This window comes from Platalea leucorodia, assembly GCF_965183815.1.
Source record: "Platalea leucorodia genome assembly, chromosome: 3".
Lineage (NCBI taxonomy): Eukaryota > Metazoa > Chordata > Aves > Pelecaniformes > Threskiornithidae > Platalea > Platalea leucorodia.
The window spans coordinates 79,517,255-79,661,433 of record NC_138825.1 but is presented as its reverse complement, the minus strand read 5'-3'; the positions used below and the strand labels follow the sequence as shown (position 1 = coordinate 79,661,433).

General features: G+C 38.8%; 1 protein-coding gene across 4 annotated transcripts; it reads right to left on the bottom strand.

The window, feature by feature from the left end:
• Window positions 1-77,927: 77,927 nt before the first annotated feature.
• On the bottom strand, window positions 77,928-134,134 carry HACE1 (HECT domain and ankyrin repeat containing E3 ubiquitin protein ligase 1). 4 transcript variants are annotated; one of them, XM_082307580.1, is made up of 24 exons: window positions 133,963-134,134; window positions 129,349-129,403; window positions 128,034-128,123; window positions 126,107-126,211; window positions 124,655-124,730; window positions 124,239-124,370; window positions 122,977-123,059; window positions 120,645-120,741; window positions 118,052-118,153; window positions 115,462-115,568; window positions 111,423-111,669; window positions 105,028-105,359; window positions 101,961-102,029; window positions 101,203-101,290; window positions 99,759-99,870; window positions 99,570-99,667; window positions 99,288-99,375; window positions 98,045-98,194; window positions 93,004-93,200; window positions 85,594-85,725; window positions 84,785-84,883; window positions 84,419-84,489; window positions 79,216-79,329; window positions 77,928-78,780 (listed from the first exon to the last, which is right to left on the bottom strand). In XM_082307580.1, the coding sequence occupies exons 1-24, from the start codon at window positions 134,036-134,038 to the stop codon at window positions 78,678-78,680; spliced, it is 2,823 nt and encodes a 940-aa protein (XP_082163706.1). In that variant the 5' UTR covers window positions 134,039-134,134; the 3' UTR covers window positions 77,928-78,677. The 4 variants fall into 4 exon arrangements, with proteins under 4 accessions (XP_082163706.1, XP_082163707.1, XP_082163708.1 ...); XM_082307581.1 differs by having other exon boundaries at window positions 111,519-111,669; XM_082307582.1 differs by lacking the exon at window positions 133,963-134,134 and adding an exon at window positions 133,301-133,418.
• Window positions 134,135-144,179: the final 10,045 nt, after the last annotated feature.

Sequence of the window (144,179 nt, the reverse complement as noted above, 5' to 3'; positions counted from 1 at the left end):
TGATCATCAACTACTAAGTTTTTTATTTAGGTAGTCATTCGTTATACTGAATTATAAATTGAATTTTCAAACACAGTGAAATTTATGTGTTTTGTTATACATTACAATACAGGCAAACAACTCTATGGCAAAATACTTAAGAAGTTTTCTGTGATTAAGGCTGATTTGCCAGCCACCTTGAGGCATAGGTTCCCATGTGGCTGGAAAGGCAAAGCTCACTCCCCCATTTCCCTGCCTGAGGGATCAACTACAGAGGGATTGGCTGGAGTCCCGCACTCACTTATCATTTCTGTAGATACAGGAAAAATGCCAGTCTAGGGGCTGGGAATGTCATTATTCTTCCCTCTCCCACCCACTTCAGACTTACATATATAGACTGTAACTTACATCCTTGTGTGCTTCTGTAGCATCAGAAATGAGCTGTTTCTCAGGAGACGCAATAGGAATCGTTCCCTCTCTCAGTGCCCAGTAGCCCAGACGGGTGCCTCTCAGTTCATGGAGCACAACTATGCAGCACAGTCCCTCTCTCCTCCTTCCCTGTTGCGTTTCAGCTTTACTTTACCTTTCTCCTCCTGCGACCTTTGTTTCAGCATTAAGTTAAACTCCACCTATAGGGTTGGTTAAGTCCTGTCTCTGAAACCATGACACCAAAGTAGTATCTGTTTGGAAAAGTTCATGCCATTCCCTGGCTCTAAAATGGTGACAAACATTGTCACAAAGTGTTACACAGAAAGTTTTGTCTAAAGTATATCATGTTATATTAAATTTTGATGTTTCTCTTTCCCCAAAATACAATACTACTGAAATAATATTCAGCTTGATTCTCCTTGGAGGTCAGAAGCGGGACAGTAACCAGAGGAAAGATTCATTCTTCAACCTAAAAGCCTTTAAAGGTATCATTATCATTTGATTTCTACAGTAATAGCTTTTCGTCATATGACTGCAGGTCTTTCTTCCACCATGATTGGATCCAAACTTCTTACTAACCTTAAGTAACTTAGCAAGCTTTCTGGTTTGGATCGCTCTCATCCTGCAGGCAGCAGAAAAACTACTGTTCTTACTTCCTAATCTTCTGCTTCTTATTTTTCACTCCTATTCAAAAAACAAACCAAATTTTTTGGACTTCAATTGCAGAGAGACTGAGTATGTGAAGATGCTAAACTGGTTTTGCTGCTCTAGACCTTGTTTTCTTATCCAGAGGCAACCATAGTCCTTCTTATTACTATTTACAGTGGCATTAAGCATATTGATATATTGATCAGTGATATGAGAAAAGGGGTAGCGGTGTGGTGAGAGAGTTTGCTGCTATGATGAGGTTTTGCAAAGCACTATGTGCTATGCAATAAAATGGCAGGTGAAGTTCAACGGAGACAAATGCAAAGCTATGAATCTATGGAAAAATATATCATAACTTCACACATACAATGAAGGACTCTAGGATGCCTTCAGGAGTGAAATCTCTAGGCTGTGACAGACAGTTCCATAAAAACACTGTTGACATGCTCAGTAGTAGCACAAAAAGCAAGTTAAATAGGGAATAAAGAAGAAAAGAGATGCTAGATCACCACCTTATATATCCATGGCTTGCCCACACTTTGAATACTGTGAGTTGTTCTGATCCCCTCATCTCAGAGAAGGTACAGCTGAATTGGAAAAAGCTCTGAAGTCAGCAAGAGCAATGAAAGATGGCTTTGCAGTGAGCAATGAGGAACTGCTGCTTAGTGTAGGATTCTTCAGCCTGGAACAGAGACAACCTGGTTTATGGCAGAGGTCTGCAGAGTCAGGAGTGGCATGGAGAGAGCAAGCAGGGATTGGCTGCTCAATGTCTCTCCTCATACAAGAACCAGGGGCCATCTCAGAGGAAGCTGGTAGGAGCCAGGGTCAACCTGAACAAAAGGAAGGGGTTCTTCCTGCAGTGGATAAAAATGTTTCCCAAAGGATAATGGGGATGTGAGAAGGTGTTTTACCAAACATATATATACATGTATCCCTGTTCTTTGTCCATAGGCCACTCCTGGAGACCAGATTCTGGGGCAGATGGACCTTTGGCCCAAAGTGGTACAGTACTCTTATATTCTGCTTACATCTTTATTCACTTAGTAAATCATGTTACACAGCTCTACTGCCAGCTCACAGGACAATGTGATTCAGCATTGGATGCACCAGGCCCACCAAACCCAAAATGCTGCCTCCAGCCTGTGTTGGCCAACAGAGATTGTTGTGACTGCTTCCCTCCAAAGGGAAGAGCAGAAGAACAGGGTAAGCACCACATCGTTCTTACTCAAAATACTCTCCCACAAATTGTAATTCAGTGTCTTGCCATTCAGCCAAAAACCAACAACTAGGAAAATGCTCAGCAGCTATTATTTCATTCTATTTTAAGCATTTAAAACTTCTTAGGGAATAATGCACAGTTATCGCTCAGCCAATTTAATACCAGTGTCTCTATGCCTAGGCTGTCTTTTACTAATGACATATACGTATAAATAATACTCTTTCATAAAATGGCTGGCTTCTATCCTTATAACCTTGTGGTAGCAATTACAAGAACTCTAATACATACAATAATTACTTAGAAAAATACTGATTTGCATTTGCTATTAAATTCCAAGGACTGTGTAACATAAAAATAGCCACAGTAAAAGAAATAGGTTTACTTACTGGGATCCAATCTTTAAAAAAATTCAAGCCATTTAAAATCAAATTACTTTTGGCAAAAGTTACATTGTGGTACATGAAAGGAAAAAAAAAAAAAGAAAAAAACTTGTCCAAATTGTTACATTTAATGATTAGACACAGAAGGAATGAACAATTTCTCTAATTTAAAAATATTAAGAAGTAACTAATTTATTAGTTGGGTGCCTCACATGATAGAGGAACACAAATTATATTCTACTCCCAACATTTATAATTAAATGAGAAACCTAACAAAGTATATATGTAGAAGTTATCAGTGGGCACACTGATAGAGATAAACAGCACAAAGATAAAATAAAAATCAGTATGGACATATTACTTCGCACACGGGGAAAAAAAGAATTTCTATGTTCCTTTGACAGTTGCTTTAGTTCAAAACTGGATCAGTTGTGTTTTATTTGCACAGGCATTGGTAGAAAGCACATTTTACACTTGCTTTTGCACATGTTCACGCTGGCATACCACAGACTTCACAATTCTTGTCCTTTCAGGTCCTTCTCTGCACCCAGCCAAGCAGGAAGCAGAAATACCTCCTCTAAATTTGTGACCAGTCACAAACACACAAGAGTATTTAGGGGACTTGGTTTTGAATGGCCACGGCAAAATGTTTTCCAGTCATAATGTAACAGAAACTAATGCTCGCAAAACCGTACACAGCAGCTTTGCCTGGCCAAAGCTGGCAGCTGCCTGACAGCTGCCTGTACTCAGCAGTGGCAGCTTATTTTGTCACATGCATTATTCACTGTGAGCTACTACCAGCTTATTTGGTTATGTCTTCAGTGATTAAGTTCTGCCACCAGACATGCTTTAAACAAGGTTTTCTTAGAAACAGTTCCCTTTGCAATTGGATTGGGAAGAATACCTGATAGATAGGAGTACAGTAGCTGTCACAACCAGTTAAGGCAGTGGCCCATCTGGGTCAGTGTCCTGTCAGTAACTATTCCCCAGGGTGGAGATTTATCTCCATCATCATAAATTAGTTTGGTTTAAGTTACACAGTTTAAATGTCTAAGGCATTTAGACATTCTGACTTCTGGCTGCCTTAAGAGTATGAATCTCTGCAGAGGTAAGCTGGTGAGGCTGTGTACATCACATGGCTAACATGAAGTCCCCAGGGGCTTTAAGCTTTAACAGTGCTTTTTCAGAGCATTATTATTTGCAATGCCGTAACTCCAGCAGATCTCAAATAGGGCTGGAATCTTATTGTCCTAACACTGTACAAAATTTTTTGAAAGGCACTCTACACCCAGAAGCTCTTATGCCATAAATTGGTTAGAAAGACAAGGCAGAGGAGGGTGTCAGAATTCCATATCCTTGTCTGAAAGCACCTAAGTTTACACTAAAAAAAATCACAATAAAATAAAATTCATAACCCTTGATGCTCAGTACAGTGTCCGAGGTTGGGTGTTCCTAAGCACAATTTTTTGCGCTCCGGACTGCAAGATAATATTTTACACTACCCATTTTTATTTTTATAGTTTGTTCCTTAAGATTATATTTTTACAATAACAAAACTCATTCTTTATTTTTAATATGGACAGATCAAATAACCTTTAATAATATCATTGCTTTAACAGAATGAACTGTATTAGTAAACAAAGGTCATCTTTAAATTTACTAAGCAATATCTCCATGAAGGGAAGAACTCTTTCCAATAAATCATACCAGAAGAATTTTTCACTTATACTGAATAATTTTCACAAGCATACATGATTCAAAACCAATAGGCACTTTTGCCTTGACACAAGACTGTTGAATGATGGCAAAACATGGCAGCAGAAAAGGAGTAATTTATCCTAAAACCCTCCTTGATATAAGGAGAATGAGTGGAAGGAAAAACTCCTAATGTCTGGCATGGATAACCAACACCAGCTTACAGAGATTCTGGAGATATAAATATAAATCAGAGAGAGTATTAAATAACATTTTATCGCATTTAGAGAGCAGATTTGAATTTCAGAGAAGTGGTGATAAAAGCCAGCAATTTGCAATGCAGTTTCAAGTAAAAAAAAAAAAAAAAAAAAATTAGATGGATACAGACTGTCCCCATTCAGGTTTTGAACAGTAATTGGCAAGGAGTATTTATCTCAATTTGTTTGCAATGTTCAACAATTTAAAAAAAAAAAGCAGCAACCTTTGTTTACCGTGTACCAAAGAAGGTTATTATGAGAGGTAAGATCTTCCTCCAGGGTTAAAAAATGGTGAAATGGTTCAGAGTATTTTGTACTAAAATCACACCAACATGTCTTCCCTCTGTGAACGTTCCCATACTTGAATGTTCCCATAACAAATGCTTTACAAAAGCGATTACCCTTTCAGTCTGAGATGTTTCACAAGAGGCCAGTTGTGTTTCTTATGCTACCCAGCTTTTACACAGTGTTCCCTCCATGCAATAAAGAGTGGCAGGTGCCCCTAGAGGACAATTATTCTCATCTGTGTCACATATACTAACTTGGGATACAATGAATCAACCACTGGAAGCATCTCTCTCCACCGCTATGAAGGGAGGCTGGATGACTGAGACTAAATAGAATCACAGATTCACAGAATGGTTTGGGTTGGAAAGGACCTCTAAAGATCACCTAGTCCAACCCCCCTGCCATGGGCGGGGACATCTTTCACTAGATCAGGTTGCTCAAAGTCTCGTCTAACCTGACCTTGAACACTTCCAGGGATGGGGCATCCACAGCTTCTCTGGGCAACCTCTTCCACTGTCTCACCACGCTCATCATAGAATTTTTTTTTCCTTATATCCAATCTAAACTTACCATCTTTCAGTTTAAAACCATTGCCCCTTGTCCTGTTACTACAGGCCCTGGTAAAAAATATCTGTCTTTCTTATAAGCCCCTTCTATATATTGAAAGGCCACAATAAGGTCTCCTGGGAGCCTTTTCTTCTCCAGACTGAACAACCCCAACTCTCTCAGCCTTTCTTCATGGGAGAGGTGTTCCAGTCCTGTGATCATTTTCATGGCCCTCCTCTGGACCTGCTCTAACAGGTCCATGTCCTTCCTGTGCTGGGGACCCCAGAGCTGAACACAGTACTCCAGGTAGGGTCTCATGACAGCAGAGCAGAGGAGAATCACCTCCCTTGACCTGCTGGCCACACTTCTTTTTATACAGCCCAGAATAAAATTGACTTTCTGGGCTGCAAGCGCACATTGCTGGCTCATATCCAATTTTTCATCCACCAGGATCCCCAAGTCCTTCTCTGCGTAACTTCTAGATGGCTAAAGTCAAAACAGAAGCAATCTCATCTTACTGAGCTGTTCTTAACAGTCCCTCTGGTATGAGCAAACAGTGAGGCCATTCAGGACCTGTGCTAGTATTACTGACAACCAGAGTCCTCCTGGCACATGCAAATCGTCAAAGTAACAAAATGCTGCATGTGAGTCTCACATGGAAATTTTGGGGTTCCAAGGAGGCAGAAGTAGCCCTGGATGCCATCTTCTTTGCCTGCTAATGTCATAGCACAGAGATGTGGTTGGGAGAAGCGCAGGAAAACACACACTCACTTTAATCTTTGTATCTAGTACTGTGAACATAGGGATGCAAGCTTACCATGCTCACTAGCCAAACAGGCACCTTCTTTCTCAGGGGCAACCCCAGGTGAAGCACATGTACGCTTTCTTCACTGCCACTCATACCTGCAGACATGCAGGTGCTATAAACCCATCTCCGAGTCACTCCCCATGATAACACAACACAATCCACCTGGGAAAGGAATTATCATTTTTGCCATGTTTTTCAGGTTCATGTTATTTGTGCCTGTATGGTTAAAACAGGCAGAAATTCAATACAGCTAGATGTAATTTTATTGCCATCCTTGTAATTTTACTGGCTCAATAAAGCATCCAGAATATAAGAGTGGCTGAATATAAAATTATTATTTATAAAAAAAACAGACTCTGAAGATGCATTCTCCCCATGGTATTCCTCTATGACAGCCCCAAACACTAAATCAGTTCTTAAACATTGCCTACTCTTTGTTTGACTTCAGCAACGAATCTATCCATGCATTTTGTTACCAGCTCTTTCCAGGGACGGGTGGCAACATGGAAATCAGGTCATGTACAAACTAATCCAGGACATACCCTATGTCTCATCAAAGGATGCTGCATGAGATTACAAATTCAGTCACAGTAAACTGTGACAGAGTTTATCTGCATTTCCAAAACCTATCCCAGTTTTTAAGATCCTGAAAACAAGGAACAGGTGTTGAATATGTACATGCCAATGCAAGAAACCTAACAACAAAGTACAAAAAAAAAGGCTGTGGAAAAGAACTGTAGCAGCACAATGCTAAGGAAAAATAGAGAGGCACCACCTACAGAAGGGCTCCTCTGACAAATCCTCTGTACTATGTGTTGCGATAGGCACTGTCTTACATTTTCTTGACTCAGGCAACAAAACTACAGAGCTGTGACATTTGCTGAATAAAGTCCATACCCTACCTGCTACTTTCTCTCCCTCCACCTGACCAAGGCAGTATTTTTTCAGACATTCAGACAGACACTCATGAGGTCCAGTCTTGATTTATTCAAATACATCTGGGGGTATGGCAGGTGCTTAAACAAATAAGCTGTACGTGTTCAAAGAATGCCACTGGAGATGGCATTCAGTTTTCTTGGTCTTTTTAACCTGAGTTATGCAGTGATGAAAACAACTGAACCAACTCAAAATGCTGGGGATAAAATGCTCAAAAATAAAGATTCGTCTCACATAGAAATGCTGCAATAGTTCCAGATTTGCCATTTCAAGAGGAAGAGTAAGATTTCCTTTATTGTTTTGCCACAGCAAGACATTAGTGACATTTAGAAAAAATGATCATTCCTGAACAAGGCAGTTATGTTACAATACAGTTTACAACACTGAGATTTATTTTGGCTTGAGGCGAAGTTAAGATTAAAGAGATGGTGCCGCTAAGACTACAAAGGCTCATAAAACACTAAGCCATTATCATGACCTTAATATAGAACTTAGGATTCAAGACATCAATGGTTATAATAGTCTTATATTCATTTAAAATTCAGCTACAGTTTGTCACAGTCCCCTTTTAGTTTTGATCTAAACTACCCTGAACTTTAGCTGCACAAAGTATTTATTATTTCTTTATTAGCTGAAAAATTCACAAGGTCTAAAGGTGGGAAGGACCAAGTCTCTGAGAATTCCAAGAAGCAACTGCAGTATTATCCAGGCTGTCCTCTTCTGCTGCCTTTTTATTGTAGAAGGTCAATTTACAACATAATAGAAAACAGAATTACTACAATTTCAGGCTTGCCATGCAGGAATACATTTGCAGTGCGTTGAAGACTGAGACAAATTTTCACACCACAACCTTGCAGTCATTAATAAAGAAGATTGTCGTCTCTGTTTGTCAATATGTGTTGCTCTTACAAAATATCAAATCAGCTTTTCCTTGAGGATGGAGGGAGCAAAATGAGTTTGCCTGTGGATGCTCTTGGTTTCAAGTCTGTAAAAAGCATTACACTAGAAAACTTAAATTTTTGCACTTTCTGTCTGAAGGTCACCCTCAGTCTGGTAATTATTAAACTGCAATTATTTGAATGTTCCAGTCAGAGCCCTGGGTTCACCTGTACTCCTGCAAAAACAAAGATTGTTTTTGTGGGGCAAAACTGCACAAGCAAAAGATAGGTCATTCTTCTGAAAGAAAAAAAAAAGTGCAAAGTTTTAGTAACGCAAATATAATCAACAACCAAAGCTTGGTGAAAAGCAAACATTTGCTGGCCCCTAGGCAATGACCCTGTTGGAGGGAAGGGAGAGGGGTACACTAACCTGGAAAACCTGAGGCATCAGGACCAACAGATATTTACTCTTAATCCTTTTCTTCTGGCAGGCAAACAGTGGAAGCATTAGCATATATCTGAAGTGCAGACCATAGGTGGTAAGCAAGAAGACTATATGAACCCTCATGTCATAAGATTTGGGGTTCTAACCACAGTTACAAGTAATAGGAATTTTGTAAGAGGGTTTTTGCTTGTTCAAGAGAAATTATGAAAGCCACTAACAGAATCCCAGTCACTATAGAAATACACTCATATTTATACTCTTAAACTAATACATACAAAACAGATGTTTCCAATAGGAATAGGAGACACTATAATAAAGGTTTCGCAGAAGCATGCTGCTAAAAAAAGGAGCCTCCTGAATCCAGTGTCACCCAACAGCTTGTCTCTCTGGCTAGGATTTCCTGATAACACCACTCATTTTCTCTGACTTTCTTCCTTGCCAGATTGCTAGCACGATTTTGCTTTGGTGTGGCCTCATAATTTGTTCCTCCCTCACAAATACTATCTTTCCAAGGTAATGCAGTGGCTCTTCACTTCGCCCTAAAACATAATTAGGTGGCCAAACCATCTCAAAATATAGTCAGTGCATATCTATGGGGTCCAGCAGCTGGAGACGCCCCCCCCAGCTGCAGCTTCCACCTCAGGGAGCAGTATGTCAAGTCTCGCACAGGAAGAAGAACCCATGAGAAACAGATCTGGACCATATTTTTTATTCAGCTTCAAACCCAGCAAATTTCCAAAAGTAGGAGGAAATAACTCAGCCAAGTGCCTGTTCTTCAACAGATACATTTGCCAAATATAAGTTAGAGCAAAAAGGTATTTCTTCACTCGAGTGCCCAAGTCCAGTTTTACCTCTTTCTGGTTTTTCCCTTTTTATTTATGCCACTTTTTATTCCCCTCACCCCCTCTCCCATTCTATTTGCTGCAATGCATACTTTCACACAGGAGTGAAAAATGGAAGCAATCAAAGGGTCATCCAAGGATCAAAAACCTTAAGCTGTTGTTTTCAAGTTTTATTTATGTTTATTAAACTTTCCCAACTCATTTCATTATTTTTCTGCTTACCGACCCTGCCAAACACCTCTTTGGTGGATAATAAAATAATTCAAATAACAGAAAAACAGACACCTGATCCAATTTCTCTTGGTAGGCAGCAAGAGAGGGAAATACCAGATAATTATGGGGAAAAAAAAGAGAATATTGCATATCCACAAGCATTTTGTAAACCTAAAGACTTCACTATCTAATGATCTCTATTTCCTTCTAGGTGTTCCAAGTCTTCAGAAAACTGCATGATGTATATGTATCAGGGCATAAAATCTTAGTCACTGTGTGCTTCTGAGTACCTGTCCATGTAAGCCACCACAATTGATCAAGTTTAAAAGTCTTGGTTTTTAAATGGCCTATAAAGAACAAAGATGGAAAGTGTCAAAACTGATATCAGTAAATATTCTTCATAAAGGAAGGAGGGGGAGAGTCGCTATGCCTGGTTATGATGCTATTAATAAAAGATGAATAGATGAATTTCAATATCTTTTCATATTTTATTAGCAGGCTGATATCTGGGACAATGTTTATTCATAGTTGCTTCACTGTTTCATGCAAACAAAGACCAGTTTTAATAAAAATGAGTCTGTCTGATCTCTTCCAATCACCTCACCTTATTAGTAGCATGTAATTTTCCACTTTAGCCTCATGGGGCTGTTTCTGTTCCCTGGCTGAAAATGGTGTTGTCTTAATAAGCAGAGTAACAGCATGTTTGAAGAGCTGGACTTTGGTCACTGAGAGGAGCCAAGTACTCTGTAAACCCACTGACTTCTCTCAGATTAGGGTTGCACCTCGTGACTCAGGCTATGCCCTGTAGATCATAATTATTAGGCTAATGAGGTTGCACGCACCATTTTATTTCCATCACAGTTGCATAACTCATGGAGCCAGTGGAGGGGAGTATCAGGCTGTGCAGCTCCAGCCTGAGAACCCCTGACTAGACAGGTTACTTACCTCTATTCAAAGGTACCTGGAAAAAGGGACGATCACAGGTGTGGTTTCTCCATTTTTTCCCCCTAAGCCCCACAGAGAAATTGGTAATCGGCGGAGCACAGCCCCCAGGGGCAATACAGATGCTTGCACAGCAGCTCCCAGCCACGGCCCCTTGCCGGGTAAGCAGTTTGCACCCTGCTGAAGGGAGCAGTGCTGCCGACATCTTTCAGGAACATCTGCTAATTCTGTTGGCCTCTAATTAACACCTCCATCACCATTCACCCGAATCGCTGTTATAAGCAAATTGAGAAACATATTGGGGGGAAATGTATTCTCCCGCTTGGGCAGATCACAGTCAGTGTAGTACGGAGAAAAATCTCCCCCTTTTATCTGCCTGTCTGAGTAGTACAGTTACTATAGAGCTTGAGAGAAAAACAACTCTTTCAGCCCTGATTCTTTCAATGCCCAAGTCTGATGCAACTCTCGAGTTGACTATATCACGTTTACATCTAAGAAGTGTTGTCTTTTTAGTGCGTCGTATTAGGTTTGGGGAAAAAAACACCATGAAACACACACAATGGTGTCAAATTGATTACACCCTTATAAACTCCAAAGCATACTTTTGGCATTTTCCTGCATTTCACTGATACAAAGATTAGGCTTTGGCTGTATATCTCTAATCTGGTGGTCTTTTAGCCACCATTAAAATTAGCTGTCCAAAAAGTGTGGGCCTTCACACATTAGCATTTTCAAATGCTTTATAGTCATTTTATAGGCTGAAATTTGGGTAAACAGATTGACTTTGAATTTTGGAGCATGCCAGCTGCCATCCATTCAGGCTAATTGAAAGAAGAGACAAACATGACTTTAGCTTCAGCTGAAACAATGTAAAAACTGCCTGTGGGTTAGATCATAAGCAAACCTTGACCATACAGAGTTTCTAACAAATGCAAGGGCAGGGGATTCAAGCAAGTGCAGCTCTTCACTTTACATTTAAAGCAGCATGTGGTTTTGCCTCCACTTGACCTGAACAGAAGGCAGCTGGCATGAGCAGCAGCCTTCAAGCCACTCGTGCAAGAAGTTTTATAGTTTGCCAGTCTGGTAATATTGTCTATATAATCTTAAGGCTACATAACCTTAACTGAGGTGTGTAAGACAAAGGACAGGCAGGAGGCTGGACTGTAAGCAAACGAACAATTGTCTGCCATTTCTAAACAGAGAAACTGAACTTTCACCAAAAGGGTCTGTAAGTACATGGGTTTGCGTCTGAGTATTACTTGTCATCACCATTGGTTTTTCAACTCCTAAGGGAGTCAACCCTCAAGCCTCTGACTATGATACTAATGACACAATATTATTCAGAGCTCTGTATCACAAGGAGCTGAGCAGGATTTTAGTGATCTTGCAAAATCTGCTATTTCCACTACCACCATGTAAATATGAATTCAGGCACGGGGGGATTGTGTTTACACAATCAGGTTTCTGTCTCTTCTTCACCTCCAAGCACTAACAGCTGGAAGGCAAAAGAAATAAGTTATTTATTTTAGAAAGAGTTCTTAACCAGAGTAAATCACTGAGTTGATTTTTTCCCATTCAGAAATTCTCTATCCCAGGATAAGTTTTGTCAGTATTTCAGAAATTATGGTATGGTTGCTCTGTGATTACAGTCACTGAGGGAACAGAATAAAGCAATGTAGTTGTGTGTCAGCTGTGAAATAGAAAATGTTAAACAAAAAGTTTTGGAGTTTGAAATTATCCCAGAAAAAGTGTTACATGCCATGAGAATCAATTACTTTAAAAAAAAAGTACAAGAAATGGAGACCAGCCAAACTATTGCCAAATCCTATGGAAATTCAGCCATCTAACCTATTCTTAAAAGTAAAAAAAAGTTTATGTGGCAGAGAGAGCACAAATTTTGGTGGATGTTTTTCCTGGAAAGGACTATAGGGTTTTTAACGACATAATCTTGGTCTTTCATCCAGCAGCAATATCCAAAATATCTCCAAGAACACCATCATTCAACTCATTTGCTAACACTTGAGTTTTCTAGAGAATAGACCTTAGGCTTGTAAGCTGACTTCTTCCATCCTAATGGAGGGGTTTGGGGTGCTCATTCACTATATTTAGTCGTTTTACAAAATATCAGGACAGTATCATTCCTCTGAAGCTACACTATGTAAATTGTGCGCAGTAATCATTATTCTGGAAACAATCAATTAATTGTTCAAGTGTTCTAACTTCTGACTACACATCAGCAACTACATACTGAAGGTGATTCTTGAGTATCCAGTGCAACCTCAAGGAAAGCACTACCTGAGAACAAGGCTGCATCATAGACCTCCACTGCAGTTAGTGTCATGATTTGAATCTAAATGATTAAGCAGTGCAACTCCTGGTTATCTATATACTTATGTCTGATGGAAAAAGGTAACTTTAGCCAGGCAAGTCATGGAGGGGTTTTCACAGCTCTCTAATCAAATGCATTCAGTCTATAAATCAGTGACAATAAGAGTCTTATGCAACTCTCAGTATGCCAAATTTCTCAGTGCATATTAATAATAGGAGTAAATAACACAATAATAAATGTGGTACTAAACACACTAAAACCTTGCAATCCAGCTATAAGACTTCCTGTCATTTCACACTAACGCCCAACTTTCAAGAAACAACGTTATTCAGAAGGAATTGCAGCTCTACAAGCATGGTTGGCCAAGTGATAAATCAGGCCAGTGAAGTCATCATTGAAACAGACAGTCCACCCCATAACAGAGCAGCTTTATTCAAATCGTATATAACTATGGAAAAATAAGCTTTGTAATCCACATTAAAAAGATCTCACCAATCTTTCAGCCAGATATCTGGGGAGTCTTGGGAACCTGAAGACACCATATGTAAGAAATCCATGCAGATTCAGTTTCTTTACATTCAAAATGATCGCAAGGTCTTTGTTGTCACCTTTTACAGTATCCAGATCTTTGAGTCTGGTAACACCTCCACTTACCTCAGAAGTTGACTTTTCTACCTCAACTACAACATCCTTTCTGTTGTCTTTCCAAGGACACTTTCCTTGGCTTCCTTAATCTCCTTCTGTTCTGCTTAGGGAGTTTTAAATCACACAGTGGCAGCTATGCTTCCCATTACTTTTTATGGTTCGGTCGTTGGTTCCTCATGCAAATGTGCTGCCAGTGACAGACTACTTGGCCTAAAATCATCTCTCTGATGGCCCTCTTAGGATAAAGGTGATTTGGGGACCATCCAAGTCAAGGTCTGGCATGGTAAGTGCCTCCACCACTCAGCATCTCCAGGGATGTAGCCAATAGCAGAGCTAAAAGTTCTTTCTGGCGTGTGCCCTTGATCAGCACAAGAAACACCTACACAGTCTTAGTTCTTTGGACGGGTCAGCAGTTTGGCACTTTTCATCACTCAGCCAGGAGCCCACGCTGGAGCAGGTTTGCTGGCAGGACTTGCGACCCTGCGGGGGACGCACGCTGGAGCAGTCTGTTCCTGAAGGACTGCATCCACGCTGGAGCAGTTTGTGAAGAACTGCAGCCTGTGGGAAGGATTCACGATGGAGAATTTCATAGAGGACTGTCTCCCGTGGGAGGCACCCCACGCTGGAGCAGGGGAAGAGTGTGAGGAGTCCTCCCCCTGAGGAGGAAGGAGCAGCAGAGACAATGTGTGATAAACTGACTGCAACTCCCATTCCCCGTCCCCTTGTGCCGCTTGTGGGGAGGAGATAGAAAACTCGGGAGTAAAGTTAAGCCTGGGAAGAAGGGAGGGGTGGGGGGAAGGTGTATTAAGATTTAGTTTTTATTTTCTCATTATCCTACTCTGATTTTGATTGGTAATAAATTAATTTCCCCAAGTTCAGTCTGTTTCACCTGTGACAGTAATCGCTGAGTGATCTCCCTGTCCTTATCTCGACCCACGAGCATTTAATTATATTTCCTCTCCCCTGTCCAGCTGAGGAGAGGAGTGACAGGGCAGCTTTGGTGGGCACTTGAGCAGAGCTAAAAGTTCTTTCTGGCCTGTACTCTTGATCAGCACAAGAAACACCTACACAGTCTTAGTTCTTTGGACAGGTTGTCAGTCTGACACTTTTCAGCACTCAGCCAGCAATGACACCATCATTCATTGACATGATGTTTCCCACATTTGCATTAGCAATGCCACTACCCAGCTGGACATTTCAGAAGCAAGAATATTCGCTGGGAACTGCTGCTTGGCTAGCACAGTCTGCTGGAAATCCACAATCTAAAGTGCATTTAGAGACTTCAGCTACCTGAATCATCTTAGAGGAAAGCCAGGAGCCTTTTGCAGCTTTGATGAATTGATGCTTTAGGATCTTTTTGTTTTAAGAACTAAAGCTTTTTGGAATGAGCCCTTAGAATAATCAGTTCTGACAACACTCATCCCACTTCAGCCTATTCACTCACTTATCCAAATTATGAATCAATGCTTACTCTTTCTCATTCATTCTCTTGAGGAACAAAAAAAGAAAATATTAGTAAGCATCACTCATGAAAATATGACACTACTGGAAATGGTCTGAGAGCAAGCGCTGTTGTATAAACACTACAGTCATTTTTATGTCTCCTAAACAATAGCTGACATGAACAATAAAAGTAAATGTTCCTATTGATTTCCTATCTGGTATTCTTTTTCACTCCCAAGGCATATTATTCAAAATATATCAGCACAGATTCTCTGTGAAGAAAGAGACAATGATTCACGTCAAAATATTATAGTCACTAATGGAAAGACTGTAGTAAAAGAACAGGATTAACCTTATGAAATCATGTCATCATGTTTTTCTTCATGCATTGCTTCAATATGGATAACTTTCAGTTCTCTTCAAAAATCAACTAATATATTTATTATTGGCATATTTTGTCAGGTACTGACCATTTCTTAGACAGCTTAGGCATCTGTAAGGCCCTGCATAAAACAAGAGTTAAAAGTCCCATTCGGTAACATAGACCTCCTCTTATCCATCAGGGAATATTTTTTCCTTAAATACCCAATGAAGAATGGCTTTCCACTAAGCAAACAGCACGTTGCCTGCTTTTGCCACACAACTCAGACTGTGTGCATTCAGTTCCTGCTGCATCTTCTCTTTCTGCTGTCTCCTGCTGCCCGGGGAGAGCAGCAGTGAAGCCCTGGAAGGGGAGACTGGAGCAAGGAGCTCCCAAGGGGCTGTGGTCAGCACAGAAGTGGAACAGGACAACTGCAGGTCCGGTGCTCCCTTACGGCGTCTGGAGTGACAACCAAAAAGTGAAAGGGAGCCAATGTATGACCAAATTTTAACTAATCTGTCTGCAGACTGAAGGAATAAATGTTAAAAGGCAAATGTCAAAGACAGATATCTAAAATTCAGCACCCAGATCCATTTTTAAAGGTATCCAAGGGCTGGAGTATCACAGATGAGGTACAGTACACCAAAGTTTTACCATCTTTCCCTCCCTCCTGAAATATATCATTTAACTCAGGAGGTTTCCCATTGCCTTTGGGACCATACTGATTTCTTTCGAGATCTATAAGATTTTATAGTCCGAAATTGGAACACCTGCTGCTCAGCTCCAGCGACCCAGCACTGCACTACTCCAACTGCGCCTCCTTTCATTTCCTTGAGAATTACCTGGGTGCCAAACTAAATGGTTCGTACTAACCCCACAGTTCCCCTGTGCCCTTGGACAAGATAAGCACAACAGGCAGAGTAAGGACTTTAATGTTTCATATCTGGGTGCTTTGCTATAATTAAAATGATTCTTGTACATGAAATCTAACTACTGGTCATGATTTCTGCTCTGTATCTGTAGAGCATCCTGTAAAAACCCTAAAGTCTTTCTCTCTCTCTCTCATTACCTTAGGTTAATTTTAGGCTTGCTTCCTTTACATAAAAGGCATTATAGCACTGTCATTACAGAAAAGAGTGCAATGTGCTTCCTATCGTCATCACTAGACAATTAACCTTAGAGTCATTTAAACCTAACTAACTGGGAAATTTTGTTTGAACAGGTGCTTTCATACCACCATCATGGCACAGCACTTCTGGCTACCATAAAAATATCTTTTGATGGCACAACTCACATCTTTCACAAAATTATTCTAGTTTTATATACAAAATTCAGCACTACCATGCTCTTGACTTGTAAAAGAATATAATGGGCTCCAGGTTTTACAATGGCTTCTCTATCCACTTGCAAAAATGTGTGCCAGTGTTCCTGCCACCACCTCAAGCGAATGTACAAATAGTGAATGCTCTAAGAAGTTGACAATAGAAATCCAGTAGAAGTATCTAATTTTCTATGCAAGACGGTACATACATTTAGGACCAGATCAATTATTCTAACTTTTTGCATCTAATCTGAGGAGCACCATCACTTAACTCTCTAACAAATGGATAATAATAAGTAATTCCAGAAGATGAGGCAGGCCTCAGATGGCTGGAATGAGCTGGGATGGCTGGCACCCACACAGGTGCCACTATAACACTGCCAGTTTTAAAGGGATTGTGGAGGACTATGCTCTTACATATTAACTTTGGCTAAACATCTTGAAAAGCTATGGTAAATCCAAGCCTTCACGGCAAACTACAAAATGCTTGTGCCAATTGAAAATCATCTTACTCTTTGGGATCTACCGAAATCAAATAGAGACTTCAGCAGGAAATGGCCTATTAAGGGAAGCAGCTAGCCCTGTGAGTAGTTCTACTCATATGGACTCAACAGTGTTCAAGTTTTTTATATGCATTAGTACTGATGACATCAAAGTCTAAATAATACTTAACACTGACTTGGTTACCACATTTCAGTTCTTAATGCAGTGAAAGGAATAGCCTTTAACTTTAGCCATCTAAGAATTGAAAATACTATTTAAAAATACTTGTATCACATTAAAAAGAATTTTAGGATAGTCTATACGCAAAGCTAATTTTACTTCACAGCTACAACGACCGCAAAATGCCAGAAGTAATATATTTAACATCTGATTACAAAATTTTGATTTGTTAATATTATTGTTTCTGATTAAAAAACTTTAAAAAACTCTCAAAATTATGGTTGATTAAATTTATATTAACATGACCTTCTTGCCAGTAACATGAAAATTCTTTATCCAGAGAGGGCAAAAAGCTAAACATCTTCCCTGAACACCTTTACCAACAAATACACCCTTTTCTGCCAAGCCTTGACACCAAGGATGGATGATTAGATTAGCTGAAACCTGTGAAGCCCCTTTCAAACTCATAGTCTATCTAGCCCCAGATCCAATGGTTCACTTCTGAGCCTTCCGTTTTCTGAAACCCTAATTTACATTTGAATAAAGGAGTTTGTCTTGTCTGCTTACTTTTTACTAGTATCTGTTAGTTAAATAAAAGATATTATCTCTCCCTACAAACCCTGCCTTTTTTCTACCCTTCAACCACAACAACTATACCATTATCACAACCCTTTCCCTCTCGCAGGGCACTCCAGCCCCTCAGCCATGCAGCAGAGACAACCAGATTTCAATCTGCCCGTATCCAGCATCCCAAGATCCCCAAAATGATACAGTAGGTATCATGCCAAGGAGGCCTCTCTGCCTAACAATCATTACATTGATGTGTGCTCCTCCTCCTACCAACATCAGGCCCCAGCACTATATTTCTAAAGATCTGGATGCTGCTCCCGCTAAAGTAGTGAACTTGCAAAAAGTAGTGAACACCAAGCTAACAAAGCCTTTAAAAAGTGCTTCATTTCCAGTGTATGCATATACATGTGGCATTCCTCTGCACTGACTGATTTTTAAAAGCCCGGTTTCTGACTGATGGAAGTCTTAAGCAGCTACATTCTTCTTATTTATGTGCAAAGAACCTCTGTGGAGATAGAAAAAGATTCATTTGTTCTCCTCAAAAAAAGTCTTCTAAATAAGGAGTAGAAATGCATTGCATACATTCAACCTTTTTCAAGTTTAATTCATCTACTCATTATCTCAAAGATCTTCTCAAGCTGTTGACACAGAAAAGCATAGCACTTTAGTTTACTACCGCTTCATTTTCAAGAAACATTATATGACTATTACCTGTGCAATAAACTGTCTGCTGCGTTTTGTAGAGTTCGGTCTGAATTCCCAAAGTGACTTTATATTTCCAAAAGCAAGAAACTGGAGGTTATTAGGGGTCCTTAAACTTAACAGCACCCACCTGCTACTTTGTCATGTGTAGCAGAAGCCTGTCCATATCTACTGCTTGTGTGGATGTTCATCACTTTGAACATATCTCCCTGCCTCTAGGTCAGGTACACAAAAACAGAGGATCCCATTTGTAAGTTGCTTTGTAAATATGGACTCAGAGACGTGTTCAGGCACAGTCAGTGGGGTTCAAAGCAGGACAGACAATACAATTGGAGGAGTCCTTGTTTAAATCCGTATGCCACACAGCCAACACTCACTTCAACCAAGCTCAACTGAGGTCATCTTAACTCAACATGTGCTGAGTTAAGAACTCATATCTAAAAATAGTTACCGTGAGTAAACGATAGTGGATATCAATTGTGTCACAAAAACATGATAGTTTGCCTGGAGGTAAAGCTGAAATGTTAATGAGTTGTAAAAGTGCCTGTTTAGTGAGAGAAGCTATTACTTCACTTATTGGAACTTTTTTCGGCTTGAGTAAGTAAGTTCAGCAATAAAATTTCCCTTCATTTTTGTCATCTGCCTTCCCATGAGCTATATCATCTGCTTTCAAGCTTCATTGTTAAACTTATTCTGAAGGCAATTTAAAAAGTACTACATCTCAGTTTTTCCAGCCATAGTTGCTATGGTTACATATATGCCAATATACATCTGGATAAAAGGAGGCCTTTTAAAAAGGAGAGCATTATGTTCCACAGCTAAAAGCATGACCGAAGATCATTTCACCTGCCTTGCTTCAAGTCAGTGGAAGCAGAGCTGAACTCCATGCCACCTTCTCTCCATCTCCCATGGACCACTGACCAGTGGGAAGATTGACCCCCCTGCCTGCAAAAGCACCATTGCTACCTCTGCATAAGCCAGCGTGCCCAGTGGGGCAGGCAGGATGCCTGCATTCACCAGGTACCTGGGATGGACATCAAGCCTCAGAGTGGTGCTCTGCACCCTCACACAAAGCACCTCAACCATCATTCCCCTTTCAGCTCCCTATCACACTTTCACTGCATGGTCTTCTGCTCTAAGGTATATGCACTCTGTGCCATCTCCAGTTGTGCTTTATTTTGCAAATAAAGGAGAGGTTATTTCCCCTCCTTTTCTCACACTTCACTACCTTTGGTAATTGAGATTTGATCTTATGGTTATTGACTGCGACATGCTTCAGTTTTCAGAAACACACAAGCCAGATCTAGCAAGCTATTGTTTAGTACCAGGGTCAGCAGTGAATAGCATTTTGTGCCAAAACTGGGCGAGTCAGGTTGGCCATAATTTGGAGCAAGCAAGAAAAAAAGAATCTAAAGGGGTTTTGTGGCACTGTTTCTTTACAGCTGTTGTGGTTTAACCCCAGTAGGCAGCTAAGCCCCACACAGCCACTTGTTCACTCCTCCCCGGTGGGATGGGGGAGAGAATCAAAAGAGCAAAATGTAGAAAACTCTTGGGTTGAGATACAGACAGTTTAATATGAAAAAGAAAGAAAAGAAAACAAACAAACAAACAAAAAGTGATGCAAAAAACCCCAGTTGCTTACCACCAGCCAAACAATGCCCAGCCAGTCCCCAAGAAATGGCAGCCCTGACAAACTTCCCCCGGAGATTATATTGCTGAGCACTATGTCATATGTCAGGGAATATCCCTTTGGTCAGCTGGGGTCAGCTGTCCCAGATATGTCCGCTTCCAACTACTTGTGTACTCCCAGCCTACTCGCTGGTGGTGTGGTGTGGGAAGCAGAAAAGGCCTTGACCCTGTGTAAGCACTGCTCAATAGTAAAACATCCCTGTGTTATCAACACTGTTTCCACCAGAAATCTGGAACATAGTACTATGAAGAAAATTAACTCTATCCCAGCCAAAACCAGTACAACAGCAATTTGCCACCTCCGCGTTCCCAAATATCACAGTATTTCAGGTCATTAGTCATTAATTGAAGATTCATATTTTTGTTAGTGCGGAGGAAAAGTAGTTACATCTCAATTACATCTACTTTGCAAGACAAAATTCTGTAGCTTTAGCGCAAGGCATTGATCCTGGCACAAAGAGCTTAAGTGCGTATGAATTGGCTTCAGATCTCCCAGGAGAGAAGGTGATTCCTCTGCTTGTCTTGCAAAATTAGAGGATATTTTTTCTTAAATGAGCATAGTTCTAACCAGAGCACAAATCAATCATAAGCAGACTCTAACTTGAGTGGTTTCAGAGAAAAACGTTACAGTACTTTGTCTAGAATTATTGAAGTTGCTCCCTGTTGCATACACAAGATGTAGCCCTGGACATGCCTCAGAGCAGAGAAGCTCCACAAATAAACTATTTGCCATAAACACGAGCCAGAACCCATGGCAAAGCATGCAACAGAGCCTTCTGAGGTGATCCAGCCAAACTGAGCAAGGAAAATTCCTTCTTACTAACAATTAAAGTGATCGGGTAAATTATGAATATGTATATGCTGCCTCTTTCTTACCATGAACTGGAGTGAGGCAGTAAGAAGAACCAAATGTTGAAAATCCCTCTCCCTTGGGAAATCTCCACTCTCCTTGGGTTTATGTTCTATTCCAGTACCATGAAAATTAATATTAAAATTACACTGAATTAACACATTTGCACAAAACCTGAACAAGGAGGAGATAGTCATTACTGATATTAAGCTGCTGATATTTAAATAATTGCTTTCCTTTATCAGCCTTATTATCAAATGATCTTGTTACAGCTAAAGAATTACCTATAATCACTTGCACAGAGAGGATTTTAAGCCTGATCAGAAAAGAATCATTAAACATTAATTAAAATACTGCATGTGCACTCTGTATTTGGCTTGACAGTTTGCAGGAGCAGCCTGTTAAACAATTCCTGCTAAGTGCAGAGATAAAGCAAGGTATGTCTGTACTGAGTGCACAACTGGGAACTGGAAACATGACTTTAGTCCATTTATAAAGTTTTCTCATTAGGTTTCAATTCAGGAGCAATGCCACAATGGTATTTAAACAATATTCAGTCACTCATGACAGAAAAGCTAGACTGACATTGCACAAATAGTGTTTGATTATTACCAATCTATCATGTCAGTTAGCAGGGGGAAAAGATACATTTCAATTGATTTCAAAAGACCGCTGTGACAAATGCGTTCCAGGAAGTTGGGCAGCAACAGATTTCAGATCCTGATTAATCTGGTATACACAAAACTGTATACTCTGGCCTTTTTTAAGCACACATCACACTCTTTAACAGAAAATTTGAGCAGCTACATGAGCAAACACTTGATTATTTTCTTTCCAGTCTTTTATTTGATTCTTGTGTTTGTAGGCTCAAGCTGACCAGCACATTAGTCTGTTCAGCTCTCCAAGAGGTAGTGGTTGCAACATTCATTAAAAATCTGGACTTCTACTCATTTGTTATATTGTCACCATAAGTAAGAAGTAAAACAGTGTCTTTGAGAAAATGACCCAAAATATTTGGGGACTGTAAAAGTCAGTTGGATTACACAGGAGAAAGTAATAAAATCAACCAGGCTATGCTCCAAACATGGTGGAAAGGGAATGTTACCCACTGGCAATGCATTGCACAATCTACTACCTCCAGTTGCTCTGAGGGGTACCAGGGTCTATTGAAGGATCTCCCTCAATAAGCAGACCTGTTTGTCAAAGAAACATCTCCATTGAGTTATTTTTCCCTTGCTGTGGAGACTGGTAGTGAAACCTGGCGTGTAGTGTTCTCCAGAAACAACATGCAGGTTTTCCCATGTCTTCTGTGTTCCCAGATTTGTTTGCCAAGTAAACACAAAAGAGCTATTAACCTTCCAAACATGAAGGAAACATGAAGTAAAAATAGTATGTTCAAATCCAACACTCCCCAAGCCGAGAGTGCTTATACAGAGGTTACCAGTGTATATGACACCTTACAAAGGGTGCCATTACAAGAGGGAAAGCCATGGAAGTAGGTTAGATTTATTTGTTAGATTACCTGGTGATTAAGACAAAGAATTGTCCTTGTGGGAATTCCCTTTTCTTTCCATATGGGCAAGATAGACAGATATTTTTCCAGGTCTTCTGCACTCAGGATACCACAGAGACACAGAATCTATTTTTTTTAAAAAATAAGGTCCCTTAAAAATACATTTTCGAGGGTGGAGAAAGGAGGGGACAAGGGAAAATTTCTTCTGTGCAGGCTATTGCCTGTCTAGTTAGAACCGTGTGATTGGGGAGATGGCTTTGAAGAAGCTTTGAAGAAGCCATGGAAGTCTTAGTCATGGAAGAATATGTGCAAGAACTCAGGAAAAAAAAAAAAAGCTCCTTAATCATACGCCTTTCACATTAACTCTGATGGTCAGAGCAATCAACAGAAAGAGAAGTGTTATCCCTTTTGCTAATGTGACTAATGATTAACTAAGACTGTCTAGCACCCAGGGAAATATTCCAACAATTAATGGGCAAAGTGTGAAATGTAATCTGCTGGCTTCTTCCTTACCTGAGGAACTTGAGAAAAGAATTAAGTTTAACAGTAATTGATGTGGGCTGATGTAGTGGAAAAAACAGGAGAATTCATCTTATGGTTCAAAGTCTTGTTCTCTGATGCAGCAGTGCAATCATAGAAAAACATCTTTTGCCTTCATGCTGGGAAAATGAACCAGAATATGAATCAATGCAAGGCAGTCTTTCATTGGAATGACTGTACACAGAGATCTTTTTGGCACTTTTACCACATTTCCTCCTTCTGGCAACTGGCAAGAAGCATAATACTGTTGGATGATTCCTAATAGACTGACACATAACAAAGGCTTTGGGAAACTCCCTGAATTCCAGATAGGGCTCCTGAATTCTGTATTGTAGCGCAAAAAGGAAGGCAGGCAACCAGCTTCCTTCCCTACATGCCTATAGTTGCTGCTTTCTCACTGAGATTATGACTACGGCTGAATGTTTGAAAGTCTGATTTCAGATTTTTCTTAAGGTCAGTTTCTCAGTACAGACATCTTTATTTCCAGCTGCAATGGCAACAACTTCCAGAAGAAAAACATATCCAGTTTGCCTCACAGTGACACTGAGCTACAAGGTTTAAACATGATTAGCTAACAGGATGCTGAACACAGTTTCTCCTCGTCTAGTAAGGCTATAAAATCACAATCAGAAGCACAGCAGCCATTTATTCTTCAGAACAAATTTTGTGCTTCGATAAGCTTTTACTCATGTTTTCAGTGACACTGTTCATAAAGTGAGGGACTGCTCAGTGAGAGTAAAGGAAGCAGAAATGAGATTTGTGATTGGCACCATCCTTGTAGTCATATCAACCACAGAAAGGCATCTCTCTCCGGTCGGGTCCTATGGGGTGTTCTCAGCACATGTAAAAACAGAACTGCTGAACTAATTGTTTCACGCTTCTCATAAGAAGAAAAAACAAATCCACTCTTTGGTCTGAAGTCTTGTGTGACAAGTTCCAGCCCATTTACTAAAACCCCTTGACGTATGGAATTCATAACCACTCTGACGGCCTTAGTTAAAAGTGTGCCATTATAATCTGTCGCTTAACATAACTATTACCCAAAAATGATGGTCCTGCATATTCACTTTGTGAAACGTGGGCAGGCAAGGAAAGAGGGAGGGAGCCGGGATGGGGCAGCATGGCACCTGAAGTGGGCTTCACTGTCTCACACCATTTGCTGAAAAATGCACTTTGAAGCTAATCACATTGCTTTCACCTCAATAACCAACGTAGACCCTGAATGTTTAATTATGCTACTGCTTTTATACCTAATCAATCTTTTTCATTAAAATCCAGTGAAGCAGACAACCGAGATAATTACTGAAGAATCATCTTAATTAAAAATTTTAGCTTCTAATTAAGAGTCATTGTTTACCTCATCAGAAAGCCATTAGGATTCAGGACAAGGTTGCACTGTTCATTATGTTTTCACCTTTTTTTTTTTTCTTTTAAACCCTGGGCAAAGAGAGTGATACAGGATTTTATGTTAAAAAATGAATTATTATAGTTGTCCCACGAAAAGAGAGAATATGCACAAGCCAGTGCCACCATTTGTCAGAAACCCCATAGCATATTTACATCCAGAGTAATTGCAGAATATCTTTGCATATAAATTGACACTGCCTTGGTCCTTGAAGATAAAGTCATGTCTATACTTAAGATGGACATGACCTCCTAAATGATTTCTTTATTGCTTTCCAGCTACAATGAAGATAATTTCAAAATCCTTCATCACTCTTATCCTGCAATCAGAAACTTGTCTCGGCTTTTCACTGTTGCTTTCATGAATGTGTGGCACTGACTGAGGTCTGCTTCAACTTCAGGAAAGTACAATCAGACATTTCAACTAGGGAATTAGAACTGCATAGCAGTTAAACATCATCACTGAAGATGTTCAGCTTCACCACGCTCACACTCGCTGCAAGGTGTCAGCACCAGCTATACAGATGCAATGATGCTTCAAGTGACAGAATTAATCAGGGAAAATTATTATCCAGTCCTAACGCTTGCAGGTTTCCCCTCTATATATATTCCAAGGCAGAAGGCAGAAAACAAAGACATCTCCATATGGAAGTTTTTTTCCCACTTCACCTCTAGCAAGGAAATTTGTAAAAATCATGATGATGTCAGACCAAGACGCTGAGTTCAGACATTTGAAATGCAAAGCTAAACATGTATAGCTGAGATGATTGCTAATAAGCACTGACCATCTGCTATAGACAAAGCAAACTGTGTTAGGATAAGCACTAAAACAAAACAAAACCTAGTTTATAGAAATATCTTGTTCCATGTGTTTGTTTATTTACTTTTAGTGGCATCCTGTAGGACATGGTGTAAAGAGCAATACAAATCTTCAGGTATGCTTGTCAGCTGACCAATATTCCTGACACAAGGAGTTCACGCTTTGGAAAGTACTGATCCACACTTCCCATGAGGAACTGAGAAGATAGTATTAAGAGCATGAAGAATTTATTTTTCATGCAAGTTCTTTGTAACCATTTAAGTAGGTAAAGGTAGAATAAATAGCTGCCAGGGAATTAATGTAAAACTTTCAGGTACCACCTGGGTGTTATTAATTTAAGTAACAATTGCCTCTATCAGTAGGAATGACATTTGCCAATAATAGAAGGCAGCCAATTATGATTCAGAAAGTATCAGATTATAGGTTTGTTTTAAGGGAGAGACAGAGAAACTACACAGAAGAGTAAATAACAGCAGCTCCTAGCTGGTTTCAGACAAAGAACTCAGTTGTGCTAGCTGGTGCCAGCACTTCTTAATCAGTCATACTTGCTCTAACCTTTTAATAAAGTCTGATTGCAGGAGGCTGAAACAGTTCTTGCTCCACTCAACAGGTAATTTGAGCACGCACAGCTGAGTTGTAGGCAACCAGCTACAGTACAACAAAGTGGCACACCAAGACAGAGGCTTTAGGGGTCTGAAATGCCAGTAGGGATACGTTTGCCTCGAACACTCTCGCACAGAGGAAAGGCAAGATAAAAAAAGGTTACGTCTACAGGTGCACCTGGATGACCTCACTGAAGTTTCAGGTGACCTAATCCAAAACTTAGATCTTCAAGCTACTGTCAGATGCTGACTGTACTATTTCCAATGCACAAATATTTCTATTACATTGTCACTGAACTGACCAAAATCTCTTGTCCAATAAGAGTCTCAAGCCCTCCTGGGAGGCCACATCCCGCAAGTGTGTTCAGATATCGGAGATCAAGTTCAAATCCTCAGTCTCTCTGACTCGGATGAGTAAGCAGAGGAAGACCCACATCATAGCCTAGCCATTAGGGAATTCAGACCCAACACAACATTTCACATTTCTGCTCCGAAGTAAGTATGGGATCTCATCACTGGGATCTTGGATGTAGAGGAAGGAGACCCAAGAGCAAGAACAAATCAATCATTTTAAGCACCAGTCAAGTCCCCTGCTTCTGAAAGAGGCTCATGACTGCTCATCCAAAAGAAGGAGTGAAGCATTTCTTTCCAGTCAAGGGTTAGGTGCTTGCCTACCCATGCTAGAGAACAGAAAGCTTTTCAGTACTCTATCTGAGGGAGCTTAGGCACCTCTTCACTCAACTTTTTTGATGCTCAGTTGTCAGCATTTCTGCCTCCCCATGCACTACAGGGCAGCATATCTAGCCTGATTTTACTACAGAAATTTTCTAGTGACTAAGTTAACAAGACCAGTCCTTTTAAAGCTAAGCCTTATTCACCATTTGAGAGTTTGCTCTGAGTCACCTTTACTGGTCACTTTATACTGTGCCTGCATAAAGCCTTTATTGTAGTCAGTAATGGAAAACACATGCCAAACTAGTTACTTATTACAGCTTTAGGAAAGCTAATGACATAAAACAGACACAGTACCTTACCACTGACCCCCCATAAAATTTCAGGCCTGCCATTTTAATTGGTGGAACTAAATCAATTTATCACTTAATTATGTGTCAATTTATGAAGAAAAGTGATTTTTTTATTTGCTTGCAATCCTACTGATCAGGGCTGCAGTGGCTAGAAAGTCAGAGATTTAAACATAAAAAACCTCCCTTCTTGGCCATACCCATCCACTTTAACTCCTTTAACAAAAGAAATTTTCTGCTTACCCGAGAAACCAAATTTCAGAGGTACTGAAATGCAATTGTAGTGAAGAGCAGTTGTAAGGAGTCGTAAGGTAAATGTGAAGATTTTCTAGGTTGGGAAAATATATTTACAGTTAGGGTAGATGAGCAAACATTCTCTATATCTCAGTCTTTTGCTATCTAGGAAACCCTGAGACAAACGACAGAAGAAAAAACTCAGTCTTTTAAGCATGGAACTTACTTGGGCATAAGTAGCTCCAGATCCTCATGTCTACCCATGTAATCTAAACTTGCAGAGGGATTTTATGAAATCTGAATAATACTTAACATTGTATCCACGTGAGGCATGGGAGCTGAAAATGCCCATGTTTGCTCTGTTCCTGGGGCTGATTTGCTTGGTTGGTTGTTGACTCTGGGACAGCGATGGCAGTGCCCACAGCACAAACAGGTAGTTTTCCATATAGCAGTGCAAGGTCTGGCAGAATAAGAACTGGGAACTGCTAGCCAGGAGCAGGGTCTGCTGCTAAGTGAATAAAAAGTTAGTAATAAAGAAACATCTCCTCAAAGGAAACCTAGTACAAGACAACATGCTCTTGAGACCATTGCAAGAGCAGTGTTCACTTAGGTCAGTTTGAGGAAGGGGAAGTAAAGAGAGGTCTCTGACTACACAAAAAGAGGGCTGTAGTTATCCTTTCTTTGGAAAACTGATGGGCTTTCCCATTCAAGGGGCAACATCATCTGCCTGCAACACTGAAGGCAGCCTGAGGATGGGCAAAACACATCAAAGCTAGTCCATGCATGCCCACTCTCGCCTTCAAAGCCGAGTGGCTACAAAGCTATGAAACAGAGTAAGGAAAGAGATAATAAGGAGCTACAGCTAAACAGGCATCTTAATAGATCCAGGAAAAGTGCTACCAACCCTCAAAACTTCCAGAAAGGCATTAGAAAACTGTATCCTGGAAAGAGAATGAAAGAAGAGCTAAGCCAATGTCTAGACCCAAGCACTGCATGAGTGTGAATGACAACAACAGGATACAGGAGGCATTTGCTACACATAAAGGAGGAATACAGTATTAAAGGAAAACTGTCAGATATCTAGATTTCACTCTGATTAGCACAACAGAAAAAAGAAAAAAAAACCCAAAACATTTAGCAGTGTGATTGAAAGCTGCAAAAATCATTAATCTTGGCAATATACAGTGGAATCCACATAAGGACAGCTCAAGGCAGAGGAAATTAAGAGATTTACTGACATGTTGGAGGGCACGGGACATCTGCTAAGACAATGAAGAACTCGAGCTATCACTGAACACAGTGTCAGTGGTGCATGCAGAGCAATGTGCATCAGTAGCATTACGGCCAAAGTGGGAGAGCAGCTCCAGCATACAGCATAATTAAGTGTAATTGGAAAGGTGGAGGAATCCTCAGAATGAGTTAGCTTGATTGCTGTAAGCAATGAAAAACAAAAAGCATGCTGGGCCAATCTGAATGTGCAAAGGCCCTTGGGACCCACACACAGCTAAAACAGGGAAAATTGTACCACAGCCACCATCCCAGATGTAACTTGCAAGGATTCCACAACCGCTAGGTTCATTGCATAGGAACAGATACAGTCTACTCTCATCTGCTAGGGGAAGCAGACAGGTCGTTACTTCCATTACTACATTAGGAAGAAAGCACTTCTATACATTAGAAGCACTTGATATCTTAGAAAAGGCAATGAGATTAGGAGAGGGGAAGTGACCTGATCTAATCATCAAAGGAGAAAACTTGCAAGGATTTAAAGCACCAACCTTCACAAAAGAACTGAACCTCTCCAAGGCTGTGATCTCCTTGTTAGTATTTACACAAAGAGTAAGAGAAATGTCAGCACTTCCATGAGGTCTGAGGGATAGAAGAGAGCAACAGGTAGTGTAGGAGATGGACAAGAGAATCCAAAATACAAAGGATAACAATCACAGTCAAATACTCAAATGAATTAAAAGTCAAAAAAAGAGAGAAAAACCTGTAGCAGCTGTCCTCTCACGCAGCAGGATGGTGGCACACAAAAGAGAACGGACAGGTGTTCATTCACACCTATGATCTGCCAACAGAAATGGGGAAACGGGAAGGGAAGCACAGTGTGTAGATACCATTGATTTCTTTTTAATACAGCCAGTGAGGCCTGGATGTCAGGCACACAGCATGGCCATCAGGGATGTTTGGATTAAAAATAATTCAGGCTCTGCATGTGGTATAAGAACAAGTCCAAAAGTGGTTTACAGAAAAAAACAAAGGATTCCAGAGAATATTTCCTCCAGATAGTTGGAAGAAAGTCTGTGAGGGATGCTAAGATGTGGCACTGTACAAAAGGCAAACAAGTGCACAGGAATTTTCCAGAAAGACTTCAGAAGTAACATAAATTCTCTTAGACTGTTTTATTTATGTAAAGTATCAGAAAAAACAGCAAGGAAGCAATGATAGTTCATGATGCACCTAATAGAGGCTTGGCAGCAATTGGTGCCTGATTTATATGAACGTAGGCAGAACCACTACCTGCTGATACTTGATTATTACAGTCGTTTTGTCAAAGTAACTCAACTTAGAAACACATTATACAGCACTGCAATGAGTCAGACCACAGTAATATTCACCAGGCATAGTATTTACAGCAAGCTAATTTGGAATAATGGCTTGCAATACATACCCAAGGAATTCCGAAAATTTGCAAAGAAGGACACTATATCATACACACAACAAGCAGTTTGTATTAGCTGCAGACCAATGGAATGGCTGAAAACACACATTTGAGTAACTGAGTAGACATTACTCGAGACAAATGAAGAGGGACTGAAATCCATACTTCAGTCCAGTACACTACCCAAACCAAGTTGTGGAGTTTTATCAGCGCTGATGCTAAAAGTGCAAGAAGCACCCTATCTAAGAAAAGGTGTAATGCCCAGAGGTGCAAATCGATGAATACAATAAAGCGTGGTGGACAAAAGATAATGGAAAGTTCAATATGAAATGTCAGGCTGCTAAAACCTTTCAAAAAAAACATCAGTGTCATAATATCACATCCAGGCAATAGCATGCAGTAACAGGAGGATAAGACTATTTCAGGTTCTTCTGTAATATAGGATATTGGAGTATAGATAGATAGATAGATAGATAGATAGATACTATAACATAGAATACTACCTCATCTGCAGTAAATAGCAGCTCTTAGTCAGATGCACCCCACAAGGAATCTACCAAACCCACCAAACTGGCTGATCAGTGAGAAGCTGTCTCTCTTGCTAATGCACCTGCACCATTTCCTCAGGTCACATATTTCCTACTTGCAGCTGATGGGTCATCTATTATCTGACCAGATCTGCTTTGCAAAGCCTGCTGATATCCCCAGGCAAATGTTGCACCCTCACATATAACTATGGGATTAATAGAAAATCAAATATAAAATAACACAGGAGTGAATATTAAGAGCATTAAGTACATTAAGATTCAAGCATTTGGTAGTTAGAGAATACCAAAATAATGCTAATACATGCATGCCTCATTCTGTCCCAGCAGGTATAAGCACCATGAAAAATGTAAGTGTTTCTTTTATTCCACACAGAAGTGGCAAAACCAGGGCTGCAGAAAGGGATTGGACCCAGAGGTGCTGTACAAACCATCCAGTTGCGAGGCATGTCCCACTCTCAAGGGTTTAAAGTTAACAAACAAACAAGAACAGAAGGTAAAACAAAGACAGAAGAAACTTAGCTGGGGTCAAGCACCATGTCAATATTCAAACTGGGACCGACCCTAGTCCTCCTGAACTCCTTCAGAGGTTATTCTTTAGATGTTGCATCATAAGAAAAGTCAACCATTGGCCAATAACTTGGGCACACCGCAGGATGTCATGAAGCCATCAGTGTAGTTCCAAGTTTGACTGCAAGAACACCAGCATATTCATAGACAATGAATCCTTCCTCCCAAGGTCACAAGACTTGCAGACTCAGTGGTAAAGCAAACTAGACCTGCTGGGAGTAAACAGGCCTTGGGCTCACAGCTATGTAACAGAAATTCAAATATTATTCAAATCTTTACAATAATGAAGACTTAGTTTTTTAATATCTAAATAATCCAAAGAAGCAGACTAGAGGATGATGCCTCTCCCTGGACAGTTATAAGCAATGACATGTTTCTAGTAATACCCTAACAGCAGCCTGAATATGTAATAGATTAAAAGTATACTGAAAGAGGTGATTAACAGACAGTCCATTATGGGCTCCCCAAAGTAACATTTTCTGAAATATTAATATTTAATTATGAAGGTGGCAGAAGGCTGCAGGGTTTCCCTTCTTTCTTTTCAATGTGTTCTCCTTATCTACCACTAAAATATTAGAGATAATGAGAAATCATGTACCTGTGTAAACTCTAATAGCAGTAATATGGCAAAGGAGAACAGAAAAAGAGAAAAAAAAAAAAGGCCTCAAGCTCTTCATGGGGTCTCTGGTAATTGGAAGAGTCAATAACTATATGATTCAAAAAAATACCTTCCCTGGAGAAGGAGACTTATTGTCCCGCATTTATACAGCAGCTAACCAACACTAAGCAGGCTTTCCTTTGCATATTATTGGTGCCAGCCCAATGAGGCAGAAAATTGCATCGTGTCATTTAATTTCCCAATCTTTGTTTTCATTGTATTAATCTTTTGGCTTTGCTTCACTTTATAATTTGAAGGCTCAGCAAGAAGCAAACCAAATGGAAATTCAGCTTACTTTCATGTCTAGCTGAATGTTCATTGCAGTTTTGGAAAGTTTAATTCTGCGTAATCTCATCCATGAATAATAATCATCTGGTTTTGTATGCAGACATATTAGTGGTTATTAAAGACTGCCTTAAAAATTCTTGGGATTGTGCCCAAAAGTCATTCACCAAAACATGATTAACAAATAGGTTACAGGAAGAGAGCAGATAGGTTTTTTAAGCAGAACCGTGTGCCCTGTTGTTATAGAAGAAAGTAAAGAAGTTGGCAAACTTCCTGAACTTGACTAATGATTTTAAAGTTTACAATTCCCAAACTGGAAATTCAGATACTGAGGATGTTGAGACAGAGTGGTTATCTTGGACAAAGCACAGGAAATAAATATGGAGGTTTCACTTAGATAGATGGAAGGGGAGGGAAAAAAGAAAAAAAACACTGATTCTTTCCTTGTGCTTAGAGTTAGTTGGCTCATCAAGGGCTGTGTTGTGCTGGGTACTACTCAGGCAGCAGGGCCCTACCGAGATCTTTTCAAAAGCAGGAATAGATTAACAGGATCATCTCACATAGAAATGCTTTGCCTCCAACTCATCCACCATGCCAGGGCAAAGTGAGGAATAGATCCCAAGTCCAGGCCTCCAGTTGACTCTCTTCCTCCCAGAAGCACACTGGCTCCTTGTAGAAGGTCTGAAGGCTCACTCAATCATTCCTGGGTGCCTTACGTGCATTACTCTTGTTTTCATTTATTGAACTGTCATGAAGAAACACTGCAAATTTATATCATGCATCTAATATATATTTCATGCTGTGGTTATATGAATCCCAGTTCATCCAAATAGGATTCATGAGCCATACCTGATGAATAAAGCTATTTTTAAAATGAGATGTCTTTTTCATGATTCTATCTCTGTTTTGTCAAAAAAGGGGATTTTTCTTTCAACCAGAATCTCTTGTAACCACGAGGAAGAGTTTAAAGCTTCCCCCGCTCAGATCTCAGTGACACATCTTACCCATAAAAGTTTAGGGTTTTGCCTATTATCTTCCAATTGTGGAAAGTTTCCACACTTGCATGTACCTTAGTCACATGAAAAGAACATATAGCAAATATTGTTGTCACTGTCTCAAGACCAAAACAATGAAGACCTAAACAAAATGAAGCTTGTGTTTAAAAAAAAGAGGAGAGGGTATCCTTTAAATTTTCATGACTCAGGAGAAAAAGGAAGAGCACCATCAGACCCTGCACTTCAGTGCAGTTCTCCACTTCTTAGTAAGAGACAGAAAACCTCTGACCTGCTGCTAACTGATGGCAAATGGAAGGACCCAAAAGAAACCACTACCTGACACAAGATTCTTGAGAGCCAAGTTTCATTACAGAAGTTTAGCCAGCGTATTTCATCCCTGTCAGGGTGAGTAGCCCTACCCAGTCACTTTTCTCTGTTTCCCAAAAAAAAGCTCTCCTCATGGAACGCTTCAGGAAGGTGATTGTAATTAAAAGACTTGAAAAGATTAGGAAAACTTTGCTAGAGTCACCTATGCTCCAAATGCACCAGAAGTTATTGGGCTGGAGCATGAAATATGTCAGGAAATTCTGTATCTATAGTATTCTAGATGCATAATCAGATAGTCATAATGTTCCTTGTAGCTCCTGAATTTCACAGCAAAAGATGAGCAGCAACTCAGAGCTCCATTAGTCTTACTGAAATCCTAGAAATATCATCCTCTTTCATCTGAGTTAATCTAGCCTCGGGCAAACTCAGAGCATACAGGGCTGCTTCAGTTTGCACACTGAAATAATCATTCTTCTCCCATTGTAGACTCCCTGCGAGCTCATTTAAAACAGACCAGAGGTACCTAAAATAGTTTCATAGACCTCAAATCTCCCTGACATAAATTAAAATACTCTATGGATTAAGTTCAGTGAAGTTTTCAAAGTTCATTAGCACCAAGAATTTGATTTAATTCTGTATATCTAGAATAAAACAAGTTCCAGTAACAAAAGCAATTGAAATTTTTCACATTCTGACTTAAATTGTCAAGAAACGTGACCTGCTTCACCAAATTGTAATTGAGGCAATAGATGGACAATTGTCAAACACTATGATATGGTATAGATTTAGAGCGTCTTCTTACATAAAGGTTGATGTGTATCTGAAAGTTAATTACTAGTATTTTGTGCAAACTGTCATGTAATTTTCGTAACCAGGACCTGTCATGAATGTATTGCTGATATTTAATTGCAGAACTGAGAGAAGAGGAAACGTGTCAACACAACCAAATGACAGTTACAACTCCTGAAGTTGGTAATTTATGGTTTTTTTCTACACTTGATACCACTTTTTAGTGGACTTTATGCTTTCTGTAAGAATGTTTTTCTGTTTAACTTGTTTTTTCCAAACACTTGTTTATCCTTGTTATAGCGATTTGATGCAGAAAGGATGAACCTTTTCTTTTGGAAATCTTGGCTGCAGAAATAGCATGGATATTTTGGGGCTGCATTGCTGGAGTAGAAGAAATAATGCACACTTTCCTCTCTTCGTCCCGCTCTACTTGAGAAGACCTCAGGATGAATCCATCAGTCTTCAAAGACCTCTCTCCCATCCTGCTCATAAAACATGATGAAATTACCTCTTTTCAACTCCTTCCTCTATTCTGCCCTGTTGACAAACCTGCTGGGAAGGAAGAATTTTAAATACCAGCCTTTTGCAGCATCAGAGAATGTCTAGTGGGTCTCCAACCAGGGCACCAGATGAGGACAAGGCAGAAGGGCCCAAGCCTTGCCAGCAGCCAAGGAGAGCAGGCACAGGTCTAGGGCAGCAGCACAAGCATGTTTGGAGGATGAAAAAAGGATGTGGGATAACCCTGGTACGAAAGGTTTTCTGCTATGGTTCAGACTAGATGTTAAGGAGAAAAGTGCAAAAAAATGAAATGCTAGCCTTCCCCAGAAGTCTTTCCCAAAGACTTGACAGTTAATTTATATCTTCAGGAAGATCTGTATGTGTGTAGACACATTCATCAATAGCTTAAGGCAACAATGAATACACAACTATAACTGGAATAATGATGAAGTAAACAGATTTATAACATTAAGAATGTTGTGGACATCTTCAGTAAAAGAATAAAAGGACTGTGCAAAATGTTAAATAAACTAAATACACTCACAGACGCTGAAATGTTGTACAATAGATTAACCTCCATGAGAAATTACATGTAGTGGAATAGCTTAATAAGCAGGTTTAGTACAATGGAGGAAAAAAAAAAAAAACACAAAACGAAAACGTGTTGGCAAAAAAAATTCATAAGAATTACCATTAACATTATAATTATATAGGAATTTTTCTTTTTAATTATGCCAATTATTCTTATTATCCAGATTGCATTAAGTGAAAAAATGAAAGCAGACTTGGTTAGCCTAGTCTTCTAATCCAAACAAATTAGTAAAGATTTGTTTGATACCAGAGTTAAGGGGTGCCATCTTTTTTTTCCAAGCCCAATTCCCTGAAATGTTAGCAAATCATTTAACAGCTGTTAAACAGTTAACAGATGGTCTTCTTAATGCACCACAAGTCATAGAACACTGCTAACAAACAACAACTCATACCACAAAAAAAGAAGAGGGGGAGGGGAAAAAAAACCTAAGCCATAAACTACAAGGTACCAAAGCAAGAAAAGAGTGCAGGCATCACTGGTTTTTTAGGTCCCCATAATAGCAGGATATTCATTAAGAGGTAAAAACCTATTCACCCTGGAAAATAAGCAAGCAACAAGGAAGCGTTCACACTGGAAGAGAAAGTTCAAAAGAACTGATGTTAGGAAACTATTTACATATAACATTATGGTAGCTTTTTTAATTCTTTTAGTTGATAGAGTTTAAATTTGGTCTCTATGACTCACTGACAGTATGCTTTAACATACATAAACATACACTTGTTCCTTGCCTATCTGGAGATAAAGGTTCAAAAGAGCTGATATTAAAGAAACAATTCACAGTTTCAGAAAGCAGCTTTCAAAATGTTTGCAATGGAAATTACAGCACTGTTTCCAGAATTTGTATCTAATTGCTCTTCCGAAACCAAAACTCTTATACTTTCCACATCTATCTTCTGGACGGACTATAATTTTCTTTTACAATTAAAAACAAAGGGGGAAAGACTATGAGAGTTTTAATTTCTTGGAGGGGGGAGCGGTCGTACCTTCTGTGTGAGCCACAAGAAACAGATGTTATAGCTAACAGCAATGAAAATAGTATTTTATGGTTTCCTGTGTTTTCAGAGCTTTGTATGAGGACATCAGGGACAGTAGGCTGCTTCATTTGTTTTTAAGTTTCCACAGACTGCAGAATATTTTTGTACTTTCCCACCACTATAACACTCTGCCTTAAATAGTTAGCATGGGAAAATACCTTCAAGCTTTAAAATATTGAAGAAACTTGAACAATTTGAGATTGCTCAATGCTATGTCCTTGAGACTGCTGTAGCCTTGTAGTGCCAACAGAAATGATCTTTTGACTTTTCTGGACTTTTGATCAGACCGCAAAAGTATAGTTTCAGTTCTGACTAATTGGCTCAGATAAAAGAAAATAATGATAACCATTACCTGAAGTGGTGGACCCATATGCACTTCCATGAGGTCTAGATATTAGTGCAGAAACCTGTACCCCCTGTGGCTCTGGCCTCTGACACCACTTTTTAGGAAGACTGTCACTTTCAACAGCACTGGCAAGCTCTAAACAATAAGGGATTTCTGACAGGAATGATGAGGAGAGATACTGAAGTTATGGCTACAGGCAAGTGCTATTTTATTACTCAATAAATACCTGAATTTTGGAGCCTCAATCTGGAGCCAATCCCCTCACAGAGAGTCTGTCCTTACTTGTCCTTCACAGCTTGTAGGTGACTGCTGCTGTATTTACACTGATGTGCACTGCAGCCCTACCATGTCCCACAACCATCCTGGGACTTGCAGCTTCTTAGTTCTGCTCTATTTGGGAACAACACATCTGCTAAAATGCGAGAAAAGGCCAACAACAACAAAAAAAATAGAAGTTCTGCTAATAAGCATTATAGTCTCCATTTCACACAAGGGGAAACTAGGGCAGAGAGATTTGTTTGCCTGAAATCACGGAAGAAGTCTATGCCAGAACCAAAAACTGGAACCAAGGTCTGTGCTTTGACTGTAACCAGCCTGTCCTCGGGTAGATATTACCCACATCCTGCAGGGTGCCTTCAGTCACTAACCAAATTACCTCTGATACCAGAGAAACCATAAGGAGCAGTGATGGCATCACGTGAAAATCCTCAATCCAGCACTGTCAGGGTGGTTTTTACCTTCTCCAGAATCACAGAATCATAAAATCATAGAATCATAGAATCACAGAATTGTTAAGGTTGGAAAAGATCCTTAACATCATCGAGTCCAACCGTTAACCTAGCACTGCCAAGTCCACCACTAAACCATGTCCTCAAGCACCACATCTACCCGTCTTTTAAATACCTCCAGGGATGGAGACTCAACCACTTCCCTGGGCAGCCTGTTCCAGTGCCTGACTGCCCTTTTGGTGAAGAAGTTTTTCCTAATATCCAACCTAAACCTCCCCCGGTGCAGCTTGAGGCTGTTTCCTCTTGTCCTATCACTTGTTACTTGGGAGAAGATAGGTATCGCCCCGTGGCAGTGTTGGAGTGTGGACACTATGACAACACGCTCATCCCAGCATGGGGGGACCTGCACGGGGACAACAATGTGAGTGCTTTCAGGGACATGAGCAAGTGTGTCAGTAGGAACAAGAGGCAGCCCTGCTCTGCCAAGGGCCACCCTGGAGAGCCACATCCCCCAGACAGGGAGGAAAGGAGGAGTGAGAGGTGGGAACCAGCCAGAGCTACAAGGAGATTCATGGAAGAAGTGCAATTGGAAAAGGTAACCTCTCAGCTAGAAAGAATTTGGTAGTTGGGAACTGGGAACGGGTCCACACTCAACAGTTTATGCAAAAAGAATTTTGACCACCTTTTGGAACAAACATTTCGAGTTTGCATTTAAAGTTAAATTGGGAGAGACAGCAAATAATAAGAAACAACACAGACAGATAAAGAAGGTCTTAGAGTAGATAGTTTAAATACCAACACAGCTAATAAATGCAAATGAAGTTCAGTGCAGATAAGCACAGAATTATGAGACTGAAAGCAAAGAATAAAAAGGAGGAACTATCTGCTTAGTGGCAATCAGCTGCACTGTAATGACCAAGAATGAGATCTGGGAAATTATTGGGAAAGAAATCCCTAAAGCTTTCAGCCCAGTGAGGAAATGATTGGAATAAACAAGATGATAGGCTTTATTAAACCACTAGAGTATAATGTTCAGCTTCCACACCCTGCAAAGGGTAGGAGTGAAATGCACCAAAGCAAAAGGATTAAAATCAAAAAAGCAGCACTAACCTCATAGAGTAAGATGGATTTTTGCCCTTGGCTTTTGTCTGGGGTCTGAATCTTCTCAATTGCTCTGCTCCTTTGTTACTATAATGTCCTCTTTTATTATTTCTCTTCCTTTTATTATTTTTTAATCCGTCATATAAAACTTTATGAGAACTTAGCCAAGAAAGGACAACATCTCCTTCACAATCACAGTTATCTATTGTTCAGGTCAGGCAGATTTTTAAAACATAAATCCAAATTCTATGTTGGATGCCTGCCTGGATCACCAGATGACCTCAGAATTATGTGCAGGAACAAAATTAAAGGCAGTATTACTGCAGTATAGCAACGTTCAGAGGGGGTGTCAGCAGAGCCTAGGATGTGGTAAGGAGGAAGCAGGTTGGACAGAAGGAGACAAGGACTTGCACTGACAAAGGTCTGGTGTGGAGATAATACAAGAGCTATATGCAGAGTAAACCTATCACTCCAGCAAGCTAGTTTGCACAGCCATCACCACAGGCCCTGGGCAGCTCCTGGCAGCCATTGACATCTTCTGGTACAATCTGATGCCCTTCACCCCCCTCCCTTATCCTCACTGCTGACTCTAAGGACATGGCAGAACAGAATAATGGACATCATGTGGCAGCCTGAAAGTTCATTTAGCTCAGACCTGCTAAAGGGTTAAGCACAGAGCCAACATGTAGCAATATTTTCCCAAGACTTTTGTGAGCCCCTAAATAAAATGCTGTTGTTCAAACAGGACACTGTTTCCATTTAGTTTGTCAGGTTATCTTTTAAACTTGTGTAAACTTTTAGCACCCACAAAATCTCATGGCAAGAAATTTCATGGGTCCACCCAAAATAAGACCCTTATTCTAGCTGAGGCCTTTCTAGTGATGAGCAGAACAGAGGATAGAGTTGTTTTTCTTTCTGCCTTTTTTTTATGGTTCCATATCCTGCCTCAAGAACATTCAGGGTGTGGTCCACAAGAACCTTAGATTTTTTCTACAGAATTGGTTCCCAGCCAGTTGTTCTTAATCCTGGTTTTGACATTAGTAACCAACTGCACTGAGCGTAGAGTCCTGCCTCTGTCATTATCTTTTTTCTGTTTAGACTGTTTCTGCATGTTGCCAACACCATTTAACCTGTCCTTCACGTGGTTGCTCTCCCCTCCTCATTTTGTTTCAACTTTAAATTTAATAGGATATTTCCTGTGCCTCAAGTAGGACATTAATGACAGCATTGACTTGTACCTGAACAGGAACAGACCCCTGCAGGTACACTTCCATTCTGTCAGTGAAATATTGTCTGAGTACTTTTCTAATGTGTTTTGCATCTACCTTGCAGTAATTTCATCCAGTCGATAATTCTCAGCATGCTCCCAATAGTGCTGTAAAGACAGACTCAGAAGACTCACAGACTTCAAGAGTTTTCTTTATTTTGTTTTGGGTTTTTTTTCCAGTAGGTACTTGTATGTAGTTCATCTACTCCTGTATTTTCCCACAGTTGAATTCAAGTTGACTGGCCTTCAGCAGCTCTTCCACCTATTTTATCCTTCATGAAAAGAGACACTACCTGACCTTCTCCCAGAACCTCACCCATACTCCCTGAGCTTTCAGAGATAACTTCCTATGGCTCCAGGATCATTTCAGGCTCTAAATATCCTAGTGCTGAACTTCTTACTGCCCAGCAGGAGCAGCGAATTCAAAAGTTGAACTTCAGATAACTATTCTCCACCTTCCCAAACTTAATTAGGATATACCTGAACCTGCAATGAAAATGAAAAAGAAAAAGGCTTTAGGCACTCTGTTTCAATGACATTTTTGGTCTACAGCTTTCCTGCTCTGTTGAGCAACAAACCAACCCTTTCCTTGGGCATCGTCTCCTTCAGCAAGTATGGCTGAAGAATGATTTCTTGCTGCTTCTTACGTCTCCTGCTAGTCAAGTCGATTCTTTTCATACAGAAGAGTAACGAGCAACTAAAATGACAGCGACACGGCGCTGATGTGATCAGGGTTCAAACTGCTGAGCTACAGGTGCAGCTCCCCCCTTGCCTGGTGATGTATTAAAAATGCCTCCTCTGGTCTATTCTTGCAGACAGCTGTTTTCAGATGGATTCCCGCATAATTGCACTTTCCACAGCATATTGCTTCTCATTCTGTTCTAATCCTTCTATTTTGGTCAGGCCAGTGCACAAAAGTTTAAATCGAATGTTTTCAGGCTGTCACAAAGGTTAAAAAACCTATTTACCACAAAATTAGACTCTCACTTGCAGGAGGTGCCAAGCTCCTCCAGACTCAGCAGGGCTCCAGTCTTCATTAGGACCTCTGAAAACAGCCATGCTCCTAATCAGGAGCTCTCAAGGCTGGGTCTTTTTGTCTCAGCAAGGCTACTTTGTGCTCCTCAGCTGGCACAATGGAGGCCAAACCCTGGGGTAAGTGCTGCCTCGGCATTTCTAGAGGGCACAAAGCCTCCATAAACAACTCTAGCACTTTGGCGAGATGTTCCCAACACAGTAGTACTGAGCTGCTTTCTTTATCCCTTTGAGTCCTTGTGTATTTCGAGGGAGCTCCTAAAGGGCAGAGAAATGCCAGAGTAAATTTTGCATCACCACCAAACCACCCAAATATCTGCAAAATGTGCCTGGCTCAGGATCAGCTCTGGCTCAGCAGCCCCAAGGGGAGCTGGCACATGTCAGAGCAAACCCAGAGGTGGGGGCTGGTGGGGGAGTGTTGGAGGGGGCTAATATCCCATCTTTAGCACCTCTCAAGCACAGCTCTGCCTTCGGATCATTGACTTTGTGACTTTCTTCACACTGAAAAAAAGAAAAATGAAAGAAGGACACGGTGAAACATAAGCATTTGAAAAGTACACCTTTAATAGCCTCTCCTGGGCAGAATCAGCTGAACTCAGATGCAAAACTGCTTTTTGCCAAACTGCGTGAAAACATCGTAAGATCTGATTTTTATCTCTGTTCTCTAGATTTATTGTAGTGGTACCCTCTCATGCTTCCACTCCAAAAAGCATTCCCATTATAAACCTCCTCCCTTTTTCAAAGATTTTAACTCATCTCCCTATGTGCATGATGCTGTAGCTTGGCATACAAAGTCCTTAGTCCATATGTGATATTTTTTTTAAAGAGGCTAAAATGAGTTCTGCAGTTTTTGATTTACAGACACATAAAAACTATAAGATTTACACTTTAAAGAGCCAGGAAGGATATCTGAAAACAGAAATGATTGAAGCCAGGAGAAAAATGAACTATCCCAGATTTTAATCCTGGAATCATCTATTTGAAAGGCAAAATATTTTTTCTCAGACCTCATCTTCTGGACGTCTAACCTTTTTAAATATAGCAAAGGCTAAACTGATTCCACCTGCAATAAAGGTGCTGGGGGGTAATATAGTAGGAACAGAGAATTTTGCCTGCGACACATGATATGAGGAAACAATTTTGGTATTTGTAGTTATGACTCAAGGAGTTACAAGGCATGACCAAAGGAACCAATATCATGTCACCAGACACAGATGACAATAAAATGGGATGCTAAAAAAGCTGGCACTACATACAAAAGGTAACAACTTCTGAGAAATAAAGAACATGGTGGCTGATCCCTTAGAAATACAGCTGCTAACAAGCTGTCCACAGACCCACATAGGGCAGTTTTCTGTGGGTGGTCTGAGCCCAGTGTAGTGTTCCAGGTCGCCCCAATAAAGCCAACTCTATTTTGCTGAGAAGTAAAATCTGCTATGCACCAGTACTCAAGACACTCCACAGGGGGCTGTAGGTGCCACAAAGCAAAGAAGGGTCCACTTCTGCTTTCCTGCATTATTGCCTGAGTCCACCCCTAACTGTTTAAGCAAACAGGCATAAAAGTCTTAAAGAGTTAGTTTACAGCAAAACAGAACAAGACACAGCTGGTAAAGGACCTACAAAACAGTGTTCCTGCATTAGCTGTTGAAAATATCTTGCATAATTTTATAAACCACATGATGCTTTACGTATTCAGCAAATGAAACCACCAGTGGCAGCATCTTTTGTACCATCCTGCTGATAAGTTAGAGTGGATGGGTAACACAGGAGACCTGTTGATCAGAGGTTCATGACCAGAACAGGCCACTGGTCTCATGTACCATCTCCCTCTTAAACAGCTAAGCATACTACGCTGCACTCTGTATCTCATGCCTCAGCTTGGCAGAAGCTAGCGGAGCCTAAACTCTCCAGTGGACTGAGTACGTATTGTGTTTGCTAGTCCGTGCCATCGTACCTCTGCTGCTGCAATCCAGTCTTGTTGCCTCTCTCCCTGTTCAATAACCCACGTACTCCTTGGTCCAAGCAGACATGCTGTTAGGAGACTGAGCCAAGAGTTCAAAGTTACATTGGGTCCTTGGCAGATACATTGCTGGTCTTTCCAAGTAGAAAACTTAATCAACTAGGTTTTCTGATGCCTCACAACGGAGAGAGCCCCTTTGCATGTATTTAGCCTCCATGTACTTTGAAAGACATCCCAAGCGCTGAGATACAAGGGGAAACAGAGGCTGGCTCACACCTGGTGTCACATCCTCTGAATCCCCTTGACTTTGCTCTTTTCCTCTCTCTTTCACCATAACACATGCATTGAAACAGTCTTTCAGCTATTTCAAGAACCATGCCAAAATTTTGGTATTTCACTAAAGCTATGTGCTGTAATATTACTACCATAGACTTTGCCTCATGCTTGGAAGTGATCCAAAGAAGAGAAAGTAGGAACTTCACACTTAAATTAGACAAGTTCAAAGTCAGATCACTGAAGGTATATTTCAGCAGCAAACCAAACTGGGTCCAGACGCTGTTTATGGCCTTATTAATTGTTTCTTGTAAATTGAGTAATAGAAGAGATAAAATAATGACTGCTTCATTGTGTTCCTTTTGGATACATTGCCTGAAAGACCTGACATATTTTAAAAGGACATTGTAATTGAACATTTTAGATTTCCCCTGGCATTATTTTACTATATATTCTAGAAAATATTTAGCTTATTGAGACATAAAAGAAGTGCACAAGGAGCTGGAAAAATGGAAGCGACCTCACAATTTTCTTTTTAAGGTGATTCATAAACCAACAGCTTGGTAACTGCTGACTGAGATATTTCGGTATGAACTTCAGAGTATTCAGTAGGAAACTTCCCCAATCTCTTCTGCAATGAGCAGGATATTAACAAAGGTGCAGCTTCCTGATAATCCATGAAACCAATAACTTCCACTGCATTTAAAAAATGAACTGCATTTGCTCTTATGTTCTGGTTACATTTTCTCTTTAAAATTACATGTAAGTGCCTTTTAGGTGCGGTATTCTCACTACCTGTCTCCTGCAGCTGTGAAGGTTTTGTTTTTATCACTTGATTGACAGTGAGTAAAATGATCCCCCAATATATGCCTCACTGGTAGGACATGAGATTTAAGTGGGTTATGTTTAAGACAATTCTAGAAAGGAAAGTGTCATGATATTGCAGTTCAAAACAGGAGCCTTTATTTTGCAGCTTCACTTTTCCAAAAATAAAAATCAAACCACCTGAAAACAGAATCATTTAAAACTAAGCTAGGGAGCTCAGTATTTTCTGCTGTGCTTGTTCCACTGAGCAAGCTCAGTTGTGAGCAGGGACATTTCCTCCAGAGCAATGAATCCTACAATAACATACAAGTGTAGAGCATTTACTTTCCCTCATAAATTGTCATACTTGAAAACATCCAAAAAAGTGTTTCTATATTCTCTTTAATCAAAACCAGTTCTATAAAAGCAGAATACAGGTTTAAAGAAGGCTTCAAATAATACATTACCATGACACTATAAAGCACGGTGTGTATAAGGTATGCTACACTGACATTGCTACTGAGCTGGAGAGACCTGCAATGCAGTAAATGTTTGATAGGAAATGAAAGGCTAGGAAGGTTTTCATTTCCCTTACATGTACTCAAAGCATTTCATATTTCAACATACTTATATAAACATGCCCTTGTTTCAGGCTTTTAGAAAAAAGAACAAGTGCAGTTTACTACTAAATGACTACTATCTGCAAGTGGCAATTCCAGCTAGCAGCCTGTAATTTGTCAGGGACAGATAACAGAATGCTGTTATACTGCACCTGGTTAATCCTAGCCCAGTTTATCTTGTGTGCATGTCTGCACAGCCCAGAGATGTAAGCAGTAACAAATCTCATGGCATATGTGCACATGCCGTTGCCTTGTTCATCAGATTTTATTGTATTTTTTTTAAGCCCCATACAAAATGTTCTTCCGAGGTTTGCTAACTATAGAATGTACCTTTGAACTCTGGGACAACTGAAACTTAATAGGAACCTCAACTCTTATTCAGCTGTTTTGAGAGGGGTAATGAGAGAAGGAGAGAGATTTTTCTAAACAAATGAGTTTTCATATTGGAAATAGTCTACTTTATGTTTTAATGCGTCATGGCGGAACATTAAAGTGTGCTGTGCAGGCTTTTAAAAGAGAGAATATTACCGTTTGTGGTTAGTCACCATCCACAGCCCATTATTTGAAGGAAAATATTATCCACTAATGGCAGCAAGCAGGAAATTGCTCCCTTGATAGAAATGGTTTACAGCAAGTAGGAAACAACTTTGGAATGGAGATTTGCTAATAGCTTTACCTTGTCTTTGCAACTTTTTATATTCTTCTTTGCCTTTACTGCAAAGTTGACTCCTTAATAGGATAGAGCCTTTATCGGAGAATATTAGTTATTCATGTAGCTTCTGTGAGCAGCAGAAATAAATCATTGCCAGTTGAAAATGTTTCTCAAAGACCATAAAAAGCACCCCTTTTAAATTGCTCCATTAGGTACAATTATTTTATTTATTTCCAGCTTTATATTTCTCAGTTAGTATCTTGTTCACTTGTCCTAGGGACAAGTTGTAATTTGTCTTATCAAAATCACCCAGCCCAGTCTAAGGTTAATTTTAATTGGAAAAGCAACTGCTAATGATATAGTTCATCTTTAGTAAATATGAGATAAGTGCAGTGTGCCCCGACTTTTACATTAGCAGCCAAATACTACGCAGAATAGCGTGGATCCAATGTTAAATCTGGATGCTGCAGCTTCCTTTCCACCAGCAGACATTGCAAAACATAGAGGTTTCAGTAAAGCTATTTTTCAGAGTAAGATTTAACTGTGTAAACTCTTACACACTACAGAACGTGCATTAATACTTTTTTTCCGTGTTGTCTTTCATCTGACAACCTCAAGTGGCTTTTGAGGTATTAAGGTATTAACCAAAAATAGTTAACATGCTACCAAACGAGATTTCTTTCTCTGCTCTTGATCCATTTCAGCTTCTGTTCCCTGTATGGCCAGAATCCAAATGTGGGGCTTTTTTCCAAGCCAGCCATAGAAGTCTGTTCAAAGGGGTGTTCCCCCGACTCATTTTGAACTGCTAACACACATAATGACCTTCATGATATGTTGATATTTGCAGAGAGTGAAGCCCTTTCTGATTTCCACCCGCAATCCTTTTCCTCAGGATTTTGGAGGGGCTGGAGAACAACTCGTAGGCAAAAGTACCTGGTAGTTGGTGCTATTGCAAGCCTCTGTCTTCTGTCTGTCAGAGAGCAAGTAGTCAACATAGGAAGTGGAAGTCAAGGGAGATGCTTGCTTACCCGTAAAATTCACGGGAGCTGATGTGGGAATCTGAGCAAGTAGCAAGATTTTGTCTCTCTGGGTGCCCCAAGAAAAACAGAAATCTTGCTTTTCACCCAGTAAGATTAACAATATGCTTAATTCACACTCAGTTCATGATCGTTTAGATCAGAACATCCAATAGTTTGGGCAGATACCTATCGTCCTCAAGAGCCTGAGTTGCCAGTTTACGTTCCAGCTGAGTACCCTCCTGAGTATTCAGAAGAAACATTTGCAGGTTCAAGCCTTACAAATATCAGACCATGACAGTCTAAATGCTTATATAAATTGACACGTATTCTGCCAACTCTCTGTATAGCTACTTCGTATGTTAGCCAACAGCACAAACAATAGCAGAGCTTGTCTCTTTTAGCTTGTGATAACGAAAAAACAAGCTAACTCACTTGAGCATCCCTCCTGCTCAGGAGCACATGCAGGCACAACCCTCCTCTCGCATCGCAAGCCCATTTCTCCAGAAGGTGGTACTTATAGTCAGCTCAAGGCTGAACCCAAACGGATCAGCTCCACAGGGGGAGGAACAAGCTAATAACCCACCAGTGACAGGAGGAGCAAGATACTGAGCCCTTTCAATAAATTCTCCCCACCTAGTAGGAACAGGCTGTTAGCTGTCTGTGTAAGTTATCCCCACAATCAGTAAAATAAGGGGATTCTACCTGCCCAGCCTTCCCTCCCTGAATATATTGTAACAGTAGGACATAACTCAGCTGCTGCAGATTAAAACTGTAATTCAGATACCCAAGTACTTTATAGGTGAATTAAACCTGTGTTTGAATTTTGTCTATTAAGCATTTCAGCTGAAAGGGAATGAGAAAGTTGCATAATTTATTATTTAATGTTTTCAATAGACCTCACTATCATACTCAAAAGCAAATAGTTTGCGTGAGACGCGTATGTAGACAGGAGCTATAAAAAGGCTATGCCAAAAGGTTTTATAGTGATGCAGATGCAATAAGAAGATTGCTATGTAAACGTGCTTTCTGTGCAATAGCTCATTTAAAGACTGGAGAATTCTTTGTTCATTATCACAAATGCATACAAGACAAGTTCAGGTTTTTTTAATGACTATGGAGAGCATGCCTCACTCAGGCTTCCAGATTTTGGTCCTACTCTTTCCTTACCTCTCCTCACAATATGACATTTGCCTATTTCCTAAGTAAAGGTTAATTTCTTTAACATCCCTCACAAAAGATGAACCAGAACAACACAGTCTTTTATGCTTTTCTTTGGAACATCATCATTGCAAGTTACCTGTCCCATCAGTTCTCATCTTCTATTAGCCCCTCCCACCAGGGGCTGTGCAACATAATAAAACCTCCTCAGTTTTACTTTTGAGATGGTGTTTCAAAATACTAAAATCACAGGACCCAGCTACTGTCACTACCCAAAACATGAGCAACCATTTCAACCATTAAATGTCAGGTATTAAACTCCAGTGTTGCAACCCGGTAGCATTTCCACCTACTTTTTGCAGTGGCACGGGCATCATTCCCTGCTCAAGATGTGATTACTGTCTCTCATACTGCCAAGGCCTTTAAAGAGACAGAACCATTATAGATGCCAGCTCAATGCACCGTGCTAACAGAAAATCAAGCACACATTTGGCTTCACAATGCCATGCAACCATAAAAGCAATTTTTTCTGTTATTTGACCCAGACATTCTTAAGTACAAAACACTCCAATCTGTAACCCAAGACCCTGAGAAGGTCTCCTATTTCAGGGACAAAAGGCAGAAGCTGATATCATCACAGCTAAATTAGTGGGTTGCTTCAACACTTTCTCTGTCATCAGGCACGTAAATTTACACATCAGATGTTGCCAGCAGGCTTGTAGGAAGGCCAGCTTGCTCAATGTCTAGAGACAACAGCAATGACATGCCAGCTGTTTGAGAGAGAAAGGAAACCAACAATCCTAACCTCGAGGGCCCAGTTCAGTATAAGGGCATTGGATGACTGGGAAATCACAGGGAACCACATACAAAATTCTGGAGACTCATGTTCAATCGAGGGACCCTGTGGGATACCAGCGGTTTGCAACAGAAGTGATCGTCAGATGGGATGGGGAAAATGCACAGACAATTGATTGAAGCAACAGTTATGCCCAGCTAACCCTCCAATTCTCAACTAATACTTATAGGAGATGTCAAAGGAGTAATAGAACTACCAATAACGATTATATCACTTTTCATCCCATAAGATCTTTGGATGCTTTTCAGACTGCAGGATTGCTCATCCACTGCCAAATTACAGCTGGCTACAACAGCCATTTTGCAGCACTATACGATAGCTATTGTGAAGGAAATGAAGAATAAACTTCTTCTATTGATCCAGCAATGGGAATCTTCAATAGACAGAAAGTAATTGCCTGAGCAAGGTTGCAAAATGGCAGTAACTATGAGTATTAACAAAGCACAAACAGTTAGCAAAGTTAGCTTTGAAATAGCCAAGAAATCTCTGAAAAGTTACACAGGACACAGGGGCAATCAACAGCAAGCTTTAACATCACATCAGGGAGCAAGGAAGAAGGGAATCTCAGCTCTGCCCAACTATCCCACCCTCCTTCCTCTACAAATATATCATCCTTTCCAGCCAAAACCACTGCTCCCTATGGTCTTGTCACAAGAGTAAACAGTGACTATATATGTAAATATAATTAACTTGGTCTGAAAAAACAGAGTGAGAAAGGAAGATAAGGAAGGCATCTTTCCAAAACAGTCTCCCTCACACTGCCTGTGGGGAATTACACTACTTACAGCCTTTTTGGGTGGCAGTCCTCCCTTGTTCTCTGGCTCCAACAGAAGCCCTGTCTTTGCTTGCAGAACAGCAATGCATCCCGGGAACACTCAGGACTGGCATTGCACAGTGTGTGCTTTGTTCCAAAACAAAGGATCCAAAAGTAGCTCCTAGAAACTCTCACTCTACAGCTTGAGGGCCCACAAAAGAACAAGTGTGATACACTGGTATTTTTGGCTCATATTCTGCAGTACACCTTTGTTGCCTCTAGTTATTATTCCTGAAGAGGACAGTTGCTTTTTTCTGGAACAAGCTTTTCATGTTTTCCCACAAAACATGGCTGCTTTAGAGCCTTAAGGAAAAGGGAATCAGCAAATCTCACCATCCACAAAAACAACATCATTTTCTGAATTTGCATGTTACCATGCAAAACTACTCTTTTCTGTACCAAAGACTGCCTGAAACAGCAGAAGAGAGGAGCAAGGGTGGATCTAAAATTTACCTATAAATGTAGTGAGCTCAAGATTGTCTTTTTTTTTTTTCCCTAGATCACCTCAGGTCTTCCTGTCCTCACTGATGTCTTCAAATTATCCTTAGGATTGTTTTTCCAGAAATGTGTTGAATTTTTGCATTAATTCAGAACTTAAACACAAAGGACATGGGACTTGAAGGAGTCGATTGGTTTTGTTTTCATTTACTTTTAAGATTATCCAAAACATCTTTGGCTTCATACGAGTAAGGAATATACCTTTTTACCCAACAGTCATATATCTGCAGGAGAAACGAAGGCCACACAATAGCACCTCCTGGTAGTTAAGACCACACTTTGATTTGAGCCTCAGACATCTGAAGGCAGCTTATTCATTTGAATTGCAAAGTCTTAAGAAATGTGCAAAGAAATATAAAAAGTCATTAGAAATGATAATACTCAGCAAAGGCATAAAAATCACTCCTTGACAAGGTGCAACAATTTACTGACCATTCAGAAATGGACACTAGTATGAATAGGAAGGTGTAGACCATCTTCCACTAGTACGGAGGAGAGGGGGATGTTAGTCACTAGAGTCCTTTACAGCTTCCATCTACCATTTATCTTACAAAATCCATCAACCTTCAAAGAAAAAAAATTCATATAGTAAAGTCCATTTTGAAGAGACTTGTTGGACTGCCTGCTGTAATTAATATTACTGCTTGGAAGTTGGCATTTTCTACAGCTTGCAGCAAGTCAGATCAGCAGAGTCAATCTGGAAAAAAAAAAAAAAAAAAACAAAAAAAACCACAACCAAACAAACAAAAAAAACCCCCAAAACTTTCATCTCCTGTTTGTCGGGAAACTGGCTGTGTCTCCGGTACATTTAATCTGTATTTTATAGACTTTGTAATATTCTGCAAACATTCCGTTAAACGTTAGTTGTCGTGCTGCGGCATGATGCATTTAAACAACCTGATGACTTCGTTGATTTAAATGGTCTTTGGATAAGACCCAGGCTTGCATCCTTGCCTAGTCTCATATTTGCCAAAACCCAATTTAAAAGCCATTAAGTCCTGTGAGGAGGGGATTATCATTAAGATATTATTTTAATTCAATACCATTTAAGCTTAAAGTAATAGCTAATAACAGCAGTCAATGTTTAAAAGAATGTTTATAGTACTTTGAAGATAGAAAGTGTTCTTTAGTATTTATACTGAAAAAGAGAGCTGATTTTGAGCAAACTATCTCTTTTTAGGGGATGGAGAAGGACTAAAGCAAATACTATGTGTCAGTCTGTAAATAAATAGCTTTTGTGCTACTGGAAAAGGCTCAGACAGCTAATAAGATTGACATCTGAACCAGAAGATTTCAAGTGTTTTGGTGCTATTAGGTACTAATCTATTTCTTTAAATGCTTTCATAAAAATGGCCATCTTCATCAGACCAGTAAAATGGTAAAAATCAGGTCTCATCAAGACAGCTTTCCAAGAGCTTGCCAAATTACAAAAAAAGGACACACAATTAATTACGCCCTTGATTTAATTAACTTGGGTAAGCTACAAACTAGCTGTTCTAGATTCATTTTTTCCTTGTAATTACACTCAGAGTTACTCTGCTTCAGTGATCAGAGGTGGATGAATCTCACAGGTGAACAGTTCTCCCATGCAACAGTAAAGTCGTAAATGTGTTGATTCATTTCCACCCTAGAGACTGAAGGTTGCTGGGAGCTCAGAAGGCCAGAGGCAAACCAGCCTGAGTTATATCACCAGTGTGAAGCTGCAGCACCTAAAATAAATGTTATTCCAGCACATATTAACAAGGGTTTAATTTGTAAGATAGCAAGTAGGTTTTTCAAGAAAGCTGAGACCGCTGCATTAATGAAGCAAATGTCCAGGACCCTTGTTTCAGTGCTCTGCCTTCAACACTGAGAGCAAGACTGAGCAGCAAGCAGCTCTGCTGTGGACCTGTTACCTTTGTGTGGTCTCTAATTGAGTGTCAAATCTGTGATCAGCCCCAGTTTGACCTACGGTTGTCAAGTGTGATTGCAAAGTCATCTTCTCTGAGGCCCTTCTTTTGGTGTTGTTATGCGGCAACGAATGCAGAGCTGCCTCCCTGTCCAGGTGACAGGGCAAGGATGACTCTTGACTCAGTGTGTGAAATGCTCCATGGCAGCTCATATCCTGAGTTGTTCTTTAGCACCACTACTACATTAAAAAACACAGACCGAAGTTAGTTCTAGTTAACCTCAAATAGTTATCTTCTTCCAGACTCAGCTATGCCAGAAAAAAGGGCAACCATCATAGCTGCTGATCACCCTTCTCCCTTGTTGGAGGCTGCTGTCCCTGCCAGTCTGTGAGTGGAGAAATCTGTCCAAGCACTCTCATCTTGTTTCAAGCCAAGCCATGTGAATTAGCTCACATAACACCACAGGTGTTTTTTTCCTGAAGGAAATAAGAGCAAAAGCTTGCACAAAAGCCTCCATAGTCTGACCAAGATGGGAAGTAACCTCTTCCACCAGCTCAGCTAAAAGGTATCTATTCAGAGCCTGCACTGCTGGTTTCTTACGTTACCAACTTCTTGTTTCAATGGACAGATCCTCCAGGTCTCAACCACATGATGCAGTTTGTACAAATAAGTTACCTGTCTCCAGATAACCTGGCCAGTTCTCTTCAAGATTCACTGTTTCAGGAGTGCAGTAGAAAGGGTCAGCTAAAGAAGAGGAAAAAGAGTAGCATCAACAAGATGACACCTCTCTGTCAGAGTCTTCCTGAAGCCATCATGAATAGGCCAAGACAGAGGGACCTCAGGACATCAACAAATAGCCTCAGAAGTCAGATGTTACAAAGCTCACAGTTCTGCTGAGAAGTGTCTCTTGGGAGAAGTGTTTGCTTCTTGAGAAGCAAAGAAAGGAAGAAGATCCCCTTCGGGAACTGGGAAGGAAGGAGATCCCCTGGTTTGGGCACTACCGTGGATCACATGAATCTGCTACAGATTCTGCTCTTCACTCCATGGGTCCCTGGCTGCCTATGCTAAATGCCGTCTGAAGACACGTTTGCTTTCAGGTGTGTGTTTGTTCAGGGTGACTTTCAGCAGATAAGTGCTATGAAAAATCCTCTTACCTGTGCTAATAGCAAATGTCTTTCTGGATCATGAAATGAAATCAGGATGAGTAAAATGGCATTGAAATTGCACAGAAAATGATAGTAATGAATCAGCAGGAAGACAAACAGTACTTCTGCAATTACATGTGCTACACAGAAAGCTCTCTGTCAACAACAACTGACCTCTTCAAGTTGTCATGCCTAATATCTGATTGTATGGTTCACCATCTATAGCACTGAAAGAAGAGAGTTGTCAAGCATCATTTCTTTATTATCATCATTTTCCGTAGATTCAAATGCTCTTTGAAGTGATCAGAGATTAATAAATAGAAACAATTGGTCTGTTCCATCACTTTGCAAAGATTAACACAATCATGTCCTTGGCAAAACCTTGCCGTACGAAGCTAACCTAACATGAATGCGCAGTAAGGAAGATGTTCAAAGGACTCTTCCAGACCCTGGAGCAATCTACAGCTGCATCCTCTGGGTGTCAAAACAGGAGTATAAGATGAGGCCTTGTCCCATAAAAGTTGAGTCTGGTTTAATATATCTCAGGAAAGGATATGAAATCAACTGAAATTGGCAATGTATTTAACAAAAATTGAAAAAAAAAAAAACAAAACAAAACAAAACAAAACAGTAGAACAGGCCCAATTTTTCTTTTGATACCTTCTTGCTGTTATCACTAATCACCTCATAGGCCATACCCACAACACTTCTATGAGCTGGAAAGTAAGGCTAAATAACATGCCCAAGCTTCTTTAGGAAGTCTGCTGAAGAGAAAAACAAAAATTTTTTAAAAAGCCAACTTGACCATCCAAATCCCAGGCACTAGCCTCCCAAGGACTGGAGCATCTTTCCTCTGCCAAGTATTTATCAGACCCCTTCACGATTCATTGCCTTTCCAAATAGCTTTTCACTGAGGAACAGGGAGTTGCAAAAGGCTTTGTAGATTGAGCTAGAAAGGTCTTCAGAAGGTGAGCCAGGAATGATTTCAGATACAGAAAGCAAAATGCTGTCTTGAAAGAGGTCAGAGAAACAGGTCTACATCACTTCAGTGGTGCTGCAAAACTCATATGCTGAACATTTAGCCTCAAACATGAACTGAGGAGCCTCCATCCCCCGCTCCCTGCCCCTGCAGCCTATTCCTTAGGTGCCATTTGAGGATTTTTCAGCTCTTTCATCTCTTACAACAGCTTCTCAGAGCTCCTCTACAGCCCCAGGGCAGACTGTTATAAAAATAGAATTATGCCTGTTATGGATGTGACTTTTGATAAATTATCAGGGTAACCCTTTATGTAGACACCAACTGCATCACGATAGTATCATATATGAACATTATTTCTCTTCCTTCCTATCCAATTAGACAACCAGCCTTACTGACCCTGTGAGCAGCGTACAAAATTCCTATAAAAAGAGCCATGTCAGAAAGCTAAGGGGAAAGGAGGGGGCAGGTGACAAGAAAGGCTAGGGCATAACAGCTGCTCTGACCTTAGGGCTCCATTGCAGGATGGGACTCGGCAAGATATCTGGCCGGATCCAAGGGTGCCCCAGCAACATTCAGCCAAACATCATCCAGTGACAGGATCCTGTAGTGACATGCTGCACGTGGGTCAGGAGTCACAGGCTAGCCATGTGGGAGTCATTGGTACCACTTCATAGTGCCATTCATGGGTCTGTTCTGGATGAGAGGAGGGAAGTTTGTGCCCCTACCATTACCCTGAGAGAGCAGAACAACTTTCACACTCAGGCAAGATTTCATTTCACTTATCTGACAAAAAAAAAAAAACCACCAAACTCCAGGGCAAAACCTTCTTAAGTGGATTTTGACAAAAAAAGTACTTGCAGCTCAGCCACTAAGGACAACCGTGCTCTTTCTGTCTGAAACTCTCAGCGGTCCCCTGCTTGGCAGAACATCGACTCCAGCGCCACGGGGTTTGGGGGCTGCAGGGAGGAAGAAGGTAGATTTTAAACAAGTCCCATCAATAATGTCTTACTGGGTAAAGTGCAAGAGGTTATTAGACCTGGGATGTTTCAACAAGACTTTCAGTTTTCTTCATCTGAAATCCTGCAAACTGAGTTTTCAGATTCACTGAATATTTTCCCCAGTCTGATCATATAAAATATGATTGAGGGATAAACAGGCCTGGACACTTCACCTGAATACCTGTTTTCAAACAGCATATCCAGTGGTGTTCAGAAGGCAATGCCACATGAAATGTTCCTCCATATTTTGCTTCAAGCTCTCTATAGCCTACCAGCATTTTTCAAAAACAAAACAGCACGTCTGTAAAAAAACAGAAACTAAAAAGAGCTGCCAGTTTAGGGTCTTGAAGTCTAGTTACTGCTGTGCTAGAGGAAGAAGACTGCAAGCAAGAGGTCTAGTACCTGAAGAAAAAAAGGAGGAATGGTGCTTTTTTCATCCAGTGATGAAAAAGTGCTTTTCTCATCCAGTGTGTTCACCTCAACTTGCCTTGGGGAGGGAGGGAAAGTGCCTGGCACAGGCGATGAACAATTGTTTGGTTGTTCTGAAAAGAAACTGCACAGAAATAAAGTTTGAAGTTCTCCTACTTTTGGAGAACTGTTACTGACCTCTTTCACTAAGTTGATAAGGGTTTGGGGTATGCGGGTTTTTTTTTTCTTTTAAACTCTGAGATGTCACTTCTCAGACTAAACTCAAGTCTCTGCCAGAAATCAGCTGCTACTTCTTTCTTGACTCATTGTCATCATTAGAAGCAGTTTGATTTTAAAAAACAATTGAGAGAAAACTGCTTTTATTTACAATTCCAAAATATTTTAATCTAGCTGTTTCTTTAAGGTGATCAGTTTTGAGCTCTTAAAAATGAGGGAATGAAACTTAATATAATGAAGGATTTGGTTTCTAACTACTGTCAGCACAACACTTTTACCTCAATTGTGGTTTGTTTTTTTGAGATAGCTTAACGATCTTGAAAGCACACCAGGGTTAGAGAGGCATCAGACATACCCTGTGACTGTTGTGGAATTGGCTGAGAGGTGAAACCAGTGGAAACTGGGCTGCCAGCAACTTGGGGGGTGTCATTGTCACCCCCAGAAACAGGTCCTCTGCCGTATCCCCCCCACCGGCACACACATGTTGAGAGCAGAGCTTCAGCTTTCTCCCAAGGGCATAGATTGATTTTACACAACTGACAGAAAAACATATAAGCATCTGTGAAAATAACAAGTGTAGAGAAGATTTTTACTGTAAGTATGCCTGGATGTCAAATATTGAAATGTTATATGCTGTTATATTAAAAAAACCAAACCAAAACAAAAAAAAACAAACAGAGAGATAAAAGACATCAACTTCTAAGTAGAATGCCTCTTAAAACAATCTATTAGCAGCTGGGGAGGTATTCATAGTTCATTTCTTGATAAGAATATCTATTTGGAAACTCTCAGCCACTATTAAGAGACATCACAGTTTGATGCTGTTTTCTTCTAGCCAGTGTTTTTAGAGAGAGTTTTAGGGTTTGTGACTTTACTTGCACCCTAATCCCAAGATCTTCCTCATATTTCTTCACTTCTCTATCTCATGATTGGTTTTAGCAATTTATTCTGACAAAAAACAAATATATTCATGTTAAGAGATTAAATACACATGCACTCTCCCAAGGAATTTCAATCTTGTTTATCACAAATGCATCTTTCATTTCTGCTTTTTTCTATTCCACAGCAGTAACCAGATGAGCTTTTGCTTGTTCATTTGCATCCAATCCCATCTTGCCTTCAAAAAGCTCAAAAATATACTGCAAGCTAGGTGCACTGTATTTAATTATTACCTGACAGTTCACACAGGTCCCTTTCACATTTGGGGCTACACAGATAACGCTTTTGCTTTACACCATTAGCAAGCAGTAAGGTTGGGCAGCTCTTTCTTCTGACACCTGCCCACCTATTCCATCTGGATGTCTAAGCACTTCCGTAGTACAAGGTGTCATTATTTGCAATAATCATCTGCACTTTATTTGCATAGACAGTACGTCTTAATGCACAGCCTCAAAGCAGCATTGCATTCCGTTGAGATCAGCAGTGCATTAAGTTCAGTGTCAAAAGACAGTGGAAGGTTTCCCACATAAAGCATTAAGGTGGTGTGCGTTAAACCAAAATGAAGAGTGAAAAAAAAAAAAACCACAAGTCTACTGCAGTTTTTCCATTCAGTTGCATGGTCTGTTTTGTCATACATATGTCTTTCAGTTTGTCAAAATGATGTCAAATTTGGAGTTAAACTCTAGAAACTGTAAAGAGGAGTCCCACGTGATGCCAAGCAGGCATTTGTCCATGCATTTGCCCTGCCTAAAACTAGGGTCTAGGAAAAAGCTCTGTGGACAAGAAGGCATTTCAGTTAAAATAAAAAAGCCAGGAGAGCTGCATTTCCAAGTTAAACATTTTTTACTGTCTTCTGTTCAAAATGGATATATATCTCATGTCATTATCCTAACTTGTAAGAAAAGCAATTGCTGAAAGCAATCCCAAGCATCCCAAGCTCCTTCTCGTCAGACAGAAGGGTTAGACTTTTCCTAGAGCACTTCCATACACTTTAAGACTTTGCTGGGTGTCTTATTAAACCCTCCATATGTTAGAACTGCATAAGGAATTTACCAGCTTCTGCAGGCCCATTCAATAACGGCACGGTCTGCTGGCCTATTGACAACAACCTTCCAATAAGGTCTTGCCATGGCAGAGCTGATAGCTAGGGTTGGCTTGTTTAACAGCATCTTAACATTTAAAAATATCTCTTTGAATCTTACAGAAACACTACAACAGCCGGCCACAAGCTCAGTGAACTGTGACACTGTCTGAGTTTCCTTGAATTGCTCTGAGAAAAAATAAGCTTTATTAAATATGAATTCAGAACAGAATTAAAAACAAAATTAAGTAGCTTTTGGCAGGAAGCTGCTATATGGTCTTTATCAGAAACCACCTGTGATTAGCAGTCGACTCGGCAAATGTTAAAATCAGGGTGCCCAGCAAGAACTGAAAGTGTGTCAGCTTCATTTCCAGTCCCTGAAGTATATTTTAACCTGTATTTTCCCCTTTATTCTAGAATTTGTTTAATCACTTGCTACAGACCATCATTTAAAACACGTTTTCTAACTTGCTGAGTTGTAGGGTGGTCATTCCTACAGGTCCGTTTTTGCATCCATAGTGCCATGAATAACGTGCTTCATTTACAGCCTTAGTAACTCTCAATTTTGCTGGGTGCCCCTGTGTCTGAGTTGGAGTAACAATACTCACAAGTACTGAACCACATTTATTAGAGAAACATTCCCTGCCTTGTTGACTTATATTCTAACATTGTTCTCCTCTACATTTTCCTTGCAAATTTTAGAACTAATCATTTTACAGGTGGTTTTAAAACAGAGCAGTGTAGCTTCTCACATACTTTTCTTTCATCTTGGAAACATGCACATGCATTAGCGAGTTACACTCATGTTTTACTACTCATAGATTGAATTACATCTATCACTCTGCAAGCAGAAACATCATGACTGCCCTTCTACATGTGAAACATGCAATTCATCGATTTCTGGAGCTGTAACCACAGCTTTGCATTTATCATATGTCGGTTCTGGTTTACTGCAGTCCCCTGTGCGGGACAATGTAGTTTAAAACATTGCTATTAAAGAGAAAAAAAAAAAAAGAAACATTTCACATACAATGGTAACATTCATCAACTGTTTGTTGCAGAGCAATGTAGCACTATTTATCAGCTACCAGTTTCCAATCTCTCTAGCAATAACTTTCTTACTCTTATAGATGGCTCAGAGACCTAAGTACAAAATGACAAAATGAATAGTTCAAACATGACCCATATAAACCTGCTACTTGCGCTGAACTACAGCCCTTTTTTTACAATAGGAAGAAGCAATTTTTGATCCCTGAACTTTTTGTCTGAAGGTTCAGATCAGTTTCATGATCCTTAAGGAAATTACTTTGCCCCCAAAATTAAGAGCTTCACTCACAGTTTTGAATACCCCCATTTGAGTGAACAGCTCCATATTGATGCATTCTGTTTCAGAAACCTCTGAATCCTTCAAGCACTCAGCTTCATGTAGGCAGCCCCTGTTCAAGGGGACAGTCTGCTGACCTCATGGATGTATTACAAACCCAAACCAACCTTAGGACCTGTCATTTCGTTTTCAGATTAAATAAAAGTGAGGGTAAGCGACAAAAACCTCATCTCTATCTCAGCTGTTTAAGTTAATATTTGAAAATATGTAACACCTCTAGCTAGTTCTGAAGCTCTTCCATTCACTTGTCCATTTTTTTAATTTGTGGCTGTGATCAGCACGAAGGCTCTGACAACTGGTTGGGTGTGCAGGGCCAGTGTCTCTGGTTCCTGGTCAAGCAAGTCTATTCTGTTGTCGAGGAAGTCAGGACAAGGTTTTCTTCCCTTCTCTTCTGGAGGTGTTGCATGTCCCTTCCAAATCCCAGACAGACAGTTGGAGAAAGGCTGCAGAAACACACATAGGATCATCTGCAAAATATTCAGCAAGCAAAATTTCAACAACCTGGAGCTTGTCACATCTCTCTAGACTTTAAGGAACAAGGTGTATTTCAGCAGGAGGAACAACAATGTGATGGTTTTGCCTGCTGCCAGACCTGGAGGCACAGCAGCTGCCTGCCTGATACTGTGACAGACGCAGCAATGCAGTCACCCACTCGCTCCTGCTCAAGGATCTTCTCTTAGTCCTTTGCACGAGAAAAGACAGCTCTTGCCAGAAGAATAGCTTGTCTTGAGGTAGGAGGAACATGGTAGGAAGAGAGTGGCAACCATTACGGCACCTTGTTCCTCCAACTGAAATACATTTTCAGCTGGCTGAGAGGAAAAGCAGAATTTGTTCTGTCCGATGACCACAGGGACACATCAGCACGACTGCAGGAACCAGCAGATTTTGATCTCTTATTGAATATATATTCTCTGAGGCAAATGAAAACAGAATGGCTTAAACAAAATTATGTCTTCTTATGACACTTAACCTTGAAGATTGTTTCTTTCTATCAGAGCTACTTTCATGCAGTTTATGACATGAATAGCAAAATCACAGACTCCTTAATCACAAAGCAAGTCCTATTTGTTTGCTGTTCTCTGTGTGCAAAAATTGCTTTCAAAGACGTCTGAAATGAAAGGCTGTAAAAGAAAATCTACCAAAAAAGCATTGGCTTCCACTATTGTGCAAAAGTGTGTTAGCAAAGTATAAATTATATAAAGATTTTATGTGGGTTTATCTGTTTTATCTATTCAGGAGTAAATTATTTTTAGATTAAACGGGGCATAGGAAAATATAACCCCTAAAAACTCACATTTCTGCCTCCTGCAAAACTTGCTAGTATGAAAACAAAGCAAGGTCTTTCCAATGTTTCCTATTAAGAAAATGTCACCATTTCCACCCATCAATTAGGACAGTCACTTGAAAAATGGGAGATCCACACTTGAGATCTTACTGTCAGTTAGGCAAAGCAGAGACTTCAGTTTGTGTTTCTCAAATCCCAGGTCTGGAAAGGACCTCAAAAGGTCAAGTGATCTGCCCTCCTTTTCAAAGCAGATCCACTAGATCAGGTTGCTTATGGTCATGTCCAGTCTAGTTCTGAATGCCTCCAAGAAGAGAGACACCACAACCTCTCTGGGTAGCCTGTTACAGTGTTTGACCACCCTCATGGTGGAAAAAAATTCCTAATACCTACTTGGAATTTCCCTTGTTGCAGCTAGTCTCTGTTGCCTCTCATTCTTTCCCTGTGCACCTCGGAAAACTTCATCGAAGTGTAAACATCACCCACTGCCCTCCCTTCATTTGCTCACCACAGAAGGTGGTCAGGCGGATCAGGCACAATCTGCCCATGGTACATCCATGCTGGCTGTTCCCAGTCACCTTCCTGTCCTTCATGTGCTTGGACATGGCTTCCAGGAAGACAGGCTCCATTATCTTCTTAGGGACAGAGGTTAGGCCAATAGGTCCCTTGATCCTCCTCCTTGCCCTTAATTAAAATGGCCAAGACATTGGCCTTTTTTCTCTCCCTTGACTGCCATGACCTTTCCAAGATGATAGAGAGGGGTCTTGCAGTTGCATCAGCCAACTCTCAGCACCCTTGGATGCAGCCCAGGTGGTTCCACAGTCTTGTTTGCGTTTGCCCTGCTGACTTAAGCGCTCACTAACACAGTCTGCCTTTCCTGTAAGTCAAGTATCACCCTCCCAGTCTCTACCACTAGACTCAGAGACCTGGGAGGCCTCAGGACAAATGTTACTAGTAAAAACTGAAGCAAAAAGGGTATTAAGTATCTATCTCAGCCTTTTCCATGTCCTTTGTCCTTAGGTCCCGTGCCCTGCTGACCCATGGCCTCACGGTTTCCCTGGTCTTCCTTTTGTTGCCAGTGTATTTGTAGAAGCCTTTCTTATTGCCCTTCACTAGATCCAAGTCCACTCCAGTCACACAAGCTACCCCAGCACATTTCTGTAATCCCAATGATATCATAAGTCTGCAACTGCACATGGACTTCAAATTCCTTCTATTTGTTTCCCATGCCGCATATGTACCTGCACAAATGATTGATTGTCTGCCTTTATAGAAAATAAGCAAGCAAACTCTCCTTCTTTAATACTTCTCATAAGAAGTTCTGTTTATCTGTATACATATCAATGTTATCACAGTTCTTGGATAGCTAAAAACTGGAATAGTAAGTTAAAAGCTCTCTTTTTGCCTATATATGGGTCTCATAAGGTCAATAGTCAAACACTAGCTATAGCTCCCATGTCCATAGTCTGAAAATAAAACACACAAAAAAGCAGACAAACTGGAGAGAGTGAAATGGGGTCTGAAGGGAGTGTTAGAGGACAAAGGGGAAGAGAGAAGGGATGTACAATTGGGTATTCTTGGGTGTTGATACTCTTCCCCAGTAGTGACGAGTATTTCCCAATACTGAGCACAGAGTTCAAATTATTTCAAAGTCTCAAGAATTAATCAGAGACAAGAAAGATTTTGGCTCTGGTGTCCAAGTGCCATGGACACGGAAAGCACACCTTACAGAAGGAATATCTAATTTAATGGAAAAGAAAAATCCAAGCTCCAATAGAAGTTGAAGCCAATTTAATTTGAGTTATACATAAGTTTTTAAAATAGCGTGGCAGTTGACTACTACAACACATTTGTAAAGAAAAAGGTGGAGTCTCCAGCTCTTCAATTCTTTTTGCTGACAGCCTTTCTGGAAAATATATTTTAACAGAGTAGATATAACTGGCTCCTGAAAAAACGTATCCTGTGGCCCCTTATACAAAAGGTCAGATGCGAATGTACCAATAGACCGGAATGTTCATAGACTGAAACCAGCATAAAGCAAGCAGTTTCTTGCTTCTGCCTACACAGCAAACAAAATACTCAGCAAGCACCATAGCAAGTCAGAGGTGTCCCCAACTGCACCACATTCAGCGTAGCTGCTAAGGTACTTTCTGCTGAAAAAGATTCATTTTCCTTTTACTTTTACTTGCATTAATGAATTCAAACAAAGTTTTAGGCATATTGATGTGAATACCCCAGTAATGCAGTAGGGCAACAGCCTGTTTATATTTCTGTAGAATGACATTTATTGCAATGGTGAACTTTACAAACACTTTGGACCAGATGGCGACTGGTCTCCTTGATGGCACACGGGGGAAGGAGAGCCCCTAAGAACCGAGCACAAAGGAAACCTCAGCAGTTCACAAGGTAACACCTCCACTGACAGTAGCTTTCCCAAAGCAACAGGGTTTTTTCTGTTTGCCCTTTACATGGGTCAAAGCCTGACTAGGTATGAGCTCACCAAGAGGAACAGATGTGGCAACCTTGTCAAGATGGACAGAGCTGTCACCTGCTCCTCGCAGTCTTCAGAGACTGGGACCTTCTTCAAGTGAACTTTTGAAGGTAGTTCAAGTCTATGTCGAGGTGTATCAATGTTTGGAGAAATCCTAAAGCGAGAACAAACAAGGACAATGTTTTGGCAGGTAACTGTCCATTTTTGTCCAGGTCTCTGATCATTTGCTCACATTCAGCAATCCTTTTTTAGCTTTCTTTTTTTGCTACCGGAGTCAGCCCCTTTTAAACAGCTTGCTGTCCTGACCCCCAAAGCTGCAGATTTTGATATTGGTCTGGTACCCCACTGCAATGAGCAGAACTTCATGCCCACGCTGCAGGCATGGAGCAAAGCCCAGCCGCTCCAGCCAAAGCGGCCTGGAAGCAGAGAGATCTTTCCTCTTCCCTCTTCCCTAAGATGAGTGCCATGTCCTGTTCGACTCTCACAAACAGGCTTCAAATAGGCTTTAAACTGTTTGCAGGTAATCTTCTGTCTGCAAACGCACACTTCTGTCTGCACACTGCAGATACACTCTTTCAGTTTTATGAAATGTAACCATTCCCATCAGCAAAATCTACATGTCTTACCAGGCTCTTTACCGTTAACTCTCATCTGTACCAAAGAAACAGGATGCTCTTTGAGATACCTGATGAAGGTACTCTTTAAGCACTTTTCTTTGCATGCGTAGTGCTTACAGAACACCATTGTTTGTGTATACCTCTGCAGTGCAGCATTTGAGAATGTACCTTTAGCTATTACCATATTGCAGGCAATGAATACAAGCTTAGTGTAGCAACATATCATTTTCACAATCATCCAATATATATGTTAGAAGGTCAAGTCTGGAGACTCATCTGCATAGACAGCATAGCAAAAATGTTTAAAAGAAAGAGATTTAGAAATAAAACTCTGGATGCTACAATTCTAGGAGAAGTAAAAACTAAAAGCTACAAAATCATGCAGACTTCATTTTGGTCTGGTTGAACTTACAAATACAGATGCCTCAGACATTTTCCCAAGAGAATTGAAAGCCACTGGAGGAAAAAGCATTTGTGTGCACGCATACATATCTTGTGCATACACACAGACACATACATTATATTTATGCATGCACATGGTGCAATTTCTCCTTTACACTGACCGCCACCGATATTTTTTTTTCTTATTTGATGCTAATGTAATTTATATCAGAAGCAGAGCTGGAATGCCAGCCTGGACCAGCGGCCTGCTGCAGCCCCAACACGTTAGCTCCCAGACTCCTCTGTTCGTTGCGTACATCTGTAGATTTATCAACCTGTCAGGCCCAACTTCTGAACTGCTTTAATGTGCTCCAAAGATAAACACTCCTATATTTAGGAAAGGAAATGAGAGGCTTCTTTTGCTGATAAAAATATGATTTACAACAGGTGTTGGGACAGAACCTTTCCAATTAAAAACACCACTTAAGCCTTTTTTTGTCCTCACTGAAATCAGAACATCAGTGTAATTCTGTTTGTTAGTTTTAGGTTGATTTACTAGGAATAATCCCCCGAGCCAGCAGCTGACCTCCAAAGCATTCCAGCTTCCTGTGGGATAACAAGGAATAACAAGAAACATGCTACTGTAAAATAAGCAAGGCTGGTGTGAAGTTCCTGTGTTGCTAGATAGACAAGCCTATAGCAGGTACTCCACAATGATCAAATAAATGTCCAGAGACTTTTTCCTAACAGACAACTCAGCAACTTCAAACAGACTTCTTGAGCTAATTCACTTGTGGTATGGGCCGATAAAGCAATATTGATCTTCTGCTTTAAATCAAGTTTCTGTCATAAGGTTCCATTTCTCTCTCCCATGTTATCAAGTGTCTTAGTGATAGGAAATTATATCTCTCTAAACTGAATTTTGTTCTCTTTCAGTGTAGCAAGAAATATTTTCCAAACTTCTAATAGGAATTATAAAACCTATGATGCCAACAATACATTTGAATAAATAAAAGCTATAAATTAAAGCAACCTTCTTCCAAGCCCCAAAGTTAGAGCAAAATAACAAAAATTGGTTACCTAGAAAGAAGAAATTAAATACAAGATTTTAAATGAAACTGAGGCAACAGATGGTTAACTTTTTCATTTACCTTTTTATAGCAATTGGATTAAAAAAAAAAAAAACAACTTTATAGTCAAATAATCTCCAGGCACCAATAAAACACTTATTGATTCTTAGCGTATATACTTACTCTACAAGATGTCCTAACCTGCAGCCTATACTATTTTTAATGGAAACAGATACTCTTTACACGAGTTTGTGAAGTTAGTGCCCCTTTGTTTCATGGGAGACAAATTTACAGTAAGTAAATATCTCTGCATTAAATTTACTATGCTAAAGTTAAAAAGAATAACCACAGGCGAGAAAACAACTTAATTTTATGGCCAGCAATAGAGCTCCAGGGAGGATAGGGGTATGAGGCAGCAAAATCTACTGCAGCACTGACAGATTTTACAGCCTCTGCTTTTCAAGAACAATACCGCAATCTCCGTAACGTTTAGACAGACTTGTCCCACAGACTTCTTTGAATCGTATCTACTGCTGAGCATCACCATCTCACTGAGTGCAATAAACAGCACTGGTGAGGGGCTTAGATCAGAAATACCACCTGCACAGTCGCACAGCAGTAAATACAGAGAACTCTCATATATCAATATATTTGGATTTGCATTAGGCAGAGCATTCAAAGCCACATGCCCAGGCACCACCACTCAATCCACAACAGCCTTGCAGCCAAACCCAAATTCAGGTCATACAAAAGGAAGGAAACCTCTTAATTTATCAGGCTTTGGATGAGTTAGATGGATTCAATTTCACTCAGATGCAATTTACATTAAAAAAAAAGACAACCTGCGTAGCTATAGATTTATTCCCTCTGTAGTAATTAGACTTTTCTCACAAAGTGAAAGGCAGAACCCTTGCAACAAAACCTTTACTTTGGGGAGGGGTGGGGGTGGTGTTAACTTTTAAGTTCAGCTGGGAAACATGATGTAATGACTGAATACAATCAAGAGCACAGCAAGAACTGACTTGCCTTAAATATTCTTGTTTTCACTCCTATGACATTGATCTCGGAGAGTCCCCTCTGGCATCACCATGATCTTCATCGCTGCATTTTATAATATATGTCCCAGCCTTTAAAGTATCTGTCTTCATAATTAGAGCTGATCATGAAAACATGAAATAGTTGTGAAAGTTTTGTCCATAAGGAAAATGTATTATAAACATTTCCCAAGGCTAATATGGGTACATGCATGATGTATTTGCAAGTAGAGCAGTCTCCTACACACACAAAACCACTAACAGCAGTGAGCCGAGGAGGCTACAGTGAAGGCTGTCTCTCAGACTACTGGCTACTTTTGGTGGCAGGAACTAAATAAGATCTGATGCAGAGGAAAAATATAAAACTTTTCCACAAAACAGAGCTCTTCATTTTTGGCCAGCTTTCTTTATGACAAAGGGAAGGATCATTCTGCCATTCAATAAAAAAACAAGGGAGAAAAGAGAGAAGGGGGGGAAGCAACAGAGAAAGAGAGACGGGCGGCCGCAGCCACTGAGGCTGGGGAGAGAGGGGGAACTCATCCAAGAGCTGGCAAGCCTCAGGTTAGCATTGCAGCAGCTGTACTGCAGTTTCTGCAAATGGTTAGTAATGAAAGGAGCCTGTTCCTGTTGATGCATCCGAAGGGGCCTCAACATTTTTTATAGTCCCTTTGTTTGCCCAACGGGCTACAGCCTCACGACATTAATTTTATCCTCTTTCAAGTTAAGCTCTTTTACTGCACACATTTGAGAGGTGTTTGCAGTCCCAGCTCCAAAGCGTACTGCCGCATTCAGCAGCCTGTGCACACCACATCTCTGCAGAAACTTCTGCAGTTTGCCCTAGGTATCTCTCTGATAAGTAGCAGAAGAAATGTCTCCCCAAAATACTGATGTTTTCCCTGGAGACTGCTGGTCAGAGTCTTTTCTTACCACAACCAAGATCCAGCAATAAAGAGGAAACATGGTCTTAGGAAAACATAAGCAGAACCACATGCTCCTCTAAAATTCAGGATTTTAAGAACTCCTCAAGAGTACATGTAAAAGTATGTAGTGTAGGGCAGATGTTAACTTTCATATTTCAAGGTGCTCTTCTACATGGAGAAAGAGAATCGAAAGAGAGTAAAAGACTCCTTTAATATAAGTGTCCTTATTTGTGTTATCTGAATTCAGGAAAAATTTAGATAAGTCTCTGCTCAGAACATAAATATAGAAGTTTGGCAATAAAAAGAAAGGACAGTAATCAAAAATGGAAAGAAATGACAAAGCAAGTTATTCAAAGGTCAAACCCACACGTCCCATAGACAACAGTCTGTTAAAAAAGGGCTAACATAAAAACACTAAATTCATTACAGGAAAGAGGAACTAGACTAATTATCATGTAATACTGCCTATTAGAGGAATATTGTATGATCCTCCCATTCCAGCAATTTCTTGCACCAATTTACAAGCAAGAGACCATTTTCTTAAACAAGCTGTTGATACAAATGATGCCTTTTCCCAAAAGTTAAAAGCCAAGCACCTTTGAAAATGCAGAAAAGATTTCTGAATAGAGACTTCCCTTTACCCACCAAGTTATATGAGTCTGAGGTACAGGATGGCCAACATTTAGTTTGGCCTTTGACAGGTTTAAGGCCTGGCATCCTGCAAAGATAGAAATCAGAGCATTCTACCACTGGCAAGGGAGACTTAGCAGCAAATAATTCAAGATAATTACACTTAAATGTGTTCCCATTGCTTGATGATACTGATTCATTCTTTGCATGAAGCGTGCAGCAAAACTAAACCAGATGTTTACCTTCTGATGTAACTTTATATGCCACAAAAGCAGCTTAAAGCCCTGAAGTAACAATGTCTTATTTAATGGAACGGCTAGCAAGATGATCTCACTTTTAAAGGTGGGTGCCACCAGTATCTCAACTCTCCTGCAGTCAAAAAGAAAACACAAGTATCAGCAAAAGTGGGTGTTCTGCAAGTAGCCCTGTACACTTTGAGATCTGGTGCTCTGGGACCATAATCTGAATTTCATGTGCTATAATCAGAGATAGAGAGGTTATGCCACCTACATACACAGCTCATATCTTTGATTATGAAATATTTTTAGTGTGTGATTTCTTGCTTCTGATGATGTCGATCTTTGTATTATACCCAGGGCAATACAGATGTCATAAAAAACACAAATAATTAAGTTCCCTTGCTTAAGCAGGTTCAGACATACTGAACTAGCACAGCTTCATGCTCCAGGATCAGGGTAGATAGTTATCCTAAGCAGGTTCAGACATACTGAACTAGCACAGCTTCATGCTCCAGGATCAGGGTAGATAGTTATCCTAAGGCAGAAAAAGCAACGGAAACATTTTAGATTTATGTTTGCTAGTCCTTCTTTTAGGGCTGGTAGGAGCTGATGTTTGGCATATATCACCACCTAGCTATATATCACCTTCCGAATTAAAGACCTTCAGACTTTGCAGATTCTTTGCTGGTTTACTGCTTTCTATCCTTGCCTTCATCACGACATGCTCAGAAGCATTCCTGATGCTGTGAAGTTTCATTTGTCTGAAGGGGAGGATGGCATGAAATTTAGAGATGCCATATTCCACAGTCACAGAAAAATAAGGAACTTTTTAAAAAAAAAAAAAACCAACAGCATTTCTGTAGAGCTGCAGGGTAGCACCCTGGATGAGGAGACTGGCACATTTCTGGAAAACCAAGAAACTCCCCACTCTTGCTCCCCAACTTCTTTTTTTTTTTTTTTTTTTCTTTCTTTTAAGTGCTGCCCGCTTCAAATACAGCCTTAAATTTTTTTCATGTATGTAAGTGTTCATCTTACAAAGATACAAAGCGCAAAGCAGAGCAGACCAAACAACACCTACTTTACACTGTCCAGAAACTGGTTTCCACTTTGTAGGAAGCACCAAAACCCACCTCACTTTTCCCCACCATGAAATTTTTTAAAGAAGCAAAAGGTATGCACCTACACCAGTCACGCTAACAGTAGGCTTTAAAGCATGATGCCAATGCAATACTGGGGAAAAATAACTCAGGAGTTTGAGTTAGACAAAACCTGCTAAAATATAGGCATTGGGCTTGATTTTATTAAACTAAAAAAAAATTAGTTATTTGTAGCAAATATGTATTGAAGGCACATATAAGATTTATTGTCAGAGTCTCTACATAACAGAGAAAAAAAATGCAGACTTTCCTAAGTATAGCTTGTATTAGTGAAAACTTGTACATATAGAAAAAAGGTAGGATCGACACAAGATGGACTGTGGGTTCAACTTTAGGCGGTTAGTCTTGGTACAGAAGTTATCAGGTGATGTTGAATGGATACAGAAAAAGACCCAAACAAGAGGAGCATGACACTGACATCAAGGCCTCTGAAAATGAATTTCATTTCTGCTGCAAGAAGAAAGTAAGGTTTCCCATAAGATAACCCCTACTGCTTAAAAGCAACTTTCCAACTTTGTCAGAAGTTGGAAAGCAACAACTATAAACTTACTTATCTGAAAGTTAAGGAATCAGCGTTAAACCATGGGGATTTCCCACCTTTATCAAATGCACCTCTCCATTCAGGCCATCAGTTTCTGGACATAAAAGCCTCCAGCAACAAAGAAATGAACGCTCTTGAGAAGATGATGCCTCTAGGTCAAGTTAAAGCACCTGAGTCACACTCTTACGGAGCATCCCCACCAGTTCACTAGTTCTTGAACATGATTGCTTTCCAGATAGATCACAAGAATGAACCTATTGCCCCACACTTTACGAAGCATATAGTCAAAGTGACAGGGGAGCACAAGACACTGAAGCAGCAGCAAGCCTTGGAGAGTGTTTGGCTGATCCTGAGTCCTTCTGTATAATTTTATTACCATTTTCAAAATTTGTGACCAGTGAGCACTGAACAGCATTTTCAAGAGACGGAGGTTTCCTAACTGCACGTTTATGACAGCCATCCACTCTGGCTTGCTCCAGCTGCCAGAAGAGCTCAGCAGGATGGTGAGACAGAAGAAGAGCAAGTAGACTCTGGAGGCCCCACTCAAGGGCTGTCTCCAAGGAACAGTCACCAGAATTAAACCCTGGGTAAAAATACAGACACTACATCTAGATACTTCCAGATGTCGCTACCAAACTCATCTGTTCTGTGAGGCGTCACACAGATACACAAAGGGTGTCTCCTTTTCTCAGAAGTTTACAGTCTAACTATAATAGCATGGGCCTACGTACAGAGACACAAAGTGATTTACTAAGGTTACAAAGGAGGTCAGTGGCAGAGGTAGACATCAAACGTGAGGCTCAGCAGTCTCTGTGTAATCTGTCTGTCCATTGAACTTTGCTGGCTGTTAAGCACAAAGATACACGACAGAGCAAAAGCCCTGGTGAACTCACATCAAACCAGTCAAGACTGAGTAACAGAAAAACTTGGTACTGGAGACGAGACAGACAGAAGCAGAAACAAAACCTGTAGTCCAGCAGTGCAAGACATGGCCAAAGGTGGTTTTTTTCCTGTGAAAGACAATAAGGAAAATATTTTCTTCACGTTTTTACATACACACACAAATACACATAGCTATGAGATGTAGTTAACACACAGCTGGTCTCTTGAACTGTTTTAATCAAAGTAATAATACAACATCCAGAAAGCATAGCTTTACATTAAAGGTTATCACTGTTACTCACTCATATGTTTCCATTATTTCAGTCCATTTCTCTGGTAATGCTATTAGTGAAGACACAGGAAATCGTCACCAAATACACCGAAACCGTGACGAATAGCAAAGACTCTAAGTATGTTCATCTGGTCTTTCTAAGACAGTTCTTAAATTGCCACAATCCAGTCAAGACTGGAGACTGAGATTCTAAATATGCTAAAATAAAATCACTTCCACAAGAACGCCAAACCTAAATAAAGCAAGCAACAACTACTTGAATTTCGCCCAAGTGGATTTTGTGGATTACTTTGTGTGTGAATTACTTCCGAGTAAAGTCATGAGAATGGCTTTTTGCTGGCAAGGAAGGCAATATTAATGTTCAGAACATTTTTTTTTTTTTTTAAAGTACACACACAGGCACGCACAGACTATTTCCAAGACAAACAGGCATCATAAATAAGGTGCATTTCAAAAAGATGTCAACGAGCTAAGGACCAAAAGCACAGATATGATAATTAACCCCCATGTGTCCTGCCCAAGGAGTTTACATTTGGAGTTTTCTTAAATTAGAGACACATTTTAGCAGTTATGCATGCTGTTGTGCTTAATGGGGAGCATCTTGTCTGTACAGAAGGGAGCCCCTTCTCATATACAATCTGAAACGGTGCACTTTCAGCAGAAGCTTAACTTGCTTTAGCAAATACTGCCAAGAAAATCTACCTTAAGGCATGGGGTGGGAAGGATATAAAAATGACAAGTCAGCAGAAGACTCATTCTGAGCTAGCATCAAATGTGAAAGAGGAAAATTCACCATCTCCACCAACCCTTCTCTAGACCTGCCTAGCCCGACCAGTCTTCCCAGTTTCTGTGGCAAGACTGTGGCCTTCAGACCAGGTGGGGAAGAAAAAAGGATCACATCTGGAGGAGGCCTGGGCACTTTTCCCACTCACCAACTGAACGACATATCTGTTGTCAAAAACACCCCTGTTATTCCACATTTACACTCAGGACACTACTCACGTCTTCCCTAAAGACAGTCTTCACTTTCAGAAGTGTGCTTCTACCATTTCTTTTCTCTTCTCTCTTGCTTACATCTAATACCTAGAGCATCACTAATACGTGCCACAAATCAGGGGTAAAGAGCAATAGTTGTCTCCAGGCCAGCTCACCAGGCTTAATCTATTACGGAATTTAGATTCCCTATAGTACAATCCCTTCCTTTAGGTGACACAGACCTAAAAGCCATACTGCCATAACATCCACAGGCATCCAAATACTAATCAATAGCTGCCTCACTTTATTTCCACAAAGACAACAATTAGAAGAATTAATCTAAAATAATGCTTATACATAGACTCATCTAAATATGTCAGAATAAACTCATTAGCACAGACAAGTTGTGTATTAGATACCTGTGAAATCTTTCCCCATGTGCATGTAAAGTAGTATCACTCTTCAAGTATTCAGTTTTCTTTCCAATCCACATAATTTGTAGACCAAGGTGTTTTTATATACTGGACAGCACTAGGGTTCAGTTTCCTTTTACCAGAGGTTATAAATTTGACTAGACAGCAACAATTGCTTTTTAATCTAAGCAAACTGATCTGTCAGAGGCAATCAGTACCGTGAAGCCATCCCAGGAGAATCCTAATAATCCCGATGAATCACTCGGTGCTGTATGAAACTCGGTAGTTGAACTCTTGGCACAGAATGTCAGAAGCACTTAATGCAGCAAGTATATACAGCTGCAAACAGCGGGCTCAGGGACGCATGCCTTCACAGTGTTTGCACTTGTGCTGAAATTCTACACCTTTTGGTATTAATCAGTTTCTAATCATTTTAGCATAACATTTTTTTTAACAATTTCTTATGGAAAAAAAATTAACACGCATTTAAGGATATTCTTTGCTATTCCTATCAATGGGTGCATGTTATATTCAGAGAAAATGGTCCAGAAAAATCTGGGTGAGAAACTGGAAGGGTTCTGTCGTAAGAGAAAATTTAGCAATATAGAGTAGTCAATGACAGGAGGAGACCAAAACGGATGAAAGACACTGATTTCAGAGGAAATATTTTGATGGACCATTGCAGCCCTTCTCATGGGTGTTTTGAGCCTGTAACATTTCAAACATACTAAGTAAGCATTTTAAAAATAACGTGCTCCAACTAAATTATATGCCATGTATGGAAAGACATGCAATAATGCCATTTTTAAACCCAAACTAAAGGTGCATAGGAAACCCATTCTATTTTAATTCAAATTTTATTGATTTATTCTATTAGTTTGAATTACATGCAGATTTTTATAACTGCAACTAGAAATACTGCTTTATACACATAACTAGAAATGTTTCAATCTACCTAACTGTACAGAGCTATTTTCAAATGAAACTAAGTATAAGAGTAAGCCAGTAACCTTATACTAGGTATCCTTATGTGGTTTGATTCCTACTGCCTCTAAGCTACAGCTAGTCCCACAGAAGTGTATTAACTCAGTTGCCCTGAGAGAGTAAAAAAATTGTTGAATTGACAAGTGTGTCTATAAACCATACATCATGGTCTCTAGCCTATCCGCTGTATGATTATCTATAGTAAGTCTAGGTATAAACAGATGTTCTGACTTGAAAAGCACTTCTGTTTACAACTCAAGAATCCCTGAGGAAGTTTAATCTAGTTGATTTAAAGCTTTGGTTCTTAGCATCAGTTTAGTAGTTGGCCAATTTTACTTCTTAACTGGAAAAATACTCTTCTATGGACATGCTAAGAATTCTTAGTAAGAACAAAGCACTGATTTGCCCATAATTTCAACAGCCTAATTGAAAACCCACCCACTATTTCAAAATGATGAAGGTAAGGAAAACACAAACATACATGCAAAATCCCCAACTACAAGGCTAAAATTGAAAGCCTACTTCATTTAACCTATACAAAAATCATCCTGTTAGTAGCCTTAATAGAGGAAGACAAAATCTCCTAAAACTCTGATATGTAGCATTTTACTATAGTAATACTAATAATATTGTGTGTGTATATATATATAAAAAATATCATATATGATTAAAATGCTTTGGGTTTACGTAATGTATATATTTATATTGTTGCTTTACACTTATTTAAATATTTATTGTTATATATTATATATAATATAGCATGGAAACTGTAGAGAAAAAGAAACTAGCCTTCAAAACCTGAAAAGCTGTCTTGGGAAAACATCTTCTTGTTCTCCACTCTTCAACATCTGCATCACATTCCAAAATCTTTTGCTGGAGATAAAAGGTGCTAAACACAGATCACTATGCCTGCCTGGTAAGAATTAAGACAGGGTCATCCATTTCCTCTTACCACAGTTCGTATGTATCAGTCTGTTAATTAATCAGATAGTTTTCTTCAAGCATTCTTTCTAACATGCAAGAAAAATTCCCATAGAGATAGTGCCATCTTTGTTTTCTGATTTCTGCAAAGGGAACTGATTACCTAGTACCTGGAACAGAGGATACCAGAATGGCAGTCAGTAAAGCAGTATGTTCAATTTAACACTGCAGCTATTTGGCTTCCTAAAGCACCCACTCTAGAAACACTTTTCTGTAGAAAGAGTGGCTCCTAGAAAATAACCTTGCGTCAGAAGTAGGGATTAACTAGTGTAAAGGTTCCCAGGCAAACAGCTATTCCTGTGCATTATCTACTGACACCACCTCAGGTTTCTTCTGGAAGCTATCCTGTCTTCTTTTCCTCCTCACATCTCTGTTGATTACTCAAGAGACTTGAGGTTGACCTGAATCACGAACCAACAACTTCTGTTTTAACACGCATAAAAAGAGAAGTATGTAAGATGGGGAAAAAGAGAGAAAACAAACCCTGAAGAAGTCCTGCTTTCCACTCTGGTCTGCCAGCATTAATCAGACATCAGACCTGATGGAAGAAGCCTTCCTTCTTAAACTACCAGCATTACTGTATTTGATCTCCACTTTCTCCTTTGCTTCCCCCATCGCCACGCCAGGAAGCACTATTCCTCTCTTTTGCCTTTTCTCCACAGATGAAAATCATTCCCCAAAAGCTATGGTACAGAAGCAAAAGGGCAACTCGGGGGGGGGGAAGAGAATCACAGCAGAGCACCCCTATCTTTACAGATTATAAACCCTTTAAGGTGAATATTGTCTCCACTCTGGAGACTGCGGTGGTGTTACAAGCGGAACAAGGTATTAAGATAAGGCATTCCTTAACTCACTAGCTGTCTTCCTTCTTCATTAAGGTGCCTAAAAAAAAAATAAATAAAATATTTCCTTTGTGAATTCACTGGAGTTTTTGAAATTATCAACACAAAAGTTGTATTAGTAAGTGGGATATGCTAGAGTAGCTTTTCAATATCCTTCAGTATTTTCATGATTGCTTGAAACATTTCTTTAATAGAATATTTTATAATAAGTAGTTATTTAGAAGATCTTTAAAATGGTGACTGGGTGCTCTTAGCAAGACTTTTGATTATGATGGGCCTTTTTTTTTAATTTTAGAAGAAACATGAAAAATTTATCAATTGATAAATTTGCCTTTTGTCAAGATTTGCTGACACACAATCAGCAGTAGTACACTGCAATGAATTCAAGGTTACTCTAGATAACAACCAAGCATAACCAAACCCAGGGTCTTTACTGAACCAAGAATCCAGAACTCAGCAACTGTATTTAAATAACACCAAGAAGAACTCGCACAAAGAACTAAAATAGCTTTCTTACAAAAATAGTTAATCCTGTTGGGAGCATTCAGCAGCTGCATTCTTTAGATTCAATCAGTTAAAAAAAAAATTAAGTCTTGATCATTGAAGGAACTCTGGATTTTGCTTTTCAGCCACAGATGCCTGGCTGGGAGAGGGCACTGAGAGGAATGGAAGCAAGCAGTGCCAGCAAGAGAATTCCACTGCCTGAACAGCAAAGGACCTCTTGCGTCCAGGGAGCAGAACTGCAAAGACTGCTTCAGAGTGAAAGATCAACCAACTACGTGTACAAAAGGAATGACAATTGCTTGGTTCAATTTCTACACCCGATTCCTGTGCAACGCCATAGAAGTATTAGTGGAAAATTACCTACACGTTAAGACTTGGAGGAACACCTATGGAGTAGTGCTTGTCTGTATATTGTGAGAGACAAAAAAGGTTTTTTATTCATTTATTCAAAAGGTTCAGAAAAGCCATCTGAGCAATCCTCTTCCCCCTTCCTTGCCCTATGCATTGTAGATCCAGGTTGGACATCACTGAAGAGAGCTTACACTCCTGCTCAGGTCTGGAAGGGGAAGAGCAAGGCTTTTTTGAGGCACTATTGAGCTGTAGTTGCAGAGCTGAATAAGCTCAGACTTCAAGAACAGTCCAACTAAACTAAAACTACAATTTTGAGTTTATACTCTTAAACAGAGAGTTCACACAGTTCCAAAGCATAGGTAGTCCTAATATTTTTCTACTGTACATGTGGAAGTCTCCAAGTCTCTGGAAAATTGAGGCCAACCACCTTCTCCCGCTCATTCCATTTTCAATCTTATTGACTATGGAACATACAGTAGAAGTCATTAAGCTATATTTCACAGTTTATGGTTTTAATGGTTTTGCAACATTAGATGCACAACACATTTTCAAGCATCAAAACCTAGGCTTTGCTATCTAACATTTCATAAAGATAATAAAAGTTAATGAGCGCTCATGATCTATGATCTGACAAGACATCTGTTCTGTTCTTTCCGAGAGAAAACACTCACCCTGCCTTGTTCTGGCACAGTGGGAGAGAACAAATATAAACCAATTAATCATTCTAAACTATAAGCTATATTAAGTTATAGTTCCTCAACAGGCTTTTCATACCGCATTGCTAATAGGGCACAGGTGTCCTAAAAACAGTCTTTCAATGCAGTAATTAAATCCTGCTAACTTCACATGGTCAACTGTAGCAGACAGTACTGTTTAGCATTTCAGCAGGAAAAAAAACCTGTTCAAAATGAGCAATAACAAGGTTGATACTGGACTCTTGGTATAACAGCAAGAGCTCTATTCCCATTCTCTACGTATTTTCATCATGCTTTTTTATTACAGGAGTATTTTAACAAAATTTCATTCTGACCTATCAAGGGAGTACTTGGTACAAACATTACAAGAAATACTACAAGATACTTCATATGGGACACAGCTAACATCAGTATGGGGGAGGAAGGAGTAATCTGCTTCTGAACCATTTGTGAGGCTGTAACAGGAGATCTGTCATAGGGAACCATTGAGAACATTAAAATTCTGCACTCCGTTACATTTCAAAACCACTTGCCAAGCATTTTAGGAATACCATTTGAGACCAAATTCAGCTTCTTGATACCCATGTCACCTACAGTATAATACAAAAGTATAAGTGCAAAGAAAAGAAAAAAAAATTGATTCGTTTTCCCCCGTCACTCAGCCCTATGGTATGACACGTTTTGGACGCTACATAGCAGTATGCAAGGTTTCCGTTTCCTGCAAACCACTGTATATTACTGTGAAACAGAACATGTGAAATGAAAAAAGAAAAAAAAAAAAATCACAGATTGCAGAGTAGTTAATGAACAACAGTATTCACAGTAAAACCCTCGGATAAAGATAAAATCCCAGTTTACATAAAGAAAACAGCAATACATAATTCCTGAGAAATACCTTGTATTGCTCAAAACACTGTCCTGCAATCAATCTGCCTTGCAGAGGCTCACAAATAAGTTATGCAACCAGGGAACCAAGCACTGCCCAACTGTGCAGAAAAGCAAAGTATTTTTGCTAACTGAAGGATGCAAGATAACTGGGATTTAATGCTAAAACCCCCTACAGCCTCAAACATCTAACCTATCTAAATAGTCTAAGCTTCCTAGAGCATGCCAGAAAGGAACAGCGTCTTTCCACTGACTGAAGGAATAGTTTAACCAGCTTTCACCAGATTGCCCTGCTGGAAGAGTCTGCTCTTTCCACAAACTAAAAGCGGTATTCTCCTATAAGTTGCAGTCACAAACACTGCATAAGAATTTAAATGAAAATTTATGCATACATGTGCACAAACAGAACTGGAAGGGAAATAAAGCTACTAAGTCTATGTATAAAGCTTAGCTCAAAGGAAAATTACTGTGGCACCACTGAATCAGATGGTGCACATATTTCCCTCTCACACCCCCAGAGAGGTTATGTATGCTTTAGACTAAAATAAAGAAATAGAACCTGAAAAAACAGCACCAAGTAGGCAGCCTAGACAGATCAGCTGCTGAACTCAGGCTACATATGTATTAGCACTTTGTGTAGGAAAACGTCAATGGATTAGTAGCAAACAGGTTGTGCTGAGGATCTGAACCTTAAAATTTACATGTTTGGGGGGTTCACTATGCCTGAACTCATTTATTAACTCTTCAGATCACCTCTTCAGATCAGTTACCTCTTGCAGACATAATTAGATGTTCATTCAGTAGCATTTGGCACATTTTTGGATCATGTTTTTCTGTTCAGTTTCACATGGAGAGAATCCAGTCTGCATTCTCTGAAGCAAAAGCATGACAAGCAGGGATGACCAGATTAATGTAAAGAAAAAAAACAAACCATAAACCACACAAACCACCACTCCCAGCCTGAACCAAAACAATACTGTAGACCTAACCTAGGGTCCCCAAAAAGCAGTTATGCAAATGCATCATCTAACCCAACATGTGCAGCTACTTATCAAACACATGCTGATGAGCCATTGCTGTGTATTTTTACATATTATTTGAGTAATATATTCTAGTTTTATATAAATTTTGACATGATATTCTAATTGTTATAGTCTTGCCAGTTAACCTCAATAAGCTCAAATTCCTTTCCCGTGTATTTGCCTATGTCTGTCCATACACTTTGACAATGGCCTCTCAAATGCTGCTTCCATGACAATCTGAATTATAGTAAGATGAATAACATGCTGGGGGAAAAAAAAAAAGAATAAACCACCCACAAAGACACACAAACTTGTCACATTCAGATTCTGGTAAAAATATTAAAATTTAATAATACCTTTTGAACATACAATTATGTCAAGGAAATAGTAAAGGCATTCAAACAAATGGATATAGATCTTAAATAATATTTACAAATTCTAAACAGCAAGTTGACTATAACGTCACAAATACTTTAAATATTTAGTAGAATATAGTGTAAATTCTATTATAAATTAGATATTAACTTCATCTGTTATTTTTTCCAGCGGTAACAGTCTAATCTTTACATGCTATATACATTAAAATACTAAAAAGTTATAAAATTTTATTTCTGTTACTATGCAAAGAAATGGAAAATACTGTCTGTCTTACTGTACAATATCCAAATTGAACTTTCTATAGTGTTCTCTGCAAAAATAAATGGCACTTTCACATGCACAAGGCATAAAGTACAAGTCTGTCCATTAGCAGTATGCCATCTGACTGCAAAGTAAACTAAAACACAAATGTCATTCAACCATACAGCTGAAAATCAAAGTGTGGTAAGAGATTCTGACAAACTTTCTGATTCAGACTGAAGCAATAAGGAAAAGCATGTAAACTGATTTCCATACAGATCTGTCATTTTAAAAAAAAAAAATGAAAATACAGCATACTGTGAAGTTTGTTGCAATGGTATTAGTTATTTTGACAACACATAATGGAAGTAAAGTTGATGATTCTGTATGAATTCTGAAGCCCAGCCCTGCCAATGGGCTGCAGCTTCTAAGCTGCTTTTCTATCGACAGTTTCCAAAATTACTTGTGTCACTCTGAATTGCACATCAGTAGTCAGATGAGTTTTCTAGACTTCGTTATGCCATTGTGTAACCATAGCTTCCACAGTGCAATGCCACCAGAAGCCTGTCCTTAAGGATTTCTTTACTTGGATATTCAGGTAACTTGAGCATGTTGATACTGGAAAGAAAAGGAAAAAAAAGCCACACCGCAGTTCAGCAAGAAACCCAACAGTAAAGTTTTCTGAATGAAAACGCTGAAGATGTCACATTTATGGAAGAAAACAAACCTGTGCTGCACTACAGTACCACTGAGCATTCAAATATATTGCAGGAAATTAAGGGTTTTTTTCACTTCAGCAAAATTGTAATACAACACTTTAGTATTCCCGTATTAACCCCACTGCCTTCAGTAAAGCAAAATAAAGTAGTGAACAATGAGCAAACACAATGTAACATAATCTGCATTAAAACCCACCACTTTCATGTTGGATAGTGAATGCTCCACAAACTGTTCACCTTTTAATGAAAATAGTCATAAGAACTGTACTTTTGACTGGAACTGACATGAAAAAGCTCTCTTTTTAAGATACTTCAATTAGACTAGTTAACATACCATGTGCTTGATGTTGGTAAAAGATTTGCAGTATACGGCACAGCAGCAATTGTAAAATTTTGCAATCCACTGCCACCCATTATATGGGCAAAGCCACCATGAGGGACCCTGGAACTGAGAAAATTCACAGAAATTAGACCATCACAAGAATGTTATAAGCCAAAAAATATAATCTCTACACTACAAATATCTCTATATTAGACAGTTACTAATACTTTTATCAAGGTTCCCCCTTTCTTACTCATATCAAAATTCTCACTGCCTAAATGCTTTTAATTACAATATTAACACACCTGTCCATTTACATTAGGCATCAAATTGTTTGAATGATATTTAAGAGAATTCTGTTTGCAAAGAGGACTCATTTCTACAACCAGTTTTTATAGCAAAACATTATCTCAGTTTAGGGAAACATCTATGGTTACTTATATTTACAGTTTAAGAAACACTGCATCATAAAAAGGTTTATTCTCCAATTACTATCCGTGGGACAACTGACCAGAGTGTTCTTGACATGTCTTTTCATTTACTACTTCAGACCAAATATTTCAAGTAACTAATAAAACCATTACATCAGTCACACTATCACCCAGTAACAACCTATAGCAAAACCAGAACACACTAAAAAAAAATATCACTGGCATTGTCAGGAATGCGTTCTCACTTAATCATATTACTCCTAATTTTTTTCCTTTTACCAATATATTATTCAAAGATTATTCAAGGTGTAAATGGACAACAGTCCTAGAGTCTTCAGAGTCTCTCCCTATAATTTTAAACTAAGAGACAAATAGAATAAGATTCAGATACTTCTATAACATCAACTTAAGTTGGTATGCATTACAAGGTAACATGTTGTTAGCACAGCCCTCACATCAAAAAAAAATTTTTTTCAAAAAACTGTAATGAAAGGATAAGGACTAAAGAAGTTGAATGTGAGCCAGCAATGCATCCTTGCATTAAAGAAGGAAGGCCAGCAGCCTCTTGGGCTGCATCAGGAAGAACGTCACCAGCAGGCTGAGGGAGGTGACCCTTTCCCTGTACTCTGTGAGAAACATCTGGAGTCCAGCTCCAAGCTCCTCGCTACAGGAGGGACAGGGACATACTGCAGCAAGTCAAGCAAAGGGCCACAAAGATGGTAAGGGATTGGAGCACCTGACACAGGAGGAGACTGAGCTGGGACTATTCAGCCTGGAGAAGAGAAGGCTCAAGGGAATCGGATCAATGGATATAATTACCTGAAGGAAGGAATAAATAAGATGGAGCACAAGTCTCAAGATGGAGCACCCAGTGGTGCCTAGTGACAGGACAGGAGGCAAAGGGCACAAACTGAAATCCAGGAAATTCCATTTAAACATGAGAAAAACTTTTTTTACTGTGAGGGTGTCAAACACTGGAACAAGTTGTCCAGAGAAGCTGAAGGGTCAGCACCCCTGGAGACAGTCAAAACCTGACTGGACAAGACCTTGAGCATCCAGCTCTAGCTGATCCTGCTCTGAGCATGGGGTTGGACTAGACAGCATCCAGAGGTCCCTTCCAACCTCAGCTATTCTGAGATTTTGTAGCAAGCAAAACAACCTGATAAAGCAAAATAAACCTTCCATAAAATACGTAACAGCTGTTAGAATTTTGGATTACAGGTACTTGTGTTAAAAACAATGCTCCCATATTCACAAAATCAAAGTGACTGTAAAAACCAGGAGCAAGAACAGAAAAGAAGAATGGAGTAATGTTTCCACTCACAGTAAGACCACCTGGCAGAAATGCAAAAGAGTAAGGGTTGCTACTGCCAAATGTTAAGGAGCTAGGACAGAGCTCACAGCAATACTTTTTAAACATACCTTTAAGAGCTAGCTGTAATATCCAACATATAAATCTGTTATATCTAAGCTATCACCTAGCTTAATGACAGCAATGTTGGGCATATAGTTCTAGCACTGGTATATAAGGCAACCACTACAGAGGGAAGTACTGATTATTTGCAGCATACTATTTCTGACATACAAAAGGAATTGTGCTCACAGCCACAGTTCAGAACAGTTGTAAAGATTTTACAGCAGTACTCTTTTATACTATGGTTTTGGCTCGCATTTCTAATACAATGCTGCCTCCACTGCAGTGAGTCTTTTTCTTCCTCTGATAAATCAAGAGAATTCCACATTCAAATCAGAAATAAGACACAGACCTAACTTGAAAATTTCTCATTCAGTCCACTATTAGCTAAAAGTTTTTACAATTTAACTTATTATTGTTTTTCATACAACAGGTTAAAATCGTATAGTATGATGAGGTCATTGAACATTTAAAAGTAGCAGATGGCTGCCAACTTATGCCTCCAAGAATGAGGTTTTTTTCCAAGCAAAACACAGCCAATATAGTAAAGAAAGCCTTCCAAATATGTGCAAATAAGATCACAAGATCTTACCTCTTACTGCATGTGCAAATAGCCTTCAGCAAGAGCAACAATATGATTTCACAGCTTTGGAAACTTCAACACTTAAAATGTTTAAGTATACATCTGAATCCTAACTTTTCTACCTATTTTTCCACATATAGATTTTGCATAAATTTACTTGAAATGAAAACAGTGTAGAAGAGATACTTTAAGCCAGTTTCCTTATGTTTTCTTTTACTTTTAAAGTAGTCATATATATCACATTTATCAAATATGCTGAATTTCCCTTGAAACAGCATATGGCTTATTACTCAACAGAAACTACAGTCCCGTAAGAAGTTAAACGGCAATCCTGATACCTGAAGAGTACCAATAAAGTAGAATTTATCATAAGCTGTCAACACTTCCCTCCCACTGTTAACTAAAAACCTGATCAAAAGTTGCCAATGGATAATTAACAATAATTTAGCCAGATACTATTATAAACACCAACCAGATCAAGAGGAGGAAAATAAAAAGGTAAAAGCATGTGGAACTGGCAATACTATCTCAAGCAGCTGTCAGCAGAGAAAAAGTAGGTGGTGCACACGTAAACTTTCAGATCCCCAAAATGAGGCACAAGAATATTTAGGCTTTTTCTTAAGTGTGCCAAGACCTCCAAACACACAGAATCTGCTACTCAAACATTACTCACAATTACTTTACTGTTAAAAGATGTCTCAAAATTGGTATTAATGACGAATGCAATGGTATCTCCACTGAAACTACCAAAGCAAGACTTCATTACATTGAAGAGAAAAAGGTGTAAGAATGGGGGAAAAAAGTCAAAAGGCAAAGTTTAAGAAATATTTAGAGATGTCAGAGAAACACTGAAGACAATCATAAATATAATTGTTTTATTTAATTCACTGAATTAATTTCATAGTCTTTGATTGGAAAGAAAGAATAATGCCACTTCACATATACAACAAAAAAAATAATTAAAAAAAAAAAACAAAAAAAAAAACCAAAAAACAAAACAAATAAGTGAATATGCAGAAGAGGTTAAAGGGAAATGGAAAAAACAATGAAAATTTTGAATGCAGTCAGCCAACCAGTACACACAGAAACAAAGTCTTCAGGAAACGTGGCGCCAGAAAAAGATCATAGTTTGAAATCGGGTATACTTTTAGTGTACAATTTTACTTAAGATACTAGCCTGTACTAGACTGTGTTTTAGCTCACAGACAACTCAGCATCTAAATCTTCCATGCCCAGATACTAGGACTGTCTGGGGATTTATGTGCAAAAATGCCAGCTGCATACCACTATTGGAGGTAACTTTCGAAGGTTAAATTTTTATGGAAAAATATACCTATTACATTTCAATGACTGAAGAAAAAACCACAACAGGTTCCTAGTAGCTGATACAGAAAAAAACTAAGCAATTTGTTTTTAAATTCCAGCCCAGAGTTCTTAAAAGACATACCAAAAATTTCTTTCCTACTAACAAGAAATGAGTAAGAACAAGCCAGTATGTGATTTGTGACCAAAATGAATGGTGCTCAAGCACGTATTAATCAGACAACATAATTGTTTACTTGATAGAAAGCATCCCTTAGAATCCCGTAGATTATCCCAAATGCCACGAAAATAGTGAATGCCACTTCAATACCATTTGGAATGTTTTAAGAAGCATTTGAAACATGACCTTACATCTTAAAGATCCTTATTTGCCATCTAGATTTAGAAATAGACTAGTCCACTAAAAATGAAAGACCAGCAGCTGGTGTGCAACAGATGTGCAGTTAGAACTGCAAGAATCATTTCTGCAGAGGACAAAAAGAAAAGATCAATGTGCACAAAACTAGCTTCTTAAATTGTCTGTGATCCCTAAAACCAATGAAATTCATAATAAATTAAGTGAAACTAATAGAATTTGAAGACCATGCCATTTGATCATACATCCATGACTGCAAAATTCCTTGGTATAAAAGACAAGATTTGATTATCTTAATTTGTGTTTTACCATTACTTAATCACAAAACTTATAAACAAGGTCTACTACTCTATTAATCCTAGAACATGAAGGGAACATCAAATTAAGAAGACTGTGCGATTTCCACTTGCCACCAGAAAAAGACACGGATTACACAGCTCAGGTGCCACACGTATATCTATGGATCCACTTTGCAAAATGTCTGTATACACAAACTCAGCAACTCACCCAGCTCACATGGGCATTTATTGCTCAAAACCTTCCTTCACTGCCCCCAAACCATAAAGGAAATAAAAGTGGCTTTCCCTGAAGAACAACTAGAATTAAGGACAGAAATCCTATATAAAGCAAACAGAGTCTTGCATAAGGTTACATCTTCACTTGATCTTGACACACTGCACTAATGTTAAATTCAACTCAGCTTTAGGAGAAGGATATTCTGTTTACACTGACTGAAGTGATACCTAGTTATCTCATATATTAAAGCCTATATTGATTACAGGAGAAGCTAAGAGCCCCATAAATATGCAACAGGAGAAAGAATATAAAGCACAGTTAAATTCACTACTGCCTTGCTAAAAATTGTCTGGGACAGCAGCAAAGGCCTCTTGCAAAGTAGTCAAGTATAATAAATAAGTAATCAATCATTTTGCTGGCAATACAGGCAGCAAAAGTATTAACACACACTTTGTCTACTTTGATCAACATATAGAACACTGAAGTATGCAAAATAGTTTCTAGTTAGGTGATCTTGTATGGTAATCTAAAGTCTCTTGACTTATTTCAGAGTATTCAGACAATATATTTGTTGTTACAGAAGAGTTTCTCACCTGCCAGTAACGAATTGTAATAGTAATACTCTCTCTTCCTGAGTTAGTTCTTCCACAACATCCCAGAACCACTAAATGAAAAATAAGTTAGTTTGTATTTTCCATGAAATACTTTTAGTACTTGAAAAGATAATGGTAAAACAATAAATGGAATATTAGTGTGTTTGTTACTTAAGGGATGGAAGTTTTCGTATGAAATACATATATAACTAAGTCACTTCATATAGCAATATACTATAAAAAACCTCCACAAATTTCAGCCAAAATAAGCTTCCATAAACACACGCAGGAAATTACAGCAGCAGCACCACCACCTTTTTTTGGATTAAAATGCAATAGTCTACATTATTAAAAAAAAAATTTTACCTGAATAACTTGGTCTCCTCTCTCATAGCCACTGGTGTATTCTGTATTTTTTAACCAATCATTCACATCAATTTCTGGCATTCCAGACAACAACAGCTCCTTCAGAAGCACAAAGACTGTAATTAATCCTCCTGAGTGACCATTAATTTCAAGTGTTTATGCTATTTTAAAAAGTAATGCTTTAAGTAGTATAAAAATTGCAGTGTTTTTTCTGTTCAGTTGCAACCTTACAGAAACTATGATTTTTAATACAAGAAGATTCTTGAATTCAGGTAACTTCATATGATCTGTTTAATTTAAGTACACAGTATCAAGAGAGAGAAATTATTGCCAAAGAAGCTAAAAGAAAAAAAGCTCTGAGTTTTGGCATGACTTGAGACAAAACTTGAGATGTACTGGTTACAGAAGATCAAACCACCACAAAAAACTTATTGGAATTTTATTCCGTGACTCAGAAAAAGTAATAGACAGCATCTCCTTACTTTTAAAGAACTTCTGTTCTCCGGAAAGAAAATATGAAAAGGCTTAAACGCCACAACATCCTCATTCTATTTTGAAATTACAGTTTAAGACATTTATCACTGGCACATGAAGTTATCACATTCCAGGAAGATGGTCATTCTAAGTAATTAGGATAAGCAGGAATACATATACCGAGATCCTCACTGATAGATGCCCAGGAAGCAAAACCAAAGTAAAAGATACAAAATGTTTATTTTGTGGGTACTGAGCTTTACTTCTACGTCATTACACCACTGACAAAGTATGCTGAACAAAGTATTTTAAAAAGTATAGGCATTTCTGCTTACCAGTTCATATTCATCAAAAAGCTGTATCAAAGATGGCGGAATGAACATATGGAAGCCTTGTAAAAAGGCATTTATCTGAGGCTGAATGGCTCTTGTCATTCTAAGCTCTGTGACAAGCTGGACATACTCAGCCTGCAACACAGAAAATGACATTAAGACATACAATAGCAAAAATACATAGCAAAGTCACACACAAATGCAGTCTTCAATACATTACAGATCTCATCTACGGTAAGATGTTAAGAGTCCCTATGCACTTTTCATGCATGGAAGCAACTCAAAATAATTCAGAAGGCCCTTCATAGTCCCTTCTGCTCTTCCCCTTTCCTTCTTTCCAAAGACAATTCCTAAACAGAAATGTTTAAACTGTAACACAAACCAGGCAAAAAACCCCAGAGACTTGTACTAAGATAAAGGAAGTGAATAAAACTTAGTTTGTCATGCCTGCATCTAATACAACCACAGTTGTGATCATCTAAGGACATAAACAAGGCAATGTTTGTAAAGAAAAATATATATTAAGCAAACTGGCATAACTCAGGAAAAAGGGTAAACTTCCAAAGGAATATTTGTGGCCAAAAAGCTTTCTTGCTTTCCCCCTATCTCTGGAAGTCTAACACAATATATTACTTATCCCTGCAAGCTTTGTTGTCTTAATAACAATTTCAATTTTTTTAATTAAGTCTTGAAAGTCTCCTCAGTTTTTAAAAAGGAAAGAAAGTCAGAAAACCATTTATATCATAACCACGTGAATACAGAGTATCATAGTTTGTATGCTTTAGAGATTTGGGGGCTCCCCTTTAAAAGATGCCAGTTAGAAAAGGAATCCACCAGAACTTTGCTTTTGCTGAAAACACAAAAACCTAGGAGGCGATTAATGGAGGAAGGTTTTTAGAATGAGATAGACAAAAGTGCCTACATTAAAGCTGTATAAAAATGTCTCATCTACCCTGACAAAACTATGCAAGTCTGAAAGTTTCTTTACTCAAGAAAAGAGATTTCTACTTGAGAACAGAATTTATTCCTAGATTAAGGTACTCAATGCTTTGACTTCCTAATCATGATTTTTAATAATGAAATCATGAAACATACCTCCCAATTAAACCATCTCAACTGTCACCTTCCTTCAAGACAATTATCTTACAAAAATACTACCTTGATTTTTAATTTTAAAAAGCATTAACCTAAACTTTTAGGTTCTGAACCTGCACAAAAGCAACCCAGCATGATTTCTTTCCTCCCTTTCTGAAAAGCAGAATGAAGTACGAAACATTTCAAAACGTAAGAATATTTTTCAAAGGCAATTCCTTACATTCACAGAAGTATAGAGGGGTTGCCATTTGCTTTGCAGTTGGAAGACATTTTAAAATGCATTACCACCATTTTATTAGAGTGAGAAGACAATTAATTTGTGAAGTGCTCTGAAGAAGAGGAACATTACCTAAGCATATCTTTAACTGCAGAGCTGTTCCCAAAAAAAAAAAAAACAGTTTCAATCTAGTAATCTCCCTAGGTTGCTTCTACTGTCAGTGGAACTGAAGACACCTCTCTTCTCTAAGGAATTAGAGGAGTAGCCAAAGGAGATTAACTGCCCTAGACAAAAGTCAGCCTCTGTGAATACATCTTATGAACTCTAGGAAGAAATCAGAAACTTTAGCAGTATCAGGATTAGCAGTAGTGTTAACACTGGTCTTCAATGATCAGAAATACTTGTTTTACATCTCAAGTTCCTGTTACATAAATTAGGCTATTCAGAAAACAGGGCTGTAGAAAGAAAAATTCACAATCTTATTTAAAAAAAAAAAAATCTATTAGAAAAAATATGACAAACACTTAGTTTCTGCATTGCAAAAATATTTACATTGAACACTTTCATTATGAGAGAAAACAGTTCCTGTGCTTTAGGTGTAACAAGAAATGTTTTAAATAGTCTGGAACAGCCAAGCATCCTGACTATCAGCACTGGCACATGCTGAAAGACCTGTACCACAGAATTTACATAATATATGCCAGTATAAAAACTGGTCAATTTGTTTTTCCCTCTGTTCACTTCATTTACATTTTATTCCCTCTCAGAAGCCTCGAGTTCACTTTACAAAACAGAAATATCTACATAATTTCAGATCTACATATGCATTCCTACAGAGTGTATAAAAGGTACAATCCAGCCTTCCTTTAAGAGGGGAGATTTCTTTGAACACATGAGACGGGCATCACAAATATGATGACAAAGTCTGGTTTGGGTGAGGGGTTGTTCTGTATTTTCCTTTGAGGTAAATTAAGCAGAGATCCTGCTTCCCCAATTTCACAACCCCATATACTGTGAGATGAGGATCAATGTTCTTTATAATGTTCAGAACATCAGATTAAGAGAGCAGCTCCATTCCAAAGCTGGTTAAAAAAAACAAACAAACAAACAAAAAACAAAACCAAACAAAAAAAACCAAAACCAAACAAACAAAAAAAAAAACAAAACCAAACAAACAAAAAAAAAAACAATGCAATTTTTTACTGCCAAACAGCACAGCCAACTCACAGACAGACTAGTCCTGGGAGGACAGAGAAAGCCATAGAATTGTGGAGATTTGCACCATTTTTTTAAAATACCATACAGTCAAACTTTGTCTAGCTCTAATGTTATTTTTTCCTATGAAGTAAGTAGAAAGCTACAAAAATATACACAGCAAAGAACAAAGAGAAATGCATAGCATGGACCCTGGAAAAATCCTGACATCCCTTTGAAGTCTCCCTACTGACAAAAGGCAGTTGAGCCACTACTATAACCGATACTTCAGTTGGAGCTACACGGACGCTCCAATTGCAAGACTGGAACATTAGCATCGTATGGTCCCACAGCCATTCACCTATGTCATGGTTTAACCCCAGACGGCAACTAAGCACCACACAGCCGCTCGCTCACCTTCCCCCCCCCCCGGTGGGATGGGGAAGACAATAGGGGAAAAAAGTAAAATATAAGAATAAGAATAAGAATAAGAATAATACAAAACAAGTGATACACAACGCAATTGCTCACCACCCGCTGACCAATGCCCAGCCCCATCCCCAAGCAGCAACCACTGCCCCCCGGCCAACTCCCCCCAGTTTATATACTGAGCATGACGTCATACAGTACGAAATAGCCCTTTGGCCAGTTTGGATCACCTGTCTTGGCTGTGACCCCCTGCAGCTTATTGAGCACCTGGCAGAGCACAGGAAGCTGAAAAGTCCTTGAGTAGTGTAAGCACTACTCAGCAATAACTAAAACATCAGTGTGTTATCAACATTATTCTCATCCTAAATCCAAACCACAGCACTATACCAGCTACTAGGAAGAAAACTAACTCTATCTCAGCCAAAACCAGGACAGCATCCACCCCTTATTCCATACCATCAATGTCAAGCCCAGGTCAATCCTTTCCAATACATTCCAGTTAATCACTACCACTTTCCCTGTCTTTTGATATATACACACAGATACCATTTCCTTAGTCTATGGACCATCCCTCTAAAATGTCTGTTGAGTTCATTTGGTCCATGACTTTGGGGTCCATCTGTCACAACAGTCCTTCAGGGCAGGAGAGACGGTGTGTGGTGTTGGATTGTTGCATACTGAAGCCAATTTCCGTTCCATCACCGCTGCCAGAGGCTCCAGGTAGGGCCATGCTCCCCAGCTGCGGTGTAGAGCACATTTTTTACATCTTGCCCTGCCCGGACTGGCCCAAGAGCTACCGCATGAACTATCTCCCATTTAATTTATTCAAAGGCTTGTCATTGCTCAGGGCCCCATTTGAAATAGTTCTTCTTCTGGGTCACTTGATTGAGAGGGCTTACTATCAGACTGTAATTCGGAATATGCATTCTCCAAAACCCCAGAACACCTAAGAAAGCTTGTGTTTCCTTTTTGCTAGTTGGTGGGGACATATCTGTTATTTTCTTGATCACATCCATCCTCCTTGCTGGCAGGGCAGTATGCTTCTTCCTCCTGCTCCTTCTTCAGAGAAGCTTCTTCATCCCTTACTATACGAGCTGACTTTCGCTTCCAAGATTTCTTCTTGTCTATGGGGGTGACTGATACTGGCATGGGTTGGTTCTCTGGTTCAGCCACAGTGCCTGTTGCCAGGGCTGGCGCAGCCACAGTATTCTTAAATAGTTGTTTAACCCTAAGCAAAACCTGACACACATTCAGGAGACACAGCAATAGGAACATGCTGGTTTGAACATCCCAAGGATATTCAAAATTCTCAAGAGCTACTGTAATTAGCCTGGAGAAGAAGAGGAAGATGGAGGAAGGTGTCTTCCCCACCGGTTGTAAGTGTAATTATTAATATTTGCTGATACATGGCTCCCGAAGTACAAAGGTGACAGCAATTCTGAGTACAAATATGAGATTGATCTCATGGCCAATAGTTTTGTTGTACCATAAGCCATTGTTAAACAGCATAGGAAAGCAATAACCTTAATCCACCTCCCAGAGGTGATAAGCAGCACATAAATACTGGTAAACAGTATATACGGCAAGTAAGGTGTTACATAACACAACTCTGAGAACAAATACAACAACTTTGAGAGTAAATAAATCAACATTGTGACCAGCAACTACTAAACTAATATAATGAATGCTTATCACAAATTTGTTTTAACACACTCTGGTCAGATATGTCATTATCTCAACCCTTCGTGCCCCACATTGGGTGCCAAAAAGGACTGTCGTGGTTTAACCCCAGTCAGCAACTAAGCACCACACAGCCGCTCGCTCACCCTCCCCCGACTGTCCGGTGGGATGGGGGAGAGAATGGGGGGGGGGGGGGTGTGGGGTGTGTGTGTGTAAAACCCATGAGCTGAGATAAAGACAGTTTAATAGGACAGCAAAGGAAGAAATAATAATAATAATAATAATAATAATAATAATAATAATAATAATAATAATAATAGAATATAGAAAACAACTGATGCATAATGCAATTGCTCACCACCCACTGCTGACTGATGCCCAGCCCCATCCCCAAGCAGCGATCACTGCCCCCGGGCCAACTCCCCCCAGTTTATATACTGGGCATGACGTCACATGGTATGGCATAGCCCTGTGGCCAGTCTGGGTCAGCTGTCCTGGCTGTGCCCCCTCCCAGCTTCTTGTGCACGGGAAGCTGAAAAGTCCTTGACTGGTGTGAGCACTACTTAGCAACAACTAAAACATCAGTGTGTTATCAACATCATTCTTATCCCAAATCCAAAACACAGCACTATACCACCTACTAGGAAGAAAATTAACTCTATCCCAGCTGAAACCAGGAAAACCTATTTCACAGTTGATGTAAAAAAAAAAAAAAAAAATTCCCTTGCTCAAAGAAAACAACTTTCTACAAGCAGCTATTACTACCTTCTCAATGGGGCATCTACTCTCTTTTATTTTGGTTTTTAATAAGAGGGAGATGGATTGTTTGGGTGATTGGCAGGGGGGGTTAGTTTTGGCATGGGGGTTTTTTTTGTGGGTTTGTTGGTTTGGTTGTGGGTTGTTTTTTTTTTTAAAGGAACTTCATTTAAAAAATTGCATTTAAAAAAATGCTCTCTTTTATACAGGTAATCTGCTAGTGTGCATACACAGCAAATTCCTGTAGAAGCTGAATTTTCTTCTCCCAGAGGCATAGCAAATACAATGAGTTTTAAGCAGTGATCTTTTATTCCTCAGGTAAAGGCAGAAAAAAAGAAAGATATCCTCTTCATGAAAAAGATGTTTTATAAAGTAGACACTTTCCTGTTTAACCTGTTAGAACTGCTAAGCTAAAACATACTGCAAAACCATATCACATTAAAGAAATTGGGAAAAATCCCCAAACACCACTAAAACACAGATCTACAATTTTCAACAACTTGGTTTGCCACTGTTAAAATCAGTGAACAAGATACAGTGCCATCTTACAAATGTTTGTTATCTTCACATTTTGCAGCTTAAAATTAAAAAAATCAATTAATATTAACAGTTTCAGAGCTACCAAAACAGTCATCTGTTCCTCACCACCTTTCAAATAAAAGCTACACAAACTCCTGTCCCCACCTGCCACAGCTGAGGAAGGCTTATGAGCTAGAATGGATGCATCTGTTCTATACATGTTCAATCACCCTTTTTAGTCTGTGCCCCAAGTCAGAAATTAATAGAGCAATGTCAGCTACTAATGACTGAGGGTATCCTCGCGTGGGCAAACTTCTAATTTCATGCTAACTGATAACAGTTTTTAAATAGTTGTGATGAAATCACAACTTATGTCAAGTACATCTATTTTATATATTGAGAAGCTAAGAGAAGAATCAACATCCTTGCTTTCTCTGACAGGTAGTAAAGAAATTAATCATCCACTGCCTTCACAATTAGACTTGTTTTACCATCTGTATTCTTTCATGAATTACTATATTGCAGGAAACAGTACAGAATCAGGCTAATAATATGTATTCCTGTTACTGAAATGACGCTCTGCCTTAATGAAAATGAGGATTAAGCATACAAGAATCCAGTCCCCATTGCTCCAACACAAACTAAAATTTTGTTAGAACAAATGCTGACACCAAGTGGGCATTTACCAATACAGCAGCTGTCTACACCACTGGTAGCGCTGAATGAATACTGTGTACTAAAAGCAAGTTAGGCTAGCTCAACACAAATGAAAATCAAAACACAAAGCAGACATAAGGATCAAGAGTCAATGATACAAAAAAATTGCAGGTCTACCATGACACTTCTGCAGTTACTCAAAACTATCTACTGGGTAACTGCAGAATTCAATTAGACTGATGTCTATCTTAATTTCTAGATGATTTTCAAAATCTGGCTGCTTTTTTCCATATTCATTTTTGAACTAATGCTACAGAGAACTCAGGGACTTTCCAAGCTGTTATTATTAAAGTAAATTTAAAAGGTACATTATTTCCATACACACCAAATGACTTGCAAATGGCTGAAAAAGCGTCCCGCAGCCTTTTACTGTGTCAATTATCTGTATGTTACTGTAGAGCAATGCAGCGCCACAGACTGTCCTAGCAGCCAGCACGCTTTGCAACATGACCTACAATTTTAGTTTTAGCAATTGCTACTGTTTCATTTTCCTGGTATATATATACACCCATCACTTAACTTTAGGAATATTTGCTACTTTTAAAATAAACCCTTCATTTAAAGTTGATCCTATTTTCCTTCCAAAAGTTCTGCCAGAAAGAACAACCTCAAACCTGAACACTTAGAAATTCTAAATAGCACTATTTCTATAACATGCTAAGCTAGAAAAAAGGGGGAAGAGTATCTGGTTTTGTTTTCTGTATTTCCTTCCAAACGAGTATGCCGTTTATGCTTCCAGTTATTCAGAAAGTCAGTCCAATTGCTTTTCTTATACTATCAACTTCTGAATAAACCTGTTTACTCACCTTGTTTTCCTGTGTAACAAGTATACTCGCACCCCCTGGCTTCAATGGCACTTCTTCCATTGCTCCAAACACATCAGTCTCAACAGAGAAAGTCAGCTCTAAACCCAGATCACTGATATCATTATCTAAAATCCACTGCAAGTTCTTTGCATACTCTGGATCAATAGATGCTACATCCTGATAATTTACAGGTATACCTAGAAAAAACAAAGAGACAAAACCCCTCAAATAAACAGGATAAAGCAAAAAAGGTTCTAACTTAATGTATGATAGAAGATTGCCCTCTAGAGAGAAACCAGAATAATGCAGTAATAGGAAAAGGGAAAAAAGGATTCACCATTCCTAAATATAGCAGAACTGTACTTACTACACTTTAAAAGTATTAATCAAGTTTCCTCTCTCTGTTTTTCTTCCCAGTGAAGCAAATGGCATATCATTTGAGCAACAACAATTTGCTCAATTTTAGCTCACTAATGGATTTCACTAAAAGCTTCTAACCATACAGAACACACAATGTTAAATGAGTTTCCTAAAAAGTCTTAAAGTTTTCTACATAACTTTTAGAAACCCAAATATCATCTTTTTCTATACAATAATATCTTTTTCCCCAGAAAATTATTTAGAACTGGGGGGGGGGAGACAACCTTTCTGTACTTAGAAAACTCTTCTGCTCTTCAGTTTTCTTCTTTTTAATCAAGTTTGCTATGAGACCTACTATACAGTTGAAAAAAAGTTACAGGAATTTTACATTTTCAAACTAAACTTGCAAGTCATTTAGAATCATTAAGAGGAGAGTTGCTAGAAGTTTGACTTTTATCCAAGTATAGAAACTGCCTATTTACAACCCCTTCGCAGACATGGCACTCAAACAAATTTGAGCAAAGGTGCCCAGAACAACGTGACCCTGAGTTTGTGCAAGAGAACTACCCTCTTCACTACACAAGAAAGCAAACCCCAATTACTTTAAGTGTCATGACAGACACCTCACCAGGACAGATAAATACTTGGGAAAAGGGGCAGGGGGTGAGGGTGGCAGTAGGTTTAGAGACAAGCAAGTTATCGGGAAGTACTCTCTTTGCTTCACCATCTTCTGTGCATTGTCAAGTGTCACAAGGGTGCCCATTAGTAGAAGTCAGCACACTAATGGACTGCAGAAGCAGGACCCCAGAGAGTAACACAAAATTCAAAGGTTAGCAGCCGGTGCAAACATGTAGGTGCAAAAACTGTTACAGTATTTGCCCGGAAAAGCTGACTAGTGCTGAAATGGTGCACATACAAGCTGTAAGGCATTGTTTTTCTAATAAAATCAAGCAACACTCCAGTTTAAGAAAAGGATAGGTAATTTACTAACGAATTTTCACTGTCATCTCTCTCTCAAAAAAAAAAAAAAAAAAAATCTAACAACTGTCTAGTAGTTTCTAGAGGACTTTCACTTTGGCCAGCTAGTAAGCATATGTGCATTTCACATATGAAATGTGGAAATAATGATGTCTCTGAGGGATATAAGCAAAGCATATAGGAAAAGAAGCAGACTGAAAAGTAGGAATCAGAGACTCCTTTAGAGAAGAAACTGAACATTATGATGAAACTATACTCATAGTCAGCATGTCATTAAACCAAAGCATTAAGCTCACTCATTTGCTTGACAAACGTTTTACCAATCAATAGATTCAAGCCAGGCAGTTATGAAGAAACTCCGTCAGATTTATCAGGACAAAGTTTGAATCCCATGAAAGAGTATGTATCTTTCTCTTGCTATGCCCTTAAGGAACCTGTATTTTGAAAAGGAAGAGAAATCTATCTCAGCATAACTGTGATAAACAAGTATTTCTGTGCAACACAGAACTTCAAAAAGACACTACAGGTAAGCTCTGAGACAAGTTCAGTAACTATTCAAGGATTTAACGCCTCCAGCTCAATATACACTGACCCAGAAATTAATTTTCGCTTTTGTTTATGCCATTTCAAGGAGTATTTTCTGTTACACTGTAAAAGAGAGGACTTAAGTTTAACACCAGATAACACAGTTAAGAATTTATGTGCTATGTATCTTTGTGGGTTGGAGGTAGAAGTTTCCTTTTCCAAACAGAAAAGTAATAAGGTCCTTAGAAAAAATACAAAGTAACGGACAATAGCACTAGTGAAACTATCTTCTCCCCTGTTTAAGCAGAAGACAGACAGATAGGCAGTTTCAGAAAAACAAACCTAAGAGGCCTTATTAATTTCTGACTATATTTCTGTCTCAGTTCTATATCCATAACTGAGTGCAGCCCTAAAAACATGAAGACCTATGGAATAATGTTTGATTTCACAGCACAGAAAAAAATAATGCAAGCTACATATCTAACATCCTACAAAGCACATTAGCTGTGTGTTAGCTGGGTCATCACTTAAGTTGGTGATCTTTCCTTGCCTACCAGATATTGTTGCAGAAAGTTCTCAGTTCATCACAGTGAAAAAAGGCGATGCACCCACCAGAGTCTCAAAAAAGTAGCCACATTTGTTCATACAGGTCTCAGCTTCTAATTAAGGCACTTCCATGTCATGTCTGTTGACTAAAGACAAGAGTTCCTTTGAAAGAGGTTCACACTGTTCCTCGGATACAGGAGGTCTTATCACACAACTGGTGGATTCAGTGCCATCAACAGGAGAGGCTACAGAAAACAAGGATCTCTCTGCAAGATGACAAACCAAAGGGCTGGGAACAGTCTCAGGCTTCAAACGTTTTCATACTCCATTACTTAAGGCCTGACAAGTAGCTGAAGGGAATCCCTGTGTCTCTAACCTGGTAACTTGTATTTGGCATGAACAACAGTTAGCATAACGCATAGCTGAACCCGAAACAAAAATAAAACAAATACCCCTAGGAGCATCTGCTGCCGTGCAACTCAGGTTCCTTAAGCAAGAAGAGAGGAGATGCACAAAGCTGAGGGAAAAGGCTTTGGAAAGGTTTAAACAAGTCACTGTGATTAAGGCAGACAAAGTAACTGCTTTGGGAAGTGGACGTGTACTTTTTCCAGTTCTCTCTGTCTGGTAAGTAACAAGAAGTGATAAAAAAAAACTGTGAACCTTTTGAACTTAAGAAGTTCAATGTGCACAAACCTCTGGAGAGTTCCAGGATGCCTGTTCAACAGAATGACAAGACCTTACTAAGAGGGACTGGTGAGATCTTATTAAAAGACTACTCACTGCTGTTTGGTTTGCAACAGGTACTCTAGCAAAATAAAAAAAAAGAAAAAAGAGTAAACAATAGGTCATCTTGTCCATTCAGAAACCAACAAATCCAGTATATAATCACGATTCAAACTAGAAAAGAACCCAAATTCACTAGTAGTCATTTCCAAAAGAGGTGACAAGAGCAACACTTGACTATTCTCAAGGTGTAAATGAACAGCAGAAAAATATGTTTCTCATTTGTGAATACATCACATGGAGATTAGCTTGTGAGCGTCATTCTTCCGCTCACTCAGAGGTATCCTTTGATGTCAGAGGCCAGCCCTTAAGTCAACGCCAAATTGTGCCACACAAAGATATGTCTACTTCAGAACCGCTTTCCTGTGTGAAGATCAATGACTAGGGAAGCCTGATGAGGCATTGCCAATGTGGTGCTGCTTCAGACTGGCTGCTCTCCACTGCCTCTTGCCCAGTACAGAGTCACTCTCCTGCAGCAGAAAGCGGTACTGAGGGACAGAAGTAAAATGCATCCATTTGTTCAGAAGATCTTGACAAAGATGACTGAGCCTGCACCATCAACAAAGTGCAATAGTGTTCCCCGAACACGTTCAGGGAAGAGAAACAGTAAATCTGAAGTTGATCTGTCCTGGACTTAGCAAACATCACGGGAAGACTGTAGGTAGACAGAATGATTACAGAAAAACAGAATGAGATGCAAACAATCCCTTGAAAACCTTGCTAGGTCTTAAAGTAAGGAGTGGTTCTTGAAGAAAAGTAAAGCTTCCAACATCAAGCTAGCTTATACTTCCAAAGAATAGCGCTTAAACACAAAGGAAATTCTGCATGCAGCGGCAAAGGAATTTATGTACTTACAGGAGTAACAGGAATTCAAAGGGAATTTACCCTTCCATCCCATCTTCATGCAAAAGGAAAAGTTTTTCATGACAATGCGGAACAGGGTCATCATGTTTGACAACCAAGAGGCACAAATGTTCTCAAAGAAAAGCAGAGAAGAGCCCTAGATCACAGATACCACCAGCTAACAGTGGTCCTTCTCTATTAAAAAGTTACATTTTTATGAAGACTTCTGACCAATCCTCTTGAATGCTACAGTAAGCATATGGATTAATTTTCCTCAGGAAGGAGACAGGATGAACCTGCACTAGTTCTGAAACACTGTTTCAGGAAATAAGTATTATTTGTTGGAGTGGGTAGACAGGGAGGTCTGCAACAGTATGGTTTCACCTTGTTTTACACAACTGAAGAACTGCAGGCATAATAAAGAAGGGCTGACAGATTTTTGCCAGAGTTCATAAACATTATTTTTAAGCCTGTCCTTTGTTAACTATGGAACAATTATGTTCATTTCTCAAGAATGACATTACATGACAGGACAGTTGAGTTTCACAACTGTGATGCAAAGAATTACATACACCACAAAAACAATTGGCTGGACTAGTCTGCCTTTCAGGCATTCCTAGTCAGCAGCCTTAAAGACAAATAAATTACATGATCATGCTTTACAAAGATTAATGATGCCTTCCTTGGTTTTAATTTAAGATTCATATTCAAATATAAATTGAAAGATTAGCTATTTTATTAAAAGTTGCTAACTCTATAAAATTGCCACATAGATTTTCTAATGTATTTCTGTATTTTGCAATTGTAACAGTTCCTAAGAGAGGCTCAGGCTGGGACAGCAATTATTGCCATATTATGTTGTGACTCTGATGTACATGAAAGATCAGCAAGACATTCATTTCCAAGACTTTTTCACTTTTAACACACGCACAAAAGCAAAAAAGGAAAAGGTTTACTGCTCAGACAACTGTTACAGCTAATAAACAGGATTTTAATAAAACCATACCAAGAATATGTTTGTAGAATGACCTCGTGAAGTAAATGTTCACCAACTGCCTGTGATTCAGAGCTAGCCCCAGGATCTGGCCTGCGAAACGGAAGTAGTTCAAATGATCTGGATTTACAGAGGAGTTGCTGTTGGGCTGGAAAGTTGTTCCTATAAAATAAAAAGATTATCACGTTTTATGACTTTTTTTTTTTAAGTGAAGTTCGTATATATCAAATACACTAAGCATCTGAAACCACTGAAAGAGTTTTATTTTGGGGTTCTGGAAGATTGTTTGGGGTTTTTCGTTTACATCACAGAGATATCAGAAAGAAATGTATTAGAATGTCATGACATCCTATTATTACAATGATACTGCTTAGCCACTCTCCAAGGCACCACTCTGAAATAATTATCATCAACATAAGGGCAATCATGATCTGCTAAATTTGGTCCTCCATCTTACCATATTGCCATGTGCATTTTTTGCTCACTCTAACAGGCCATGCTTCTATCAACTTGTGAACATGCCCAAAGGAAGGATCAGAATGCATCCACTTCCTTTCATCTGGCTCCAGCCAGATACAGACAGGAGACAGTCCAGTCCCACTCTCTTTGGAAAAGACCATCTCAGACATCCCTGAACTTCTCCTTTTAACTTTCAGGAACTAATCTATGCCTCTACTGTTGACTGAATTCTTTGCCACTTTCCAAGACTTTGTAAGGTAGAAAGCAAAACATTTACCACTGATGATGATGTGAAATCTTTATCAATAAAAGATTTGCTTTATATGAAGCACCCAAAAGACAAAAAGTCAAATACAAGGTAGACCTGTGGAGATCAACAACTGGTTTTACCACTAAAATTAGCTGATTGAATTTGTGTATTTCTGAAAGGAAATAAAGGAATACCTCCACAGTTCCCTTGCAGATGCAGAAAAAAATACTGCTCTCAAAGTGTTATGTCCTACTATTACCAGGCAGAAATACCATGGACTCTTTAAAACCAACAACCATCCTCTTATAAAAAGGGAGAAGAAAATTAAGGAAACTTCAAATTAAGAAAAATATCTCATCTGTAGTTATAAAAATGTACAATAGATCACTTCTCTCTATACATGAGATCAATTCTGTCAGTGTTGCTTTTAAGAAGTAACAATCTTATATTTTGAAACCAATTAAGTAACCTTTTCCTTAGATTATAAAAATGCTTTTATAAAAGAAGACACCCTAAATTAGAGAAAAAAAAAAGGCAGAGACGTACCATCAGCTGACTGGGTAAATAAGGCGTAATCTGGGTTAACTATTTCACTAGATAAGATATCAAACCACTCACGCACCACACCCTGTCCCTGCATGTCAAAAGAATAAAACATATTAGTACATAGAACTTTCACCACACAAACAGTTACGCTGGGTAACCACATATTTCTTAATAAAGTATAAAAGTTATTTTACATTAGGATTTAGTTCAAAACAATATTGTGAAAGAATTAGTATTCCCATATATAAATACCATTAAAGAAAACCATGCAATTTTACCCACCATGCCTTCTTCTCCATGAAATCTCACAGCAATCCCCTGCTTTAGTTTTGCACAATTTGCTTTAGACACAACTTCACAGCTACTCCTAAAAATAGAATCTAAATAAAAAACATTATTTTTTTTTGAATCTTAGTTCACTATATTTAAATGTATTTCAAAGACATACTAATTCTGTTTATAACACAATACCTCTGTGAACCAAAAGGATGTCATTTTCATTGACAGGCCTGTGCACCATATCCGAATCTGGCTGCCCAGCATGCAGATGTTCATAGAACCATTCACAGCGATCTTTAAATGGCTACAAAACAAGAGGTAAAGCATATCATATAGATGAATTCAACTGAGTAATTCCTCTCTCATAAGCATGACTGGAAAATGGTTACGCATACTTCGCAACTAATTTTTGACATGCGCAGAGAGTTACTCAGTGCTACCTCAATATGCTATACTGTATTTTGTGAAGAGAAAAGGACTAGACATGCCCTTGAGTGCTTGCTTACGTCTGGTATGCAGAAAAACTGGACCACCAGTTATCTAGAAATAGCTATTGGAGTTCACCGCACAGGAGAAAAACAGCATAAAACTTCTTCCAGGGCGGGGAGGGGAAGGAATCTAGATAAGTAGTAAGTCACTGGCTTCTGTAACATTACTGATTATCAAACACAGCTGAGCACAGAAGCACAAGTGATATAAACAAGTCATATTTGTAGTAAAGTTCATTGGCAATAAAAAACAGCCCAAAGGAACCAGAAACCTTCCAAAGTAATTCCCAAGTGAGAAGGTCCTAGCTTGTTTGACTCAGTATTTAGATTGACATTTTGCAGTTCTTCTGAGACAGATAAGACACAAGTAGGGCCTCTCTCATCTATCACAATTCACAGCACGTACTTTTAGTTGACCTGACAAACAGGGTATCAGGGTATCAGGGTCTCTTCCTTATTCATAGGTAATGAATTTCAAAAACACACATTTCAGCCAAAGAATGAGTAAACAATACACCTACACCATGTCCTAAAAATGAAACTGGATTACCAAAACCAATGTACATCTAAAAATAAAGTCACAGCACTGTTCACAACTGAAGAAATAAAGCTTTTGGAACAGACCCTCCACAATTGGGGGGGGGGGGGGGGGGCAGGGGCAGTTCTGATTGGTTAGAGGAATTTTACCATTGTTTTCAGAAAATTCTGTCTTTGCCCAAAATATTTTAATGCAAGGAACCTTTCTAATAAAGAACAAAGCAAAAGTATACCAGTGTGTGCTAAATGAAGGAGTTCCAAATAGTTCATCATCACCCAAAAACCATCTCATCCCTAGATGTGGTGCTTGAGGACATGGTTTAGTGGTGGACTTGGCAGTGCTAGGTTAACGGTCGGACTTGTAAGACATTTAACATTGGTCATCTCCAATAGACTTGCACATGAATTTTAAAAACTTAGAAGTACAGATATCTGGCTGCCATGTCTGTTTAATCTGATCTTTCAACATCCCAGATTCAGAAGCCCTGGAGGCCACACTTAGTTCTTCCACCCTCCCCGAATGCATTTTTTTTTATAAATATTATTATTTTTAAACAAAACACCCTCTTTATATTCATAGAAGCTGTAACTAAGCATCTCCTGACACTTACCTGAGCTTTTATGATGTGCATAAATCTGGACATTAGTTCAGGACACTCAAGAAGAAAATGAAAGTGATCAAAAATTATTTTGGGATTTCTGAAAGAAAAATAGGTTAGCAGCCTGTTAGTCAGAGATCTAATAATAATAATGCTTCATGATACACAAAGTCTACATAAAGAGACAAGGCAATTAGTCATATAGAAAACTTCCAACAGACTCTTATTTCGTAACGTTTTCCTAACTCTTGTTTCCAAATGACTTATACTACCTCATCCCTTGAACATGGAGGATACAAGCAGCTTTCCAGACAGAAGTAAGGTTATAAACTGGGCAGTCCCAGAAAAACTCTGGAAACAGGCAAGTGTACAAAAATGGTTTAGACTCCTTTAAGAAGTCATTAAGTGTAACACATTTGAGGAAGAATGAAAGTTTTCATCTGCCTCAAAAGGGAAGGCTTTATTTGGAACAAAGATGAGGAAAGAATCCGTTAAGAAAATTATTCTGTTGCTCTGTGAAAAAGATTTTCTTCACAAAATCTCGCAGAACCTTACAAAAGGATTGCTTACATATGTAGAAGAGTTCATTTAAGCCTGAGCTCTGAATCATTAATATCCACTCCCTTGAATTTGGCAGGACCATTGAAGTGCATATGGTACATATGACACAACAAAAACCTAAAAATACAACTCAGAAGAAAAATATGTCTGAATTATTTTGGGAGAAAAAAACCAAAGAAATTACAAATTCCATATTTCTTGAAGCTTACCGGTTAACAAAACACTTAAGGACATCATCGTGTTTACAGACAAATTCTATAAAACGAGGCGATGTCATCCTGTTCAAAGAAAATGATAAGATGCTTTTGGTTAATGAAATTGAAAAGAATTTTAATTACATAAATTGTTGGGTTTTTTAAATAAAATACTATGCAAATAGAAATCGATGCTGTTTAAATAGTCAATCATGAAACGAAATATTCAGCAGCAGTAAGATTTCATAATAAACTAACAGAAAAGGCAAAAATGCCAATAATCAAGACGATCAAGCAACCTGACCACTAACTGTTATTAACTATACGAACAAAAAAAGCTCAAACTAATAGGGACACACATTTTTCTGTTGAATCCTTCCAGCTTTCAATACAACAATGGAAGTACGTACATGGAAGGACTGATATTATATGCACAATATACATGCACATTGTTCTATATTCTTGTTCATTGTATAAAACTCCTACCACACACCTTGTAAATTGTGGTAAGTGAGGAAAAGAGCCAGGAAGACACAACATTGCAAACTTAGCAAACTTAATAATGGGGGACAAGGTAGTATTTAATGGCTTTGTGAAATAACAAAACTACTTGCCAGCCAAGCATCTCAAATACCAGTATGGAATTTTACCTTTTCTCATATATATATATATATATATATATATATATCTGGAGAACAAGGGAAGTATCAACACGGGTGCAAATTTTACTCCATTTATTTACATCTATGTTCTGCATTTTTTAAAAGGATAAATTCTTAACTGGATCCTTTAGCTTTAGCAAAAGCTAATGAATACTTGCAAACAAGAATAAAAACCCTCTCATCAAGTGCCTTGTAAGGTTGTGAAAAATAATACTTTAAGAAGTCCAGGATAACAAGCCAAGAACTGCTGCTGTTCCCTACACCAATTTAGACAAGAGCTGCTTGTTTTTATATAAAACTGAGCTATCTTCCTTCTCTCCCTTACTCTGTTTCAAAGAAATAAGTCTCACCATATCCTCCCCCTCATCTGCATAAGAAACCAAATAAGAAAATAAAATCTTCCACAGACCAAATATGAACATTTTAAACACACTTCTGGTCTGAGAGATGATCTGAAAGTATTAAACAACTAAAAGAGTCTTCCCTGAAAGAAAATGAACTCTCTCTACCTGTAAACTGCCACACAAGCTGTAAGATGCAATATACAGAGAAGAGGGGAGAAAAAAAAAAAAAAAAAAAACCCACACCACAAACTTAGCATACACTTGTCAGTTTTGATGCTGAAAACTTGGAACATTGTATTTCAGTATATTAACAAAGAATGCCTAGATTCAATATCAGCATTTGCAGAAGAAAAGCAATTGTGGCAAGTAAAAGAAAATAACCTCAATATTTCTAATGTTAACCAGCTGATTTTCCATTTAAGCATGAAATGCCATCTTTATTGTATGACTATTAGGAATAATGGAAACCTATGAGCTCTGTTTACGCTCCTCCATTAAACATAAAGACACTCAAATCTAAAATTAGAGCCTTTTAAAATTATTTTGTCTGAAAATGTCATTTGTTATAATTTCAAATGTTATTTGAAGATGGCAGCAGTACTGAGTTACACCATTGTGCCGTTTACTCCTACTAATATGAAAACTTCAGGAAAACAGAGTAAGTCTCAGATCTTTGTACTTCTCTACACAGTTCTGAAAAGCCCTAAAGCAACACAGAATTCAGGTGTGCTCTGCCTTACTTTCCTGCATCCCAGGGCGTGCTCCCAATTGTCACTGAAACAGTTCTTACATGCCTGGCTTCTGTGATAACTGTCAGTTAACTCAGGTAGTATCCACAGGAGTTCTCCCTAACCTGAAGCGTAAATTACACACAGGGACAGACCCTTTGGGCAATGCCCATCAGTGAGTCACCTGGACACAGGGAGACAGTAAACTCTTTGATTGATCTTTGGTATAAAGAGATAAATAGGTAGGGGGAAATGTACTTAATCACTTCTATAAACACTTCTGCTTTTCATTTAGCTGCTGTAAATAATACTTTACTAGCATTTTATGTTAGCAAGGTTTGATGGAGATTTCAAGGGAAATGGTTAACCAGCAGTTCCTTTTTCAAGGTGGAGTAAAATTAAAAGTACTGAGGTGCTTGTGGAACATGCTGATCCCCAGATTATCTTCCAGAGTGTTCACAGAGGAGCGTGCACCAGACAAACAGTACCGGCCGACTTGAAAGCTTTTATTCCACTAGGTTTGGCAGAGAAATAAAAATCCCTTCCAGTGGCTGGGAATAACCAAGATATGTCATATAGTGGGAACCTCGCTTCCCGATTCCTCAGGGAGCTCATAATACCATCATACTTGCCCAATCCTCTACCCAAGAGGGTCAAAGGGTCCTTTCCTTGAAAATTCACAAATATAATCCATAACAATCTCGGACAGACTAAGACCCCAGTTACAGTGGACACACTTTTTTCTTTTTAAACCAGACGCTGATGATATTAAGTTTACCTAAGTTGTAGTGCCTGTTCCACACAAAACTATGTTTGCCAACCCAGGACAGGATTCCAAGTGAGTGTTACTTTGAGACTGAACTCTCCTCGTTATAAACTTCTACAATATAGCCAAACAAGTTTGTCCCAGCTATCATTTTCATACACAAAGATAATTCACATTTTTTTCTGAGCTTATAGCTGTTGATGGATAATCACATTAAATTTAGGGATAATTTCACATTAAGAACCAACAGCAGAAACAGCTAAGTTTCAAGAGACCAAAATTACATTTCCTGCAAGTATCCCACATGATTAAAAAGAGCCATTAGACATTCAATACGAAATCTGTCCCAATGTAGTTATGTTCATAGGTAGCAGCACTATGGAAAATTTGAAATTTGCTGTGCTGTCTGGTGCCATTAAAGCTGGAAAAAAAGCATTCAAACAATTGAACTAGCAAAAGCATTAAAAAGCATACCCTTGACTGTCACTAATATCATCTGGTCAGCACCAACATTCTTCCAAGAAAGCATATATGATTTTTAAATGGTAACAGTTTCAGTAATGAACAGGATCGCCTCCTTACCCCTGAGGCATCTGACAGGAGCAGCACATATAAAAGGCTTGAATGACAGCACTTAGCCTGTTTGCTGTCATGGAGATAACATCCTGGCAATCAGCACAAGCTTCCTGCTTCCCAGCAACCTCGTATGCTTTTGACTCGCCAGCATTAGTGGATAGCTCTTTTCTGCCCTCGGTTCCTGCAGTGGCAAAGGCAGGCGTAGGATCCTGGTGATCTGGTCCTTTTTGCTTCAGTAAAATAGAAGTAATGTTGGCAGAGTCCCTTTTGTTTTTCATCAGCTCCGTGGCTATAAGAACGAGCCATTCATCTAGAGAATGCCAGAGTAGTTCCAGAGGCTGCAATAAACACACACAAAAACAGACAAAAAAGGAACATGTTGACATTAGATAATATTAATGATGTGATAATCCTCTTAAGGCAAACAAATATCATGCACATTTAAGAGCTTTAAATGATCCTTTAGAAGTCACATTAGAGATAAGAGTCAAATACTCAAAAAAAAAAAATTCTGTACTTGTAGCCATAGAGCACAAAGAGAAAATTTCATCTAGAAGAAAAACAATCAAGCAGCAGACGGAATAAAGATAAAATAGTTTAGAAAGAGTGAAACACTGAACTATTTAACAGTTTGGCCTCACGGTTGTTACACAGCACACCACTGCCTGACTGCTGCAGTCAAACAGAGATGGTAATACACATGTTGCGTTTCCAGAATAAGCACGTCAGTTCTTTTTTAAGACCCTGGTCAAAGACGCTCCCTCTACCAGGCAGATGGAGCAAACCCCAGAAATGCCACTGAGATTCAGACTCATGCACATATCTAGTAAGATGTGCTTTATGCATAGTGTGAACTCATACAGATCATTTTGGTAGTATCTCAGATGTCTTAAGAGTAAGGGTCACTAATCCCTAGCTTTATGAAACTGAAACAAGTATCAGCAGAATTATGTATCAATTTTTAAAGCTATAAAATTTTATTTTAACAAAGTCCCTCTTTATTCACTACTGGCAGCTTAAAACCAATATAACTGAAACCTGGTACAATTCCATCATTACACATTTGGTCTGAGGTACAGGCCTACTACAGAGGAGAGAAAGGGCTGAGAGACCTGTGGCTCTCCCAAGAGCATTTAAAAAAAAAAAAAAAACATGAGGGCTGACTGTGCTGTCCCTTCATGCTGTTCAAAGGGATGTTTCACACGTATACAGTCTAGTGAGCACAGGGGTGTGTATCCTACAGGCAGGCAATTCTGACTCAAGTCTTTCATAGCGTTCCAACAGTAAGAGTGAACTTCTAAATGAACTCCTTTTTCCATATATTACTGTTGCATCTACACTTTTCACCAATTAAAGCATTCAAAGACTTAGATACTAAAAATTATGTTCTCATCCTCTAAAGTTGCCTTTAAAGATTAAGAGCTATTTGCAGCACACCGTACCAGAAGTGTACACTATCTGGAGCACTGTCAGTATACCTAATAGTGACATGCTCTCAATACACAAGAAATTACTTCTCATAAAAGCTGTGTATAAAAAAATCTGTTGAAATTTACCATTAAAAAAATGACCATTATGCTTCCATTTTTTCCCAATAAGAAGTCTGGGGAAAGCCAGCCTGACCTCTAAGACTGGTAGGCTCTGCTCAACATACTGTATGATACTCACTTAATCCTTGTACTCCTAGTGACCACGCATTTCTCTAGATGGTGATCTGAATACCTCCAGTGTAGGTACCATTTTCTACATAAATGTCTGCATACAGGATCAAGTTAGCTTTTTTCCAAGACCTACCTGGCAGTCCCTCACCACAAAACATAATGTAGAAAAACTTTCTAATGGAAAATAGGATTCATTGAATATATGGAAGAATTAAAATGCAGCTGTGTTCTTAACACGTAATTCATGAGAAACTAGGCAGTTATTTACTAGAATACTAAAATGTAGTTTTCTTCTCCCAAACTTTTCAATGCTTAGCTTGCCAGACACCATTTTTCTGCTGATATATTGTGTTTTATCTTTTATTTCCCACAGACTTAGCATGCCTTTCAGAACTCTTGCGACTGATTTGTTTTTCCAAAGCTAGTTTTTCACAGATTCTGATCACAAACTCATTCAAAAGTTTCATAGCGAATTCAACATTTCATTTTCGCCTTTTCTCGTCTAACTTCAGGATGTAAAGCACTCCTCTAAATATTGCCCACCACCTCCATATCCATGGGTGTCAGCATTTCATGTTAGCATCCATGATCAGACCTTTTCAAGTGTAACATAGACATATTCAATCAAACCATTAGCAACATCTTTTCAAAACTACAAGTCAGCATTCTTCAGTTGATTCTTACCATGAACCACATATTAAACACACACCTCCACTCAACCTTCAGTTTTCATATCTCCCATTTCAGAAAAGTTTCTTTGGAATTATACATCTGAGTCTGATCAAGTACCAAGCTTTTACAGCTACACACCTCATCTCTCAAATGCAGGGATTTAGCTACGCAATGCCTTTCTCTTTACCCATCTAGAAGGCAAGACACCAGAAATCAAACCCATATTCAAACTGTGACAGTGGAGCAAAATCTTTTGCCAGGTGACAGATAATTAGTCTTTTAAGACACAGAGAGCAGGAGATCACTAATCCATGAAGTGACTGTGTCACAGCAGAGAAGTCCATTCAATTCTAGAAAAGAATAGTATCTGAAATGAGAGAAAATGTTATGGGCTTCCCAGCTTTGATCAACTAGACAGGGAGATTTTGCAGCAAGTTTCCCTAATATGTGATCATACTGAACAGCAATTGGAAGAGCAATACCTGAAAAAGTAATGAATGTAAACCTGGTCAAAGTTACTATTCATAAAGTTTCTCACTGGTATGATCTCATTTGAGTTAGCAATAGCTTGTTTCAAGATTGGGTGTCGAAATTCAATGACTATTTTGTTTCTTGCAAGATCAATACAAGAGTGTGTCTTAATTAGCTAGTGTTTCCACTTTAAAGCATTTGGATAGGCCCGAACTGACCAAGCCTATAATGAATTACATACAGGGAACTTCAGTAAAGCAAAGATGGCCCTGTGATTTTCTTGTCCTTGTGAAGCAATACCATTCCTCAGTAGCCTCAGATCAAAATACACTTACATTTTCAATTCCCTCCAAGCTAGATTACAGTGACAACTCTTCAAAATATGTTCAATCAGTACACTAATACAGAAAACCTTAACACAGCATTAAGAAAAAAAGTCATAAGAAAGTTTTTCTTCATCTCTTATACTGGATAAAATATGGTTTTGCACCAGCTTTTTAAAAGGAGTTATGAAGTGCATCTTTAAAGGTCATGGGGTACAGATCTATTTGGACCTAACAGGAGTGCATTCAGAAGGAAAGGAAACAATCCCTTATACCATGCAATAAGGCCTGATAATGTTCCTCTGCATATCCCACAAGGGTACCACAAGACAGAACTCCTGCCACTCCTACGCTCAGTCACTCCTGCCACTCCTACCCTCAGTCCTCCCCAGATAAAAGTTTATAGGTCCCTTCTTGAAAGAAGACAGTATTGAACAACAGATTAGCTTCCTATATAGTAAAGAAAGACAATATCTAGAGGTCTTCACTCACTCAAATAAACAGCATTCAGAGAAGTGGGTGGTGACCTGTATCACTTTCTTGTGCTCTGAAAAGTACTCAAGACCTTACATGGGACATTAACCAGCAGTCTGAGAGACTTGCTTTTCCCCATGAAACCTATGTCAAAATTCAAATTATCTACAACATTTATCCCCACAATTGAATTTTAAGATTGGCAGCAAATTACCAATTAAAGCTATTTTCCTCTGAAATTTTCAATACAGATCTCAAATTTAAAACCTTTAAGTTCGATGTTGACTTTTTAAATACAGGTTTTACTCCCATTTTGGAGCAGCAACCTCTGATTTCCTTAATTGTCTGTACTAAACAGTTACACAGCATATATTCAAGAAAACTCAAATAAAACAGAAACCAGAAAAGGAGTTCTTTGTCACTGACCTGCATGTCCCACATGCAAGTACTGGTACCAATGAAGACACAGAACTGCCAGGTCTTCAAGTAGCCTCCGTACCATTGTAATAATTTAGAGATATAGTGGGCTTTTTTCCCTTCTCCCAAAAGGTGAAAGGGATCATCACAACTACATTTTGAAGGAAAGGACAAAAAAGAAAAAGGAAAGGCAAGGTAGGAATAAGAGAGAATGGGAAGCCACCCTATTGACCCAGCACTAAGTCTAATGTCCCACTACCCAGTTACTGTAAATTCAGGGAAGAACAGGCTAATCCAACCACAACCGAAGATTAATTTAGCGTTGCTAGACCTGTGTGCCCCATTCCCAAATCAAAATAAGTTCTCATCAGCTGCTTTGTATTTTTGAGTTTGAAATTTAAATCAACCTTAAAAATATCACGGAGACAACAGTGGCCCTAATCAAGGGCTGCCTCAGTTTTAACACTTCTAAAATAAAAAATTTAAAATAATAGCAATAATAATTTTAAAGTCATCCTGGATTTTTTGTTTTGTCAGCTAATGCAACAGTAGTATATATGTTGCTCATTCATTAAAAAACAAATGTTTTTACACAATTAAGAATTACTGACATTTTCTGGGATAACCATGCCAGTTTTGTAATCTAAGTCTACTGTACAAGACTTAATTCCACACTAAATTGAGAAAACAATTCTTTCATCATACAAAGTAGTTTGGGCACACAGATAAGCGATTCTGTTGAAATACAATATCCTTCACAAATTGCAATTGAATGTTTTTGTTTGGTTTATAGTGAGTTCTGAAATGATCTGGAGTTGAAAAACATGAAACCTTCATTATTTTTTTTCCTTTTTTTTCCTTTTTTCCTATGAGCAAACACCAAATGCAAGGAGATGAGGTCAGTTATTCCTAAAACCTTGAAGAAAAACAGTAGCAGAATATCTACACAGAAAGGTAACAGAATATCTCACTGCAGACAGTTCCTGTACTAAACATGTTTTACACCTGCCTGTTATTTAATCTGGTATATTTAAACCAATTTTCATTAAAACTGTTAGAAAACAGTCTTTAATAAAATTATTCTTGTGGGTAGGGCTCTGTTTTTTGAAAATTGAAATCTGGTTAAACTCACAATGGGCCAATCTAGCTCAATATATTTTAGTGAACAACTCTAAAGGACAATTATTACATTGTATACTGTACAATGCATTACATTTTGCACATGGTATTTTTCGTACTCAAGCACTAGTTTTATATTCATTATACAAATCAATTTGTTATTAAAACTATTTTGCTATCAGAAAAACAAACACTTGTGCTTGTTTTTCAAATAGTCTAATGTTTTCCTTCTTTCCAAGAGAAGAAATTTAAACAAAAACTGAGCTACTTAACTAAATATAGCTGAAATTAAGAGTATCATCTTTCATTACTTTATCAATATAGCTCTGTCTTAAAAGTCATTAGAAGTAACACGATGAACACATATCATCAAATAAATGCAGTAATTTCAAAATATCATTTTCACAACACTGGAAGAAATGCGAAGGTTAAGGAAAATCCTCATGTAATCATTGGCATCTAAATTTGGCGATATGAACTATGCCATGTAAGAGTATGGAGGAAGACAGGGGGGAAAAAAGAGACTACCTTTCAGTTCTTATTCTTTAGGTGCTCTGAATAGTGTGTCAGTTATATACCCAATGCAGACTGAGTGGCATGCAGGAAACCAGGACTGCTTTACAGAAGGATGAGCTATGATTTTCTACAGAGGGATTCCTCAACCAACAAGTATTAAAAAAAAAAAAAAAAAAAAAAAAAACACCAAAAAACCACAACCTTTCAGAAATTAAACATCTAAATGGCAGGCACCTAAAGCAAGTGTTTGAAAACAGCTATAAATCAATAACCTTGTGAGGGTAGTAGTAAGCTTGTATGTTTCAAAGCATGTAATAATAAAATTCAAGAACAACTTCGGAAAAAACTTCATGGTCACAGTGAAAATAATGAACAGATTAAGAATTCAATTATTTCCATTTATCTTGTGAAGCTGGATAAAACTGAATGATCAGAACTCCCAATGAATCCCCAAATATCATTTTGAAATTACATTAATACAATCTATTATATTGATATTACCACATTTTGAGATTACTACAGTCTTAAATGACATAACAGAAATAAAAACAAAAAGTTTCCCAAAATCAGCTGGGTAACTAAACCTTCAACATCTAATAAACAATATATTAAATAAGAAATAAACAGAAATCATAAGATGAGATGTACATCAGTGGTTAAATTAATCCAGTGGAAAAAAAAAATAATTAAGGAGAAGGAAAGAGGTAGGCTTAACTTAAGAAGGGATAGGGACATCAACCAAACTTACTTCCTGTTCATGAGATGTCTGATTAATGAATGCATGCTTTGTGAAATTCATCTCTTTAACGTCTATCTTCCTAACAACATCATATACTTTTCTGACCTTGAACACCTGACTTCTTGGAGTTTTATTTCCATTGTAGCCCATGTCATTTCCATTACTTGGAGAGGATGGGCCAATGCGAAAGACATGGCAAAATATCCTCACGATCCTTAAGAGACTCTTCATTTGAGCTTCATAATTACTTGACAAGCTGGGGGAAAAAATGGAATATTTAAGTTTCTTTCCCTAGATGAAACAATTTAGTATATTAAGGAGTAAAGCAATCTAATGGTAGGGTCTGACACACATGCTGAAAAAAACCCTAAGCTTTAAACCCTAGTGAATTTTAACTTTCACTTCCTGCACCAGCCCCAAAAGTCAAATATAAGCACTATAATTTTACTAACATGTACTCATAATTTTAACTAGAAGAGAAATAAGAACTGCAAATTCCAGATCTTGCAAAATATTTCATTTGTTTTCACACACATGTACGCTTCTTATGAACCGCTGGTAAGAAATTCAACTTACTACAGTAAGGATCTCAAAGTATGAAACAAATTGGGATATCCAGATGAAAATGTTTTTCAATCCAGAAAAGATAGCATCCAATGGTAAAAGCATACTGTCTAATCAGATACGCTACTACAGCACATCCTCACCCAGCTATTATCTTAAATGCCCATTAACTACCTCAAAAAGACAAGGGGTCAGGACAGTAAAGATGCCACTATTTCTACTCAAGAGAAACATCATCTAACAGATACTAAAGCACCACTATGTTATTCATTTATCTAACAAATATATTAAAAGTTTTATGCCTTCTTAACTGAACTGGCCAACACTGAACTCTGTACCAATACAGTGTAGAACGAGATATTCATGAGTTCATGCACAAGCAGAACATTCTCCACCAAATTCAGCTTGGTTTTCTTTCCTTAAACCCCAAGTAGTAAGAATACTTCTGTCTTGAACACATAACAAAAACTGCAAGAAATTAAAACGTCTTCTACTGAACTCTACTCACTTGCATAAGTGAGCACATATTCAATTCTATCCTTAAAGTACTTGCAACTTAAAAGCGTGCTATCTATAAGATCAGTATACACCAGAAAACTGACATCATAGAGGATGCTCTAAACCTCTGATGCAATTAATTATCTGCTAATTCAAAAATCTGAAACATAGCTAGTTGTAGCATCACAGTACCTTTATCATGACCTCACTCTCCCTATGGCATGGGTAAAAGCAAAAGACCTATTTGTTTTCAGCACTACATGTTAATGACTGCCAGTGAGGTGTTAACTTTAAAAAGCCACATACTAAGAATTTTACTGAACTGATACACAAAGTAGGACTTTCTTGTCACAATCTAGACTTTAACCAGAGAAGTTTTCAGTAAATTGAGATAAGAAAGGAACACAAAGAGTAAACAGTCAACAGGAGGAATGTTAATTTTTTAACCAGGTAAAGAAAATCCCCTGACCAGCAGTCTGTAAGTATATTACCAGAAGGTCTGGTTACAGCCATGAATTAGCATTCGTAAAATCTTTGCTTGTATGCCAAAAGAATCTATGTATACAAGAAGCTAACTCAAGAAGCTAACTTAAGTATTAAAAAAAAAAATTGATTGAGTTTTATCATCCCTGAGCAGCAGTGTTTTCCTGGTGAAATTTCAGTTTAAATCTCCCGGTCTCCAGGAAGAGCACCACATATATAAGAAAATTTTAAAGTGCTTTTAATAGTTTACTGAAGCTTTTACTAGCATGTTTGTAAAGATTCAGCTAGGCTCAATCTGCACTAGCAAGACCCAATCACATCACGCTACAATTATTTCTTGGAAAGAGGAAATATGTGATGGAAGTAATGCTAACTGAACTGACTCCTTGCTGGTATTCAAGGCAGAAGTCCTCAGGCAGAAGCTTGGTGGCACTCCTGGCTACCTGCTAGAAGCATTACAAAAAACAACTTTAGACACCTTTGGACTAAACAACAAACAAACCCAACAGCCATGGGCTGGGAGTTAGCACCCAGGACACTAACAGTGATGATACTAGCTCAGCCATGCAAGAGTATCATTATTGGAGGTTTTCATGTACAGAGTGCATTTTACATATTATTTGTTGGAAGGAGGAGAGAGAGGAAAGAGGCCCAAGCTCATAGGATCTATATTCATCAAGTACTACGTTAATCCTTGTTATGTTAATAATAAAGCAACTGATAAATATGTAGTTGAAGTAGAGATTGAAGCCTCTGACAGGGAATAGAATTGGAGAGAAGAGAGACACGTTTTTTGTGAAACTATCTTGCAATAGAAGAAGAAAATAATTCCATTTCCCTTGTGACATATTACAAAGTACCACAGAAAAGTGGGCCCATAAGAGTCCACAGGACACCCCAAGTACAGGCATCTCTGGAAATGCCTACTTGTCCAACACAATGCAAAGCTTCCAACTTATCTTCAGTCTCCACTGCTCAACCCACATGCAGCAGTACAGGAGTACATACTGGTTCAAATTCAGAGACAGCAGAGGCACATAGATACTGTTTCTGCGGCCATACTGAGGGAGCGTTGCTCAGTACAGAGGAGCAATAACAGTAATAAATCAAATCTAAACACAAAGTCAGTTTAATTTATCTCTGAAGATACTGAAATACTGCCTCATATGATCTAATCCAGCTACAATGACTTTCGATAACGTCCCCATACAAAGTAAGTTTGAAACCCTTTCCTGCAGAATGGTTTTACACTTTCTCACAGTTTATTTGTGGAAGATCTACGGGCTCTGATGAAGTCTAGAGACAAAAGGAATATGTTACAAGTTAAGCTGATTACGCACTGAAGCCCAACAACAGCTAAAGTTCTTCAAAAACAAAATGTCATTAATATGCCTATGCACATTAACCCCAAACATTTGAGGGGTTTAAGTCTGTTATGCTCATTCATCGAGGCGAACACCCATCAGAACAAGACTGTGATTAATGGTGCCATGAATTTCCTAGCATCGTCTAGTTCTGACCTGCTATCTACAAGCTCCATCTAAATTTAACATGACTGATGGAGGAAAAAAAAAAAGCACCTAGGAGTAAGAATATATTATTTAGTCTCCATCTAACTGATGGGCTCTTCACACCCTGGCCCCAGTTGAAAGAAGCATTCAAATTCTTATTCCTCTACAACCTGTGCTGACAGGCCTCTCTGGTTACAGAACACTCAAACCTCTCTTTTCCAAAAAGCCATCCAGAACATGTTAGTAAGGAACTTCCACTGATGGTTTCAGGCTCTTGACCTCTTTCAGTAAAGATTTTCTTAGTTTCGAGTAAAGAAAAAAGGTTAGAGCAAATTCTGCTAGCTTTTCAAAACAGTAAAATGTTACTGGTGTTCCAACAGATTACAGATGAGGCGTTTTGCACAAACTCCCTCAAACAGATGCCACAAAAACTAGGAAAGCATACTAGGAAAATATGCTTGCCTATTTTATGTGTTTCCCCATGTAACTGCTTCTTGCGCTGCTGAGACAGCACACTGGTAGATGAAGTTTTTGGTCTCATATATATTAGTAGCCATGGAAGGCAATCAGAGCCAGCAAACATGAGACAAGCGTCTGAAGTAACAAAGCTCTCCTCAAACATAGTAAGAAAGCATGCAGAAAAGTAAAGATGTGGAAGAGAGGAAAAAAGGAGAGAAGAAAAAAGGGAACGATTGATAGCTGGCTAAAAAGCTTCCCTTCCTAGAGCTGACATAGCCAAACTAACCAAACAAAAAATACACTTCTCTGCAACTCGAGCTTTTAGGCGCCAGCAGCTATACAAGGACACCAACTTCCTCTCCTGAAGTCCTCGTGAAGACAGTGATCTAACAGGCACTGTCATACCAAATCAGATTTGAGATCCATCTACTCCAGCATGTGCCCAGCATCAGATAGTTTAGATTATTAAAACTACTAAGTGGCACTAACTACCAGGTAGCTTATTAACCTACTTATGATCCTCTCACACTTACCTAAGCAGTTTGTGACCATTTGTTGTAGCAACTTCAGCAAGACTTGTTAGGATTTTAAGATACTGGCTTTCGCTCTGCTGAGACAAGTGTTCCAGAACTTGCCGCAACTGATACATTAAAACAAAAAGAAATTGCATAGTGTCATGGAGCATCAGATCAACATTTAATTTAGAACATTATCACCCAAGCATTAATAATGCAATATTAATGTACATCTATATTGTCCAGCATCTAATCTAACCTCGGTTAATGTTTCATTATAATTTACAAAGATTACTGAAAAGGTATACGTTCTAGTGTCAACGTATGTACTACGGGATATATGATATTATAGAATGCTATGAACGCTGAATGCTTAAGCATGTAGTATTAATTCATAAGAACAATTTATTTTCATCTGAAAAATTAGTGGGATACACTTTCAACTTCTGAAAGCTAAGAGCATATTTTGAGTTTCATAATTCATAATCTACCCGTCTCCCCAGTTCACCACTCAGTTTATGACACAGTGTAAATGAACCTTGGATCCTAGAGTTTGCTCTCACTATCTTCATTTTTGCTCAAGATACTGAACGTCCTTCCTTGGATAAGAAGTCATACCCTGCTAACCAATAATTGTTATGATTACCCTTGTCTCAAAATTGTCCTTTTTCTTGCCAATACCATCACTTGGCTCACAAAGACTAGATGTTGCAAACGCTTAGACGCTGCCCTGTCTTCAACTCCTTTGTTCTACACCTTTCTCTAGCCTAGACTTTTTTTGCAGATAAACTAACTCTTCAGTGGCACTGCTCTTCATGCATTCCTATTGTATCCTTATTTACTCCCTTCTCTCTCACTTTCAGAAAGTTCAGTAATCCTTCTCACCTTCTCCTGTAGAAAGGGGGAATGAAAAGGAATCTCATAAAGGTCATCTAGTCAAACACTCTGCCCCAAGGCAGGAGCACTTGTATCTGTGATCCAAACTGGCTTGCCCAATTTGCCTGCCTGGTTTTCGGATGTCTTCTACTCTGGAAGCCCTGCAGCTTCACTAACTGATCTCTTCTAATACTTCACTGTCCTTGACTACGTGAAAGTTTTTCTCAAGGTTCAGTTGAATCTCTAGCTACAAATGGCTAAGGCAGTATCTTTCTCCCTGCAGTCTGTTGGTAATTTTTCCAGTTTGTCAAGAACATTTAAAACGTGAGTCCTGACTTCTAACATACATCCAGTCTCTTCATGTCATCACTTTCAGATAATATGAACTGGTCATTATCCAAGACTTTGGGTAGAACAGCTCAGACTTGGCCATAGAAAACCACACTTAAAATATGCTTCCATTTTGGCAATGAAGCATAACTATACCATGTATTATCTAATATATTTTGCATACCTTCTCATTCAGACCTTGTTTTTGCACACACTTCCACCATTACTCAGATAGACAAAACATTCATTTTTCTCACTTATTGTCTTCGCTTCTATAACATACAATAATATGCCTTACCATTTACCTTTCTGTACAAAGTCTTTTTTGTTCCATGGTTTTAGTTCTTTAACTTTCTCTTTTATTTGAAATAATCTACACCATCTCCCCATGTTTCTAACTTACACTTTGAGAATTCTCACCTCTCTGTCATTTTACTTTGTAAAACTCAACCCTGTCTCAGAAATTTACACACTGTTTCTACATAGACTTCTAAATCCTCAGTCTTGTAGTAATGGGATTACAGAGAACAATAAAAACTTCAAAAACCTAGCAAAACAAGTTCAGTGAAGTGGCAGCCAATACCTTACTAAATCTATCCTTTCTTTTTTTTTTTCTTTTTTTTTTTTTTTTACATTTACAGTCTGTGAAGTTGTTTGCAGTTTTTTTCCAGCAAACAATATATTAAAAACCCACAGCTAGCTAGATTTGGAAGGAGAAAAAAAGCACTTCATGCTTTCTTCCCCCTACACAATCAAGAAACAAAAATTCTTTCCCTTGCTTTCTTTGCTTTAGATTGCACTACCCTACAATAATAAAAGAAACAAGCTATAGAAGAACTACTGAAAAAGGAATAGAATAGTTTCATCTGCAGCAATAATAACCAAATGAAATTGTGGCTGCAATCTTTTACACTCTAATTGTACAAGGCAACTTCATAGAGATGAGTGCTCATACTCCAAATGTTCAAGTTCATTCTAGATGATTCAAGCCTCGAGACACATCCTAGAATTGATATCTGCAGATAACCACTAAATAAAGGAAAAAAGGCCCCATTACACAAAGTAATTGTATGTATAGAATGCTCTACCAGCACCTTTGTATTGAAGCTTGCAACAAGCCTGCTCTTTCACTTCTTATACTGTCTAGATCACTTTACCAAATACACAAAGTTAGAACACCAAATTAAAATAGATCCTACATTTAATCCCAAATTCTTGTGTTTAAAACTGTGTGAAGACTGTACATTTTTCATGGAGGAAAGAAAAGTACATAGTGGTCAACTACTGTGACACTGACAGTCAATTGCTTGTAGTGTCTTCTAATCAGGACACTCATATTAATCAATCAGATCTCCACAACACAGACAGACTGGTAATTATAAAACATGTAATACTGTATTACCATGTTTTCCCGTAGATCTTCATTCTGCGTCATTTGAATTATTGTCTGGAAAAGTCGAGGATGGTATTGTATTAAGACTTCACAAGTCTCTCCATAACCACCCTGAAAAGCAATAGTTCAAAAACCATTTTAATTAAAAGAAACATTAGAATTGGTGTTTATACTATTACAGGCATTAAAACCTACTGAGGATTACAATTTTTTTTTTTTTTTTTAAATGCAGAATGGAGAAATCTAATCCTAAAATAAACTGAAATTCAATAATGTATCAAAGTTAGATATCATAAAACTTTCGGGAGAAGATGGAATCAAATTGTTTCAGTATATCAGCTCACATATATCTGCTCCCTTTCTTCTGTTTTTTGAAACACTTTCCTACTTAGAAAGCCAAAGTTGCATTTGAACAACACTTCACCTAACAATTTACCAGAGATTAAAACCAGTGCAATATTCAGCTTCTCTTCCCACTGCTGACGGATGACACATGTCTAATTACATCCGGAATCTAATCCTTCAAAACAAATATTTTCCTAAAGGTTCATAAGGCACAAATCTGGCCTGCTAAAGGAAGAAATAGGATAAACCCATGAAAGGGTTATTTAACTTTAAAATCAATACCCAAGTATGATTCCACTTGTGCCTTAGATCAACAGCTCAGACTAACTTCACAACCTTTCAAGAAAAATGTTTTTTTGGGAAGAACAGAACTTGAATTTGTCGTTTATTTGTATCAACTCTTATTTTACACAGTTGCATTTTTAAGCAGGCACCTAACACCTGAATACACATCAAATTCTACACTGGAAAGATGACCACGTAGTATATTAAATACTGCAACTCCAGAGGCTCCTTCACTTTGCATGACAGTTTATAACTCGCTTCAGTAATAACAGATTCATTAAATTGTTCCTGGTGCCAAGAAATTAAATATTAAAATTAAAACCACCCAGAATCCGCAAGCATTAATGGAAGTCATCTCTTCAAAATCAAGGTAATGCCATGCTGGCAACAAGTATATGAATCTATAATTTCAGTCTTCTACAAACATGTATCTACTCTGAAAAAGCAAACCTGTAAGCAACAAATAAAACCCTTGATGTAAAAGGAAAGAAAATATTTTGTTTTCTCCTTTTTTATTTGGTATCATGAACTTGTAAACTAGATGATCTCCAACACAGCAAGATCATCACTACGAAACAGCAAACACTAGGTGTCACTACTGACACCTAAAAAAAGTTGACAGAATTTTGACGTATGAAGTGCTGCCCTAGGGATTGTAAAACTGGTGACTGAAGCAGACATTCGAAACACTAATCATAAAAACTAAGAATAGTACCATTAAGTACACACTGGTATACTGTCTTACAGGTCTGTGGCTGCAGAAAGCCTCAAAATTGACTAGACTTCATGTGGTTTTATGGTAACGGTAAGTCATTTTGCCATAATAAAGAAAAAAAAATCCAATCCTGATCTTCACAGTTGAGTCAGTAGTGAGACAGTATAGTGACCTGGCACTTCTGAGCAACCAGAGCTGAGGACTTATTAGGATTTCTTATATGCGAAAAGAAATGCTCTAAGTAACCTAACCTGATCAAGACCTTCCACAGATTGTCTATGAAATAAATTTTTCAGAGTTAAACATTCTAAAAATATCCCATGGGTACTGGAGACAGCAGTCTCTACCACATACACACAGCTACTTCAACTGCAGGTCTTAGGCACATGAGGAATCTTCAGAAATTAAATAACTTGAGATTAAAATTATCTGCTAGTACAGCAAAAGATTTGAACATTTTAGCTTTATCCTGCTAAACTAGTGACATGCAGCAAGGTAAGGCGATGTCCACTAAGTGCAGTGATTTTTTTTTTTTTTTAGCCTCCAGTTCGGATTTTTCTAGTCTGCTGATTACTAGCAAAGGTTAAAAAGCTTCCATTCATTCATTACGTGTTATTTACAAACTGAGCTTAAACTGATCCTACAGAAAAATGTTCAGTGTTCACAAATCAAGAAAAGACACCCTAGCAAGCAGTACAAACAATATTTGGTATCCAACAAGAAAGACTGCATTTTGCACAGTAGTTGCAAATGCTTAAGGCTTTCATTCCTCATTCAGATATAGTATTTGCAATACCTTTGAAAAGTAACAGAGTCAGCACCATATAAGTTTTGTTTGTTTTTATTAGCAATATCTCTTCAAGAGAAAAGAAAATCTATTAGTTAAGATAAAAAAAATCACTCCCTTCTGCATGCTTTTACCTCTTACTTGTTAACAGTCAAGCACCTAAACAGAGTCTATTACCATTATACCAAGTTTTCCCAAATTTTCTAGTCAAATGGAGTTCTGCAAATTCTTCGTTTCTCATGAGCTCCAATCTTGCCAAGTCTTTAAATATATTAAAGACTTTTGCAAAAAGTACAAATTGGAACCTGCCTGTGGGATCAATTTAATTGCAAAAAAATTATTTTTGCATTTCTGTTTGGCCAAAGGACTACCATCTTTCATAGGCCTTAAAAATAAAAGGTAACACTAATCAAGTGGCATTGTAGTAAGTGATAGAAGTTCACAGAAAAAAAGCATTGCTAACTCAATACCTGTACACAGAGATCCAGCGGAGTAATACCATTTTTGTCTGGTAAATATTTGGCTCCTCTCATCAAAAGAATTTGTGCAGTGTCTCTCTGACCATGGCTACTCAAAAGAAGAGAAGAAAAGAGAGTTAATACAGCACTTATGCTCTACTATGAGTGATAAATCTGACTTTATTGCATCTAAAAAACAAAACCAACGTAAGCTAGGAGAAAACAGTTATGATATGAAACTAAGCAGAAACACATGATGGAAGATAATGCCACCTATATTCTTCTACTACCTTTCAAGGCCACTGCAGAAGCACAGTGCAAAATTAGGTATGGGCCATTTATCAAGCCAGAGCCACCCTCATCATTCAGAAATGATTCATCTTAGCCTGGCCTCATAAATATAAGCTGCATTTCGGCCAATACATCACTCTTGGCTCTAATTTCTTTTAGCCAATACACATGAATGTTTTGCCTAGCCTTTAAATGTGAAGAGTTTTACTTTTCCATCCAGAGTCTATTTCACAGTCTCACTCATCTATTTATAGGTTGTATAGGACACTTATGCTTCCTTGAGTCGAGAATTTCACAAACAACTATTCCAACAGGCCATCACTGCCTAGAAAAAAATAAGACCAAAGATTATTTATATCCCTCAACACCTAGAGTATATACTTTCCAAAACCCCTTCTCTGAAGAAAATGAGAAATTGGGTACCAGTGATTAAATATTGACTTCATTAAAAACACACTGGAAGACTGGTTGACTGTTGCCTTCACCGATATTTAGTGCATATACTGACAAATGTAATACAGAAGTATCTAAAGGGTGAAATGAAAGACTGATACAAAAGACACAGCAATTAAGGTTACAGATACAAGTTTTTCAATGAAGTTTTAGATCGCAAGCTAGGTTGTGGTGCACCCTTTACACAAATGTTTATGAGTATTTACTGTCCTGGAACACACCAAGGCTGCCTGCACCAACAGTTCAGGAAGGGTACAGGAAAAGTGACAATCAACAGCTGAGGGGCAAGAGGTAGCTCCGCTTGTCTCTCAATAGTTCCCAGCTGAGTTCTCCTTATTCATGTCCTTCCAGCCCAGGAAACCAACAGGTTAACTAACATACTGGACTTCGCCCCAATGCAAAGAGAGTCAGCTACCGGATCTCAGGAAGGAGCTAAGCCTACTTGAAGCACCTCCTTACTGTAATTCTCTAGACTAAGTGCACAGCTGAACACCTTGAAAAAACACGGGTTTCAGAGTCAGACTTTGAGCACCAATACCCTTTCTCCAGCCATCACCAGCCACTGCTACCACATCCTGCTCTCCCTGTCATCGGGGACCTATAACCTTTCTTCCCACGTGGCAGAACCACGAACTGGCAATTCTGACAAGGAGACACTGACTTCTGCTAGGCACCTTGTTCATTCTACTCTGCCAGCTGCTCCAATTGTTAATTTCTAAAGGAACATCACCACCGCACTTGCAACACATTCCCTTCTCATGGAAAAGCTCCAAGCTGAAGGAAGTTGCTTACTTCTTCTAAAGTAGATGCCAATACCACTCCCTAAATCAAGCACCAAGGCATTCAATTAGCTAGCAGCTATTTATTCTCCACTTCCCTTCTTCTCAACTGCCAAGAAGTCAGCATACACTAGCTCCAGAGACCAGGGCTCCCACAACATAACTCTTGGCAGGCCACCAGGTCAGTCCATTTCTCCTTTTGTTTATATTAACATTTAATCATAGGTGAACTATTTAACCTGTAACCAAAACATAGGGATTATAAAATTGTAAACTTTCTACCAAATAGCAGAAATGCTCCAATTAAAACAAAAGATTATTTATCATATGTGATTAGTTTTGAAATAAAACTAAACTGTGAAGAAAGCAGAACTGATCAAAGCATCAATATAATTTCAATTCAACATTGTAACTTTAAGACATACATGCACATTTCACGTACACTGTAATACCATAATGTACATTAAAGAATAGTCAAACTTGCCTTATAGAAGGTTGCATTTTTAGTTTACTCAAAATAATCTAAGTTGGCAGATCTCATTTTTTTCAGAAAAAAGTTCAGCAGTCATTGATTTATGACTCAGGCTAGAACATGCACGGCTATGTGTTTAACATGTCTCTTAGAAAGAGGTATATAACCCTGCAGTACTAAGATAAGTATTTAGATGAGTCACCAAACTACATTCAAACATGAAGCAAGATTAAATACCAGTCAGCTTTTATGTTTCCTAAATTTTGTGCTTTTTAATCATTGTTATTGCAGAAGGGGGGAGAAATAAATTTCACTTTTAGCCCAGCATTCAAAAGTTAAGAATACGCACCTGCAAGCAAAATAGAGCGGAGTTGCCCCTGACACGTTTGGCCTATTTATATCTGCACCGCTGTCTAGCAAACACTGCACCGTCTAGAACAGAAGAAAATACCAGCATTAGAAAAAGAGCAACAGAAAAGTCTATTGGCTTGCAACTATTTAGTAGGATTACACTGAAGGATTTAATTTTCAGTAATGAATCTCAAAACCAATATTCCTAAACACTGTATGAAAAATCATGGCTGTCAGAGCTCATAAAGCTTCCTTTGAACTTCCCATTTTAATAACAATGCCTTTTATTGAACCTCAGCTAATCCCAAAGACCCCTGGAACTACAAGCCATTGAAAAAGGAAAATGACACTTTTTAGAGAAGTAAACCTCAAGTTAGTGACAGCCATAAACAGCCTTATCACAAACTGAAGTTTTAAACACACACTAGAATAGAAGAAATAAGTAAGCAAATTCTAAAATATGAAAACATTGAGCAAATTCTCAAACAACTTTTACTATATTCCAGTCACATAAAGCAGATAAGTCTATAGGTAACAGTTTCTCAGGATTTGGTCTTCCAAAGTTGAGCTCTGACAACAACAACAGAAAGGATCTGGGTAGAAAGATAACTTTTTTTGGAACAGTAAATAGTCCTGGAGACAATCTGTATAATTCAAGATCACTACTCTATGTGGCTGTAATGCAGTTCAAGTAAAGCATCCAGACCTGTACTCTCAGAGTAAGTAGTCAGCCCTAATGCAAGGCCAGGTCTAAAAAAATATTCACACAGATCAATAAAAGAAGAGTCTATGTGAACTTGTTTACTTCTAATGTTAAACATCTAACTGACCCAACTCTGTGTTCGTTTTTTATTCACAGTAAATTAAGATCATTTCAGATTTCAAAAGCACATAATAGCTGGTACAATTATGAATCAAATAAATTCTAAAAAGTAAGGAAGAACATTTTCAAATGTTTAACTTTACATCAAAACCTGCAATCAACAAGGTGATAGTAGTACTACAGAACAGCTAAATAGTATACAGTAAGTCACTTAAACTCCCATAAACACTGAGATCAATCATCTCCACAAGAATAAATCAGTTGCTCCCATGGAAGTGTACGCAGTCAAGACAAACAATAGAGTTCTTCACACTTCTAACCATTATCATGTGCATGACTAGCCTGAAGTTTATAAAAAAAACCCGCAAACACAAGAACACTGAGGCTTTACCCAATTCTTCACGAATCCAATGTGTTAATAAAATTTAGAAACTTACTGTCTTGTGTCCATTTTGACAAGCTACATGAAGGGCTGTCTGTCCCATTGCATCTTCAACATCTACATTACTGACGTGCTGAACAAGATCATGAAGCAATTCTGTTCGTCCATTAACAGCCAACCAATGAATCTAAGTACAAAATGATGATATACGTTTCCTTTAGCAATAATATTTATTTCATAAATATGATTTTAAACCTGATTGTACTATTGTCAACATTTTCGCAAAGAGAACCTTTGAACAATACTATCATATGCTTAAGTACTTTGATCACATCTTTTGCTTCTTAAGGGCACTGGACACACAGCAGTTTTGTTTATTTATATGTAAGACAGCAGAAGCTTAAGAAATGACAATCTTCAAATTCTTCATTTTTTCTTTTTAAGAGCACCATGAGAATAAATAGCACTTACTGCAGTCAAGCCTTCATTATTACAAATGTTGACATCTGCACTGTATTCCAGCAGCTTGCTCATACATTTCTTCTGGCTATAGACAAAAGAATACATTAAAATGCAGCCAGGGAAAATAATTTACAAAGAACAAGTATCTTCTAAGAGCTCCACTCACTCTAATTCATCATTGCACAAGCCACAGCAGGTAGTTTTAGTTTCTAAGGATTATGGCAGTGAGCATGTGAAAAAGAGAAGTGATCATCAGTAGCACCAGAGACTCATACAGTGTAAGCGTAGCATATGACAGCACAGGGCTAAAAACATACTTGTGTAGCTGAATGTTTTCGTGGAAAGTGTAGAAGTACTTAACCACCACCCTAACAGCTTTAGCTCAGCATGAACTATGCTCTCAAGACAAGAAGCTAGAGTTCAGCTAACGGAAATTCATGGAGTTCATCATAGTCCGTACACTTCAGTGAACACATTTACAGTACACCACTAAATCATTATTTAACGAGACACTCATTGTAACACTATGTAAATCTTTGGCAAGTACAATAACTGCCTTAATGAAAGTAGGGGTGTTTTTCCTACTTCATGTTTTGTTTAGTCTTTTAACACTCTCTAATGCTCTAAGTGCTTTACCCTTAAGAGTTTATTCTTACTTTTCCTTTTTATTTGGTACCTCTCACACCTTTCTCATGCTTCCTTTCCACATAACTGTCTCCTGTGTGTATTTCTGCATTTCATCATGTACCACTTGGCTGCTTCTTTCTCCCTTCTCCTACAAATACTCCTCCCACATACCTACAAGCCACTAAACACTACCTCCTCCTCATTTGAAGTACGAGCCGTGATACAATTCAGTTACTGTAACACATACATGCTCTAAAAAGAAAAAGACAACATTACCATTATCAGCTGTGTGTTTCCACATACTACAATTCAAGAAAAAATATGATCTTAAAAGATCTTAAAAAGGTGCTTGCTCACTGTTTTGGTTCCCCCCACCCCACCCCCAATATTGTGCAGGCAAACTTTGTATTCCTTTCCTTACAGTAAAAATTTCCTTGGAGACACTATCTGAGAAAAATCTGAAATATCTGAACCCTTCCAAACCCTCCAGTGTCCTCTTCGAAATCTTTTCTTACTCAGCTACCTAAAAGGTGAATGCATCCCTTGTTCAATCACTGTTTTAAGAATCATTAAGCTCCTGCTTAACAGAAAACACTAAAAATGACTGGCACTGAAACCAGCACTTCAGACTTAACTTCCTATTTATATAAAATTATTTTCTGAATATTCAAAGTACGGATTTTAACCTCCATGTTCCCTGTAAGTGTGCCACCCCTATTTTCCAAAGTGAAAACCAAAGTATTTTGTTTGAACTATGAAAAGATATTACAGAACATGTCAGTTCAAGTGCATTATGCACAAAATCTTTAAGAGTTTTAAAAACTTTTTTCTTACCCATTCCTTGCTGCCAAATGGAGAGGTGTGCATCCCGAAATGTCCTGATAGTTTGGATTTGCCCCTTTTTTTAATAACAGAACAAGGCATTCAACTGATCCACAGCTAAGAACAAAGTAAGGAAGGGAAAAACTGTAACGAGGATATTTACAAACTAAATCTATACTGACATAAAGACAACAGCAATACTATGTATGTATACAGATTACATTCAGTAGAAAATCTTAACACAAAACCATTTTTGCACCCTCATGGTTCAAGTTACGCAAAGCTAAAGGAAAGACACTTAAATGCAGTGTGAACTGACGGATCATAACTTGTACTAATAATTAGGTGCTAGCCTTCTATGTGATTTTAGTGACTTTAAAACCCAACAGTGAATCTTTAAGACTCCCAATTGTTTAAAATATAAAATGTAAAATGCTTTGTTTACTATTTCCTCTCACCTCCCTCATCTTTAATGTATTCACAGGACTGAATTTTCCATTAAATAACAATTCCAGTATCATTTTTTTTGTTATGCTTCAGTATCTGGAAACTATGTTTAAAAGTTTAAATATCAGAAAAATTCTAAAACTCATACAAATATTTCTTTGATATTTGTTTTGAATCTGTAACTCCCTTTTACTTTTCATAATATAGCAGCTCTTCAGGATAATCAATGTCACCAAGAACACAAACTTTGCATTATATGTTTATCTTACTCTTGAACTCTTCAAGAGGAAGAGCTGATTGGGAGGATAAACACATAGCACTTTTGTATCTGTCACGACCAGCTTATCCATTTTTACCAGTCTTCCCAATGACAGAACTGCTACACAACAACCCAAAGAAACTGAAGACCAGCAGTACAATAAGTTGCAAAAACAGCATCTCAACAACCTCTTAATGACACAACAACTAGCCAAGATAAAAGAGAATCCAGAAATTAAGTGTAACACAATCTCTTGGGTTTTATGATCAATAAATACAGCTTTTCAAAGATACTTCTAAGATGCGTGCTAAAAAATTTGCTTGCATTTTTTCTTTAAGTACTTTCTTAAGTAAATTTTAATAAGCAGCATGTAATTCTGAGACGGAATGTTTGGGAAACGGATATTTCTAAAACAGTCTGCTTAGAAAGCTGGAATGTCTACCTTTATTGTGCCCAAATACTTGTCAGTTATATGCAATACTACTATTTCTTTTAACTTTTTTTTAACAGTTTAAATGTAAAAACTTTCAAGATATTTAAAATGGGACCCAAATATAGAACATTCATTCATTTGTTTTAAGTTTAGTTTCCTGAAAGGCCGTTTCAAAAACTATCTGGTTCATTTCTATCAAGGTTATGTTAATCTGGCTGTTTCTTGCAATATAGATTTATCCCCACTGATGAGCTACATAAATAATAAATAATCTAGGTCACGGATTTGAAATTTGCACTTAAGTCCTTCACCCAGGATACAAAAATTTATTAGAAGTGAGTGGACAAGTTATATCCCCTTCAGTTATGGTCACATGAAGTACTTTGGAACAGCTGCTTCCCAACGAACATCCAAGTGCTTCCCACTGTTTTAGAATACTTCAAAAAACAAGCAGCACCTGCAGACCATGTTTCTCTAAATCTATAAAAGCAAGAGTAACTCAGTTATACAGGATACACATAATGGCTACATTTCTTCACAGACTGAGATTTCACAGAAAGGAAAAAAGTATCCACCAAGACTTCCTTCACTAGAACGGGGAAAGTCATTCGATACCATGTGTAAAACCTGTCCTCTCAATGAGGCAGGCACATTGCTAAAAGAACAAACAAAATACAAAAAAGAAATGTAAAAACAAAATGTTAACTGATACTACAGAGTTTTCCAGCTTACATTGGTGCCTTAGATTTGTGGTAATACTTTCATTGTTAACTTCTGGACCGGACTCAAGTAAGTCTTACTTTGCTGCAATATGAAGCAAACTTCTCTTCACACGTCCAAATGCATAATTCACATCAAATTTTGAATTTGATAGCAGCTCTGAGACAGACCTTCAAACAGAAATATAATTTTAATTAAAAAATAGCTCACAATATCCAAGCAAAGTATACACTGTAACTTGTACAGAAGTACTCTATTTCTTACTTGATCACTATTTCTTTTCCCTCCAACTAATTTCTGAACAAGAGATCCACCAGCTTTCAAGCATCTGCATATTAACAGTACTTTGACTCTTTCACTTCCTACTTGTACATAAAAAATGAACTGTGACACTGCGCAAGTGTTTCAAATGTAAACTAGTAAGAATTACACCAGATGGCCAAATTACTTCTTTATAAATATGGAAAACAAGCATATTAACAGCTTTGGTTTGCAAACCAATAAATTCCCATTTTCCTCCTTATCTCAATACAGATGCCCTAACCAGATACCCAGCAGCTTTCCCAAACATAGGCAAAGTTCAGAAGGAAGACTGGTATGTGAAATCCTCATGATGAAATAGAAGAACACGATATGCCAACAGGATAAGAAATTTAAATAAGACCCTTCAAGCCCTAATGAATTAGTAAAGACAAAATATTAGTTAAGATGGAATATTTCAAAATAGGCAAAACTACAAGTGAACTGGTGATTTCAAACTCCAGTAACAAGCTGATCACAAAATTTAAAACACTTGCACACAATATCAAGAAGATACTAGGTAGCAGAACAAATGTTTATCCTGATTAGATAAACAGTTTACAGCTTCAGTAAGAGTTACTACCTGCTTGCCTAGAAAACTCAGCAGAAGGTAGCAGCACTTAGCTGGCACTATACAGCCCCAGGTCCCAACCACTTTGAGGACAACTGGGTAAGAGAAACAACTGCCCATCTGAGGAATCCCAGAAGTATCAATCTCATCACCCAACTCTTATTCCATGTCTTTCTGAGATGTTTAATGAGACTAAGAGCTTCTATGGCATCAATAAATACACACTCAGAGCTACAACCCAGTTACAAAACAATGCTTTTATTCTTATCCTAAGACAAATTTCTCTATGTGCATCAACAGAACAAATCCCAGCTCCAGTCTATGACATAAAATAAAACAGGTCTCTCAGGTAAGAATATGCTGGGATGCACACGGTCAGTGACTAACCTCAGCGACAGAAGCTATCTCAGCAATTCAGCAGCAGAATACCTGAGAGTGCTCTAGCAGCTACAACTCTAGCAAACATGCTGTTTTTTCAGACTTTAAAAAAAAAAAAAAAAAAGGAAATTTAAAGAAGCTCTCACCTGTGCTGGTCAGCCATAACCATCGGCATTAGTGTATAGACAGCAGTTTCATTATCTGTGAAAAAATTAAATCACACCATTATCATAAAGAAATTTTTTATGCAAAATAAATTCATCTCGCAACACTTATTTACCTTTTAAAGTGTCCATTGTTCAACAGATCATTCTTTTTACACAGGTTACACATAACCAAAGTTTCATTATAAAGAAAAAGCCACCATACTTAGATAGAAGAGGCAATTAACAGGATTGCAATACATGAAATTGCAATGTGGCTTTTTTTCTTTTACAAAGTTATAATTACAGAATTTTCAATGCAGCATCAATTTCTTTAAATTGACAATCCTGTTAATTAAGTCAAAATATTTAAGGAATGTGCATTAACAAAAAAGTAAATAGCTTATTTTAAAAAGAAGGAAATTTCCTGTGATCCAAGGTGACTTCCATAGTCCTGATACCTATAAGTTTCTAAAAGTGATTTCTTTAAACTAAGACACTCCATAACTATTCATTTTTGTCTCTAAACTTGGATGCCTGAATGCAATAAATTTCATTTTAATTTCTAATCAGTTTCATATTCCACATTTGAAGGCAATGAAAAGAGACCAGAACACAAAAATGCAAGTCAATGGTGGGAACAGAGTGACATTCACCTATACAGTCTCTGTCAGTACTACTGCTGCACATACCAGCACACTGTATGGGTATGATGTGCCTGCTTGTTCACTTATAGACTTTTTGGAGTAAAATATTATTTTTAAAGGATGACAAAAACTTTAAAGGCTTTAATGTATAATAATTAGTAATAATATTAATGTACAATAATTATTATCAATTATTATTGATGTATAATGATTATATTTTCTAGCTTGAAGCAAACTACCCATTGTTGGGAGTACAGTCGCCACAGACTCTTCACGTAGATGCCAGCTTATGACAGGAGGGACTACACTTTCTGAGAACGCAAGTATATGGTTCCAGGATATGGAAAGATAGGACTGTTCTCATAAAACTTTCATTTTGAACTTTCTCCTCATCGTCCTAATTGATCCAAATACCAAAGTTACAAAGCAATCAGAACAGGAAGAATTAAAACAGACCCAAACAAGTGTAGCTTCTCATATCTTTTACATACCATGCTTCTATATGTTCATTACTTCCACCAGATAGGCAAGGTGACATTTAGCTAATATTAAAAAAGAATTCTTCAGAGTTATCAGGTGGAGTCAGAGAAACCCTTGTCATGCTGCAGCTATGCTATTCATGATTATTCTTCTACAGTGTTCCAAGATTAGTGCTGCTACCCACTATTTGAAGTAGTCTGTAGCTAACAAAAGAAGGAAGCAATACTAATCTATTATTACCTTTGAACACTGAAGGGAGATAAGTCATATTCAAATTCAAATCACATTAATTCTGGTTTTTATAAAAATTAAAAAAAAAAAAAAAAATCAATGTAGCTTACAGCGAATGCATGGTAGAAGAGACACAAGCCTCTCAAAACACCAAATGACATTTCGAAGTCACAAAGAGTAATTCTAACCATCACCGAGTTCAAGAGTTTGAACTGTCTATAGATTGTTCCTTATGGCAGAGATCTCTAAGCATCAGATAACTCGATCCCCAACATGCACCACTAGCATTTGACTGCTGGGGGTGGGAGCAGGCTGGGAGGGAGGGGACACATGTGGAGGGAGAGTCCTGGAAATAAAATTAAATAGATGCTAGATAAAGATATCAATTGTGGAAAAAATGGATCACTTTTTAAAAATGTATCCATTATTAGCTCCCATATACAGAAATGAGAAAAAATTTCTTCCTTGAGATCTGTTCCACAGATCTTCTGGCAGGAAAATAAAGCTCTCCAACTGAAACAAAAACCAGAACTTGAGAACGCCAACTAAATCTAAGCATGATACCCTTACATATTCTCACAATCATGCCCTGTTAAAGAGACAAAAAAAAACCCAAACAAGCTTTAAATATACCAGCACACTTAACTGAAATGCTTAATACTGGTCCTAATTAAACTTAACTATATTGCAAGTATAGTGATCTAGAAAAAGGCAATAGTTAAATATGAGTGTAGTTAGGCCATAAAAGGTGTTTATGGTATAGTTACAAAACTAAGCCTTTTGCTATTCTATTAACAGAATCTACACTATGGAGCATATGCAGATTTTCCCAGAGTTTTTCTGTACAGAAATAATTAAAAGGGTGTGGGACTAAGGAGCTTCTGTGCCTATTTTCGGTAAATATTATCCCTATTCATAAACAAACTCCTATTGACTTAAAGTAAAAGTACATTACACCAGAGACAGGAAAAGCATTATATGCCTCATGCACTTACAGAACTTATTGGTTATCTAACTTGCTTGCATTTCAAGTCATGATTACCTAAAGACAAAAAAGCACCCAAAATACAGAGACAGAGCCAACAAAGGGCCTAAAACCTACAACTTCAGGCTGCAAGGCCTGGTTTTCAGGCACTGAGCCTTAACAGTATAATCCAGAAATTTGTGTCAAGCTCCTAAGTGCCCAGAAAACACCTGCTGAAGGATACTTCAGAAGAGTGACAAAAAAAAACAATACTATTTCCCATTGGCAAGGTCAGCTCAGGATATTCACTGGTACTGGACTCAGGAGTTAATGCTTGCTTTAAAAAAAAAAAAAAAAAATCACTTAAAATTCATGATCTAGGATCCTGCCATACTTAATATTTTATTTCATAAGAGATATTAGCTTGAATTTGGCAGAGATCACAATCTTAAAGAAGCGTCAGCACCATCCATATAACACCCTAATAGCTACGGCACATGCAAAGGAAGTTAAATACCTGGATTTAGTGTCTTCTTCAGCATAAGGAAGCTCAACTATACACCTCCATTTCCTAAGAAAGTACTATGACTCTTAGTTCAAGGATGTAGAGTTTAACTATATATCTTTCAAATTAAAGCTATTCAGATGTATGGGGGGTGGGGAAATAATAATTCAAGAGGCCAGACACAGCACACAAGAAGCCACCAAACTGCATGCCATACTAGACTAGCGGTGGTATTTTCTAAGCTGATCCTGTCAGTACATGTTTGGAGCAAAACACTGCAACCCAAACCTGCTTCTCAAGAAGAGTCTGGGCAGACCTGGACCAACCTAGGGAACACCAAGGTCAAAAAAGAAGACATGTAACAAGCTAAGATGTACCCAAAGTGAGATGGCCATTGAATGGAGGTTTTGTTGGAATGTAATTTGAGACTTCAGTGCCTCAAGTCCATTTATGTCCTTATTTCAGTCCAGCTGTGGTTTGTGTCATGTAATTCTTAGAGAATACATAGGATTGACATTCCTTGTGCACTACAGGGCAAGAGAAGTACTTGTCCTGGAGCTCACAGGGCTTGCATTTGCACTACCACAGACATAACTACCTCTGAATTGTAAGATAATAATGCCCAAGATAGGAAGAAAGCAGCTGAACTCAAATTGAGAATGAATTTGCCTATGCTATACAGGAGCAAATTTAAAGCAGCTCAAACTGGCATAGGTTGTGCTAAGCATTATTCATATTACCATCATCAATTAGTTAAACTAGTACTACTACATTATTTCTGTAAGTCTGAGCTTACATTAAGAGCATTACATTCAGTTTTCACTGCTGCCATTCATGAAGCAGCAAAATCTGTCTGAAACTTGTCTGTCATTCTGTGAAATTTATGAGCAACTGCACTGGCAGACACTGAAACTGTTGACGGGTGACAACAAGGAAAGGGTGTAGCAGCCCAGCGTAGGGGGAAGTCCATATGCAGCAGCCAGGAAGTCCGAACAGGGAACACATAGAGAAAACAGAATATTACTCATTTTCATCCAACACTGGAAATGAAAGCTGGCAGACATACAGCCAAAGACTCCTCCGTAAAAATAAACCCTGAAGAAAGTACAATGACAGCACATGACTCACAGGAACAGAAACTTTTGCATATCCAAAAGCTTTTGCAGGAGTAATCTTCCCAAAGGCTGGACCTGGCTGGAACAGTGAACTACTTCACGTAAGAGCCTGAAGCTGTATTTTCAACTTCATCCCGATATGGGCTAGCACCCGTGAGCAGCAGCTTAGAGCCAAAAAAATTAGTCTGTGGCCGGTGACAGTGACACCTTTTCAAATAAAATTCAGCACTATAAAAAAAAAAAAAAAACAAAAAACAAACAAAACAAAACAAAAAACAAAAAAAAACCAAAAAACCCCCAAAGGTTTGCCACTACTAGTGTGTCACCGACAAAGCACCGAACGAAAGATTTAAAACTGGATTTAAAAGAGGGTCCAGCGCCCCAGACCACCCGCTGGCCCGGGCCCCGGGGCACCCCGCGCCCTCTGACAGCCACCGCCGGCCTCCGGCGGCGAGACACCGGGGAAAGGAAGAGGAGGGGGAAGTCGTTGCTGTTGTTGCTAACACCACGACAAAAAGGCCCCTCGGAGGCGGTGGGAGGGAGCCGCTTTCCATTCTCCCGAGTCGCCTCGCCGGGCGGGGCTACGCAACGGCCCCCGGCTCAGCGCACCCCCGCCGGGCCGGGGAGGCCGCCGCGGCCCCGGGGCAGACCGCCGCCCCGCCTCCCCTCTCTTACCGTCCGGCAGCTCCACGGTGCGGGCGCGGCGCAGGGACCTCGTCAGCCGGTTGAGCTGCTCCATGGCTCTCTCCATCCTCGGGGCGCCCAGCCCGGAGCCGCTGTCACCCCCGCGGCCGCCGCCCGGCCCCTCAGCCCATGGCGGCGCGGAGGCTGCCCAGGCCGCCGCTGGCCCCCGGCCCTCTGCTCATGCTCAGGGGCCGCACGGCTGCGCGCATGCGCGGGGGCGGAGCCGCGGGGCGGAGCCGCGGGGCGGGAAGCGCGCGCGGCTCGTAGGCAGCCGCTGCAGGGGGGCGGCGGGGTTACCTCAGTTTGCTTCTTTGCTAGGGGACAAAAGAAAAGGGATGGGGGGGATAACTTTTCAAAGCCTGGACAATATGGATATTTAAACATCAGCTTGTTACAGTTTAAAAAAAAAAAAAAAATACTGCCTTTTGAAATCGCCTCTCCTGAGCGATCCTGCCAGTGCGGCCTCGGGGCCTTACTTTCCCCAGAGCTGCAGGAGGTAATGGCGCCTGGCAAACGCACCCGAGCAGGATGGGCAGCTTGGCTGCAATCCCTGCCGTGAAATTGCAGCCAGGCTCATCAGAGAAGTCCCAGGGCAGGGGGGGAGTGGGTTTTCACCAGACAGACTCTCAGAGATTTAAACCTGAGAAATTACTGAAAATGAAGAGGGGAGCGCACAGCAAGGATGAAATCAGTAGCACTTCAAAGTAAGCGCAGGAAAAGGAAGACTTGGACCTGTAACCTAAAAAAATAAAAGCAGCATGTAATAATAGCAATAATACATAGAGTAAGACATGAGGAGCAAAGAACAAATGTTCATAAATTGTCAAGTCTTTTTGTGTTTGTTGTCACTCCCAACTATGATAAAGCACTTGAATCCAAGGAGAAATTGTTGTACTCTGAGAATAGACTAAGGAAAGATCAGTTAGGTGCTCTCAAGTCAGCTGTGCCTCAACAACTCCCTCCTAAGACTTGTCAAGACCTAGCTGAAATGGATTCATGGGGGACAGATGGGGTTCGAGAAGAGCGGACATAGTACCTGCCAGTGTGGGGGAGGAAAACCTGGGGGTTTAGCAGCAAGTCCGTGTAACTTAAATTCCAGCGAAAGTGCCAGAACAAAAACCTTAGATGCCTAAAAGTCAACGAGGAAACAACTGCCAGAGTGAGCCTGTCAATTCATTTCTTCTTCTGGCAGGATAATACCTGTTGTCAAGTGTGAAGAAGCATTCAATGTCAGATATTTTGGCCTTAATGGTGCTTCAGGTGTTATTTAATGTGAACTTGGCAAGCCAGGGAAGTATGGATTACATGAAAGTGCTGTAAAGTGAGAAAGTAAAAATGGTGGGATAATCATACCCCAACAAGTTGCTATTAATGATCTACTTCCAAATGCAAGGAAGTGTGTAGGAATCCCCAGGGATCTGTTGTGATCCGATTCTGTGTAATGGTTTCCTTGTTTCATTCCGTACAATGTTTCAGTGAGATAATGCTATAACATGTTCTGATGACTCAGAGCTGGAAGGATAAATGGGATAAGAGAGATCTAAAAATTGGAAAAGGTTCAGAAAGGACAACAAAGACAATCAAGAGATGTGGATTGGCTTCCATGTAAGTGGGAACTGAGTTGGAACTCTGCTATCTGGAAAAGAAACTCTGAAGAGGGCATAGTAGAAGTGGAAAAATGATGAGTGGCATGGAGAGAGGAGATGGGGATCTGTTGTTCACGCTCTGCGATCAGGCAAGGGGACACTGAACGAAGCTGGTAACAATTAGTTTCAGAAGCAAACAAAAAGAGTACAACTGCAGTTCTTGACAAATGATGTGATGATTACTGAAAACTGACATAGTAACACTGGAGAAGTTCATGGAACGAACATCCACAGAAGACAACTAAATACATAAAAGTCATATCTGCCTCAGGAAGCCCCTAACTGTCTTCACATTATTTGGAGCTTAGATTTGGCTTTGATACTAGAAAAATACTTCCTGATAGCCATAGCGGTAGTAGGATAGGTTGTCTGAGGAGACGTATGATTAGATAATTTGCAAGAGGAGCATATGAGAGGAGTGATGTAGACCCATTCTTCTTGCTTTGGGATGAAGAGATGACTGGATGACCACCTTGGAGTCCCTTCCTAAAATTCTGTGGAAGACCCTACATATTTCTTACTTATATCACAGTAACACTGAACAGTCTTTGAACAAGAATCCCCACCCCCAATCACAAAAATAAGTAATTTACATATTATAAAAAATCCAAAATGCGAGGAGGATAATTTTAACAGAATATACAGAATTATGAAGAAGGAATAAAATTATACAGTGAGTTTTAATGTTGTAGCAAAGGGTGATGTGAAAGGGTGCTGGGAAAATGTCAGAACAACTATTCTATTTTTCAAAAATAAATGTTCCAAATACAGCATTGTAAAAAAGAACCCTGTAAGTTAATTTGTGAAGTGCAAATTTTCTGTTTTGAAAATGCTAATAAGCTTAACAACAAATGAAATTTTACCATTAATGTATAAATTAGATACCAGATAACAACTTTCTTTTCTCAGCAAAATTAATTATTTGAATGCAATTTTAATAACTGTTGGTTTGTTAGATGTATGTTTCTACTGGTTAGCATTACATGGAATGTTGTAGTAGACTAGAAATGGTCTGGTATACAACAATACCTAATTCCATGTGACAAATTTAAATACCTAAATGCTTAAGGTTTACTTTTTTTGATCTGTCAAAAAAGAGGGAAAAGAAGAATCAGTGTCCTGCATCAATAAGATCCTGTCTCAAACTAATATCTACTAGACACGTGGTGGCTAGACTCCAGTGTTCTCTAAGAAATTATCAGATGGCTTCCAGTCCTTTTATCAGATTTATTTTTCACAGTGTTTTTTAAAAGGTAATTGAGATGTTGATTATGCAGGCAACACTTGTGAATTTAACACACCCCGATGATGAATGAAAGGAGTTTGTGCTTCCTAGGGATCAGACTTAGTTTACAGATAGCAGATAAAAACAGAGTAGTTGTTTAAATTCTAAGACATCCTTTAACAAGAGAAAAAAAGGAACAGGAATCACATGGAGGGTCAGGGAGGAAAACAGGTTGCTAACCTGCCTTATCTTAAAAAAACCCAACATATAATAACACTGCCTGATCTTCAGATAGCTCCTAGGTGCCTGGATGGCAGCCGGAACTCCCCTGGTAGATGATAGCAGCTGAGGTATTCCATCTAAAAGTTAATTACAATATCTGAAGAATGCTAAGAGGGCATAAACACTGAAAGACCTTCAGCGCTGAAATTCCTTGTCTTCATTGGTCTAATACTCAGAATGTCAACTTTCAAGAATGTTGCAAAGCCCGTATGTTTTCTCAAGCCTTTGTTTTATTGGTGATTGAAGAGTATTTTTTAGTTTTAATTATGAATGACAGTATTTAAAGCTGTTGGTTTTATAGCTCTGTAACATGTAAAAGGAATTGAGAGCAGAAAAAAATTGCATATTTTGAATATTATGGGCACATGTCTGGTCAACCTGGCTCAGAGAAAAAGTTACAAGAGAAGCAAGAAGAATGGTCAATGATGTGGAATGGCTTGTCTATGAGATAAAGCAAACAGGACTAGGACTCTTGCATGTGAAAAGGGTGGATTCAAGTGGACATGATAAAGATTTATAAGATCTTAAAATCGTATCAGTGTGGAGAAGGTGACTAAGAAATTAAGTTAACAGGCAACAACCTTAAAAATGTCTTGCGGAGGCCCTGTGTTCCAACGAAAATTGAGCAGTTCATGGAGTACTGGGTCACCAGCAGATCTTAAGCATGATGGGTATAGGTGCAATCTGACTCAGTCACTGAACTACAGACTTCCACAACCTGGTGTGGAAACCAGGTGAAGAATGACACTGTGCACACCTTCTTCCGTGAACTCTGTAAGTATGCAAGAGATGTAAGAGGACGTATTCATCACCCGTCATGGTCAGACACAAGAAGCCAGGCTGGCCTTATGTGGTATGACAGTTCTTACCTGGAACAGCACGTGCTCTGGTCAGGCATTTTTAAATCCATGCAGATGCCTTTGCCGATCTCTGCAGAAGAGCAAATGTGCCTATCCCTAGCTGTCTTGCCAAAACAATGCTTTCTTCCCTTGTTCAGTGGGTTCTGCTACCTGGATCTTGCCACACTTTCCTCCTTCCTTTGCAGACCTGCATGATATTGTTGCCAGGACGATACTCACCTGCAGCACTTGTACAGAACACTTTCTCTAAGTGTGGAGGCTTGGGTGTAAGATGAAAAATGGGTCCTATACACTCTTTTTTAGAGCACAAAAATACATTTTAAAATATTATGTGAAAAATGTGATTTATTTTGCTGCAAATAGTTGATGGAGTAGAGGAACCCTTTCAACAAGAATGTTAGCCCAACTTGAGTTTATCACGTGTTTCTTCTGGCAGATAATGGAAGAAGCAATGGAATATAAATGAGGTGTCATCATGTTACTCATGGTTTTGAAATCCGTCCTGTGTCACAGTCTACCTCTACTGGTCCAAAACACTCTATAGTTGTCTTTTTCTTATTTCATTGGTATTAAGAAAGAAAAAGGACGAACTACAGAATGTCTCCATACTTAAATGTTCCTTAGAAAAATTAGTATGTGAGTTCTATTTAAGTAAAATAAACAGTACAATGCAATTCTCCCCTCCTTGGTCTACTTCTGTAGGCGAGTCGGTACCACTTCACATTCAGCTTCACCAAAGGCTGCTGATGCTGCTAACAGAAACAAACAGTATTAGCATGCTATTAAACAGAGACAATCTGTGAGCATCTCCAGAGCTTTATCCTTTTATTCCAAGTTTCTAAGAACTAAGGTTGTTCAGGGGCTAAGATCAGAGCTTACTCCAATTTCTAAATAGCCTTACTAGGGTAGAGGATGAATTAAATGACCTCTTGAGGTCCCATTCCTTTTGTGTGTGTATGATTCTGGATACGCCTAATAGCAGAACCACAGCACGTGTGAACAACCGCCGTTGTTTGCCTTTGCTCATCATAGCAATCAAAGAGGAGAAAAGCAAGGAAACTTGAAAATATATGTCCTTTCTAAATGAATGTATTTTGAGACCCTCTGTGAATGCAATGATATTTCAAGGGTACACCACTGCCACAGGATGTATATAGTGGCATTTTTTAAGAGCATCAAAATAAAGGGTTGAAAGAAAATGCAATCAATTGCACGATGTTATAAATTCTTATGTATTGAGCTTCCAGTTCAGTGCTAAATGCAAAATATATTCAGGGATGCATGTTCAAAAGTTAAAGGATTGTTACAGCAGTGATATAAAATCTTTAGTAAATTTTGTTTTAAATAGAGAATGTTTTACAGTCAAACACTGGATGCACTGTGATCTGCAGTCAGCAGGGCAGAAATGCTACTAGAGAGCAGGTAGACAGAGAAGAGATAACAACATCAGCTCTTGCTCTTACTTCAGCCAGAGTTGCTTGAGTTTATTGTGGTTTTAAGATTTTTCTTAGTTCTTCTTTAGACACCGAATGGATGGAATCAATGGTTATTACCTTCCATGTTGTCACAAACTGCTCAGGAAAGAACGGAAGGAGGATACCCACTACCTGACTCCTTTCCCTCGCAATAAGCTACACAGTCTCCCAACCCTAAATACAAGGTCTTCCTCAACCTAAATACAGGGTCTTCCACTACCGATTTCATGAGGTTTGCTATCCAACTGAACAGCTTGGGCTTCGTCAGGGTAGGAAAAACAAGAGCCTTTTCCCTGACTCATCAGGGAAGATCGTCAGCCAAGCCCCTTGACTAATTTTGCTCCTGCATTTTTTGACTCTATTTCAGGTTTTCTTGCACAAACTCATTCTACTTGCCAAGATGTTCCCAAACAGATAAGACATATTGATGGGCATTTACATCTTTGAAGCCTTATTCTTTCTGCTGTAGCGGGAAGAAATCTACAAGGAAAAGCATCTCCTGACGTCTAACAACTCCTTTGGTTGATGACTGTATAAAAATTGAAGGAAGGAAAATCCAGTGGAGGCCCAAAAGCAAACGAGGTAGCGGTAACGTGATCTCAGTGGTCAGTGTCAGTGGTCACAAATTTCAGTATCGCTTTCAGAGGCTGGCTTAAACTCCAGACCCACTCAGCTGCTTCGAGGGCTACATAAATGGCTAAGGGTCTTTTTAGTAGACTACTTTATAGTAGACTTTGTCATCCAAAAAACCCTCAGATCAACCCTATGAGCTGTTAGTATGTCCTGGGAAATTCCTACTTGAACAGTGTGTTTTTCCAATGGTATTGCTACTGTCCATGCCTATATTGACTGCCATGGAGAATTAGGCACCTCCAAGTGGTAATTAATTCCATCTAGTCTAGAAATTGGTATTACGCAGGGATGAAACACCTTCTGAAGTGTTTGTAAGACACATGTAGTAAGACTAGATCTCAAACTGAAAATGTTTACATGACTAAAATTAGCTGAAAGTAGTAAAATTAGCTAAAATTAGTAACACGATGACAGGTATCATCAATAATACTTCTAAATTTTATTAACTTCCTTTGTGTCAAGGAAAAAAATGTCATCCCAAGGAAAGACTAAGGTTCCCAACTCACCACTTACAGCTTTTAAGTCATTTGCTGATTGAATGCAGTCAGCAGAGTTCTCTTCAATACTGAGATAAGCAGACACTAATTTATCTATCCATTGCACTCGCATATCTCAAGATGTCATGTTCAACTGCCTAAGAGCAGTTGGTCAAATTTGTCTTTCGCAGTGAATGAAATCAAATCAATTATCAGTCCTACGAGAGAAACGCTGTCCCTGGATTTTACAGGAAGTCCATTGCCGTGAGCATTCTCAGGGGAGACCAGAGATAGACTGTGTTTCTTCTCAAAAAGATAATACCATCAAAACAATTAAAACTGTGGAGCTCGTGGCATTTATTTTGCTACGAGCAAAATCTTCTTCAGAGATAAAATTTGTTTTATTTTCAGGATTTGGAGGAATGCAGATTGTTGTCAGAAAGGAAATGCAGTACTAAGTAAAACTTAAAAACCTTCAGCTCTTTCACTTTGTTTTTCCTCTGTACATTCTTCACGCAGACATACAAAATTATAAGAACTTTAAGCTAGATAGCCTACAACATAGAAGAAAGAGAGAAACTGATGCTGATATTTTTGGTTTTAAATCCCCAGAGAAATTTGTGGCATAAAGACTTCAGTGAACTTTGGATCTCATTTTTTGTTGCATCTTGTCTATCATTAGATTGCTAGGCCTTCACAAAGAGTCTTCTCTGAACAATGCTGAGCCCGACCATCCAGTCCTAAATTGGACTTTTTTGGCATCACTGAATACCAAAATATAGGAATGAATTCAATGTGTGGGAAAGCGCATTTTTGACAGTGTTCTGTTATCTCCTTTTACCAAAAAAAGAGATTCTGCTAAAGTTCAGATTCACTTCAGCAGGCCCTATTCAGTTACCGGCAAACTATGAGACAGGACTACTTGAAAAGATCAAATCTCTTCAGAAAGGCAAAATATCATTAAATATTTACAAATAGGTAAAAGTGTCTTTTTTTTTTTGTCTGCCACTCATACCGAAGGAGCAGATAGCGTGGTACCTCATGTTTCATCAAGGAATGAACTAAAAATCTAAGAGAGTATGATATTTTTATGGGATACTCCAGATAGGCAGGCATGATCGGATGTGCTTCCCCCTGCAATTCCATTAGCCTTGATTCCCTTCCCTAGCAGTGGGCTCACGAGTGCAATTTAAGTTCTCCCTGGAAGCTGCTCTGCCAGCAGAGGTTTTCTTCTCCACTGCATTGCAGTGTTAGGAGTCAGCACATCTTCGGAGTGTGGCTTGGAGCCATTTTTCCCAACAGCCACGTGCTCCTTGTGGGCTGTGCCAGCTTCTGGACACGCCAGCAGACTGAGGTTGGAAACTGCCTGCATCTTCTGTGCAGGAACTTGGCTGTGCTGAAGATGAGGCTACATAACAGAGGACCTTTGCAGAATTATGGCAGAGATCAACTTAATTCACAGAGACCTACTTCAGCTACATTCTTCTTTCCTGGGTTACCATCAAAGAACATAAGGCATTCACAGAAAACAAGTCCATGCTCCTTTCCCTCTGCTCTTACTGCTGGATAGATGCTCTCAGGGACTGAGGAAATCAGATCAAGCCACTCCAGACAGAGAACCATGCATAATCCCAGTGAAAACAATGCTGAAGGATCTATACGTGTCTCTGTGAATTCCACTACTAACAGAGCTGATGTCTGCACTACACACTAATTCATACAGCTGTATTTTAGTACATCCGACCATGTAAAATTCTGCCGCAGTTAGACTTACAGTAACCTTTTCAGGATATATTAGCTGTGTATCATTGGATAGATAGGCTTTATACATACATACATGAATCCTTGTTTTTCCAGATGCTTTTTGGATTCCAAAATCTATCTTTAGCCTGGTTGTCAATAGTATTGAGTGTAAGAAAATGTAGCATTAAGCTGTTTCACTTCTTTCTGTTATGCAGACTGGAAATCAATTGTTTCATTTGCATATCCATCTTAAAAACAATCAATGCAACTTTACTTTGTTGTCAATGGGATTTATAAGACAATAATAATAATAATATGGATTATGTCCCCATTTTTTTCTACTGTCAAATGAAATGTGAACTTGGCTGTGTTCAGATTTGAGTTACGAGCCTCATTATTTGTGCTGCAGGTGACAAAGCAATACTAATAGAGAATATCTCACAAAATAAGACACATTATTTCTATATCTTGTCTTATTTTTGAAGAGTATTATCCTATGTAAATAATGCTGATTTTATAACCACTTAAACCCATTTTAATATCCCAAATAATACTGAAGGCCGTGTCCTAGAAAGTACAAATCATGTATACTTTGGCTGGGTTTCTTTTCACTGTACTATGAAGAGATTTCATCAAGGGGGGAAATTCAGTCAGAGAAGGCTCTGAAAGCGCTGCAGTTGCTTTGATTCTGCGAGTTGGCAGGTGAGCAGCTGAGGGTCAGGACATCAGAAAAACTCCTCATCGCTGTTTCTGGTTTTATTTTATCTGCATTGTTGAACTATTGAATTCTTTCCATCTATTTCTTTCCTGCTTTGCTATATGAACTGCACTAAAGCCTGGTTTCTCTTTCTGACATTTATGACAGTGCTGCAAAAGAGGTACAGATCTTTTTTTAATTTGTTTTAATTCTAATCAGAACCTAACATAAGATTAAAAATGTTATTGTCTATTTTCATGAAACACGTGATTTACAATGACTCTGAACAACATTTCTAAACTAAAGTACCGTCAATTACAGTTTGTGCAGCATCCATTTCTATTCTCTGTAGAGCAGTTAGTGCTGCTTGACGCCTACCTACATTTCCTTAAAGCTGAGTTGCTGAAATTTCTCAGTAATAAAGCGTCCAGGCTTGGAGATATATTTTTAACTCTCTCTTTGTCTAACACATCAGTGCTCCTGGTCTGAAGCAACTCTGTCAGTTCTGTTGTATTTCTTCCTATTAATTTCTGAAAAGGAAGTTTTACTGTGCCTTGAAACAAATCCACAGTGCTCAAGGATTAGAGTGAAGATACTTTGAACTATTTCCATAATGTCATAGCCCTTAACTTTGCAAGGTCTTCACTGGAGTTCGAAAAGCTTACGACTATGTCTTATTAAAAAAAAAAAAAAAAAAAAAAAAAAAAAAACCAGCATCACTCTTCTTTTAGTAAACCCATCTTCTGCACAAAGCATTTTTGAGCAGAAAATACTAAGAGGTGAGTAAGACACAGACACAAGCCTTTGTTTTGCTAATCATTATGCTTCTCTCTGTATATCAGCCCAGGTGGAATCAGAGTAGAGCCGACTATTTAACCATCTGCTTGCGCAATAAGAAGTCAATAATTATTCTGTCCTTGTGTCGCTAGCTTTGGTGATGCTCTTCATGTAACAGTCTTGCTGGCTGTCATGTTTTCCCTACCACTTCTTCGGCTAGTTGCGTTACAACTTTATTCTGTGCAGCTGCAGTTCTCTACAGATGTGAGGGGTTTTTTTCTTCCAGATAATTATGGCAATTTCTTTATATTCTGTCATGTTTCTAGAACATGCATATTTACAGTTCTGCAATGGTAATCATGACCTAAGGTCCTGTAATTTATTATCTCTGTAC

Excerpts from the sequence above, each read along its gene's own strand:
- HACE1 (XM_082307580.1), bottom strand. The coding sequence starts at position 134,038 with ATGGAGAGAGCCATGGAGCAGCTCAACCGGCTGACGAGGTCCCTGCGC. Across the intron at positions 99,668-99,758 it reads CATCCTTTTGGTTCACAGAG|ATTCTATTTTTAGGAGTAGC; the intron begins GTATTGTGTTAT and ends TTTTTTATTTAG. Across the intron at positions 84,884-85,593 it reads TTTTTGATGAATATGAACTG|GAGCTGTTGTTGTCTGGAAT; the intron begins GTAAGCAGAAAT and ends GTGCTTCTGAAG.